Genomic DNA, 122,208 nt, shown 5'->3' with positions numbered 1-122,208 from the left:
TCTTGTTTTTAAAGACATACCTTTGTAATTGCTGCATACTATAGTTATACTGTTCATAACAAAAGCAAGTGTATTTTCAGGACATTCAAGAACATTTCTCTTTGGACCTTGACTGTTCGAGACCAGAAAGTGGTGGTGGAGTAGTTCTTCCACCAATACAGTGTCCTTTGGGGCCTGAGGCGATGGCAGGACTGAGGGCAGCCATTCATCCTCTTAGTCCCTCCTTTAACCACGGAAGAGACCTTTATGAGAGAGTGCTGAACTACATCAGAGTTCATTCAGTAACACAACAGAACCCACTCAGTTAGCCTTTCTCATAGGATTTAACCACATTATTTGTATTGTAATGACAGAATAGCAAATCAATCAATCTTAAGATGTATTTTCAGATTATTTGATGAATGTATCTTTTTTAATTGCATCAAATACTGTTTTTACCTTTTATAACTTAATGTTTAAAGTAGCCACATTCAGTTAAGCATCTCATGTCTGATGTTTTTGTAACTGGGTTGATTAAATTTGTTTAACATGTCATGTCAATAAATACTCTAAACAATTAAATGATATCCTTTTAATGACTGAAAAAAACAATTCATTAAGTGTAAGAATATTTATTTTCAGCAAAACAGTTGGAATATCACTAAATTTACACTTCACAGTGGAAAACTTTTCAGTAACAAAATAGTACTACATGCATCATATACAGAAAATATATTTAAACAAAATTCACTTAAACTTCTTCAGACTTACAGAATTTAATTTGCGAACAAGTTGAATCTTAGACTCAAGTTTTTATGAATGCAGTCTTCTGAATGGGCTCCTCCGTTTTGAGAACATAGTTTTTAACATTATAAGAACAAAAAGTAAAACAACGTGGAAAAATAATCTTTAAATATTTTTTCCTTTTTTACTCTGTGTTCCAAGAACTGAAATAGGTTTAAAGCATTAGACAAATAGTAGAAATACAGTGCAATACTGCATAACTTATGATGGTATGCAATTCAAGTGTTAACTACACACGGCTGAAATCTCTCCCCATTGTGACAGCTGTTGTCATAACTTCTGTGAACTCGGTGTATGAGTTCATGTGTGCCACAGGAAAGAAGATTGTGTTTGTGCAGGCACTTACAAGTGGGTAACATATGTAGTGTTCAGGCATCGTATCTTTGCATTGATGCTCAAATCTTACATGTATTTTAAAATTTGCCCTTTCTGAAGGAATTCATGGTTTGTGTCTTTGTCCAGTTAACCACTGCATAATCGCTGGGACAGACATTCTGGGTGGTTGGTGTTTGGAATCCCAGTGTTCTTCCTGGTCCTGGTCCTGTAGGTCTTGGATCCCATACTCACAGCTCTTTTTGTCTTTATCCTGATCTGAAGAAGCAGATTCGACTTACTTTAAATCTTTAACTATCATACCACAAAATTTATTAATATGCAAAACCAATTTTGTCATTTAGACATGTGGTAGATTGTATAAAACATCAAAACATATAAACAAATCTTTACAGAGATTTCAGTTCCTTTAGACTGTTATCGTTTGTGATGACAATTTTGCAGAGTACAGTAGGTTTGAACGAAATGTTGCAACACTGTATTTGTAACAGCTGTTGTGTTAATGTTGTTTTGATGATAATACCAGTAACTGGCCGACGGCACAAACCTGAGCTTTCAAGATTCTCCAGGAAGTCTTGGAAGAAGTTGATGATGGCATTTTCTTTGGCATGCCTTGGACTTCCCCTCTCACTCAGCTCAGGCTCAAGGATGCTCATTATGTAATCAGCATCCGGCTAAAGAGATTTTGGGGGGGGGGTCACGTGTTGTGATTTCAAATAAACAATAAGAAATTGTTTATTTATTAAGAAATTGTTTAATAGTCATTAATCTGAGCAACCTAAATAAAGGCTGAAACAAAAAAGTCCTCACAGGGCTATTACTACATCACATGTATTTTTAGAATCTGTTGTAAAAACTAAAACACTGAAATAAATAAATAAAGACATATTTACCGCTGTATCATCATTTTCATCTCTGGGAACAAACAGGTTTGAACAGAGACTTTCGTGCCTTCCAATCACCTCCAGAAGGTTGTAGATCTTCATGCCATTTCTGATTTGCTGTAGCATTGGAGTCAGACGCACCGTAGCATGCACAACAATTGATCTATTTAGAAAAGCAAACACAGTCATTAGTGAAACTGATGGGGTATGGTGGTCTAAACCAGGGTTTTAACTTGAAAAAAATATTACTTTCAAATGTTTCTGGTTGGTATATTGTCTATTAAATTATACTACCTTATTATACTGTCCCGTTTGTCCAGCTTCACAAGTCCTGTGTAACCACAGCTCACAATGTCTTCAGTGAGGTCTGTCAGGTTGTCTGCCACTTCCACCTGAAAACATACAAAAACAAAACAGTAAATGATTTCAAGTTTTTGAAATTATGTAACTATACACACAGTGTTGGGAAGGTTACTTTTAAAATGTATTCCACTAGAGATTACAGGCCCCAAACTGTATTTTTTTAATGTATTCTGTTACGTTACTGAATGGGAGTAACATATTCTGAATAGTTTGGATTACTTAATATATTATCATGCTGTTTACAACTACATAAATGTGATTTATTACTATTACTGAAGGTCCGTGGCTCCGAACCATAGTAAAGGGACCTCTGGCTAATATGTCAGGTTCGTGTCGGGCTCGTAGCCGAAAACTAGCTTTACTTTGTTGTCTGGGTCAAATTTGCTAGTGAGAGACAGAGAGAGGCGTTGAAAGGCTGCTCCAACGGAACTTATTGTTTCGGAAGAAAACACAAAAACGGTGTACAGTCAAGTCTTAATAGCTTACTTACAACTGGGCTCATCAGGCACTCTTTTTGGCTGCAGTGGTTATTATTATATTTACATGCTTCCAGCTCCCGTTTTTGCTCGATGACAGCTCGTACTTTTCCACTCGCCTTTTTCTCCCTCCTCACTCTCACAGACACATAACGTGTATGGCAGTCCATTCTCGCTGCAGCACGGACTACACTGCCCATGAGGCTACATTCTTTAGGGCTATGCCGGTAACACTCTGCCTATTAGCTTAGCACAACAACAACAACAAAAAGGCGCTCTCTCTCACCCAGGAAACACACAGTCGCAGAGAGAGCGCGCGTCACCCTGTAACCATGGCAACCGTAACGCTGCCGCTGTGTAATTCATATATTTCAACAAAGTAACTGTATTCTAAATACCACCTTTTTAAACGGTAACTGTAACGGAATACAGTTACTCATATTTTGTATTTTAAATACGTAACGCCGGTACATGTCTTATGTTACTCTCCAACACTGTATACACACACAAACAATCAGCATTTTTTCACTAGTCTGTACAAACACAGCTCACCTTTTCAATTAGAGACCTATATTCAGTGTCATCCACATCATCTTTGGTCAGCTGAAGCGCATCGAAGTTTCCTGTTGCAAGAAACTGATAACACCAGCTTCTCAGGAAGCATGGTGGTGGACCTCCCTGTGCAAGGCTCACTGAAAACACCTCTCCTGCAGTTCTGCAAGATACAAAGAAATATTTAACATGCTTCATATGCTACATAATGCTGGGAAATGTATAAAAACAGACAAACCTGTAGAAACTATTTTCTAAATCACTGATAGAGTAGACAGGACTCTTTCCCTTCTTGCCACTGCCTTCAAACAGTCGAGTCTCAATACCATGCATCATTTCTACATAGAGATACAGAAAGACAAAATAATTTAAAGGGTTAACCTTATACTGTATCTTAATTTGATTTGGCCATATTCAATATCTGAACTGTAAGTACAATGTACATAGCTATTCCAGTCAAAAATTCTTTGCTTAATGCACCAGTATCAATTCCTGCTTCTCCGATAAAAGTCAGGTGGAGTTTGTTGACAGGGGAACCCTTCTTCTGTCGTTGCCACTGAATGAAGCCTCTTTTAACAAGATCATTCCGAGTGATGCAAATCCTAAAGTCTTTGCTGGTATCCACCTGACTTGAAAGCCATTGTAGCACATCTGCTTCACTGAGAAAAAAAAATTGAAAATGATTATCGTTTCTTAAAATGAAAGCAAATGTATTATAAACAAAACCAGAGAATCTGAAAGGGCAAAGAATATAAATCATACCTGACTAAATCAGTCAAAGGATCTGTTCTGTTGCTTGGCACACTGCACTCAGAGTCAGTACTGACATAAACATCTGTCATGTGAGTGGAAGTGTCCTCAGGTCTAAAAATTATGAACAATAGCAAAAATATATGTGATGTAACTTATGATGTCTTTTAACTGATTTTACTGGCATTTAAATTGGGTCCTGAGCTTAACAGGTACGGTGATTACATTGTGTGTTTCAAATATACTGTACGCATTAAAATGTGGACCAAGTAAGTATTTACTGTAACTACATACTGAGCTCAAAACTGTAATCCCATAAAAATTTTAAAAAGGATTCAGATGTAAACATAGAAAAATGTGTTTAATATGTATAAATTTGAAGGAACCTTTCACCACACAGGCTTGCATGCTGGGCAATCTCATTCACTGGAAAGCAGCAAAGACAGATTGGGCATTCTTTCATGTCCTAGAGAAAAAAAATATTGTTAAAACATAAAAGAAACAATGATTTGTAAATATGTGGATTGAACATTATCACCTGCTTCATGTCAAGAGGCTCTCTACAAAAGCTTGGTGAATTCATGACAGACAGAAGCTGGACATCAGTCTATGAAGTACAATTGTAATTACTACAATGTATTGTACATTAACAAAAACAGAATAGTCACACACACAGAAAAAAGCCTTCTATAATTCCGTGCACAAATATCCCAAATATTTATAGACTGTTAATAAGGCAATATTCCACAATATAACATAAATTCACCTCATCTTCCTCTTCTGTTAACTGAGACGTCACACAATTGTTGACATGGAGTGCTAGGATATGCAGAGGCATACTTTCCTTGCACACCTGGCAAGAAGCCTTTGGCATGGTTTGAAATTCAGCTGCATCTGATGGAAGAGGAGTAAGATCAAGGTCCTGCTGCAGCGGAACAACATACAAGAGGGTCTTTCCTGCACTGGAAACGTTGCGGATCAGTCTTCCTGTGTAGCCATTTACATCAGGAGGAATTGCTACAAGTTTCCTCCTACTTTGACCACCTAAATACACAGATTGATAGAAAAAACATTGTACAATTTTCAACTTTCACTAGCATCTAAAAACATAATTTCAAAGAGGAAAATTATGCACCTGAGGACTTGTGCAACAACCATCCTTGCACTCCATTCATTTTGGGATATTCTTCAGTGATCATTTTATTAATCTAAAACAGTACATAAGGGGACACAATTGGTAAAACTACATAATTAAGAAATATTTTTATCAGTGCTAATATATGACCGAAAAAAGAATAACTACTATCATTTGCATGTCTATCATTATGATTTGATATAGAATGTTTTTTTTTAATGTAAATGCATTTCTCTTATATAAGTTTAACTACATTAAATCTGTGAGACATTACCATTGTATGGCTCATATCATCAGTCAAGATGAGGGATCTCTTTCCCAGCCCTGCTTGGCTCAGCTGCAGCTCCTCAGTAGCAGAAGGAGTGTTGGTACAGCCTTTATTCACTAGATATATATATACACTGAAAGGCTTGCTGGATTTAGGCCTCAGCGCGCTACTTCGGAGTGGGGAAAAGCGATTTTTCCCCCTTTTTTTGGTAAAAAATCCTGAAAATGACCTACATGTGAGAAGTAGAAATAATTTTCAACATGCAGGGATTTTTTTTTTTTTTTACTAATCCAAATGATTAAAAAGTATAATTGTTCAATACAATTTCTAACCTTGCCATCTCCGTCTGCACTATATCTTTTGGGGTCTGGGCTTGTCCACCTGAGTGCTCGTGAGAGTGCTCAGCATTTGGTATACATATGATATTAGGTTGCTGAAGACTTTGAGCTAACCTGTTGATTATATCTTGTGCCACTGTTATAACACGGGCCTCTAACTCCTAAAAGACACAGGGGCATCACTGAATTTAGCAAATTTTAGCTGCCAGCTAGCTTGCTACAACGAATAGGCTAATGTTGGCATTTTACCACAACTTCACCAGATTTAGCTAATAAAAACTAAACCTATGTCCAGTCGAGTGAAATAGCAAAGAAAGACGATGGAAAATGATTACTTACCTGCGGTTTAGAGGGTCCACCTGAACTTGATGCAGCCATTGAAAGAGGCAAAAAGAGAAAAATGGCAGCTTGGTCAGCACGAGTATACAAATTCATGCGGGTCGGAATCACAGTGCCAGCAGATTGAAACTGAAAAATGGATTGAAACCGAAAACTGGATTGAAACCGAAAAATTGATTGAAGCTGAAAAAAAATGGATTGAAACTGAAAAAAAATGGATTGAAACCGAAAAATGGATTGAAACTGAAAAAAATGGATTGAAACTGAAAAAAAAAAATTGTAAGCGATTTTTTCGGTTTCAATATTTTTTTCGGTTTCGTTTCAAGGTGGCATCGTTCTGATTCCATAAATTTAGTTGTTTTTTCACAGACATACTGCATTAGTATTACTGATCTGAAATCACACAAAGAACTTAAAATCCTAGTAGTATTTTTTTACTGTAAAAAAACCACAGACATATTGAGTCAATTTTTATAACTTGAAATGCAAATATAAAATGTACATTTTGTAAACATATACAACTATTTATCTAAAAATGCAGCCAATACACCTGACGTTTTTTTTTTTCATTTTATACAACCATTTAAAAATATTACTAAAACTAAAATGAGAGAACAATCAGGTGTCGCAATAAGATGCCCCACAAATGATGTGTGCCAGTAAAAGAAAAGTTTGTCCACCAAAAGACAGAGGAGAACAGCACAGGGATAAACCTGCAGGCCTGACAACAGGAGGTGAATCACTCCGCCGGTTTTCTACTTAGTGACAGTGTTTACGTTGCAAATGTGCATTTGTGACATTCATTAGTGCCCTCACTGACACACAAAACAAAACGACTACACAACAGAACAACTACACAAGACAACACAACACACTAAGTATACACTCCACACTAAACGTCACAAATCTCCCACATCTAAACTCTCTCTCTCTCTCTCTCTCTCACTCGCTCGCTCTGTCTCGCTCACTCCCAAAACGTTCCCCTCTTCCTAAACAACCAAATCCCACGTGTTGACTTTTTTTTAATTGGTCGACATGGTACATTTTTCCACCGATAGGAAAGAGGTGGCTTTTTTTCCTTTCTTTACTGTTTTCGCGCTGTCCTTAGAAAACACTTAAAACACACACAAAAACGTGACGACAGTATTTAGAAAAAAGCGTGGCTTATAACTCTGGATTTACTGGCCTGTAATTAAAATTTAAAAACTTTGAAGTTCGAACTTTCAATGTGGGCTGAAATAGAGACTCAGCGTGGCTGCAGCTTGTTGCTATGTCAGCTTAGATCAGTCATATGATTTGGAGGTGCAGCGTGTCCGTGGACCACAGAGGGTTAATAACACTCACCTTCCTTCCATTTCCAGAGTGTAACATCCAACCACCTGTGTAAAAAGCGAAATTCCCATGGTGTTGTTCAAAATGTGCTCTGGCACAATCATAAACATCGCTCGCTACTGAAAACAAGAAAAAAGCTGGTCCTGCTATGGGCTGAACCATTTGTTAATGGTGGAGGGGGGAACACTATGCAATATATTCAGTTTTAGCATTTATATTCACTGTTGACTGTAACTACGCTCAAACTGTTAATGCTATCTTATTTTAATAAACAACACTGTCATATGCAAAACTGGGGTGGCACTTGGGGTGGGGCAAGGGATCATTTTAGGGTGGCACTTGCCACCCCATGCCACCCTCTAGATCCGCCCCTGGTTCATGGTGACTTTGGCCCTAAGTAGTCTGTAATAAACAGTATACAGCTTCATCATATTATTTCTTATAGTCAAAATAATCCAGAAATTATGTTTTCAGAACTCATAATCCAGGCATATAAACTCAAATATCACAATTAATGGATGAGAAGATTTGATGTCCTGCACAGGAATAACTGTGTCATAAAACAGCCATGCAGAGCGCCCATGCAGAGCGCCTCATTCCTTGGGCAAGAAGGCCAATCAATTTCACATTTTTTTGACATCCATAGTTCTCCCCTGCTTGCTGCTAAAGACTCTAAACTGAACTTCATTCCCCTTCACTACCTCTCAGACACACACAGAATTAAATCTGGTTAAAGACAGAGTAAAGTGACACAGAAGGTCAGTACTTTTGTTAACCATGAGTGGACCCAAACACTAAAAGTGTTATATAAATTCATATGTTGCTCCTAGAAAATGACTCAAAAGCAAGGAATCTGAGGTTGAAATAATGACAAACATTACAATTTTTCTTTTGATAAACACTGAAAATGGCTGCAACAGGCTTGAACACCACACAAGTCTTATGTTTTTACTGTATTGCAAAGAAATTTGAATTTATTGCAACACATTGCAATCATTATGGCACATTCGAGTGTGTTTTTATGATTAAGAAATTATGTGCACCTTATGTTTCTGTGTTTCTACCATGTCTCAAGAATGTTTTTCCTCCGTTTTGCTTGTTTGAAAAAAAAGAAAAAGCACAAAACTGTGATTAAAGTGCACCTGTTTGGTTTCCACGCTGATATATGTCAGTCTCTCATTGGCCTGTCAGAAGAAAAACTACATATAAATATTGTACACCAAACTGGCAGAGTGTGACTGTTTTTTGTTTTCTCATTGATTGAGAGCATGAAGTTGTTCATCCTAGTGGCTCTGTTTGGGCTCGGCCTTGCCCAACACAACCCCCACTTTAAGTATGGAAGGACATCCATTGTCCACCTGTTTGAGGGGCTGACATTGCTTGCATCGTTTCTTGGCTCCCAAAGGCTTTGGTGGTGTTCAGGTATGTTTAGCTGAATGTCTTATGTAGCTTCTGTTAAGGAGAATAATGCAGGCAATATATGCTGACAATGCTTTAAGATAAAATAATAAAACATATATATAACAAGTATATAATGTTGGCAATGTGACATGATTCATAGGAATAACTTGAAAGGCTACAGCTTCAAATCCCACATCACACTACAAACTATTTCACTTTCTTAGTTCGCTTACAGTCACTTTTTTAATGTTTTTCTTGCTTGTTGCTATTGACATATTTTGTCTTAAAACATATGCATTATCACATGAAAAAAGAAGATAATAATAACAATTTGTATCTTTAAACACAACTTTGTAGCTCGCACATGGACTTCAGATTAAGTGACATGCGCAGGGTTATCACTTCAAGCTTTAGGAAGTTTTGTGTTATGTCCCTCAACAGTACAATCAATATAACCTGTTTAGCAACAATCTATGTACATAATTTCTTTTAATAAAATTAGAGCATATTGTTTTTTTCCTCTGTGCTCCTCAGATCTCTCCTCCAAATGAACACATTCTGGTGAACAGTCCCTTCAGGCCCTGGTTGCAGAGATACCAGCCAATCAGCTACAAACTCTGCTCAAGATCTGGCAGTGAGGCAGAACTGAAAGACATGATCACCCGCTGCAACAACTTTGGGGTAAGCTAAATTGCAGTTGGCATTTAATGTTAGGCATTGCAGACTTCAGACTTCTTCATTTGACAGACGTCTGGACATGTGGAACCTCGTACAGAACAACAAGCTAATACCAGATTCTGTTCATGACACTTTTACAGTACCTGGCAGCTTAGGATACATTCATGAAGATCAACAATTCAGTATATTTGTATGATTTGAAATGGCCATGCAAAGAAAATGAGTAAAACTGACCAAGTTATGTTAACTAACAGGTTAACATCTATGTGGATGCTGTTATCAACCACATGTGTGGATCTGGTGGTGGAACAGGAACCCACTCTTCATGTGGAAGCTGGTTTAACGCTGGCAACCGAGATTTCCCCTGTGTCCCTTATTCCGCCTGGGACTTCAATGACCAAAAATGCAGGTCTGGTAGTGACAAAATGAACTATGGTGATATATATCAGGTAAGAAATGTTACACAGAAACAATACCAGAACAGTAAAAGTTTTATTGTATTTCTAAATTTTTACTATTTTTACCACTGCTTGTGTTAGTCATATTGATTCCTGTTATTTTGATTTATCTGGTAAAATGTTTTTTGTTTTGTTTTTAATCTCATTATAATAGATCCTTAGATCTGTTGTTAGATCTGTTGGAAAACTATGTACACTTATGTCCCACTGGAGCAGGACCTGACCAGGACCCAAAAATGTCTTAAGTTTCCAACTCAGAAGTTATCTTCTGTATATTAATATAAACAACATTTACCATCTCTATTGTTCAACTTTTCTCAGTGCGATTAATTATATGTTTGCAAAGAGCAACACTGGTGATGACTAAAAAATTTCAAATCATACAATGGTGCGACTAAAAAAAATCTTAGGTTGCACCGGTGCAACCAACTGTTCCAGTAACAAAAAAAAAGTCTCTGCAACTCTGAAAGTCTCCGTGTGGTCAACAACAGACACACATTATGCCCCTATCGTGGTCTAAACCAATCAGAGATAGTCAGGGGCGGGACCTCTCTAATTGGCCGTGGTCCAGTTGAAAGTGCAGGTGGATAGAGAGAGGTGAGTAGCTTGAATAAAGCGATATCGATTCATTAAATCCTGAATCGACTTTTAAATATAAATGTATTTCGCCAGAAACGCCAGAATCTCAGGTTAAAGCTCACAAAACTATTTCAACAACCACCAAACAGCAAATGAGAGCAGGTAAAAGGACTCCACACAAAGACGTAAACACAGAGCGGACCCGACGCATCAGAATCAACTTTCTCTTTCTCGGCTTTCTCAACCGACTGCACGTAGACGGACACGCCGTCGGGGCTGAAAGCCGGCAGCTCACTGATTCTGATGCGTCGGGTCCGCGCTGTGTTAATGTCTTTTTTGCCCTAGATTCTGAGCTGCAGGTTTTGTCTGTCTCCAACCAAAATTCACTGAACCAGCAGCAAAAGAAGCAGCAAACTACGCTTCACATTTTATAAATGTCGTCATGAATTCCCTCTTACTTTTGCTATTTTGCTCCCACCACGATAAAATCACACTTCATGCTCAGCTCTCTCTCTCTCTCTGTGTACTTCAAGAACAGTTTCCCGTCTGAAATCTCTGTTTCTGCATTATTCATTCGCTTATTACCCACCAGTCTACCGTTGTTTGCAGCGCTGTCGCCCGCTGTCTTTTTTCTTTTTCTTACTTAAATGACCTCGGACAGGAAAGCCTAATTTCTGCTATTCAATACTGAAGAAATTTAAACTTTATATTGCAGAATATTTTTAAGGTTATCTGCTATAAAAAAGCCAGGCCAGGAAAATCTCCTTCATGTTTTTCTGTGTTTTATTCACAGTTACTTTGACACAAAGGCATCTACTGTGATGTTCACAATTCTGATGAAGTCTCACATGTATCAGTACTGATAAATGATCAGAATTATAATATTTCTGACTGTCTGAGGCAAAATTGAATCGAAACGAATCAGGACCTTGTGAATCCGAATCGAATGGATTATAGAAATCAGTGATGATACCCAGCCCTAGTGAGTAGCCTAGGCCCTACAGAAGTGGATGTAGCTGTGGGTAATGAGATAAGATGAAAAGAACTATTGATAACTTTTTTGTTAAGTTAAGGCCTGATCTGTCTGAAATTCATAGCCGGAGCCATCAATCTGAACAAGACCCCGAGATACTTAAACTCCTCCACTTGGGGCAGGGTCTCGTTCCTGACCCGGAGTGACCACCCGGAGTAACCCACCCTCCATCAATTTCCTTCTGAGTCAAATAGCCCTTACACAACCTGGAGGCGTGTTTGGGGTCATTGTCCTGTTGAAAAATAAATGATGGTCCAACTAAATGCAAACCGGATGGGATGGCATGCCACTGCAGGATGCTCTGGCAGTTCTTAAAGTAATGGTGAACTGTCATTTCTCTTTACTTAGCTGATTGGCATTCTTGCCATAGTATGAATTCTAACAGTTGTCAAATAGGGTTGTCAGCTGTGTATCAACCTGATTTCTGCACAACACAACTGGTCCCAACTCCATTAAAAAGACAAGAAATTGCACAAATAAACCCTAACAAGGCACACATGTGAAGTGAAAACCATTTCAGGTGACTACATCATGAAGCTCATTGAGAGATGGGTTTGCAGTGCTATCAACAAAGCAAAGGGTGTCTACTTTCAGGAATCTAAAATATAAGACATATTTGGAGTTATTTATCAGTTTTTCTTTGCTACATAATTCCATATACCTTGCTTCATATATTTTCAATATCTACAATGTAGAAAGTAGTAAAAATAAAGAAAATCCATTAAATGAGAAGGTGTGTCCAAATTTTTGACTGGGAGTGAGTAATTTCAAACTGAATTTCTATTAGTACTGTGCCTGTAGTATCTTCATGGCCCACCAGGAGGCCTTAGCCCACACTTTGGAATCACATAAACTGGATTACTGTGCGTTGTGTATGCGTTTCATTATACTACCACAAAGTAGGCGGTGAGATATCTTTAGTTTCATGCAACACTGCAATAGCCCATAAACTTTAATATACTCTAGTACAGCACTAATCAAGATTTTGACTTTATCTTTTCTCTGTTACCAAATATTACAAATCTTTGACTATCATTTTGTCAAAATTCATCACCAATGAATTCATGAACAATGAATTTGTGTGATCAAATAATTAAATAAATAAAAATGACTAAGTAACAGTTTAGGGTCAGGACTTAACCTTGTGTTACCTGAGGAATTCCTCTTTAAATATGAGAAATCTTAATCTTTTGTAGGTACTAAGAGATTTTACATTTATGTAAAATTTTTACCATGACTGTTCTATCCCTCTAATACTACAGTATTGCATAGTCTATAGTTTCTACAATCTTTCTAAACATGGGGAAGTACAGGAATGTATTTTTAGCTGGAGAACAGATATTTGCCTCAACATTTATTGTTTTAATTTTTCTTGGAAATATATCCATTTAGAGTGACTCCAGATTCAAGGTTCAAGGTTCAAGGTTCTTTATTTGTCACATGCATAGTTATACAAGTATAACACACAGTGAAATGTATCCTGACACGCTCCTCAACATGTGCAAAAAAAAGGGGGGGGGGGGGGGGGTAGAGGAATAACATTATAAATATATATATATATATAGTATATACATTGGGTGAATGTGCAGTAGTAGCAGCAAGCAGGTGAATTCTGTACATTAATATGAATAGACATCTGACTATTTTACAGAATGGACAATATAAACATATTTAAAGTTAAAGGAATTGAGTGTCTGGAGGAGAGTCTCAGTCAATTATAGATGATGTGAGAGGGCGGGTGTGTGTGTGTGTGTGTGTGTGTGGGGGGGGGGGGGGGGGGGGGGGGGGGGTGGTTGGTTTAGGGCCCGGATGGCTTGAGGATAGAAGCTCCTCTTGAGTCTCTCTGTCCTTGCCCGGATGATGCGGAACCTTCTACCAGATTGTAGAAGTTGGGACAGTTTGTTGCCAGGATGGGACGGGTCCTTCAGTATCTGCGTTGCTCTAGTCCGGCATCTCCTGGTGTAGGTGTCCTGAAGCGGGGGGAGAGCAATCCTGCAGCAGCGTTCTGCTGTACGGATCACTCTCTGGAGAGCTTTTTGGTCCTTCACACAGCTGTTTCCAAACCACGATGTCATGTTCTGTGTGAGGATGCTCTCCACAGCGCCTGTATAGAAGATCCTGAGGATCTTTGGAGAGACCCTGAACTTCCTCAGTTGTCGTAGGTGATACAGGCGCTGCCTAGCCTTTTTGGTCTGGGCCTGAATGTGGGCAGCCCATGTCAGGTCTGAGGAGATGTGGACGCCAAGATACTTAAAGGACTGCACCCTCTCTACTGGAGCTCCATTAATGATAATGGGCTTGTAGTCTCTGTGCTGACTCCTTCTGAAGTCCACCACCAGCTAGTTGGTCTTGCCGACGTTCAGCTGGAGGTGGTTGTCCTGGCACCATGATGCCAGATTCTTCACTTCGTCCATGTAGGCCGCCTCATCGCTGTTGGAGATGGCACCCAACACCACTGTGTCGTCAGCAAACTTCACAATGGTGTTGGAGCCGTGGGTGGCCACACAGTCTGAAGTGTAGAGGGAGTAGAGCAGTGGCGAGAGGACACACCCCTGTGGTGCTCCTGTGTTGATGGTGATATGTGTCTCTGGTGGTTATACATTTCAGCAATGTCTAATTTATTATTTTTTTTTTTAAATTAGAAACTAACAAAAACAAAGTAAAAATTCTGTGGATAATATCTCAACCTGTATTATACGTGCAGGTACGTGGGTCTGCAGCGGTCTGGTGAGTCTGCTGGATCTTGCCCTGGAGAAAGACTATGTTAGGGGCAAAGTGGCCGAGTACATGAACAAGCTGATTAACATGGGTGTGGCTGGATTCAGAGTGGATGCCTGCAAACACATGTGTCTTGGTGATCTGAGTGCTGTCTATGGTCGTCTGAACAACCTTAACACCCAGTGGTTCCCTGGTGGCTCCAGACTTTTCATCTATCAGGAGGTAGGCTTTCAAACATTCAAGGAGAATATGTGAATATTAAAGCAACAAAGCCAAAAAAAAGTACATAATAGTATAAAATATTGAAGATTAAGGTATGCAACTCACAAAGAAAGTTTCAGTAACAGATGTCACCTAGACATACTGTAGTATCATGTTATTTCTTTCTAAAACACATGAAATTCAACAGCATATATACACTACAGCATCAAACAGGAAAGTGATTTGATTTATTTAAAAGCTTCCTAGTTTACAGACACTGGGTGGTACGAATGTTGTAGTGAATCAGCTTTTTATGGTAGGAATTTTGATCTTTTCACTCTAGGTTATTGATAGGATAGGTGAGCCCATTACAGCTAATGAGTACGTCGGCCTTGGAAGAGTGGCTGAGTTTAAATATGGTGCCAAATTGGGAACTGTCTTCAGAAAGTGGAACAACGAGAAGATTTCCTACACTAAGTATGTGTTATTTCTACTAGTGTACGTAAATCAAGTATTGTATATGATGTGTACAATATGTCATTGTTACGTTCCCCTCAAAACGGTCCAGTCGATTAGGGAAAATAACAGACACACACACACACACACACACACACACACACACACACACACACACACACACACACACACACACACACAGATCACTAGCTGCAACCACCAACATGGCTCTCTGGCACCAGAGCTCATCCTTCTCTGGCCGTAAATACCTTTAAATGTTGATGGGAGTCAGCTGTACAAAAGAAAAAGGTGGCACCTAAGGCAGGAGAGACGATAGGACACGCCCACACAGGCAACTTCAGGAGGAGGCCCTGCTAGGGCCGTAACACCCCCTTCCATAAATACAAACCCATGGTTTGTTAAATGGGTCTACCTGTTGCGATAACCAAAACAATTAATCAAGTCCGTAATCGTTGCATCACCAAATTGTAGGTTTTCCACCTACCAAACCCCATAGCAACGGTTAGGCATCGCCTGCGGAAGCTGCCAACCCCATCTCAATGGGTTCGCAACACTGACTGAGGTTGGCCCCAGACCCTCGAAACAGTGTCCCATGTGATAGCCAGGAAATGTTTTAGCCATCACATGTGGAGAACCCAGTGGGCAGCCAGAAAACCTTACTGGAACAGTTTTCAGATGATTTCTCAGGTCAGGGCTTCAGGCTTTGTTAGCCAGGGGTGCAGGTCTGAGTGGTGGTGTTATACACAATCTGTCCCCCTGCAGGTCATTTCAAGGACCTGGGAAATGGTCAACCAGCGGCAGCCCAGATTTAGTTGACCTCTGTCATAACAGTGATGAAACTGATAAAATAAATAGAAACATTTTCTATATATCATGCAGACTAACAATGATTTTAGTAAAGACAAAAACAATTTTTTAAGATGAGTTGGTCAGTCTGCTTCTCTCCACCCTAGGGAAAAGGGTAACACCACCTGGGTCTGGGTGCAGTTTCCCCCTCCAGGGGCAAGGGTACCTAGACCTGGGGCTTAGAGTACGCTTGGGGAGTGTGATTGTGTGTACAGTGTCTCTTTATGTCTGTCTCCACGTTGGGTGAGTGTTGAGTAATTGCATATGAGAGCATGAGGGTGGGAATGGATGTTTGTATCTGTGTGTGCCTGTATGTCTGTGTCTATATGTCAGGTTGGGTATCAGACGCCACCTCTCTAGGGACATCTCAGGCCCTCCAAGGTATGGAGGCCTATCTCCCCCCACCACTTCCTCAGACTTCGGTGCGTTGGTGGTTTTTTTGTGTCTGGGGATGGGCGTCCGGGTACCCACCGGCTCACTCCTTGGTGGCTGCTTATCGGGGCCTGGAGCCTGGGGCTCGCTCGGGCCACTTCGGGGGTGGGGTGCCCTCGGCCTCTTGGCCTGGGGCTCGGTCACTCTGGCACAGCTGGCTGCCGGCGGAGCTCACGGACACGTCACTGCAACCCCCCCTGGCTTCTGCTCCGCGGCTGCTGAGTGACCCCTCATCTGGGGCTCTCCTCAGCTCTTTCTGGGATAGTGGCGCAGCTGCCCCTCTGTTGGTCTTCCTTGGTCTCTTGTGTTCTGGGGGCCTCTGGATGTCTGGAGTTTGATCTCCTCCATACCTGCTTCATGCCCTGGTGGACGGGGCTGTGGCTCCCCACACCCTCTAGCAGATCATTACATAAAGGAACCTTTTAAATACAAGCGCGCTCATGCTCACAGGTGTACACACGGGTGCTCACACACACAAACTACACCCTTTTTGGCTCCTACCTCAAAGCACACTGTGCGCTGTCGATCTTACGTGCTGCACAATAATGTTTAATATTTAGTATTTACTGTTATATTCCTATAGATCATCATGATGTTGTTTATTATATTGCTCTCTTTTTCTTCTGCTTGTTTTCTCTTTTTTCTTTCTCAACAGGTGATCCAGGTGATTGATATATGTATTTTTGTCTGCTTATTTTGTTGGTTTTTGTTTTTTGCCCTTTATCCCCGTCCCTCTTCTCCGCTGTTTTTCTTTCCCTCTTTCTTTCTCCCCTTTCTTTTCCTCAGTCAAGTCTGTCCCGTATTTAGCAAGTGAAAATAAAATAAAATAAACAATAAAAGGTGAATCAAATAGACCATTACGGCAAGGCTGGGATGGTCCATTTGGTAAAGTAAATCTGTTGGGCATCTTTCTTCGCCTTTAGACAATAATTCTGATGGCAAAAGAGCCAAACGGGACAGGCAACAAAAAAAAAAGATGAGTTGGTCATAATTCGCTACAATAATAAATTACATTTCTAATTTGTTTTAATTTATTTAGGAACTGGGGAGAAGGATGGGGTTTCATGGCTAATGGGAATGCTCTCATCTTCACTGACAACCATGATAACCAGAGAGGCCATGGTGCTGGCGGTGCATCCATCCTTACATTCTGGGACCCCAGGCTCTACAAGATAGCTGTTGCTTACATGCTTGCCCACCCTTACGGTATAACCAGGGTCATGTCTAGCTATCGGTGGGACCGCAACATTGTAAACGGACAAGTATGTTCTCTCTTAATGAAAGAATCCAATATTTAGTGTGTATCAGACACTTTTTGATGAACACATTTGTCAATCTATATGTTACAGGATCAGAATGACTGGACTGGACCCTCCAGCAATGGTGATGGGTCAACCAAGCCTGTTACTGTCAACTCTGACCAGACCTGTGGGAATAGATGGGTTTGTGAGCATAGATGGCGTCAGATCACTAAGTCCACAGAAACCAGGAGAAAGCACACTGACCTTATGCAAATTAAAATCATAAAGTTCTGCTTTGTCATCTGGATCATAAAAACTGTGAACAGCACGTTTTATGATTGTAATTTGTCCTTTCTCCTATTTAGTAACATGGTCATTTTCCATAATGTGGTCAATGGACAGCCTCACTCCAACTGGTGGGACAACCAGGGCAACCAGGTTACCTTTGGCCGTGGTAATCGTGGTTTCATCATTTTTAACAATGAGGACTTGAGGACTGGTAAGGATTAGTGATGGGTCGGTCGCAAACGAAATGGCTCTTAGAGCCTGATCTTTGACGTGAACGACGCGAGCCGGCTCCTTATCGCGAGCCGTAGGTTTTTGTTTTTTGTTTTCTTTCTCTCACCCTCTCTCTCGCACTTTTTTTCCGCTTCACTCCGCACACGAGCCTTGTGCTTGCGCTGGGAAGAGGGGGGAGGGGCGGTAGTTACACTCGCAGTAGCACAGGAACAGAGCGGGAGGGAGAGAGAGAGAAAGAGAGCCAGGGACAACAACGTCACATTAGAAAGGTATAATAATCATCCACAACTATTTTCAGTTGCAGATGATAAAGGATTCAGAAAGTTTATTCATGCAGGCCCATATGACAGAGAATATGCATCTTCTTTTTGTTTTCATATTTTAATTTATATTTAATTGTGTTGTGGTTTGCAGTGTTTTGTGTTGTTACACTTTAAATATGTTTCAAAGGAAAAAGCTGAAAATTTAAATAGTTAAAAGTTGAACTGTGAATAGTTGGTTTTTGTGTTATATGATTTATTTATTACATTTTATGTGGAGTGAATAAATAAAAGTATATTTATGATGGCCCCTAGAGACAAAGCACGTACAAACTCTAAAACACGTAAAAACTCAGAAGCACGTAAAAACTCAGAAGCACGTAAAAACTCCAAAACACGTACAAAACACAACAGAAGTGCTCCAGAATGCTAGGTGCAGTGTTGAGCTTTTGTTACCTAGTGGCTACACAAGCCAGCAAGTACCAACAACCGTATTTGGTGTGTGGTAGTAACAGGTAAATGAACATTTTTTTTAACTATTTGAATATATATGAGTGCTTGTGTATAAATACACAAACCATACACATATGCTTTCAATTGTGAAATTTAAGTGATCTAGGTAGCTCTGTTTTGGAAGTTCAGTTAACGCTAGAAATGTGTTTTGGAGTTTGTACATGCCTTGCAATTTGTACGTGCTTTTTGGAGTTTGTACGTGCTTTGTCTCTAGGGGCCACCGTATATATTTATATATAAAAATATATAAATAGAACCACTTTTTTTTACATTAGTAATTCCTTTTGTGCATAATGTTATATTATTGTTAATAATAAATTAATTAAAGCAACAAAACAACCTGAAGAGCCGATTCGGAGCCGAAAGAGCCGGCTCTCTAAAAAGAGCCGGAAATCCCATCACTAGTAAGGATTATGTTCTCCTTGTTTGTGTGTGTTTGCTGCCTAATACAATATTGTTTTACAATAAAAATAACTTCACCAATCTAAATAAAGCAGTTGCTTAAATATCTTAGAAGCAGGCACATATCAAAATAGAGCTAATAAGTGTATCTCTCTCTCTCTCTTTATTTTTCTTGCCAAATATGTAATGCCTTTGTTTACCAACATGCTATTATATTGCTTTACATTTGTAGCAAACAGAATTAAAAATGAGATGGAATTGCAGTTTAATTGTGGCACTGTTGTGGCTTTAACATTTGGTTGATCTTTATTTTCCATCTCAGGGACCTGGATGTCACCCTGAACCTACTGTGACATCATTTCTGGTCAGAAGGAAGGAAGCAGATGCACTGGGAAGCAGGTCACTGTTGGCAGTGATGGCCGTGCCGACTTCTGGATAAGCAGCAAAGAGGAGGACCCCTTCATCGCTATTCATGCTGATTCTAAGCTGTAAATCCATGAATTATTTCTTCAAATAAATCTTTAAAATTCAAATAAAGATTATTTTTAAAATTTTATTTTATTTTTTTCATAATTTTTGACCTGCTCATATTATTTGATCAAGGAGATTCAGCACTCTATCCATAACTTTACTGTGGCCCAACAAAGTCGAGTCCACGAGTCCAAACTCATCTGAGATTTTTAGTAGCGACACCTATGGTATCAAATTGAAAATCCTATATTGCCTCAGGGATGAAAGTATTGTTAGTACTATTGACAGTGCTATTAGTCTGGACCCTTAAAGTGTGATCACCATTTATTCGTGATTTACATTTAAATTTTTCCATTTTTTCTTTGGGAGAAAATCAAGGCACTGTGCTAATTATCAGACATAAATTCAGACACTGGGTTGTGAGAAAATTACAACCTGCTATTTTCCTGCTAGACACAACTAAATAACTCTATCACATTTTAGCGATAGTGACACTATTACACAGCATGTACCTTCCTGTGTATAAGCTTATGTGTAAGGTTAATAAGGAAGATCTGTAGTCACTCATCTGTCTGCTTCCCAAGTGTTGGCGGCTAATAAGCTTTACATCACTTCCACTTTCCCATGCTGTCAAGCTGATTGTGACATCATGGGTCTAGTCCAATCATTGGCCTTCTTCAGGCCAATCAGCCTTCACCTGGCATACTTTAAATCTCACTGCACATCTGTCATTCTTCCATGCAGTGCAAACCACCTCTTCCCCACTCACATCACTCAGGCTCCATTCAAGCCTCCATCTTCATGTCAGGGCTGACATGCCTCATCTTTGTCTAATGTGACTATTTTACAGATGGCATGAAAGTGTTTTCTGATAAAACATGAAAACTATTGAAAAGAATGATTTATATTGTGGATACAGAGACTTAAGTTCCAAGCTGCACCTTTAAAGTATGGTCACAAAATTCCTCTTTAATATTATATATTTTTTTGTGTGTGAGAAATGTAAGACACTTCTATTTTAATCCATACAGTTTGATTTTATATAAAAAGAAGATGTGAACATAGTGCAACCTGCTATTTGAACACAGCTAAATAAGTTTACTAAATTGTCAAGGACAGTGACGCTATTACGCAGATGTTTACTTTTCCACTTTTTAAACTCAAAGTAAATAGTTCTCAGTGTGATTTGTTTCCCACAAATATCTGCCATTACAACACACACACACACACACACACGCACACACACACACACACACACACACACACAAAATACAGCTTATAACAATCAGGGCTTTTTAATTTCTTGATCCGGAAAGAGATTCCAGATTGGTAATCAAAATTTAATTTGTGTATATGGTATCTGGTTATTGAAGCGTCTGAAAAAGAAGGTTTTAAAAATTCATTTTCTTTGTCACACACATAAATGTGTATATTATGTGTTTGTGTCTGTTAATTGTTTCTCTAATAGTTAATCCATCAGTATGCTGGATATTGTTAATGCTAAAATATATTTATTGTTTATACATAAAATACATTTTAATGGATAAAGGTTATGCTTGCTAAATTTCTGACTTCTCAGAGAAGCCCAGTGTGATGACTCAAGGATGGGTAGAAAAAGGTGAGTTAAGTGATTTTATAGTAATTTTTAATTTGTTGTTCGCAGATTTAAATAATATTTGCATCGTCAGTGTCTAAGTATATATAAATAAGAAAATAAAATGCAGCCTACCATTGGAGATGCTGGCAGTGTTGTCTCTGGCATGACATTCACAGGACTTACTTAATATGTAAATCTAATCACACAACTCATTCAGTATTCTAAAAAATTTCACTCATCTAAATAAAGCAATTGCTTAAATGTCTTAGAAGAAGACTGTTTGAGAACATATCAAAATATAGTTGATATGCAGATAATCTACCAAAAACACAAACAATTCCCAAATCAAACTTATTCTACAATTATGAAAAAGTGTAAAAAGAAAAAAATCTATATTTTTAAGCATTTAGTTTTTTATTACTCAGAAAGTGAAAACTGTTTCATAAAGAGCACTATTAACTGTATTTTATTATTATTGCTACTATATAATGCAAAAGAGACATCTACAAAGGCCACAAACTACATTTTTGCTGTTACTCCCAAAGAAACCATACTCTATTGGTAACTCCTTCAGATAAGACTGCTGAGTTTGTAAAACACTTTGTTACTGGGGGGGGCTTAAAGATGCTGTTCTAATTATTGCAGCTAAATTCAGAAGCTTTGGTGTTATATAAAATGACTCGTGAGATAAATACAACCTGATATTTTCCTGCTCGACACAGCCACTTAAATTTACACCCAAAGTAAATAGTGCTCAGTGTGATTATGTTTCCATAAACATTTGACATCATAAAACACACACACAAAACACAGCATGTACCTTTCTGCGCTTTTTATTTGCTTGATCCCGAAAGAGATTCCAGATTGAAAACCAAAATTAAATTTGTGTATATGACATCTGGTTATTGACCTGAGTGAAGAAAAAACGAAGTTTTAAAAATACAATTTCTTTGTCACCATATTTTAGCAAATGCAAGATAAATCTTACAAAATCACTTGAGCTAGAATAAGTGGTTAAATAAATCTTTAATGGACTATAATGCTGTGGCTATATTTGAAGTGCATGTTAGTCACACTTGGAAATCAACACACACACACACACACACACTGCTTTTTATTTGCTTGATCTCAAACGTGACTCCACATTAATTTTCCTGCTAAATACTAATACTATCAAACTCTCAAGGACAGTCATAGTATTTTATTACCAAAAAACCTTTTCTGTGCTTTTTATTTGCACAAGATTTTGGGATGAAGCAAAATTTGATTTCCGTATGCAGCATGGTTACTGAACTGGGTGAACAAATACTACAAAAAATAATCAAAAACTATTTTTGCACGAAGTTTTACAATAGAGTATATATGCATAAATGTCTGAAGTATCTACTTACAAATGGTACTGTTACCTTACCTCATCTACATTTAATCTCACTGTTTTACAGATGGCATCATAGTATTTTTTGATAAAACATCACAACTACTGAGTAATATCCATCTTTAAATATAATTTTTTTTTGTTTTGAGAAATGCAAAGCATTCTTCAAATTTTCATAGTAAAATTCATACATTTTCATTCCTTTTAAAAAGGGGTGTGAGCAAAATACAGTCTGCTATTTTTCCTGCTGAACACAGCTAAACACGTCTATCAAATTGTCAAGGACAGTGGCACTATCATCCCTGTTTACTTTTCCACTTTTAAACCCCAGAGATAGTGCTCAGAGTGATTCACTTTCCCATAAATGACTGCTATCACAAGACACACACACACACACACACACGAACAAGAAAACCAAAATAAAAACAATAACAACACAAGATAAAGCAAAGAAAAAAGTGTTTCTTTTGAGGCATGATTAAGTTTGTGCTGACATTGTGTGTGGGGGGGTACAGTGGTGTGATGGATAGCCGTCTTGCCATAAGCAATGTCATCATATGACATTGGGGGTAGGTTAACTGGCAGTTCTAAAATGACCATATGTGAATGTGATGTGACGTGTTCAGGGCATACTCTGCCCCTCACTCTATGACAGCCGGGACAGGTTCCAGCACCTCCTGTGACCCTGAATTAGATAAGTGGAAGAAAATGGGTGGATGGTTGGATATTATGTACACCCTTATGTTTGTGTTTCTAATCTTGCCTCAAGGATTTTCCCCCTTTTTGCTTGTTTTACAAAAGCATGAAAGTGTGTTAAAAATGCACCTGTTTGGTTTCCACACCCAATGATATATGCCATTCTCTCATTGGTCCACCAGAGGAAAAAGTGAGTATAAATACTTTGAATACACTGTGGCAGAGTGTGACTGTTTTTGGTTTTCTCATCGATCAAAAGCATGAAGTTGTTCATCTTGGTGGCTCTGTTCGGGCTTGGCTTGGCCCAGCACAACCCCCAATTTAAGAATGGAAGGACTTCCATCGTCCACCTGTTTGAGTGGCGTTGGGCTGACATTGCTCAAGAGTGTGAACGCTTCTTGGGTCCCAAAGGCTTTGGCGGAGTTCAGGTATGTATAGCTGAGTAGCTGAGCATTGAGGGAAACATTGGACAATCCTTTCTTTTCCTGTTTCATACACAGACACATGCGTGTGTTGTGTGTTTGTGTGTGTTTACTATTTCTATTATTATCAAAACTATTATCAATATCATCAAACTATGCTTTTTACATTCTCATTAGAATTATGTCTAAACTATCTTTTTACTAATGTTTTGACTCACTAGCACTGAGAATTTTTTTCACAAGTCCTGACTCCTTTGCGCTCCTCAGATCTCTCCTCCAAATGAACACATTCTGGTGAACAATCCCTTCAGGCCCTGGTGGCAGAGATACCAGCCAATCAGCTACAACCTCTGCTCAAGATCTGGCAGTGAGGCAGAACTGAAAGACATGATCACCCGCTGCAACAACGTTGGGGTAAACTAAATTACAGTTGGCATTTAATGTTAGGCATTGCATACTTCAGACTTCTTCTTTTGACAGACGTCTGGACATGTGGAGCCTCGTACAGAACAACAAGCTAATACCAGATTCTGTTTATGACACTTTTAGAACAACATTATAGAAACAGTACCTGGCGGGTTAGGATAAATTCATCAAAATCAGCAATTTAACAAATTAGTATGATTTGAAATGACCATGCAAAGAAAATGAATAAAACTGACCAAGTTATGTTAACTAACAGGTTAACATCTATGTGGATGCTGTTATCAACCACATGTGTGGATCTGGTGGCGGAGCAGGAACCCACTCTTCATGTGGAAGCTGGTTTGATGCTGGCAAAGAAGATTTCCCCAGTGTCCCATTTTCTTACTTGGACTTCAATGACAATAAGTGCAAGACTGGGAGTGGTGAAATTGAGAACTATGGTGATATATATCAGGTAAGAAATGTCACACAGACCAGTCAAAGTTTATTTTAAAAGTTTACTCTTTTAAACATTGACTTAAGCTCTTCATACTGATTTCTATTATTTTGACCTTTCTGGGTGTTTTACACCAAATTCCTTTTTTGACTGTTGGCAAAGTCTACCTACACAATCAGGAGAGGAGGAAGTAAATTATATACACTGATACATCTTAAGCTCTTGAAATTTTCGTATTTAACTTTTTTAGACAATGACGTAATTATGTTGTCTAGCAGTTACCTTTAACAGGCTAAAATGAACAATTTAGCATCTTCATTGTGTCAATAAAAACATGAATATTATAATTTATGATTATTATGATGGCATCACGTTGCTTTGCAATCACCTAACGCCTTACTAAAATAATAATAATTATATAAGAGAGTAGGACCTGACCATTGTAGGGGATCCAAATTTTTCCAACCCGTAATACATTTATTATCTATGTAATTATATAAACAGCAACCAATATCCCTGTTGTGTGACTTTTCACATGACCAGACCAAGGAAAACTATAGCATGATGAACAATGTTCCCTCTAAGCTGCGCGCGTGCGCAATTGCGCACTGCTGGCACGGTCTCTGCGCACAGAAAATCTGCGTTGTGCACAAAAAAAAAAAATTAACCTGAACTGAAATTAAAATTAATACTTTAACAATTCTGTTTTGCAGTGTTAAGTGACTGGCTGTTCCAGCTGCTGGGATTAGAACGATGCCACCTTATCCCATAGTGCAGCCAATAATCCGATTCACATTTGCATATACACAGCTAATCAACGTCGTTGACAGGCTATGGCAGCGTCCTTATGTGCCGACAGCAGTGTTTTAGCTAGCAAAGCGGCGTGGCTGATGTGGAGTGAAGCCACGTTAATGACAACGTGTACAACCATTGGAGATGTGCGCAGGACAGACGGTGTTCAGCTGATGGAAAAAGTGTGGACTATATACCAGTTTTTAAATTGTGTTGATAGGCCACGTAAAACCAGAGTTATGATAAAAATATATGCAATGTTTGGTTTTCTTCCTGAATACTATCGTTGTTTATATTTACTGCGGGAAGAAACGGTAAAAACAGCGTTTTATAAGGAAAACGCTCAAAAGCACTCTCCGCCTGTGAGTAAAAACAATACCAAAACCCCCCCACCCTTTCCTATTGGTTGAAAAATGTACCATGTCGACCAATCAAAAAGTAATATGGCAACATGGCATTTAGTTGTTTAGGAAGGGGGAAGTTTTAGGAGTGACGGCGGTGTTTTGAGATGTGAGAGATTTGCGACCTTTAGCGCAAATCTTGTGTAGTTAGTGTGTAGTGTAGTCAATAGTTTTGTTGTGTGTGTCAGAACAATGAGGCGACAACTGAATGTTACAGGTGTTACAGGAGTGATACATCTCCTGTTGTCAGGCCTGCAGGTATCAGGCTTGTGATGTTCTCCTTTATCTCATAGTGGACAGAAATTATTTTTTGGAGTGGCACAAATAATTTGTGTGGCATCAAATTTGATGCAGAACACCTGATTGTTCTGTAAATAGTTTGAAATGTTTATTTAAAAAAACGCCTTGGCTGCATTTTTAGGTAAAGAGCTGCAAAAAAACTTTGTTGTTTGCATAACTCAGTTACTTTTTTGAAGAAGTAACTATATAATTAATTGCCCAACATTGGTCATTATATACTGTATTTTGCAGAAAGAGAGTTACAGGACTCTCTCCCAGACCACAGACTCATAATACAAGTCAGAAGAAAAAAAGAAAGTTGTGTTTTCAAAATTGGAGTTCAAGTTATTTTTACTTCCAATAGTGTTAACATACTACACAGGTCATGAACAAGATTTTTTTTTTAAATTTTCATTGTAAGTGGGCTAAAGCAGTTAATTTGATTATTTTAATAAACCATGTAACTTGGATGGATTCGATGCTGGCGTGACCACAGTGCACACGTCTACTGTTGCTCACAGTGGTCCAAGGGACCGCTCAGGGAGTTTGTGTGTTCGCTCAGACACATGAAAAATTAGAGGGAACATTGATGATGAATAATGATACATTTTTAAAAATGTATGTGTAAGATAAGCCTTAAAATACACATACTGGTATGACAGCATTTTAATTTTAGTCATTACTGACGTTTTTTGTTTTTTTTAAAGGTACTAAACAAAACCAGGAAGACTGAAGCTTTAGTTTATTAAACATGCCGTTTTGAAATAGCAAACCTTATTAAGATCAAGAAAATTGTGAAATTTTAAAGCATATATTTTATACTTGATTTTTCTATTACCAAATATTCTAATAATATAGTCTATACTTTCAGATGCTGAACACAACCAGAGCATATTCCTTCTTGTTCACTGAATTTCCTAATTTGAACTGAATTTTCAAAAACAGGCAAAGCTGAAAAAAAAAAATCATCTTTAGTTAGAGAAGAGACATTTGTGTCTACCTTCTCATCTTTCTTGGAAACTTTTAGAATGACTACATTGATTCCACTAAACTTTCTAATTTAGAATACTATAAGTAGAAACGTATCAATTCCAGCACAGTGTACGTCTTGCTTCTTAGCTCCACAATCTGAATAAATATTAACTGCTCTAGGTACGTGACTGCCGTCTGGTGGGTCTGCTGGATCTTGCCCTGGAGAAAGACTATGTTAGGGGCAAAGTGGCCGAGTACATGAACAAGCTGATTAACATGGGTGTGGCTGGATTCAGAGTGGATGCCTGCAAACACATGTGGCCTGGTGATCTGAGTGCTGTCTATGGTCGTCTGAACAACCTTAACACCCAGTGGTTCTCCGGTGGCTCCAGACCTTTCATCTATCAGGAGGTCAGTGTTTCTGGACAAACTGTATCTAGAGCAGCCATCAAAGAGGATGGAAGAGAAGCATTTACAAATACAAACATTCAAGGAGAATACGTGAACATTAAAGAAACTACTATTTGGCAAGAAAACAAAAGCACATAATGGTATACAAAATTGAAGATTAGGGTAGTAACAGAAAGAAAAAGAAACAAAGTGATTTTATTTATTTAAACCCATTCTAATTTACAGATTATGGATGGTATACATTTTGAACTGAATCAGCTTTCTGGGGTATGAATTTTGCTCTTTTCACTCTAGGTTATTGATCTGGGAGGTGAGCCCATTACAGCTAATGAGTACGTCAGCCTTGGAAGAGTGACTGAGTTTAAATATGGCGCCAATCTGGGAGAGGTCTTCAGAAAGTGGAACAACCAGAAGCTTTCCTACACTAAGTATGTGTTGTTTCTACTAGTGTATCTAAGGAAAATATTACACAATTTAATAGACAAGATTTTTCTTTTCTTTTTTTAGATATAACAGAGATATGTCATTGTTAGCTATGCTCTTTGTAAAGGAAAAACAAACTGATAAAAACTACTATAAAGGTGCAGGGGCCGACCAATTGGTTGCATTTTAAGTTAAGTTAAAGTCAAATTCACATCCATCATATGTTGACTTTTTCAGAAGCAGAATTTTACGGGAGGGAAATTTTGCTTTACCATGTGCAGGATACATCCATTTCAAGTATCAATGGACTTTCAGTTAATGTCAGACCATAACCCATCAGCTAGCTGGCTTGCCGATGAACCCAGTGAAGCCATGTAGTGAATCATGGCCATAAATATCAATAAATACTTGTTATATTAATCGTTGACACTCACCCCAACACCACCTTTTACTTTCTTTTTTGCTTAACCTTCATTACTTTTTCCCCACATGTCTTTTTCTTTCTGAAGTGCACAAGTCCATTGGACAATGATCTATCTAATTCCTAGTTGAATTCTTTTCTTCTTATCAGATTAGAATGCTTGGCACGTCTTTTTCACTTCTTTTGTTGTTTGATCCTCCATGGCTGCTCTTAATCGAATGTAGCAAATTATCAAGATACTACATGTTGCTTTGCAATAGCACTGCAAATTATTAAGATACTACATGTTGCTTTGCAATAGCACTGCATAAATTAGGCTTAAGTGTAGTTAGAGCAACCAGTGCAAACTCTATCTTAAGTACTGGTCTGAACAAAGACTTAGTAAAGATCAGCTCTAATAAAAATAAATAAATAAAATACATTTCTTTTTTCTTTGCTGTATTTAGGAACTGGGGAGAAGGATGGGGTTTCATGGCTAACGGGAATGCTCTCGTCTTCACTGACAACCATGATAACCAAAGAGGCCATGGTGCTGGCGGTGCATCCATCCTTACATTCTGGGACCCCAGGCTCTACAAGATGGCTGTTGCTTACATGCTTGCCCACCCTTACGGTGTAACCAGGGTCATGTCTAGCTATCGGTGGGACCGCAACATTGTAAACGGACAAGTATGTTCACAAGTATAATGCAATATTTAGTGTGTATTAGACACTCTTTTGTTGAATCCGTTCATTAATGCTTGTATTATAGGATCAGAATGACTGGATTGGACCCCCCAGCAATGGTGATGGGTCAACCAAGCCTGTTACTATCAACTCTGACCAGACCTGTGGGAATGGATGGGTTTGTGAGCATAGATGGCGTCAGATCACGTAAGTCCACAGAAATCAGGAGAAAGCACACTGACCTTATGCAAATTCACATTGTTCTGCTTTTTCAGCTAGACCATCAAAACTGTAGACATCATGTATTATGATTGTAATTTGCCCTTTCTCCTATTTAGTAACATGGTCACTTTCCGTAATGTGGTCAATGGACAGCCTCACTCCAACTGGTGGGACAACCAGGGCAACCAGGTTGCCTTTGGCCGTGGTAATCGTGGTTTCATCATTTTTAACAATGAGGACTGGTAAGGATTATGTTCTCGTTGTTTGTGTGTGACAGCTTCCTGATACTTCATTTTAAATTAAAACAAATGATTTCACCATTAAAATAAAACATTTGCTTAAATGTTTGAGAACGAGACTGCTTGGGCACATATCAAAATAGAGCTAATATGACCATAATTTACCAAAAACATTTACAATTTCTACATTACATTTATTGTAATTAGAAAAAGCTTAGTTCAAACATGTCTATAGTCTTTTAAGCATTATTTCTTCCATTAGAAATGGAATTCTGTTTCATAAAGAGCACTATTAATTGTATGTAAAAATAAATAAAAACTACTACAACAACTACTACACTACTACTACAATAATAATAATAATAATAAGTATTAATATATAATTATTAGTTATTATATAATTATTATTATAGGATATATATAATTATCATATAATCCACAAAAGACATCTGGAAATGAAATGTCTACAAAGTACACTTTTGCTTATTCCAAACAAGCACTGTATTATTTTGGTAACAGATTGGACTGCTGAGTCAGTAAAACTTTTACCAGATATGTAATGCCTTCCTTTGCCCAAGTGGTATTATATTGCTTCATATTTGTTTAATTGTCTTGAAAGCAGAATAAATACAAGAAGGCAATGGAGTTTAATTGTGGCACTCTTACGACTTTAACACTGGGTTGATCTTTATTTTCGATTTCATTTCAGGGACCTGAACGTCACCCTGAACACAGGCTTGCCTGGTGGCACCTACTGTGACGTCATCTCTGGTCAGAAACAAGGAAGCAGCTGCACTGGGAAGCAGGTCAGTGTTGGTGGTGATGGCCGTGCCACCTTCTCAATCAGCGGCAAAGATGAGGACCCCTTCATCGCTATCCATGCAGATTCTAAGCTGTAAATCCTGGAAATATGACTTCAAATGAATCTTTAAAATTCAAATAAAGCTGATTTTAAAAACTGAAGATGTTCTTTGTCATTTTTGACATAATATTTTGTTTATATTTAAACAACAGACTGACATGTAAATACATATAAATAGCAGTCCCACCACTTCATATGTCATAATTTTAATGCCTGACTACCTTATCAAATACTGAATATTGATCACCTATTGTGTACTGAGTTTCCTGTTTTATTTATAATCACTTGTGTGTGAGCTGCTTTGTGTCATATAAAACATCTTTGCATGTCATTTAAGTACTTGCAAGTTAAAGGATAATGTACTCCACAGGCATGCATAACATGCAGTGATCTATTCATATAACATCATTAGAACAAACACTGAAGACCTCATACCTATTTTATGAGCTGCATATAGCCACACCCCAATTTCCCTATATAAGGAAACATGTTTACCTGGAGGTGAAGTCAAAAGAGCAGGGATGATCATTTAAGAGAGACGTCTGAACCTCTAACCCTCTGCTGCACACAATTTGATGGTACAGTACATGCTGAAAATCATTCAACATCATTTACTTTGGGCCATTTTATTGACAAAACAAAAAAAGATCTATATTTTGGACACCCCCTCTCTAACATATTTTTTCATTGCCTTGGGGCAACATTGTGCAACGATGGTAAAAAACAACAGAGAAAATGATTAACTCATAGATCGTAACACAACTTTTAGAAAGCAATAAAAAACATCTGAAATCTTCCAGAAATGTCAACAAATTTTGATACAAACTGAACTGAAAAACACTGGAAACAAATTTGACATATATGACTTATTATCCAGTATCATATCAAATTTATTCTCATGTTGTCAGACAATCTTGTCACACTGTGTGAAACGTTAAAAACAGTTCTTCTGTGCTGTAAAACAGAGGTGCACATGGGTCGGTCGCAAATGAAACGGCTCCTAGAGCCGGCTCTTTGAAGTGAACAACGGGAGCCGGCTCCTTATTGGGAGCCGTGTTTTTTTTTTCTTTTTTTCTGACACCAAGAAAAAAAGCAAAATCTGGAACCATTTCAATTTCATTGACAATACAAAGGCAGAGTGTAGAGTCTGCAAGAAAAGAATATCATATAGAGCCAGCTCCACAAACAACCTGCACAGGCACCTGAGAACTGTCCACCCATCAGTGCAATGGGAAGATAAAACACAGTCAGCTGAGTGCGATATTAATGAAGGTGCAACTATTGCAGTTGCTGCTGCACTATCTACAGCATCATGCCATATACCACCACAACCACCTAAACCAACCCAGAGCTCTATGAGGCAGCTTTTGCAGAAGTCTGTGACCCCAGCAAGACAGAACCTAATTGATGAAGAGTTGGAAAAAATGATTGCACTTGATTTCTAACCATTTTTAGTTGTGGATGATAAAGGATTCAGGAAAGCAACAAAACAATTGGCTCCCTGTTAAATGCTGAATTCAAATCAAAATCCTGCTCCTCACATACAAGGTCTTAAATAATCAGGCCCCATTTTATCTTAATGACCTTGTAGTACCATATCACCCTATTAGAGAACTTCGCTCTCGCACTGCAGGCTTACTTGTTGTTCCTAGAGTATTTAAAAGTAGAATAGGAGGGAGAGCCTTCAGTTTTCAGGCCCCTCTTCTGTGGAATATTAAATCTGGTTCTTGTCATTCTTTTACTGAATAGAGAGAACACGAGTCAGTTGGTCAAAATATTTATAATTATTTTATTTAATCATCTTTCGGAAGAGAGAGACATGCACAGCCCAAAGCCATTTTGCAGATCTCTAGCATTAGAAGCCAAAATGTGTATCATACAGGTGTTATTTTGGTCCTTTACACGTCACACATAGTTTGGATAAAAACAACTTCATCTGGCCTGAGTTGATGTGTGTGTGTGTTACTTAGTTCTGCTTTTTCTCCCTGTACTGGTTTCCTGTATTTTATTAATAAGCCTCTGCAGCTCTGCACTAAACTTCCTGTTTTTCAGTCTGGCTGAGCACTTGGTTTGTGAGTCAAAGCTGGCCTTGCTTAATACAGGCCTTTATTATTAAAATACATAAAACAATACAATCAGAAAATAAGCACTAAGAACATATATTTATTCTTTAACAGGAACCAGCTTCCCGTTTGGATTCGGGAGACAGACACTATCTCTACTTTTAAGATTAGGCTTAAAACTTTCCTTTTTGCTAAAGCATATAGTTAGGGCTGGATCAGGTGACCCTGAATCCTCCCTTAGTTATGCTGCAATAGGCATAGGCTGCCGGGGGATTCCCATGATGCATTGAGTTTTTCCTTTCCAGTCACCTTTCTCACTCACTATGTGCTTGCTCATAGGCAGGGCTCTAGAGTGCGACCAATTTGGTCGCAAATGCGACCACATCTTTCAGTGGTGCGACTAAAAAAAAATATTTGGTCAACTGTTCGGGTAACAAAAAACAAAAAAAATCTCTGCAACTCTCCGTGTGGTCAACAACAGACACACATTACGCCCCTATCGTGGACTAAACCAATCAGAGATATTCAGGGGCGTGACCTCTCTGATTGGCCGTGGTCCAGTTGAAAGTGCAGGTGGAAGAGAGAGGTGAGTAGCTTGAATAAGGCAATATCAATTCATTAACGGATTCCACACAGAGACGTAAACACAGAGCGACCCGACGCATCAGAATCAGCTTTGTCTCTCTCGGCTTTCTCACCCGACGGCCCGTAGACGGATACGCTGTCGGAGCTCACCGAGCCCACCGTCCGCGCTGTGTTTACGTCTTTTTTGCGCTAATTCTGAGCTGCAGGTTTTGTCTCTCTCCAACCAAAATTCGCCGAGCCAGCAGCAAACTGCGCTTCACATTTGATCAATGTCGTCATGAATTCCCTCTGACTTTTGCTGTTTTGCTTCCACCACGATAAAAATTACACTTCATGCACAGCTCTCTGTGTACTTCAAGAACAGTTTCCCACCGGCTCACTCCTTGGCGGCTGCTTATTGGGGCCTGGAGCCTGGGGCTCGCTCGGGCCACTTTGGGGATGGGGTGCCCTCGGCCTCACGGCCCGGGGCTCGGCCACTCAGGCACAGCTGGCTGCCGGCGGAGCTCACGGGCACGTCACTGCAACCCCCCCTGGCTTCTGCTCCGCGGCTGCTGAGTGACCCCTCATCTGGGACTCTCCTCAGCTCTTTCTGGGACAGTGGCGCGGCTGCCCCTCTGTTGGTCTTCCTTGGTCTCTTGTGTTCTGGGGGCCTCTGGATGTCTGGAGTCTTGATCTCCTCCATACCTGCTTCATGCCCTGGAGGTCGGGGCAGTGGCCCCCCACACCCTCTAGCAGATCATTACATGAAGGAACCTTTTAAAAACAAGCGCGTTCATGCTCACAGGTGTACACACGGGTGATCACACACACAAATTACACCCTTTTTGGCTCCTACCTCAAAGCACACTGTGCGCTGTCGATCTCACGTGCTGCACAATAATGTTTAATATTTAGTATTTACTGTCATATTCTCATATATCATTGTGATGTTGTTTATTCTATTACTCTCGTTTTCTTCTGCTTGCTTTCTTTTTTCTTTCTCAACAGGTGATCCAGGTGATCGATATATGTATTTTTTGTCTGCTTATTCTGTTGGTTTTTGTTTTTTGCCCTTTTTCCCCGTCCCTCTTCTCAGGTTTTTTTCTTTCCCTCTTTCTTTCTCCACATTCTCTCCTCCAGTCAAGTCTGTCCCGTATTCAGCAAGTGAAAATAAAATAAACAATAAAAAGTTGAATCAAATGGACCATTACGGCAAGGCTGGGATGGTCCATTTGGTAAAGTAAATCTGTTGGGCATCTTTCTTCGCCTTTAGACAATAATTCTGATGGCAAAAGAACCAAACGGGACAGGTTAAAAAAAAAAAAAAAAAAAAAAAAAAAGAACAGTTTCCCGTCTCAAATCTGTTTTCTGCATTATTCATTTGCTTATTACCCACCAGTCTACCATTGTTTACAGCGCTGTCTTTTTCTTTTTTCACTTAAATGACCTCGGACAAGAAAGCCTAATTTCTGCTGTTCAATACTGAAGAAATTTAAACTTCTTAAAATTATGCAAAATTGCAGAATATTGCAGAATATTTGTAAGGTTATCTGCTATAAAAAGCCAGACCAGAAAAGTCTCCTTCATGTTTTTCTGTGTTTTATTCTCAGTTACTTTCACACAAAGGCATCTGCTGTGATGTTCACAATTCTGATGAAGTCTCACATGTATCAGTACTGATAAATGATCAGATTTATAATATTTCTGACTGTCTGAGGCTAAATTGAATCGAATCAGGACTTTGAGAACCGGAATCGAATGGATTATAGAAATCAGTGATGATACCCAGCCCTAGTGAGCAGCCTAGGCCCGACAGAAGTGGATGTAGCTGTGGGTAATAAGAAAAGATGAAAAGAACTATTGATAACTTTTTTGTTAAGTTAAGGCCTGATCCGTCTGAAATTCATAGCCAGCTCTGACACGGTGCCATCAATCTTTGAATGCTGAAAAAGCACAGTGTATCCAGAAAACACATTATATGCTGCAATAAATGCACTGCCCAAGTGTCCCCTCTCCCCATTGTCTTTCAGCAGCAGGCAGCAGCAAACAGGTCGTCAGAGGAGCCAAGATGATGATTAAGTTTAACATTTTCTACAATATTGACAAAGCACTTTAAGCACAAGTTTGTTAGTTAATAATTTAGAAATGAATATTGTCTGTGTGGACTTCCCCCCCAAAGAAAGTGCACATGTAAAACTGTGGTGTTAAGCGATGCGGTTGAAAAATTTGAGTGCGCCTAACTTTTGTGCCAGTACGCCTAAATTTTTAAAGTTAGGCGTACCGGTGCGCCCATGTCAAAAAGTTAGTCTAGAGCCCTGCTCATAGGGGATCATATGATTGTTGGGTTTTTCTCTGTATCTATTATTGTAGGATCTACTTTACAATATAAAGCGCCTTGAGGCGACTGTTGTTGTGATTTGGCGCTATATAAATAAAATTGAATTGAATTGAACTGAACAACCTGAAGAGCTGCTTGGGAGCCGAGCCAAAAGAGCTAGTTCTCTAAAAAGAGCTGGAATTCCCATCCAGCTATTATTACTATATCCGCTATTATCAGTGTTGGGAAGGTTTTAAAGCTTTTAAAATGTATTTCACTACAGATTACAGAATACATGCCCCAAAATGTATTTTGTAACATATTCCGTTACGTTACTCAATGAGAGTAACGTATTCTGAATACTTGGGATTACTTAATATATTATCATGGTTTTTACAACTACATGAATTTACTATTGCTGTGTGATTTATTACTATTGCTTAAGGTTACTTGCCATACCAATACAAACTAGATTTTAAAATCTTAATATAAAATAAGTAACAGTAGGGTGGACATTAGGTAAGGCTGCACTTTTTGCAGCGATCTCATATAGAAAATTATTCCGCATGTATATAAAACAGGTCCGCGGCTCCGAACCATATTAAAGGGACCCCTGGCTAATACATCGGGTTCCGTGTCGGGCTCGTAGCCGAAAACTAGCTTTACTTTTGTAACACCCGTCCCACATTCTATTGAGAGGGGCCCTGGGTTCCTGTTGTTACTTTCCTACTGATACTCCCTTTTTAATGCTTATGGTATAAAATATGCAATAAAACTACACTATATGGAAATAAACCACACACAAGCAGGTCAATTATAAAGTTAACTCCGCTTTAGTGAATGATTATTAATTTTACTTATTTTCTTTTGTGTTGTTAATTAAAGTTTGTTAAACAATGGTAAGGTATCTACCTCAACAGAAACAAAATAATCAAATAATATTGTGGGCCCACACGCACTCTCACCGACGCACACACACCTCAAGTGCTACAGTCTCTCTGCTAGCAAACCCCTCGTTGCAGGCCTGAGTCGTGGCTCGGGTGCGTTGGGACCTAAAACAATATGGTCGCTTCACTTGTTTCCAAGCAATAAAATAAAAAGCACGTGCAAACAATAGTACTCACACCTCCAGGCAGTTCAAGGGGATAGCGGGGAAACTGGGTCAAGGCCACCAGCAGGCTGCGGCAGCAGCACTCACAGTCGTCCTCGCCACGTGCTCCCACGTGAACACATAACTTCAGCACACCAGCAGAAGGGACCTCTCTGACACGCCAGCAAGACGTCCGTCTCCTCCTACTGAATCACACAACCCCGCTAAATGCCAGTTCACATGCGATAACAGAACAAGAGCTTAACGAATATTCTAGGCTGTGCTAGCGGCTAATCGCGGTTAGCCCGTTTTACACAATAACATAAGGCACAAGTGTCAGACAAAATTGGCATTTACCTCTAGTGATGGTAAATTCGATTCTTTTTACTGAATCGAGTTTTAATGAGTCACTCACCAAAGTGAATCGGGTTTCTTGAGTCATTTGAGTCACTGAGTCAGTTGACCAGAGAGTGCAAAAATTTATATTTTCACTCAAACTTAATTTGTTTCTCTTTTAATGTAAATCCTACTGCTAAGATGAATGATTGTAAAAGAAAACAACTATTTTCTTAAGAGCAAAAAAGAGCAAAAAAATTCTAAAGGGAACATTTATTTATTTTTATTTTATTTTATTGGTATTTTCCTTAAATGTGTCAAATATATATTTTCTCATCTAAATGTCCACTGAGCTGTGAGCCAGGGGGCGGTAAAGTGCCTTAACATTGGTTGCCAACCAAGAAGAAGAAGAAGAAGCTGTGAGCCAGGAGGGAGGGGGTGAGTGAGTGAGTCAGTGATTCGTTCAACTCGTTTGAGCTGTGAGCCAGGAGGGAGGGGGTGAGTGAGTGACTCAGTGATTCATTCAACTCGTTTGAGCTGTGAGCCAGGAGGGAGGGGGTGAGTGAGTGACTCAGTGATTCGTTCAACTCGTTTGAGCTGTGAGCCAGGAGGGAGGGGGTGAGTGAGTGACTCAGTGATTCGTTCAACTCGTTTGAGCTGTGAGCCAGGAGGGAGGGGGTGAGTGAGTGACTCAGTGATTCGTTCAACTCGTTTGAGCTGTGAGCCAGGAGGGAGGGGGTGAGTGAGTGACTCAGTGATTCGTTCAACTTGTTTGAGCTGTGAGCCAGGAGGGAGGGGGTGAGTGAGTGAGTGATTCGCCTTACGCTATGATTCAGCACAGCAAGGGAGGGGGTGAGTGATTCAGTGATTCGTTCAACTCGTATGAGCTGTGAGCCAGGAGGAAGGGGGTTAGTGAGTCCTGAGTGATTCGCTTATGCTATGATTCAGCACAGCAAGGGAGGGGGTGAGTACCTCAAATGTGCTGTTAGCAGGGCCGTGCAGAGACGTTTATAGGGGCGGGTGCTCAAAGCTAAAAAGGGGCACACTGAACCAGGCTGAATAACAACAACACACATTCATCAAGAATCTAATATCTAATATCACTGTTGTGAGGCAAAGCAAACGTAGCCTATGTTTTACCTGATGGGTACAATGTTGCTGTTGAGGGGTTGCTGCTGCTCCTGCTGCTGATAGTGCTGGAGGGCAGGGCTGTGTTGATCTGAGACTGTAGACATTAAAAGGTCCATAGGAGAGATGGTAGCTGATTAAACAAGTGTCATGAGATAATAACAAAATGCAAAGATTGGTGACAGCGCTTGGAACCATAAGGCAACAAAAAACTGAGAAATAAACAAGGCTCTGCCTGTGATTCACTCTTTGCCTCTCTTCCTCCTTCTATTTCCTCATCTCATCTATCACTCTCCACTTGCTGTCCATCTGAGAACAAGGCACAACTTGCTATTGCAATAAACTATTATTTAATTATCCACACTTAACAACTCTTACACTTAATCTATAATAAAATGATGACAGAAAAATGTTATAGAAGCAAAACATTTCAGTTGTGCTTATTATTATTTTTATACTGGAATACCTCTCCAACAACTTGTACATGTGTTAATGTTACCTGTGCTCTTTGTAATCCAGCTGCTGAGGGATTCACTGCCTTTAGTAGCTCACACAGCTCCTACTGTTTCCTCCTCATGTCCTTACCAGCCATGTCTGGACAATGTTATATCATGAGTAATAATTTAAAAAATCCATATACATAAAACACACACATGCATGCACACACAGTGACATTTTAGACCTTCTTCAGAATACTGTATGTACTGTGGGCACAAGTTTCCATCATGGTGCTGATCCAGAATCCTTCCCTTATTATTTATTACTAGAGCTACAATAATAAAGCAATGAGGGAAAAAAAGTAATAAATATGAAATAATGTATTTATGATGATTCCATTTGTTTCACTATCCACTCTGTGCAGGCAGAAAGCTTATTACATTTTTAAACTGTAGAGATACAATAATTTTGCAAAATCAGCATTTTGTCTCATTTAAAATATAAATCTAATATAATCTGTTTCTTAATGTATGTTCTTTAAAATACAGCGTGTTTTTTAAATATTATAATTATAATAATCCATAATTATGTGGACATGCATATTAGATCGTTTTAAGTGAAATATAATCCCTCCAGAAAGGCAGGAAAAGCCCTGTAACTTACTTTAAAACTAAATATGTTCCCTAAAACGGTGGACAGAGCTACAGACCCATGACAGCCTTACCCAGTTAGCCAGCAGCTATGACCAGCACTACTTGTGCAGTTAATAAAAGGACAGGTAATGTTTGTCGCGCTGTTACACACACAGCACGCTCATTTGTTTCAGTTCGTCAGTTGTCACAAGACAGCTTACCAACGTGTACATAATAAGCTAATACTCCTGTGTGCTATACACTACAGTGTACGCTGTACACCTACTTACTGGTTTTGTCGCATCAGTCTGTGTGTCTGAGGTAATTTGTAGCTGTGTCCCAAAACGTCGGCTGCATCCTTCGGAGGACCCGGCCTTCGCGGTCTACGTGGGCCGGGTCCTTCGAAGACCGAGAAGGCCGGAAGTGCGAGGCTGTGAAATGGGACGGTCTAGCCTTCAGATTCCTACAGCTCCGGACCGCAAAAAATGCGCGTGCTCTTTGTGAGCTCGTTCCCGGCTCGTAACCAGCGCGTTCTGCCGTCAAGGGCGATCATTGGTTAATGGTGATCATGTGACTGATGCAAGCCAGATCCTTTTATTTAGCAAAACTGTGATTAATAGTTAAATAGTTGAGGGGCACAAACAGGGCTCCGCACGCACACACACATTTAAAAAAAAATAATTAAAAAAAAATTTGCCTCAACAAAAGGGCACTTTGGGCACCCATCAGGAAAGGGGCGGGTGCTCAAGCCCCTTCCGCCCCCCCCCCGCACGTGCCTGGCTGTTAGCATGCTAGCTGAGCGATGCTACTGTGAACCGTCTTGATGTGAGCTTCTACTCAGGGTTTTTTCTTCCAGTTCAGAGCAGGAATGTTTTTGTTAATAAACTGGCTGTTGTTTTTTTCCCCACAATTTTAATTATAAGCTAGATATATTTCTACTAATGGAATTAGTTTGCTAACAGCAACAGGGATGAGTCAGTGAGTCAGTTGCACTTGTGAATCATGATTCACGAGTCAGTAAAGTGATTCTCGAGTATTGAACGATTCGTTCACGAATCGAACATCACTATTTACCTCACAGTAGGGTACAACAGATTTCCACTCCAGCTAACTATCCGTCAACCCGAAAATACGTCACCCTTCTATAAACTCCGCGTCCACTCAACACTGTTGTTCAGCTCTCGTCTCTCTCGCTTCCTGCAGAGTGCACACGGCTCCCCACTTACTCCCACCCCCTCTACCTGAGACTACTTCAGGGTTCACTGGAGCTGTAGTACATATCAATACTATATCAAAAATAATGATATAAACCTCAAAATACAAATAAAAAGGCTGTGCATTTAACTGACACACATCACATACCTTACAGGCATTTGTATACACATTATTGAACACAGTGAACATTTGCATTTAACTATCAATATAAATGAACTATTTAAATAATGACCTATTTATATAGCCAGGGCTACACTTTGTTGTCTGTGTCAACTTTGCTAGCGAGAGACAGAGAGCAGCGTTGAAAGGCTGCTCCAACGGAACTTACTGTTTCGGAGGAAAACACGAACACAGTGTACAGTCGAGTCTTAATAGCTTACTTACAACTGGGCTCTTCAGGCACTCTTTTTGGCTGCAGTGGTTATTATTATATTTACATGCTACCATCTCCTGTTTCTGGTCGGTAACAACTCTCCTTGTCGACTCTCCTTTTTCTCCCTCCCTCACGCTCACAGACACATGACCGGTATGGCAGTCCATTCTTCCTGCAGCACTGTCTACACTGCCCATGAGGCTACATTCTTTAGGGCTATGCCTTCATATTAAATCATTTTTTGAATAATAATTTTAAAAAATATTTCTTCACGTCATTATGCGGGCCGCAAGTAAGGGTGACATGGGCTGCGAGATTGAGACACAGGCATTAGAGCCTCTTAATGTGTGTTCTCTTTCAAACATTCGTTTCGGTGTCTCACTATGGGGAACGCTCTCTCAGCATTCACCTCAGAAGCCTCTATGTCATTACTCCAGTCAGCATTGGCTGGCAGTCGTGACGCTTGTGTCAGGGAGGGGCCACCCTCCTCCCTATAAAAGGGTGTGACGCAGCGTCACCCGTCCAGTGTTGCCAACTTAGCGACTTTGTCGTTATATTTAGCGAGTTTTCAGACCCCCTTAGCGACTTTTTTTCTAAAAAGCAACTAGCCAGAAATCTGGCGACTTTTTCTGTTGTTATTGGAGACTTATTTATCAGGGGTGCAACGATACACAAAATTCACGGTTCGGTTCGGTTCGATACTTTGGTGTCACGGTTCGATATTTTTTCGATACAAAAAAATGTTCATGCATTTTTAATTTGTCATTTATTAAAATCATAAATATATATTTAACTCAAAAGTACAGTTTTTAAATTTAATATTGCTGAAACAACAAAATAATAAAAAAAAAAATCTATCTGATCGAGAAATCACTCATCTTTGGAAAAGAGAGTTTATTACAGAGAAATGGCTCTTTCCAAAATAAAAGCTATACTATACGCTTCTTCTGGGGTATATTCTCAGCAGCATATTAAACATATCAGGTCCCCATAATGAGAATCATGTGCTAGCGGCTGTCTAAATGACTCGGGTAAAGTTTGTAGCATGCGTGCTTGTTGTTTTTGTCTGCTTCCACTTGTTTTGCACTAGGATGATGTCGGCGTAAATGTGCAGTCATATTCGTTGTATTCCCACTAGTGCTGTCAGCGTTAATCTCGTTAAAATGACATTAATGCCATAACGTGGCAAATCTCCGTTAACGAGTTACCGCGGATCGCCCTGTGCGTGGGGCTGGACGGCGTCAACACGTTAACAAGCAAGCTAACTGCGCTAACGCACTAGTTCCCACCAATTGAGCATTGCGTGGCACATCCGACATACTGTTTTACTTTTGTCCATGACGCGCTTACCATCAGGGCCATGCTTCACATGAAAACCAAGATAGTTCCAAACGCCAGATCTGAATGAGGGTGGGGGAGGTTCAATTTCGGGTAGCGTTGAGGCAGTTGCCATGTTGCAACAAGCTTAGCTTCTGTCTTGCTAGCTTGCGCTGCGCTCAGTGGATCTGCACTCGACAGTGCAGCCTAGGCGGAGTAGTCGAACGCAGATCCACTGAGCGCTCAACACAGACAGCATCGTCAGAAGAAAAGTTGATAAAATAAATAAAAAAATTTGTATTGTTCGATACATATGCGTACCAAACCGAAAGCACTGTATCGAACGGTTCAATATCGATACGGGTATTGTTGCACCCCTATTATTTATGACAACTTCTTGACGTGAAAGCGAGTATTGCTCCTACTCTCAACAAGCAGCGGTTGCTGCCGTGGGCACCTCGCCCGTGCCAAAGCGCTCACAGGCGGAGAATAGTCCTCCCCCAGCTGCTATGAGGGCAGAAGATGTTCACACCTATGTGTCCAAACTGCAAATGAATTGCGCATGAGCGAAGCCGCTGCTCCCGCACTGGCTGTAACGCAGTCAGTTCTTCTCTTACTCTTATGCTGTTTTGTGGATCACAAGGTTTAAAACTACTTATAACACACACACACACACACACACACTCTTATGCTGTTTTGTGGATCACAAGGTTTAAAACTACTTATAAACACACACACACACACACACACACACACACACACACACACACACACACACACACAAAGTAACTCCATCAGAGTGCCTATTTAGGGTCAACTTTGCCGGTCCAAGCCCGGATAAAGGAGCAGGGTTGGAATTGTGACATTACAAAAACAATAATTGCTAAAAGAAATTTAGTTCTAAATAAACTCTAAATGCATTTAGGACGTTTTTTACTCACTTTATGTCTCTTCCACGATGTTATTTCTCTCTACAACAATGTAGGTTATAATTACATTAGCATGACCAATTATGCAAATTAGGCGATGACGTCATTTAGCGACTTCTAGCGACTTTTAGGACAACCAATAGCGATTTTCCTTACTGAGGAGTTGGCAACACTGCAACCGTCATTCAATTTCCTCTTCTCACTTCTTAGAAACCTCATTTGTGTGAGTGTGTTAGCTGCCACCACGCACCTAGCACAACAGCTAGCTGACCAAGCTAACTGTCTTTGCTACACATGTTCACCAAGCCAAGTAGCACAAGTGCTAGCCACCACACTAGCTAGGTCATACTAGCTCACCATAGCTACCCGACCAAGAGAAGAAAAACGATCAGCGTTAGCTGTCCAGCCATTCCAAGCTAGCTACACCAAGCTTCCTTAATATGGCAGACTGCAAACTGCTGCCCAGAATTTGCCCCTGTGGTTGCAAAATCTCAGGTTCAGATACACATGATGCATGTGTGATGTGCTTCGGGCTGCAACACGCCCAAGCGGCTATTTCCACACCGGGTTCATGCGAACACTGCGCTCGCTTCACCCTAAAAAGCCTTCGCCTTCGCCTGTCGAAGAAGGACCCAATACTGTCTCCAATCGGCCCACCGATGGAGCACACTGAGTCAGCCACACCAGGCACCAGCTGGGGCGACGATATGGATATCGTCCTCCCGCTGGTGGACGATGCTGAAGTCAGCTGTAAAGCTATGTTGTCTGATTCCCTCGAGGCTAATGACGAGCAACTCAGCCAATCCTCTGAGGGAGCAACAGAACGTCTCGGACGAGGATGACGACATTTTCTTTGCCCCCTCTGGTCGGAATTCTGCGACACAAGGGGCCGATTGTCATAACCCCGGCACACAGTCCCGCGGCATGGAGCTATTTGATGTTGCAAAACGGGCAGCTGAAAAGCTGGCAATCCCATGGCCCGCGGTGACAACGGAGATCTCCACCTCACGATACGAGGCTAAAAGGCTCCCCAAAGCAATGCGCACTACTAAGCAGGTACTGCCGCTTTTCCCCGAATGCGTGGACAAGGTCACACGCTGCTGCCCAAAGTCCTCCCTGGCTGACAAGGCGTATAAATCAGTTGCCGCGACCGTGAGGGCATTGAACGCCTCATCGCTCCTGCTAGCCTACTCGGCGGAGCTCCAGGACCAGACTGCTGCGAACCCGGATGCTAGCAAGCTGTGGGAAGAGCTGGGCATCGTTACGGACCAGTGTCTCCACCTCACTAGAGCAGCAGTACAAGTGGCGGGCAGAGCGCTCAGCATCATCGTCCTACAGGAGAGGGCAAGATGGCTGAACTTGTCGGGGCTTTCGGACGGAGACAAACGTGACATTCTGGATGAAAGCATCGACCCTGCTGGCCTTTTCGGGACCGCCGTTGCCACCATGCAAAGACGGTGCGAGGAGAAAAAGAAAGAGGGAGCGGCCCTGCAGCTGTGTCTCCCTAGGAAGACCCAGGCTGCGCCCCAGCCTCCACCTAGTCGCCGCACGTTCGCTCAGGTCACCAGCCGTCTAGCCGGCGTGCCGACGTTTAAAATCCCTCGCTGCCCAGCCCCGCTGCTGCTGCGTCACAGAGACCTCCATATGCTGCTGCTGTGGCTCTGTGATGAGCTCCGTTTGCTGCTGCTGCTGTGATGTAGAATCCCGGGAGCGGACAAAGTCTGCTAGCTCCCGAGCTTGTATTGTGTCCCGGGCTTTGTACAGATTGTCTGTTAAATCCGTAAATCCTCTGACCAGCTGGAAATGGGGATTCCCCTCGAGGATTGCCTTGATGGCATTAATTCCCACAGCCATCGCTCTTAAATTCGAAGTGTGGGAAATCCATTTTACCAGGCTGAAGATGCAGGCGAGATCGCTCTCCCCAGGTAGGTCAGCTGGGTCCATGTTGTGGTCGCGTCGTTCTGTCATGTACTGTGTGTGGGAGGCAGGAATGGCGGACCCAAAGTGCAGACTCCAGGAGGCGAAAAAATGCACTCAAACAGCTTTATTGCTGGATACCAAAATAACTAAATTGAAAATACAAATAAACTATGCAGACAGGCTGACGGACAGAACACAGTGTAGAATGAGGGACGAGGACAAGCAGGGGAAGACGCAGACAAGAGGTGAATAGGACCAAGAGGAAACAGCTGGGAGATGGCTGATACTGATTACACAGAGGAGACGGAGGAGCACGCAAAACTGACACTGACATAAGACACAGACCTTCAAAGTAAAACAGGAAACTCAACACACATGCAGAGACACGGACTCAGAACTGACTGAACAGGAACAGAGGGAGACAGAACCAAAACCTAACAACTATCAGATCTTAACAGAAGACACAACCAGAATAAACAAGAACATGAGATAATATTAACAAACACAAAACAGTGAGTCATCAGTAATGCTGTATTTGTCCAAAACAGCTTCAAGTTGCTTAGTCTCAACCTTTTCTAAAATTTTAATAATAAATTGTTAATAATAGTAATTTTGAGATTGGTCTATAACTGCTAAGAGGAGAAGACTGAGGCGCTTTTCTTGTTTGTTTGTTTTTTTAGGAGGGAATAACAGCATTCTTAGAATAAGCACGGACTTGTCTAAAGACTAGTAAAGTATTGATTATACTGAGCGCACAGCAACCAACAAACCAAAAGATATTATTTACAATACTGCCAATCCTCAACTTTAAAGTGTGATCACAATTTATTCCCAGTTTCTTTTTTAAAATTTCAATTTTTTAAATTATCAGAGATAAATTTAAACATTTTGGTTTTATATAAAAGGGGTTATGAGATAAATACAACCTGCCATTTTCCTTCAGGACACAAATAAATAACTACCAAATATTTAAAGATAGTGACACTATTACCCACATGTTTACTTTTCCATGTTTTAAAATTACACTCAAAGTAAATGGTGCTCAGTGTCATTATTTTCCGACAGATATTTGCCATCATAACAGACACAGACACACGCACGCACGCACACACACACACACACACACACACACACAAGCAGGTACCTTTCTATGCTTTTTATTTGCTTGATCCTAAAAGACAATCCATACAAATTTTACTGCTGAACACGGTTAAATACCTGTATCAAATGGTCAAGGACAGTGACACTATCAGCCCCTTTGACTTTTCCACGTTTTAAACCCAAAGTAAATAGTGCTCAGAGTGATTCATTTTCCACAAATAACTGCTATCACAACACACACACACACACACACGAAAAAGAAAACCAAAATAAAAACAATATGAACACAAGATAAAGCACAGACAAAGTGATCCTTTTGAGCCATGATTACGTTTGTGCTGACTTACACTGGATACACATACAAAATATATTATGCTGAGGGTAAAGTGGTGTGGTGGATAAGATTCTAAATTCTAATCCAGTCTGGGCCCAGAATCCAAAAACGTTTACCGTGGATAGGTTAATTGATAATTCTAAACTGACAATATGTGAATATCAGCATGAATATCTGTCTGTCTGTATGTGATAGCCCTGTGACAGCCCAGTGACCTGTCCAGGGCATACCCAATATATGACAGCCAGGATAGGCTCCAGGACCCTCTGTGTGTACCTTATAGGGACACATTAAACGATCCTTTCTTTTCCTGCTTCACACACACAGACATATACACGTTTGTGTGTATTTATCACTTTATTACTGCTGCAATGTAATAAAGTCCACTGATGATGCCATAGCCCTGACACTCCATGCTGCCCTGTCACACCTGGAGAAGAGAGACACGTATGTGAGAATGCTGTTTGTAGATTACAGCTCAGCATTCAACACCATCGTTCCCTCGAAGCTGGACAGGAAACTGCAGGATCTAGGACTGAGCAGCTCCCTCGGCAGCTGGATCCTTAACTTCCTGTCTGACAGACGCCAAGTGGTCAGACTGGGCAGCACCACCTCATCCCCCATCACACTGAACACTGGTGCTCCACAGGGGTGTGTACTGAGCCCTCTCCTGTACTCACTCTACACCTACGACTGCACGGCCACTAGAAACTCCAACATCATTGTGAAGTTTGCGGACGACACTACAGTGGTGGGTCTTATTACCAACGGTGATGAGACGGCCTACAGGGAGGAGGTCAGCGCCCTGACCCACTGGTGTCAAGACAACCATCTCACCCTCAACGTCGCGAAGACAAAGGAGTTGATAGTGGACTTCCGGAGGTGCAGAGGAGTACACACCCCCATCACCATCAACGGCGCCGCTGTGGAGAGAGTGAGCAGCTTCCGCTTCCTTGGTGTACATCTGGCTGAGGATCTTACGTGGTCAGTACACATAAACAAAACAGTGAAGAAGGCGCAGCAGCGCCTCTTCTTTCTCAGGAGACTGAAAAGATTCGGCATGAGCCCCCGCATCCTCAGGACCTTCTATCGCTGTGCCATTGAGAGCATCCTCACTGGATGCATCACCACCTGGTACGGCAACAGCACCGCTCACAACCGCAAAGCTCTCCAGAGAGTAGTGCGGTGTGCTGAACAGATAATTGGAGGTGAGCTTCCCTCCCTCCAAGACATCTACAGGAAGCGGTGCCTGAGGAAAGCGGGGAGGATCATCAAGGACTCCAGTCACCCCAGCCATAAACTGTTCAGACTACTACCATCAGGAAGGAGGTTCTGCAGCATCCGGTCCCGTACCAGCAGACTGAGAGACAGCTTTTTCCATCAGGCCATCAGACTGCTGAACACGTCATAGACACCTCACCCTCACTACTGGAACTTCAACATTATGCACTCCATACTGTATATAAATACCACTGTTTTGCACATACCAACCTCTGTATATTTTATATATCTTATTTTATTGTTTACTTTATTTCATTTGTAAAACATGTATATACATACTATATACACACCCAAACACACACACGTAGAAAAACATATTTAGTATACACATTCAGTAATGTATATACCTTTACATATTGTACATATATTTATTACTTTTTAGATTAGCCATTTTTATATTTTGCTTGTTTTACATTATTGTATTTTGCACAACTCTGTTGCTTGTGAAGCTCGCACACAAGAATTTCACTCACATGTACTGTACCAGTGTACCTGCACATGTGATGTGACAATAAAAGTGATTTGATTTGATTTGACAATGGTAAATCCAGGTGAAATCAAAATGATATTTTTAATACTAACATGATTATTGTTTTTGTCCATGAATTTAGAATTTGCTGTTTTAAAACAAAACTGAAAAAAATATCACACTAAAATCACATTATAAATTTTTGAATAAAATGCCAAATAGAAGTGCGGTGTGCCAGCTCACACTTGGGTATAAAAACGTGAATTCAGTGCACTGATTTTAGTCATTTTCATTTTAAACAAGTTGGTCACAGATTTCAAATATATTTGCATTGTCTGTGTTTAACTATGTGTGTGTATGTGTGTGTGTTTGTGTGTGTATATTGCAACTATTGAGTAAAATAATCTTTTGAAATTGAAATTACTCAGTAGTTGTGATATATATCCATCTTTTAAAATTAAATTTTTCTTAATGTTTTGAGAAATGCAAGGCACTCTTCTAATTTTCATAGTAAAATTCATTTTATATAAAAGGGGGTGTGAGCAAAATAGAAGCTGCTATTTTCCAGCTGAACACAGCTAAATCCGTCTATAAAACTGTCAAGGTCAGTGGCACAATTACGCCTGTTTACTTTTCCACTTTTTAAACTCAAAGTAAATAGTGCTCAGTGAGTAATTCACTTTCCACAAATAACTGCTATCACAACACACACACACACACGTACATGAAACATGTACAAAATAAAAACAATAACAATACAAGGTAAAGCAAAAGAAAAAGGGATTCTTTTGAGGCATGATTAAGTTTGTGCTGTGTGTGTGTGTGTGTGTGGGGGGGGGGGGGGGGGGGGGGTGGTGGTGATGGATAGCCGCCTTGCCATAAGCAATGTTATCGTATGGCAAGACGGCCGTGAGTTTAAATCCAGCCTGGGCTCTCCAGCTTCCTCCCACAATCCAAAAACATAGGTAGGTAAACTGGCAGTTCTAAAATGACCATATGTGAATGTGATGTGACGTGTTCAGGGCATACCCTGCCCCTCACTCTATGACAGCCGGGACAGGTTCCAGCACCTCCTGTGACCCTGAATTAGATAAGTGGAAAAAAATGGGTGGATGGTTGGATATTATGTACACCCTTATGTTTGTGTTTCTAATCTTGCCTCAAGGATTTTCCCCCTTTTTGCTTGGTTTACAAAAGCATGAAACTGTGTTAAAAATGCACCTGTTTGGTTTCCACACCCAATGATATATGCCATTCTCTCATTGGTCCAGCAGAGGAAAAAGTGAGTATAAATACTTTGAATACACTGCGGCAGAGTGTGACTGTTTTTGGTTTTCTCATCGATCAAAAGCATGAAGTTGTTCATCTTGGTGGCTCTGTTCGGGCTTGGCTTGGCCCAGCACAACCCCCAATTTAAGAATGGAAGGACTTCCATCGTCCACCTGTTTGAGTGGCGTTGGGCTGACATTGCTCAAGAGTGTGAACGCTTCTTGGGTCCCAAAGGCTTTGGCGGAGTTCAGGTATGTATAGCTGAGTAGCTGAGCATTGAGGGAAACATTGGACAATCCTTTCTTTTCCTGTTTCATACACAGACACATGTGTGTGTTGTGGTTTTGTTGTGTGTTTGTGTGTGTTTACTATTTCTATTATTATCAAAACTATTATCAATATCATCAAACTATGCTTTTTACATTCTCATTGGAATTATGTCTAAACTATCTTTTTACTAATATTTTGACTCACTAGCACTGAGAATTTTTTTCACAAGTCCTGACTCCTTTGCGCTCCTCAGATCTCTCCTCCAAATGAACACATTCTGGTGAACAATCCCTTCAGGCCCTGGTGGCAGAGATACCAGCCAATCAGCTACAACCTCTGCTCAAGATCTGGCAGTGAGGCAGAACTGAAAGACATGATCACCCGCTGCAACAACGTTGGGGTAAACTAAATTACAGTTGGCATTTAATGTTAGGCATTGCATACTTCAGACTTCTTCATTTGACAGACGTCTGGACATGTGGAGCCTCGTACAGAACAACAAGCTAATACCAAATTCTATTTATGACACTTTTAGAACAACATTATAGAAACAGTACCTGGCGGGTTAGGATAAATTCATCAAAATCAGCAATTTAACAAATTAGTATGATTTGAAATGACCATGCAAAGAAAATGAATAAAACTGACCAAGTTATGTTAACTAACAGGTTAACATCTATGTGGATGCTGTTATCAACCACATGTGTGGATCTGGTGGCGGAGCAGGAACCCACTCTTCATGTGGAAGCTGGTTTGATGCTGGCAAAGAAGATTTCCCCAGTGTCCCATTTTCTTACTTGGACTTCAATGACAATAAGTGCAAGACTGGGAGTGGTGAAATTGAGAACTATGGTGATATATATCAGGTAAGAAATGTCACACAGACCAGTCAAAGTTTATTTTAAAAGTTTACTCTTTTAAACATTGACTTAAGCTCTTCATACTGATTTCTATTATTTTGACCTTTCTGGGTGTTTTACACCAAATTCCTTTTTTGACTGTTGGCAAAGTCTACCTACACAATCAGGAGAGGAGGAAGTAAATTATATACACTGATACATCTTAAGCTCTTGAAATTTTCGTATTTAACTTTTTTAGACAATGACGTAATTATGTTGTCTAGCAGTTACCTTTAACAGGCTAAAATGAACAATTTAGCATCTTCATTGTGTCAATAAAAACATGAATATTATAATTTATGATTATTATGATGGCATCACGTTGCTTGGCAATCACCTAACGCCTTACTAAAATAATAATAATTATATAAGAGAGTAGGACCTGATCATTGTACGGGATCCAAATTTTTCCAACCCTACATTTATTGTCTATGTAATTATATAAACAACAACCAATATCCCTCTTGTGTGACTTTTCACATGACCAGACCAAGGAAAACTATAGCATGATGATAAATAATGATACATTTTTAAAAATGTATTTGTAAGATAAGCCTTAAAATACACATACTGTTATGATAGCATTTTAATTTTAGTCATTACTGACGTTTCTTGTTTTTTTTTTAAAGGTGCTAAACAAAACCAGGAAGACTGAAGCTTTAGTTTATTAAACGTGCCGTTTTGAAATAGCAAACCTTATTAAGATCAAGAAAATTGTGAAATTTTAAAGCATATATTTTATACTTGATTTTTCTATTACCAAATATTCTAATAATATAGTCTATACTTTCAGATGCTGAACACAACCAGAGCATATTCCTTCTTGTTCACTGAATTTCCTAATTTGAACTGAATTTTCAAAAACAGGCAAAGCTGAAAAAAAAAATCATCTTTAGTTAGAGAAGAGACATTTGTGTCTACCTTCTCATCTTTCTTGGAAACTTTTAGAATGACTACATTGATTCCACTAAACTTTCTAATTTAGAATACTATAAGTAGAAACATATCAATTCCAGCACAGTGTACGTCTTGCTTCTTAGCTCCACAATCTGAATAAATATTAACTGCTCTAGGTACGTGACTGCCGTCTGGTGGGTCTGCTGGATCTTGCCCTGGAGAAAGACTATGTTAGGGGCAAAGTGGCCGAGTACATGAACAAGCTGATTAACATGGGTGTGGCTGGATTCAGAGTGGATGCCTGCAAGCACATGTGGCCTGGTGATCTGAGTGCTGTCTATGGTCGTCTGAACAACCTTAACACCCAGTGGTTCTCCGGTGGCTCCAGACCTTTCATCTATCAGGAGGTCAGTGTTTCTGGACAAACTGTATCTAGAGCAGCCATCAAACAGGATGGAAGAGAAGCATTTACAAATACAAACATTCAAGGAGAATACGTGAACATTAAAGTAACTACTATTTGGCAAGAAAACAAAAGCACATAATGGTATACAAAATTGAAGATTATGGTAGTAACAGAAAGAAACAGAAACAAAGTGATTTTATTTATTTAAACCCATTCTAATTTACAGATTATGGATGGTATACATTTTGAACTGAATCAGCTTTCTGGGGTATGAATTTTGCTCTTTTCACTCTAGGTTATTGATCTGGGAGGTGAGCCCATTACAGCTAATGAGTACGTCAGCCTTGGAAGAGTGACTGAGTTTAAATATGGCGCCAATCTGGGAGAGGTCTTCAGAAAGTGGAACAACCAGAAGCTTTCCTACACTAAGTATGTGTTGTTTCTACTAGTGTATCTAAGGAAAATATTACACAATTTAATAGACAAGATTTTTCTTTTCTTTTTTTAGATATAACAGAGATATGTCATTGTTAGCTATGCTCTTTGTAAAGGAAAAACAAACTGATAAAAACTACTATAAAGGTGCAGGGGCCGACCAATTGGTTGCATTTTAAGTTAAGTTAAAGTCAAATTCACATCCATCATATGTTGACTTTTTCAGAAGCAGAATTTTACGGGAGGGAAATTTTGCTTTACCATGTGCAGGATACATCCATTTCAAGTATCAATGGACTTTCAGTTAATGTCAGACCATAACCCATCAGCTAGCTGGCTTGCCGATGAACCCAGTGAAGCCATGTAGTGAATCATGGCCATAAATATCAATAAATACTTGTTATATTAATCGTTGACACTCACCCCAACACCACCTTTTATTTCTTTTTTGCTTAACCTTCATTACCTTTTCCCCACATGTCTTTTTCTTTCTGAAGTGCACAAGTCCATTGGACAATGATCTATCTAATTCCTAGTTGAATTCTTTTCTTCTTATCAGATTAGAATGCTTGGCACGTCTTTTTCACTTCTTTTGTTGTTTGATCCTCCATGGCTGCTCTTAATCGAATGTAGCAAATTATCAAGATACTACATGTTGCTTTGCAATAGCACTGCAAATTATTAAGATACTACATGTTGCTTTGCAATAGCACTGCATAAATTAGGCTTAAGTGTAGTTAGAGCAACCAGTGCAAACTCTATCTTAAGTACTGGTCTGAACAAAGACTTAGTAAAGATCAGCTCTAATAAAAATAAATAAATAAAATACATTTCTTTTTTCTTTGCTGTATTTAGGAACTGGGGAGAAGGATGGGGTTTCATGGCTAACGGGAATGCTCTCGTCTTCACTGACAACCATGATAACCAAAGAGGCCATGGTGCTGGCGGTGCATCCATCCTTACATTCTGGGACCCCAGGCTCTACAAGATGGCTGTTGCTTACATGCTTGCCCACCCTTACGGTGTAACCAGGGTCATGTCTAGCTATCGGTGGGACCGCAACATTGTAAACGGACAAGTATGTTCACAAGTATAATGCAATATTTAGTGTGTATTAGACACTCTTTTGTTGAATCCGTTCATTAATGCTTGTATTATAGGATCAGAATGACTGGATTGGACCCCCCAGCAATGGTGATGGGTCAACCAAGCCTGTTACTATCAACTCTGACCAGACCTGTGGGAATGGATGGGTTTGTGAGCATAGATGGCGTCAGATCACGTAAGTCCACAGAAATCAGGAGAAAGCACACTGACCTTATGCAAATTCACATTCTTCTGCTTTTTCAGCTAGACCATCAAAACTGTAGACATCATGTATTATGATTGTAATTTGCCCTTTCTCCTATTTAGTAACATGGTCACTTTCCGTAATGTGGTCAATGGACAGCCTCACTCCAACTGGTGGGACAACCAGGGCAACCAGGTTGCCTTTGGCCGTGGTAATCGTGGTTTCATCATTTTTAACAATGAGGACTGGTAAGGATTATGTTCTCGTTGTTTGTGTGTGACAGCTTCCTGATACTTCATTTTAAATTAAAACAAATGATTTCACCATTAAAATAAAACATTTGCTTAAATGTTTGAGAACGAGACTGCTTGGGCACATATCAAAATAGAGCTAATATGACCATAATTTACCAAAAACATTTACAATTTCTACATTACATTTATTGTAATTAGAAAAAGCTTAGTTCAAACATGTCTATAGTCTTTTAAGCATTATTTCTTCCATTAGAAATGGAATTCTGTTTCATAAAGAGCACTATTAATTGTATGTAAAAATAAATAAAAACTACTACAACAACTACTACACTACTACTACAATAATAATAATAATAATAAGTATTAATATATAATTATTAGTTATTATATAATTATTATTATAGGATATATATAATTATCATATAATCCACAAAAGACATCTGGAAATGAAATGTCTACAAAGTACACTTTTGCTTATTCCAAACAAGCACTGTATTATTTTGGTAACAGATTGGACTGCTGAGTCAGTAAAACTTTTACCAGATATGTAATGCCTTCCTTTGCCCAAGTGGTATTATATTGCTTCATATTTGTTTAATTGTCTTGAAAGCAGAATAAATACAAGAAGGCAATGGAGTTTAATTGTGGCACTCTTACGACTTTAACACTGGGTTGATCTTTATTTTCGATTTCATTTCAGGGACCTGAACGTCACCCTGAACACAGGCTTGCCTGGTGGCACCTACTGTGACGTCATCTCTGGTCAGAAACAAGGAAGCAGCTGCACTGGGAAGCAGGTCAGTGTTGGTGGTGATGGCCGTGCCACCTTCTCAATCAGCGGCAAAGATGAGGACCCCTTCATCGCTATCCATGCAGATTCTAAGCTGTAAATCCTGGAAATATGACTTCAAATGAATCTTTAAAATTCAAATAAAGCTGATTTTAAAAACTGAAGATGTTCTTTGTCATTTTTGACATAATATTTTGTTTATATTTAAACAACAGACTGACATGTAAATACATATAAATAGCAGTCCCACCACTTCATATGTCATAATTTTAATGCCTGACTACCTTATCAAATACTGAATATTGATCACCTATTGTGTACTGAGTTTCCTGTTTTATTTATAATCACTTGTGTGTGAGCTGCTTTGTGTCATATAAAACATCTTTGCATGTCATTTAAGTACTTGCAAGTTAAAGGATAATGTACTCCACAGGCATGCATAACATGCAGTGATCTATTCATATAACATCATTAGAACAAACACTGAAGACCTCATACCTATTTTATGAGCTGCATATAGCCACACCCCAATTTCCCTATATAAGGAAACATGTTTACCTGGAGGTGAAGTCAAAAGAGCAGGGATGATCATTTAAGAGAGACGTCTGAACCTCTAACCCTCTGCTGCACACAATTTGATGGTACAGTACATGCTGAAAATCATTCAACATCATTTACTTTGGGCCATTTTATTGACAAAACAAAAAAAGATCTATATTTTGGACACCCCCTCTCTAACATATTTTTTCATTGCCTTGGGGCAACATTGTGCAACGATGGTAAAAAACAACAGAGAAAATGATTAACTCATAGATCGTAACACAACTTTTAGAAAGCAATAAAAAACATCTGAAATCTTCCAGAAATGTCAACAAATTTTGATACAAACTGAACTGAAAAACACTGGAAACAAATTTGACATATATGACTTATTATCCAGTATCATATCAAATTTATTCTCATGTTGTCAGACAATCTTGTCACACTGTGTGAAACGTTAAAAACAGTTCTTCTGTGCTGTAAAACAGAGGTGCACATGGGTCGGTCGCAAATGAAACGGCTCCTAGAGCCGGCTCTTTGAAGTGAACAACGGGAGCCGGCTCCTTATTGGGAGCCGTGTTTTTTTTTTCTTTTTTTCTGACACCAAGAAAAAAAGCAAAATCTGGAACCATTTCAATTTCATTGACAATACAAAGGCAGAGTGTAGAGTCTGCAAGAAAAGAATATCATATAGAGCCAGCTCCACAAACAACCTGCACAGGCACCTGAGAACTGTCCACCCATCAGTGCAATGGGAAGATAAAACACAGTCAGCTGAGTGCGATATTAATGAAGGTGCAACTATTGCAGTTGCTGCTGCACTATCTACAGCATCATGCCATATACCACCACAACCACCTAAACCAACCCAGAGCTCTATGAGGCAGCTTTTGCAGAAGTCTGTGACCCCAGCAAGACAGAACCTAATTGATGAAGAGTTGGAAAAAATGATTGCACTTGATTTCTAACCATTTTTAGTTGTGGATGATAAAGGATTCAGGAAAGCAACAAAACAATTGGCTCCCTGTTAAATGCTGAATTCAAATCAAAATCCTGCTCCTCACATACAAGGTCTTAAATAATCAGGCCCCATTTTATCTTAATGACCTTGTAGTACCATATCACCCTATTAGAGAACTTCGCTCTCGCACTGCAGGCTTACTTGTTGTTCCTAGAGTATTTAAAAGTAGAATAGGAGGGAGAGCCTTCAGTTTTCAGGCCCCTCTTCTGTGGAATATTAAATCTGGTTCTTGTCATTCTTTTACTGAATAGAGAGAACACGAGTCAGTTGGTCAAAATATTTATAATTATTTTATTTAATCATCTTTCGGAAGAGAGAGACATGCACAGCCCAAAGCCATTTTGCAGATCTCTAGCATTAGAAGCCAAAATGTGTATCATACAGGTGTTATTTTGGTCCTTTACACGTCACACATAGTTTGGATAAAAACAACTTCATCTGGCCTGAGTTGATGTGTGTGTGTGTTACTTAGTTCTGCTTTTTCTCCCTGTACTGGTTTCCTGTATTTTATTAATAAGCCTCTGCAGCTCTGCACTAAACTTCCTGTTTTTCAGTCTGGCTGAGCACTTGGTTTGTGAGTCAAAGCTGGCCTTGCTTAATACAGGCCTTTATTATTAAAATACATAAAACAATACAATCAGAAAATAAGCACTAAGAACATATATTTATTCTTTAACAGGAACCAGCTTCCCGTTTGGATTCGGGAGACAGACACTATCTCTACTTTTAAGATTAGGCTTAAAACTTTCCTTTTTGCTAAAGCATATAGTTAGGGCTGGATCAGGTGACCCTGAATCCTCCCTTAGTTATGCTGCAATAGGCATAGGCTGCCGGGGGATTCCCATGATGCATTGAGTTTTTCCTTTCCAGTCACCTTTCTCACTCACTATGTGCTTGCTCATAGGCAGGGCTCTAGAGTGCGACCAATTTGGTCGCAAATGCGACCACATCTTTCAGTGGTGCGACTAAAAAAAAATATTTGGTCAACTGTTCGGGTAACAAAAAACAAAAAAAATCTCTGCAACTCTCCGTGTGGTCAACAACAGACACACATTACGCCCCTATCGTGGACTAAACCAATCAGAGATATTCAGGGGCGTGACCTCTCTGATTGGCCGTGGTCCAGTTGAAAGTGCAGGTGGAAGAGAGAGGTGAGTAGCTTGAATAAGGCAATATCAATTCATTAACGGATTCCACACAGAGACGTAAACACAGAGCGACCCGACGCATCAGAATCAGCTTTGTCTCTCTCGGCTTTCTCACCCGACGGCCCGTAGACGGATACGCTGTCGGAGCTCACCGAGCCCACCGTCCGCGCTGTGTTTACGTCTTTTTTGCGCTAATTCTGAGCTGCAGGTTTTGTCTCTCTCCAACCAAAATTCGCCGAGCCAGCAGCAAACTGCGCTTCACATTTGATCAATGTCGTCATGAATTCCCTCTGACTTTTGCTGTTTTGCTTCCACCACGATAAAAATTACACTTCATGCACAGCTCTCTGTGTACTTCAAGAACAGTTTCCCACCGGCTCACTCCTTGGCGGCTGCTTATTGGGGCCTGGAGCCTGGGGCTCGCTCGGGCCACTTTGGGGATGGGGTGCCCTCGGCCTCACGGCCCGGGGCTCGGCCACTCAGGCACAGCTGGCTGCCGGCGGAGCTCACGGGCACGTCACTGCAACCCCCCCTGGCTTCTGCTCCGCGGCTGCTGAGTGACCCCTCATCTGGGACTCTCCTCAGCTCTTTCTGGGACAGTGGCGCGGCTGCCCCTCTGTTGGTCTTCCTTGGTCTCTTGTGTTCTGGGGGCCTCTGGATGTCTGGAGTCTTGATCTCCTCCATACCTGCTTCATGCCCTGGAGGTCGGGGCAGTGGCCCCCCACACCCTCTAGCAGATCATTACATGAAGGAACCTTTTAAAAACAAGCGCGTTCATGCTCACAGGTGTACACACGGGTGATCACACACACAAATTACACCCTTTTTGGCTCCTACCTCAAAGCACACTGTGCGCTGTCGATCTCACGTGCTGCACAATAATGTTTAATATTTAGTATTTACTGTCATATTCTCATATATCATTGTGATGTTGTTTATTCTATTACTCTCGTTTTCTTCTGCTTGCTTTCTTTTTTCTTTCTCAACAGGTGATCCAGGTGATCGATATATGTATTTTTTGTCTGCTTATTCTGTTGGTTTTTGTTTTTTGCCCTTTTTCCCCGTCCCTCTTCTCAGGTTTTTTTCTTTCCCTCTTTCTTTCTCCACATTCTCTCCTCCAGTCAAGTCTGTCCCGTATTCAGCAAGTGAAAATAAAATAAACAATAAAAAGTTGAATCAAATGGACCATTACGGCAAGGCTGGGATGGTCCATTTGGTAAAGTAAATCTGTTGGGCATCTTTCTTCGCCTTTAGACAATAATTCTGATGGCAAAAGAACCAAACGGGACAGGTTAAAAAAAAAAAAAAAAAAAAAAAAAAAGAACAGTTTCCCGTCTCAAATCTGTTTTCTGCATTATTCATTTGCTTATTACCCACCAGTCTACCATTGTTTACAGCGCTGTCTTTTTCTTTTTTCACTTAAATGACCTCGGACAAGAAAGCCTAATTTCTGCTGTTCAATACTGAAGAAATTTAAACTTCTTAAAATTATGCAAAATTGCAGAATATTGCAGAATATTTGTAAGGTTATCTGCTATAAAAAGCCAGACCAGAAAAGTCTCCTTCATGTTTTTCTGTGTTTTATTCTCAGTTACTTTCACACAAAGGCATCTGCTGTGATGTTCACAATTCTGATGAAGTCTCACATGTATCAGTACTGATAAATGATCAGATTTATAATATTTCTGACTGTCTGAGGCTAAATTGAATCGAATCAGGACTTTGAGAACCGGAATCGAATGGATTATAGAAATCAGTGATGATACCCAGCCCTAGTGAGCAGCCTAGGCCCGACAGAAGTGGATGTAGCTGTGGGTAATAAGAAAAGATGAAAAGAACTATTGATAACTTTTTTGTTAAGTTAAGGCCTGATCCGTCTGAAATTCATAGCCAGCTCTGACACGGTGCCATCAATCTTTGAATGCTGAAAAAGCACAGTGTATCCAGAAAACACATTATATGCTGCAATAAATGCACTGCCCAAGTGTCCCCTCTCCCCATTGTCTTTCAGCAGCAGGCAGCAGCAAACAGGTCGTCAGAGGAGCCAAGATGATGATTAAGTTTAACATTTTCTACAATATTGACAAAGCACTTTAAGCACAAGTTTGTTAGTTAATAATTTAGAAATGAATATTGTCTGTGTGGACTTCCCCCCCAAAGAAAGTGCACATGTAAAACTGTGGTGTTAAGCGATGCGGTTGAAAAATTTGAGTGCGCCTAACTTTTGTGCCAGTACGCCTAAATTTTTAAAGTTAGGCGTACCGGTGCGCCCATGTCAAAAAGTTAGTCTAGAGCCCTGCTCATAGGGGATCATATGATTGTTGGGTTTTTCTCTGTATCTATTATTGTAGGATCTACTTTACAATATAAAGCGCCTTGAGGCGACTGTTGTTGTGATTTGGCGCTATATAAATAAAATTGAATTGAATTGAACTGAACAACCTGAAGAGCTGCTTGGGAGCCGAGCCAAAAGAGCTAGTTCTCTAAAAAGAGCTGGAATTCCCATCCAGCTATTATTACTATATCCGCTATTATCAGTGTTGGGAAGGTTTTAAAGCTTTTAAAATGTATTTCACTACAGATTACAGAATACATGCCCCAAAATGTATTTTGTAACATATTCCGTTACGTTACTCAATGAGAGTAACGTATTCTGAATACTTGGGATTACTTAATATATTATCATGGTTTTTACAACTACATGAATTTACTATTGCTGTGTGATTTATTACTATTGCTTAAGGTTACTTGCCATACCAATACAAACTAGATTTTAAAATCTTAATATAAAATAAGTAACAGTAGGGTGGACATTAGGTAAGGCTGCACTTTTTGCAGCGATCTCATATAGAAAATTATTCCGCATGTATATAAAACAGGTCCGCGGCTCCGAACCATATTAAAGGGACCCCTGGCTAATACATCGGGTTCCGTGTCGGGCTCGTAGCCGAAAACTAGCTTTACTTTTGTAACACCCGTCCCACATTCTATTGAGAGGGGCCCTGGGTTCCTGTTGTTACTTTCCTACTGATACTCCCTTTTTAATGCTTATGGTATAAAATATGCAATAAAACTACACTATATGGAAATAAACCACACACAAGCAGGTCAATTATAAAGTTAACTCCGCTTTAGTGAATGATTATTAATTTTACTTATTTTCTTTTGTGTTGTTAATTAAAGTTTGTTAAACAATGGTAAGGTATCTACCTCAACAGAAACAAAATAATCAAATAATATTGTGGGCCCACACGCACTCTCACCGACGCACACACACCTCAAGTGCTACAGTCTCTCTGCTAGCAAACCCCTCGTTGCAGGCCTGAGTCGTGGCTCGGGTGCGTTGGGACCTAAAACAATATGGTCGCTTCACTTGTTTCCAAGCAATAAAATAAAAAGCACGTGCAAACAATAGTACTCACACCTCCAGGCAGTTCAAGGGGATAGCGGGGAAACTGGGTCAAGGCCACCAGCAGGCTGCGGCAGCAGCACTCACAGTCGTCCTCGCCACGTGCTCCCACGTGAACACATAACTTCAGCACACCAGCAGAAGGGACCTCTCTGACACGCCAGCAAGACGTCCGTCTCCTCCTACTGAATCACACAACCCCGCTAAATGCCAGTTCACATGCGATAACAGAACAAGAGCTTAACGAATATTCTAGGCTGTGCTAGCGGCTAATCGCGGTTAGCCCGTTTTACACAATAACATAAGGCACAAGTGTCAGACAAAATTGGCATTTACCTCTAGTGATGGTAAATTCGATTCTTTTTACTGAATCGAGTTTTAATGAGTCACTCACCAAAGTGAATCGGGTTTCTTGAGTCATTTGAGTCACTGAGTCAGTTGACCAGAGAGTGCAAAAATTTATATTTTCACTCAAACTTAATTTGTTTCTCTTTTAATGTAAATCCTACTGCTAAGATGAATGATTGTAAAAGAAAACAACTATTTTCTTAAGAGCAAAAAAGAGCAAAAAAATTCTAAAGGGAACATTTATTTATTTTTATTTTATTTTATTGGTATTTTCCTTAAATGTGTCAAATATATATTTTCTCATCTAAATGTCCACTGAGCTGTGAGCCAGGGGGCGGTAAAGTGCCTTAACATTGGTTGCCAACCAAGAAGAAGAAGAAGAAGCTGTGAGCCAGGAGGGAGGGGGTGAGTGAGTGAGTCAGTGATTCGTTCAACTCGTTTGAGCTGTGAGCCAGGAGGGAGGGGGTGAGTGAGTGACTCAGTGATTCATTCAACTCGTTTGAGCTGTGAGCCAGGAGGGAGGGGGTGAGTGAGTGACTCAGTGATTCGTTCAACTCGTTTGAGCTGTGAGCCAGGAGGGAGGGGGTGAGTGAGTGACTCAGTGATTCGTTCAACTCGTTTGAGCTGTGAGCCAGGAGGGAGGGGGTGAGTGAGTGACTCAGTGATTCGTTCAACTCGTTTGAGCTGTGAGCCAGGAGGGAGGGGGTGAGTGAGTGACTCAGTGATTCGTTCAACTTGTTTGAGCTGTGAGCCAGGAGGGAGGGGGTGAGTGAGTGAGTGATTCGCCTTACGCTATGATTCAGCACAGCAAGGGAGGGGGTGAGTGATTCAGTGATTCGTTCAACTCGTATGAGCTGTGAGCCAGGAGGAAGGGGGTTAGTGAGTCCTGAGTGATTCGCTTATGCTATGATTCAGCACAGCAAGGGAGGGGGTGAGTACCTCAAATGTGCTGTTAGCAGGGCCGTGCAGAGACGTTTATAGGGGCGGGTGCTCAAAGCTAAAAAGGGGCACACTGAACCAGGCTGAATAACAACAACACACATTCATCAAGAATCTAATATCTAATATCACTGTTGTGAGGCAAAGCAAACGTAGCCTATGTTTTACCTGATGGGTACAATGTTGCTGTTGAGGGGTTGCTGCTGCTCCTGCTGCTGATAGTGCTGGAGGGCAGGGCTGTGTTGATCTGAGACTGTAGACATTAAAAGGTCCATAGGAGAGATGGTAGCTGATTAAACAAGTGTCATGAGATAATAACAAAATGCAAAGATTGGTGACAGCGCTTGGAACCATAAGGCAACAAAAAACTGAGAAATAAACAAGGCTCTGCCTGTGATTCACTCTTTGCCTCTCTTCCTCCTTCTATTTCCTCATCTCATCTATCACTCTCCACTTGCTGTCCATCTGAGAACAAGGCACAACTTGCTATTGCAATAAACTATTATTTAATTATCCACACTTAACAACTCTTACACTTAATCTATAATAAAATGATGACAGAAAAATGTTATAGAAGCAAAACATTTCAGTTGTGCTTATTATTATTTTTATACTGGAATACCTCTCCAACAACTTGTACATGTGTTAATGTTACCTGTGCTCTTTGTAATCCAGCTGCTGAGGGATTCACTGCCTTTAGTAGCTCACACAGCTCCTACTGTTTCCTCCTCATGTCCTTACCAGCCATGTCTGGACAATGTTATATCATGAGTAATAATTTAAAAAATCCATATACATAAAACACACACATGCATGCACACACAGTGACATTTTAGACCTTCTTCAGAATACTGTATGTACTGTGGGCACAAGTTTCCATCATGGTGCTGATCCAGAATCCTTCCCTTATTATTTATTACTAGAGCTACAATAATAAAGCAATGAGGGAAAAAAAGTAATAAATATGAAATAATGTATTTATGATGATTCCATTTGTTTCACTATCCACTCTGTGCAGGCAGAAAGCTTATTACATTTTTAAACTGTAGAGATACAATAATTTTGCAAAATCAGCATTTTGTCTCATTTAAAATATAAATCTAATATAATCTGTTTCTTAATGTATGTTCTTTAAAATACAGCGTGTTTTTTAAATATTATAATTATAATAATCCATAATTATGTGGACATGCATATTAGATCGTTTTAAGTGAAATATAATCCCTCCAGAAAGGCAGGAAAAGCCCTGTAACTTACTTTAAAACTAAATATGTTCCCTAAAACGGTGGACAGAGCTACAGACCCATGACAGCCTTACCCAGTTAGCCAGCAGCTATGACCAGCACTACTTGTGCAGTTAATAAAAGGACAGGTAATGTTTGTCGCGCTGTTACACACACAGCACGCTCATTTGTTTCAGTTCGTCAGTTGTCACAAGACAGCTTACCAACGTGTACATAATAAGCTAATACTCCTGTGTGCTATACACTACAGTGTACGCTGTACACCTACTTACTGGTTTTGTCGCATCAGTCTGTGTGTCTGAGGTAATTTGTAGCTGTGTCCCAAAACGTCGGCTGCATCCTTCGGAGGACCCGGCCTTCGCGGTCTACGTGGGCCGGGTCCTTCGAAGACCGAGAAGGCCGGAAGTGCGAGGCTGTGAAATGGGACGGTCTAGCCTTCAGATTCCTACAGCTCCGGACCGCAAAAAATGCGCGTGCTCTTTGTGAGCTCGTTCCCGGCTCGTAACCAGCGCGTTCTGCCGTCAAGGGCGATCATTGGTTAATGGTGATCATGTGACTGATGCAAGCCAGATCCTTTTATTTAGCAAAACTGTGATTAATAGTTAAATAGTTGAGGGGCACAAACAGGGCTCCGCACGCACACACACATTTAAAAAAAAATAATTAAAAAAAAATTTGCCTCAACAAAAGGGCACTTTGGGCACCCATCAGGAAAGGGGCGGGTGCTCAAGCCCCTTCCGCCCCCCCCCCGCACGTGCCTGGCTGTTAGCATGCTAGCTGAGCGATGCTACTGTGAACCGTCTTGATGTGAGCTTCTACTCAGGGTTTTTTCTTCCAGTTCAGAGCAGGAATGTTTTTGTTAATAAACTGGCTGTTGTTTTTTTCCCCACAATTTTAATTATAAGCTAGATATATTTCTACTAATGGAATTAGTTTGCTAACAGCAACAGGGATGAGTCAGTGAGTCAGTTGCACTTGTGAATCATGATTCACGAGTCAGTAAAGTGATTCTCGAGTATTGAACGATTCGTTCACGAATCGAACATCACTATTTACCTCACAGTAGGGTACAACAGATTTCCACTCCAGCTAACTATCCGTCAACCCGAAAATACGTCACCCTTCTATAAACTCCGCGTCCACTCAACACTGTTGTTCAGCTCTCGTCTCTCTCGCTTCCTGCAGAGTGCACACGGCTCCCCACTTACTCCCACCCCCTCTACCTGAGACTACTTCAGGGTTCACTGGAGCTGTAGTACATATCAATACTATATCAAAAATAATGATATAAACCTCAAAATACAAATAAAAAGGCTGTGCATTTAACTGACACACATCACATACCTTACAGGCATTTGTATACACATTATTGAACACAGTGAACATTTGCATTTAACTATCAATATAAATGAACTATTTAAATAATGACCTATTTATATAGCCAGGGCTACACTTTGTTGTCTGTGTCAACTTTGCTAGCGAGAGACAGAGAGCAGCGTTGAAAGGCTGCTCCAACGGAACTTACTGTTTCGGAGGAAAACACGAACACAGTGTACAGTCGAGTCTTAATAGCTTACTTACAACTGGGCTCTTCAGGCACTCTTTTTGGCTGCAGTGGTTATTATTATATTTACATGCTACCATCTCCTGTTTCTGGTCGGTAACAACTCTCCTTGTCGACTCTCCTTTTTCTCCCTCCCTCACGCTCACAGACACATGACCGGTATGGCAGTCCATTCTTCCTGCAGCACTGTCTACACTGCCCATGAGGCTACATTCTTTAGGGCTATGCCTTCATATTAAATCATTTTTTGAATAATAATTTTAAAAAATATTTCTTCACGTCATTATGCGGGCCGCAAGTAAGGGTGACATGGGCTGCGAGATTGAGACACAGGCATTAGAGCCTCTTAATGTGTGTTCTCTTTCAAACATTCGTTTCGGTGTCTCACTATGGGGAACGCTCTCTCAGCATTCACCTCAGAAGCCTCTATGTCATTACTCCAGTCAGCATTGGCTGGCAGTCGTGACGCTTGTGTCAGGGAGGGGCCACCCTCCTCCCTATAAAAGGGTGTGACGCAGCGTCACCCGTCCAGTGTTGCCAACTTAGCGACTTTGTCGTTATATTTAGCGAGTTTTCAGACCCCCTTAGCGACTTTTTTTCTAAAAAGCAACTAGCCAGAAATCTGGCGACTTTTTCTGTTGTTATTGGAGACTTATTTATCAGGGGTGCAACGATACACAAAATTCACGGTTCGGTTCGGTTCGATACTTTGGTGTCACGGTTCGATATTTTTTCGATACAAAAAAATGTTCATGCATTTTTAATTTGTCATTTATTAAAATCATAAATATATATTTAACTCAAAAGTACAGTTTTTAAATTTAATATTGCTGAAACAACAAAATAATAAAAAAAAAAATCTATCTGATCGAGAAATCACTCATCTTTGGAAAAGAGAGTTTATTACAGAGAAATGGCTCTTTCCAAAATAAAAGCTATACTATACGCTTCTTCTGGGGTATATTCTCAGCAGCATATTAAACATATCAGGTCCCCATAATGAGAATCATGTGCTAGCGGCTGTCTAAATGACTCGGGTAAAGTTTGTAGCATGCGTGCTTGTTGTTTTTGTCTGCTTCCACTTGTTTTGCACTAGGATGATGTCGGCGTAAATGTGCAGTCATATTCGTTGTATTCCCACTAGTGCTGTCAGCGTTAATCTCGTTAAAATGACATTAATGCCATAACGTGGCAAATCTCCGTTAACGAGTTACCGCGGATCGCCCTGTGCGTGGGGCTGGACGGCGTCAACACGTTAACAAGCAAGCTAACTGCGCTAACGCACTAGTTCCCACCAATTGAGCATTGCGTGGCACATCCGACATACTGTTTTACTTTTGTCCATGACGCGCTTACCATCAGGGCCATGCTTCACATGAAAACCAAGATAGTTCCAAACGCCAGATCTGAATGAGGGTGGGGGAGGTTCAATTTCGGGTAGCGTTGAGGCAGTTGCCATGTTGCAACAAGCTTAGCTTCTGTCTTGCTAGCTTGCGCTGCGCTCAGTGGATCTGCACTCGACAGTGCAGCCTAGGCGGAGTAGTCGAACGCAGATCCACTGAGCGCTCAACACAGACAGCATCGTCAGAAGAAAAGTTGATAAAATAAATAAAAAAATTTGTATTGTTCGATACATATGCGTACCAAACCGAAAGCACTGTATCGAACGGTTCAATATCGATACGGGTATTGTTGCACCCCTATTATTTATGACAACTTCTTGACGTGAAAGCGAGTATTGCTCCTACTCTCAACAAGCAGCGGTTGCTGCCGTGGGCACCTCGCCCGTGCCAAAGCGCTCACAGGCGGAGAATAGTCCTCCCCCAGCTGCTATGAGGGCAGAAGATGTTCACACCTATGTGTCCAAACTGCAAATGAATTGCGCATGAGCGAAGCCGCTGCTCCCGCACTGGCTGTAACGCAGTCAGTTCTTCTCTTACTCTTATGCTGTTTTGTGGATCACAAGGTTTAAAACTACTTATAACACACACACACACACACACACACTCTTATGCTGTTTTGTGGATCACAAGGTTTAAAACTACTTATAAACACACACACACACACACACACACACACACACACACACACACACACACACACACAAAGTAACTCCATCAGAGTGCCTATTTAGGGTCAACTTTGCCGGTCCAAGCCCGGATAAAGGAGCAGGGTTGGAATTGTGACATTACAAAAACAATAATTGCTAAAAGAAATTTAGTTCTAAATAAACTCTAAATGCATTTAGGACGTTTTTTACTCACTTTATGTCTCTTCCACGATGTTATTTCTCTCTACAACAATGTAGGTTATAATTACATTAGCATGACCAATTATGCAAATTAGGCGATGACGTCATTTAGCGACTTCTAGCGACTTTTAGGACAACCAATAGCGATTTTCCTTACTGAGGAGTTGGCAACACTGCAACCGTCATTCAATTTCCTCTTCTCACTTCTTAGAAACCTCATTTGTGTGAGTGTGTTAGCTGCCACCACGCACCTAGCACAACAGCTAGCTGACCAAGCTAACTGTCTTTGCTACACATGTTCACCAAGCCAAGTAGCACAAGTGCTAGCCACCACACTAGCTAGGTCATACTAGCTCACCATAGCTACCCGACCAAGAGAAGAAAAACGATCAGCGTTAGCTGTCCAGCCATTCCAAGCTAGCTACACCAAGCTTCCTTAATATGGCAGACTGCAAACTGCTGCCCAGAATTTGCCCCTGTGGTTGCAAAATCTCAGGTTCAGATACACATGATGCATGTGTGATGTGCTTCGGGCTGCAACACGCCCAAGCGGCTATTTCCACACCGGGTTCATGCGAACACTGCGCTCGCTTCACCCTAAAAAGCCTTCGCCTTCGCCTGTCGAAGAAGGACCCAATACTGTCTCCAATCGGCCCACCGATGGAGCACACTGAGTCAGCCACACCAGGCACCAGCTGGGGCGACGATATGGATATCGTCCTCCCGCTGGTGGACGATGCTGAAGTCAGCTGTAAAGCTATGTTGTCTGATTCCCTCGAGGCTAATGACGAGCAACTCAGCCAATCCTCTGAGGGAGCAACAGAACGTCTCGGACGAGGATGACGACATTTTCTTTGCCCCCTCTGGTCGGAATTCTGCGACACAAGGGGCCGATTGTCATAACCCCGGCACACAGTCCCGCGGCATGGAGCTATTTGATGTTGCAAAACGGGCAGCTGAAAAGCTGGCAATCCCATGGCCCGCGGTGACAACGGAGATCTCCACCTCACGATACGAGGCTAAAAGGCTCCCCAAAGCAATGCGCACTACTAAGCAGGTACTGCCGCTTTTCCCCGAATGCGTGGACAAGGTCACACGCTGCTGCCCAAAGTCCTCCCTGGCTGACAAGGCGTATAAATCAGTTGCCGCGACCGTGAGGGCATTGAACGCCTCATCGCTCCTGCTAGCCTACTCGGCGGAGCTCCAGGACCAGACTGCTGCGAACCCGGATGCTAGCAAGCTGTGGGAAGAGCTGGGCATCGTTACGGACCAGTGTCTCCACCTCACTAGAGCAGCAGTACAAGTGGCGGGCAGAGCGCTCAGCATCATCGTCCTACAGGAGAGGGCAAGATGGCTGAACTTGTCGGGGCTTTCGGACGGAGACAAACGTGACATTCTGGATGAAAGCATCGACCCTGCTGGCCTTTTCGGGACCGCCGTTGCCACCATGCAAAGACGGTGCGAGGAGAAAAAGAAAGAGGGAGCGGCCCTGCAGCTGTGTCTCCCTAGGAAGACCCAGGCTGCGCCCCAGCCTCCACCTAGTCGCCGCACGTTCGCTCAGGTCACCAGCCGTCTAGCCGGCGTGCCGACGTTTAAAATCCCTCGCTGCCCAGCCCCGCTGCTGCTGCGTCACAGAGACCTCCATATGCTGCTGCTGTGGCTCTGTGATGAGCTCCGTTTGCTGCTGCTGCTGTGATGTAGAATCCCGGGAGCGGACAAAGTCTGCTAGCTCCCGAGCTTGTATTGTGTCCCGGGCTTTGTACAGATTGTCTGTTAAATCCGTAAATCCTCTGACCAGCTGGAAATGGGGATTCCCCTCGAGGATTGCCTTGATGGCATTAATTCCCACAGCCATCGCTCTTAAATTCGAAGTGTGGGAAATCCATTTTACCAGGCTGAAGATGCAGGCGAGATCGCTCTCCCCAGGTAGGTCAGCTGGGTCCATGTTGTGGTCGCGTCGTTCTGTCATGTACTGTGTGTGGGAGGCAGGAATGGCGGACCCAAAGTGCAGACTCCAGGAGGCGAAAAAATGCACTCAAACAGCTTTATTGCTGGATACCAAAATAACTAAATTGAAAATACAAATAAACTATGCAGACAGGCTGACGGACAGAACACAGTGTAGAATGAGGGACGAGGACAAGCAGGGGAAGACGCAGACAAGAGGTGAATAGGACCAAGAGGAAACAGCTGGGAGATGGCTGATACTGATTACACAGAGGAGACGGAGGAGCACGCAAAACTGACACTGACATAAGACACAGACCTTCAAAGTAAAACAGGAAACTCAACACACATGCAGAGACACGGACTCAGAACTGACTGAACAGGAACAGAGGGAGACAGAACCAAAACCTAACAACTATCAGATCTTAACAGAAGACACAACCAGAATAAACAAGAACATGAGATAATATTAACAAACACAAAACAGTGAGTCATCAGTAATGCTGTATTTGTCCAAAACAGCTTCAAGTTGCTTAGTCTCAACCTTTTCTAAAATTTTAATAATAAATTGTTAATAATAGTAATTTTGAGATTGGTCTATAACTGCTAAGAGGAGAAGACTGAGGCGCTTTTCTTGTTTGTTTGTTTTTTTAGGAGGGAATAACAGCATTCTTAGAATAAGCACGGACTTGTCTAAAGACTAGTAAAGTATTGATTATACTGAGCGCACAGCAACCAACAAACCAAAAGATATTATTTACAATACTGCCAATCCTCAACTTTAAAGTGTGATCACAATTTATTCCCAGTTTCTTTTTTAAAATTTCAATTTTTTAAATTATCAGAGATAAATTTAAACATTTTGGTTTTATATAAAAGGGGTTATGAGATAAATACAACCTGCCATTTTCCTTCAGGACACAAATAAATAACTACCAAATATTTAAAGATAGTGACACTATTACCCACATGTTTACTTTTCCATGTTTTAAAATTACACTCAAAGTAAATGGTGCTCAGTGTCATTATTTTCCGACAGATATTTGCCATCATAACAGACACAGACACACGCACGCACGCACGCACGCACGCACGCACGCACACACACACACACACACACACACACACACACACAAGCAGGTACCTTTCTATGCTTTTTATTTGCTTGATCCTAAAAGACAATCCATACAAATTTTACTGCTGAACACGGTTAAATACCTGTATCAAATGGTCAAGGACAGTGACACTATCAGCCCCTTTGACTTTTCCACGTTTTAAACCCAAAGTAAATAGTGCTCAGAGTGATTCATTTTCCACAAATAACTGCTATCACAACACACACACACACACACACGAAAAAGAAAACCAAAATAAAAACAATATGAACACAAGATAAAGCACAGACAAAGTGATCCTTTTGAGCCATGATTACGTTTGTGCTGACTTACACTGGATACACATACAAAATATATTATGCTGAGGGTAAAGTGGTGTGGTGGATAAGATTCTAAATTCTAATCCAGTCTGGGCCCAGAATCCAAAAACGTTTACCGTGGATAGGTTAATTGATAATTCTAAACTGACAATATGTGAATATCAGCATGAATATCTGTCTGTCTGTATGTGATAGCCCTGTGACAGCCCAGTGACCTGTCCAGGGCATACCCAATATATGACAGCCAGGATAGGCTCCAGGACCCTCTGTGTGTACCTTATAGGGACACATTAAACGATCCTTTCTTTTCCTGCTTCACACACACAGACATATACACGTTTGTGTGTATTTATCACTTTATTACTGCTGCAATGTAATAAAGTCCACTGATGATGCCATAGCCCTGACACTCCATGCTGCCCTGTCACACCTGGAGAAGAGAGACACGTATGTGAGAATGCTGTTTGTAGATTACAGCTCAGCATTCAACACCATCGTTCCCTCGAAGCTGGACAGGAAACTGCAGGATCTAGGACTGAGCAGCTCCCTCGGCAGCTGGATCCTTAACTTCCTGTCTGACAGACGCCAAGTGGTCAGACTGGGCAGCACCACCTCATCCCCCATCACACTGAACACTGGTGCTCCACAGGGGTGTGTACTGAGCCCTCTCCTGTACTCACTCTACACCTACGACTGCACGGCCACTAGAAACTCCAACATCATTGTGAAGTTTGCGGACGACACTACAGTGGTGGGTCTTATTACCAACGGTGATGAGACGGCCTACAGGGAGGAGGTCAGCGCCCTGACCCACTGGTGTCAAGACAACCATCTCACCCTCAACGTCGCGAAGACAAAGGAGTTGATAGTGGACTTCCGGAGGTGCAGAGGAGTACACACCCCCATCACCATCAACGGCGCCGCTGTGGAGAGAGTGAGCAGCTTCCGCTTCCTTGGTGTACATCTGGCTGAGGATCTTACGTGGTCAGTACACATAAACAAAACAGTGAAGAAGGCGCAGCAGCGCCTCTTCTTTCTCAGGAGACTGAAAAGATTCGGCATGAGCCCCCGCATCCTCAGGACCTTCTATCGCTGTGCCATTGAGAGCATCCTCACTGGATGCATCACCACCTGGTACGGCAACAGCACCGCTCACAACCGCAAAGCTCTCCAGAGAGTAGTGCGGTGTGCTGAACAGATAATTGGAGGTGAGCTTCCCTCCCTCCAAGACATCTACAGGAAGCGGTGCCTGAGGAAAGCGGGGAGGATCATCAAGGACTCCAGTCACCCCAGCCATAAACTGTTCAGACTACTACCATCAGGAAGGAGGTTCTGCAGCATCCGGTCCCGTACCAGCAGACTGAGAGACAGCTTTTTCCATCAGGCCATCAGACTGCTGAACACGTCATAGACACCTCACCCTCACTACTGGAACTTCAACATTATGCACTCCATACTGTATATAAATACCACTGTTTTGCACATACCAACCTCTGTATATTTTATATATCTTATTTTATTGTTTACTTTATTTCATTTGTAAAACATGTATATACATACTATATACACACCCAAACACACACACGTAGAAAAACATATTTAGTATACACATTCAGTAATGTATATACCTTTACATATTGTACATATATTTATTACTTTTTAGATTAGCCATTTTTATATTTTGCTTGTTTTACATTATTGTATTTTGCACAACTCTGTTGCTTGTGAAGCTCGCACACAAGAATTTCACTCACATGTACTGTACCAGTGTACCTGCACATGTGATGTGACAATAAAAGTGATTTGATTTGATTTGACAATGGTAAATCCAGGTGAAATCAAAATGATATTTTTAATACTAACATGATTATTGTTTTTGTCCATGAATTTAGAATTTGCTGTTTTAAAACAAAACTGAAAAAAATATCACACTAAAATCACATTATAAATTTTTGAATAAAATGCCAAATAGAAGTGCGGTGTGCCAGCTCACACTTGGGTATAAAAACGTGAATTCAGTGCACTGATTTTAGTCATTTTCATTTTAAACAAGTTGGTCACAGATTTCAAATATATTTGCATTGTCTGTGTTTAACTATGTGTGTGTATGTGTGTGTGTTTGTGTGTGTATATTGCAACTATTGAGTAAAATAATCTTTTGAAATTGAAATTACTCAGTAGTTGTGATATATATCCATCTTTTAAAATTAAATTTTTCTTAATGTTTTGAGAAATGCAAGGCACTCTTCTAATTTTCATAGTAAAATTCATTTTATATAAAAGGGGGTGTGAGCAAAATAGAAGCTGCTATTTTCCAGCTGAACACAGCTAAATCCGTCTATAAAACTGTCAAGGTCAGTGGCACAATTACGCCTGTTTACTTTTCCACTTTTTAAACTCAAAGTAAATAGTGCTCAGTGAGTAATTCACTTTCCACAAATAACTGCTATCACAACACACACACACACACGTACATGAAACATGTACAAAATAAAAACAATAACAATACAAGGTAAAGCAAAAGAAAAAGGGATTCTTTTGAGGCATGATTAAGTTTGTGCTGTGTGTGTGTGTGTGTGTGTGGGGGGGGGGGGGGGGGGGGGTGGTGGTGATGGATAGCCGCCTTGCCATAAGCAATGTTATCGTATGGCAAGACGGCCGTGAGTTTAAATCCAGCCTGGGCTCTCCAGCTTCCTCCCACAATCCAAAAACATAGGTAGGTAAACTGGCAGTTCTAAAATGACCATATGTGAATGTGATGTGACGTGTTCAGGGCATACCCTGCCCCTCACTCTATGACAGCCGGGACAGGTTCCAGCACCTCCTGTGACCCTGAATTAGATAAGTGGAAAAAAATGGGTGGATGGTTGGATATTATGTACACCCTTATGTTTGTGTTTCTAATCTTGCCTCAAGGATTTTCCCCCTTTTTGCTTGGTTTACAAAAGCATGAAACTGTGTTAAAAATGCACCTGTTTGGTTTCCACACCCAATGATATATGCCATTCTCTCATTGGTCCAGCAGAGGAAAAAGTGAGTATAAATACTTTGAATACACTGCGGCAGAGTGTGACTGTTTTTGGTTTTCTCATCGATCAAAAGCATGAAGTTGTTCATCTTGGTGGCTCTGTTCGGGCTTGGCTTGGCCCAGCACAACCCCCAATTTAAGAATGGAAGGACTTCCATCGTCCACCTGTTTGAGTGGCGTTGGGCTGACATTGCTCAAGAGTGTGAACGCTTCTTGGGTCCCAAAGGCTTTGGCGGAGTTCAGGTATGTATAGCTGAGTAGCTGAGCATTGAGGGAAACATTGGACAATCCTTTCTTTTCCTGTTTCATACACAGACACATGTGTGTGTTGTGGTTTTGTTGTGTGTTTGTGTGTGTTTACTATTTCTATTATTATCAAAACTATTATCAATATCATCAAACTATGCTTTTTACATTCTCATTGGAATTATGTCTAAACTATCTTTTTACTAATATTTTGACTCACTAGCACTGAGAATTTTTTTCACAAGTCCTGACTCCTTTGCGCTCCTCAGATCTCTCCTCCAAATGAACACATTCTGGTGAACAATCCCTTCAGGCCCTGGTGGCAGAGATACCAGCCAATCAGCTACAACCTCTGCTCAAGATCTGGCAGTGAGGCAGAACTGAAAGACATGATCACCCGCTGCAACAACGTTGGGGTAAACTAAATTACAGTTGGCATTTAATGTTAGGCATTGCATACTTCAGACTTCTTCATTTGACAGACGTCTGGACATGTGGAGCCTCGTACAGAACAACAAGCTAATACCAAATTCTATTTATGACACTTTTAGAACAACATTATAGAAACAGTACCTGGCGGGTTAGGATAAATTCATCAAAATCAGCAATTTAACAAATTAGTATGATTTGAAATGACCATGCAAAGAAAATGAATAAAACTGACCAAGTTATGTTAACTAACAGGTTAACATCTATGTGGATGCTGTTATCAACCACATGTGTGGATCTGGTGGCGGAGCAGGAACCCACTCTTCATGTGGAAGCTGGTTTGATGCTGGCAAAGAAGATTTCCCCAGTGTCCCATTTTCTTACTTGGACTTCAATGACAATAAGTGCAAGACTGGGAGTGGTGAAATTGAGAACTATGGTGATATATATCAGGTAAGAAATGTCACACAGACCAGTCAAAGTTTATTTTAAAAGTTTACTCTTTTAAACATTGACTTAAGCTCTTCATACTGATTTCTATTATTTTGACCTTTCTGGGTGTTTTACACCAAATTCCTTTTTTGACTGTTGGCAAAGTCTACCTACACAATCAGGAGAGGAGGAAGTAAATTATATACACTGATACATCTTAAGCTCTTGAAATTTTCGTATTTAACTTTTTTAGACAATGACGTAATTATGTTGTCTAGCAGTTACCTTTAACAGGCTAAAATGAACAATTTAGCATCTTCATTGTGTCAATAAAAACATGAATATTATAATTTATGATTATTATGATGGCATCACGTTGCTTGGCAATCACCTAACGCCTTACTAAAATAATAATAATTATATAAGAGAGTAGGACCTGATCATTGTACGGGATCCAAATTTTTCCAACCCTACATTTATTGTCTATGTAATTATATAAACAACAACCAATATCCCTCTTGTGTGACTTTTCACATGACCAGACCAAGGAAAACTATAGCATGATGATAAATAATGATACATTTTTAAAAATGTATTTGTAAGATAAGCCTTAAAATACACATACTGTTATGATAGCATTTTAATTTTAGTCATTACTGACGTTTCTTGTTTTTTTTTTAAAGGTGCTAAACAAAACCAGGAAGACTGAAGCTTTAGTTTATTAAACATGCCGTTTTGAAATAGCAAACCTTATTAAGATCAAGAAAATTGTGAAATTTTAAAGCATATATTTTATACTTGATTTTTCTATTACCAAATATTCTAATAATATAGTCTATACTTTCAGATGCTGAACACAACCAGAGCATATTCCTTCTTGTTCACTGAATTTCCTAATTTGAACTGAATTTTCAAAAACAGGCAAAGCTGAAAAAAAAAATCATCTTTAGTTAGAGAAGAGACATTTGTGTCTACCTTCTCATCTTTCTTGGAAACTTTTAGAATGACTACATTGATTCCACTAAACTTTCTAATTTAGAATACTATAAGTAGAAACGTATCAATTCCAGCACAGTGTACGTCTTGCTTCTTAGCTCCACAATCTGAATAAATATTAACTGCTCTAGGTACGTGACTGCCGTCTGGTGGGTCTGCTGGATCTTGCCCTGGAGAAAGACTATGTTAGGGGCAAAGTGGCCGAGTACATGAACAAGCTGATTAACATGGGTGTGGCTGGATTCAGAGTGGATGCCTGCAAGCACATGTGGCCTGGTGATCTGAGTGCTGTCTATGGTCGTCTGAACAACCTTAACACCCAGTGGTTCTCCGGTGGCTCCAGACCTTTCATCTATCAGGAGGTCAGTGTTTCTGGACAAACTGTATCTAGAGCAGCCATCAAACAGGATGGAAGAGAAGCATTTACAAATACAAACATTCAAGGAGAATACGTGAACATTAAAGTAACTACTATTTGGCAAGAAAACAAAAGCACATAATGGTATACAAAATTGAAGATTATGGTAGTAACAGAAAGAAACAGAAACAAAGTGATTTTATTTATTTAAACCCATTCTAATTTACAGATTATGGATGGTATACATTTTGAACTGAATCAGCTTTCTGGGGTATGAATTTTGCTCTTTTCACTCTAGGTTATTGATCTGGGAGGTGAGCCCATTACAGCTAATGAGTACGTCAGCCTTGGAAGAGTGACTGAGTTTAAATATGGCGCCAATCTGGGAGAGGTCTTCAGAAAGTGGAACAACCAGAAGCTTTCCTACACTAAGTATGTGTTGTTTCTACTAGTGTATCTAAGGAAAATATTACACAATTTAATAGACAAGATTTTTCTTTTCTTTTTTTAGATATAACAGAGATATGTCATTGTTAGCTATGCTCTTTGTAAAGGAAAAACAAACTGATAAAAACTACTATAAAGGTGCAGGGGCCGACCAATTGGTTGCATTTTAAGTTAAGTTAAAGTCAAATTCACATCCATCATATGTTGACTTTTTCAGAAGCAGAATTTTACGGGAGGGAAATTTTGCTTTACCATGTGCAGGATACATCCATTTCAAGTATCAATGGACTTTCAGTTAATGTCAGACCATAACCCATCAGCTAGCTGGCTTGCCGATGAACCCAGTGAAGCCATGTAGTGAATCATGGCCATAAATATCAATAAATACTTGTTATATTAATCGTTGACACTCACCCCAACACCACCTTTTACTTTCTTTTTTGCTTAACCTTCATTACTTTTTCCCCACATGTCTTTTTCTTTCTGAAGTGCACAAGTCCATTGGACAATGATCTATCTAATTCCTAGTTGAATTCTTTTCTTCTTATCAGATTAGAATGCTTGGCACGTCTTTTTCACTTCTTTTGTTGTTTGATCCTCCATGGCTGCTCTTAATCGAATGTAGCAAATTATCAAGATACTACATGTTGCTTTGCAATAGCACTGCAAATTATTAAGATACTATATGTTGCTTTGCAATAGCACTGCATAAATTAGGCTTAAGTGTAGTTAGAGCAACCAGTGCAAACTCTATCTTAAGTACTGGTCTGAACAAAGACTTAGTAAAGATCAGCTCTAATAAAAATAAATAAATAAAATACATTTCTTTTTTTTTTTGCTGTATTTAGGAACTGGGGAGAAGGATGGGGTTTCATGGCTAACGGGAATGCTCTCGTCTTCACTGACAACCATGATAACCAAAGAGGCCATGGTGCTGGCGGTGCATCCATCCTTACATTCTGGGACCCCAGGCTCTACAAGATGGCTGTTGCTTACATGCTTGCCCACCCTTACGGTGTAACCAGGGTCATGTCTAGCTATCGGTGGGACCGCAACATTGTAAACGGACAAGTATGTTCACAAGTATAATGCAATATTTAGTGTGTATTAGACACTCTTTTGTTGAATCCGTTCATTAATGCTTGTATTATAGGATCAGAATGACTGGATTGGACCCCCCAGCAATGGTGATGGGTCAACCAAGCCTGTTACTATCAACTCTGACCAGACCTGTGGGAATGGATGGGTTTGTGAGCATAGATGGCGTCAGATCACGTAAGTCCACAGAAATCAGGAGAAAGCACACTGACCTTATGCAAATTCACATTGTTCTGCTTTTTCAGCTAGACCATCAAAACTGTAGACATCATGTATTATGATTGTAATTTGCCCTTTCTCCTATCTAGTAACATGGTCACTTTCCGTAATGTGGTCAATGGACAGCCTCACTCCAACTGGTGGGACAACCAGGGCAACCAGGTTGCCTTTGGCCGTGGTAATCGTGGTTTCATCATTTTTAACAATGAGGACTGGTAAGGATTATGTTCTCGTTGTTTGTGTGTGACAGCTTCCTGATACTTCATTTTAAATTAAAACAAATGATTTCACCATTAAAATAAAACATTTGCTTAAATGTTTGAGAAAGAGACTGCTTGGGCACATATCAAAATAGAGCTAATATGACCATAATTTACCAAAAACATTTACAATTTCTACATTACATTTATTGTAATTAAAAAAAGCTTAGTTAAAAAATGTCTATAGTTTTTCAAGCCTTTATTTCTTTCATTAAAAATGGAATTCTGTTTAATAAAGAGCACTATTAATTGTATATAAAAATAAATAAAAACTACTACAACAACTACTACAACAATAATAATTAGTATTATTAACGTGGGTGCACATAAGTGGTCCGCATGTGCGCATTTGCTGTCAAAATAAAAGACGCGTACCAGATAAGAAGTTGCAACGCGCGTTTGCGTACATAAGATTTTCTGGAGGAGGACAGACATTTGTTTAGAACTCTTAAAGATGTCGAAGAAGCAAGCTCCTTTAATTAGTTTGGTGTTCCTCCACTTCCAAAAAAATGTCAGAAGGAGTCCGAACTGCAAAAGAAGCGCGCATTCTCGGAAAAGTGGTTGCAGGAGGTGAGCTGGCTTCAAACAAATGATGAACGCACAGAGATGTGGTGCAGAATATGCCGTGAAAATCCCACTCTAGCAGACAAAAACAGTGCCTTTTATATGTACGCAAACGCACGTTGCAACTTCTTATCTGGTGCGAGTCTTTTATTTTGACAGCGAATGCGCACCTGCGGACAACTTATGTGCACCCCTGATTATTATATAATTATTACTTATTATATAATTATTTTTATAGGATCTATATAATTATCATATAATCCACAAAAGACATCTGGAAATGAAATGTCTACAAAGTACACTTTTGCTGTTACTCCAAACAAGCACTGTATTATTTTGGTAACAGATTGGACTGCTGAGTCAGTAAAAGTCAGAAATGAAAGAAAGAAAGAAAAATGAACTGCATCCCTTTTTATTTATTTATTTATTACCAGATATGTAATGCCTTCCTTTGCCCAAGTGGTATTATATTGCTTTACATTTTTTTTATTGTCTTGAAAGCAGAATAAATACGAGAGGGCAATGGAGTTGGAGGGCAATGACTTTAACACTGGGTTGATCTTTATTTTCCATTTCAGGGACCTGAACGTCACCCTGAACACAGGCTTGCCTGGTGGCACCTACTGTGACGTCATCTCTGGTCAGAAACAAGGAAGCAGCTGCACTGGGAAGCAGGTCAGTGTTGGTGGTGATGGCCGTGCCACCTTCTCGATCAGTGGCAAAGATGAGGACCCCTTCATCGCTATCCATGCAGATTCTAAGCTGTAAATCCAGGAATTATGACTTCAAATGAATCTTTAAAATTCAAATAAAGCTGATTTTAAAAACTGAAGATGTTCTTTGTCATTTTTGACATAATATTTTGTTTATATTTAAATAATAGACTGACATGTAAATATGTTCATGAATATGTTCATTTATAATAAATACTCTTCAGGGTGTGAAATGAAAACCCACTCATAATATTTAGTCACAATGTATTAAAAAAAATACATGTCATAATAATGGTGGTCCTAAGATAAAGTAATGACACATTTTTCATTTTTTCTTTCCCTGGTGGGTGGGATGGGCTCAGAAAAGAATTAAAGGGTAAGCTGCAGTACTTCACTCACATGTCATATTTATTATGGGGGGGAATTATATCCATTGAGTACAGTAACATAGACAATGCTACACCCTGAAAAGGGGATAAATCAATCAATCTCAGACACAATGCTTCTGTCATGGTCCGTGGGAGTACCTGGAGGGGGTTTCCTTCTGTGGCTGCTGAGCCATCCCTTTGGGGCAGGGACTTCAGTGCTTCAACTGAGCCTCAGCTGCGAGCAATCAGCGGGAGACCTACTTCAGCTGACTCAACCGGCTCCTCCTCGCCAGTTTGTTCTACTCTTCTCGGTGGTAAATGACGTTTGCCTTCGTGGTTTTCCTTGTGTGATTTATCTCTTGGAGTAATTTCTGTCTTCCCTTCATTCAGCGGAGTTTCAACCCTGGCTTCACCTTACTGGGACAGTCCCTGTCTCCCAGCCTGCTCGCCTGCCTGCCCTCTATCCCCCATGCTTCAGCTTGAGACCCTTCAGACGCTTTCCACGGACCTCTCTCCCCTCCCCTCAGTGATACTAACCCGGACTGGCACAGTAAGGCGAAGTATTCTCCAGTTTTTAGTTATCAAGCTCCAGTTTTCTCTTCCGATTATAACTACCTCTCCCTCTGTTACAGAATATTCCCTCGGCTCTCTGACCTCTTCCTCGTTCCTGCAACTAGCCTTATTGGGTCCCCCTTGTCACTTTAGGTCACTTTTTCAAATAAATATCACTGTAAGCATTCCTCGCCCGTGTTTGTCTGCATTTTTGGGTCCACTTTCCTGGGCGAACCTGTTGGTTCATGACAGCTTCTCATTCAGCAGCTTCACTGCAAATTATGTAGAAATATAGACATACAAATTTATTAAACATTAACAACACTGCACATTCTCTGGTAGTTCTAAGGGAACATCTCAAGACAATTTTCTTTCCTCTCTTTTCACTTACGGGTGAGTAAAGAATATTCACTATTTACAGTGTTGCTAGTACATTTTGGCTTTTCCTCCTTTACAGATGACATTAAACGTATCATTAATTCAATTCAATTCAATTCAATTTTATTTATATAGCGCCAAATCACAACAACAGTCACCTCAAGGCGCTTTATATTGTACAGTAGATCGTACAATAATAGATACAGAGAAAAACCCAACAATCATGTAACCCCCTATGAGCAAGCACTTTGGCGACAGTGGGAAGGAAAAACTCCCTTTTAACAGGAAGAAACCTCCGGCAGAACCAGACTCAGGGAGGGGCGGCCATCTGCTGCGACCGGTTGGGGTGAGAGAAGGAAAACAGGATAAAGACATGCTGTGGAAGAGAGACAGGGATTAATAACAGATATGATCAAATGCAGAGAGGTCTATTAACACATAGCGAATGAGAAAGGTGACTGGAAAGGAAAAACTCAATGCATCATGGGAATCCCCCGGCAGCCTAAGTCTATTGCAGCATAACTAAGGGAGGATTCAGGGTCACCTGGTCCAGCCCTAACTATATGCTTTAGCGAAGAGCTCTAATAGGGTGATATGGTACTACAAGGTCATTAAGATCAGATGGGGCCTGATTATTTAAGACCTTGTATGTGAGGAGCAGGATTTTGAATTCAATTTTGGATTTAACAGGGAGCCAATGAAGGGAAGCCAATACAGGAGAAATATGCTCTCTCTTTCTAGTCCCTGTCAGTACTCTTGCTGCAGCATTTTGGATTAACTGAAGGCTTTTCAGGGAGTTTTTAGGACATCCTGATAATAATGAATTACAGTAGTCCAGCCTGGAAGTAATAAATGCATGAAGTAGTTTTTCAGCATCACTCTGAGACAGGATATTTCTAATTTTAGAGATGTTGCGCAAATGGAAGAAAGCAGTCTTACATATTTGTTTAATATGTGCATTGAAGGACATGTCTTGGTCAAAAATGACTCCAAGGTTCCTCACAGTGTTACTGGAGGCCAAGGTAATACCATCTAGAGTAAGAATCTGGTTAGATACCATATTTCTAAGATTTTCAGGGCCGAGTACAATAACCTCAGTTTTATCTGAATTAAGAAGCAGAAAGTTAGCGGCCATCCAGGTCTTTATGTCTTTAAGACATTCCTGCAGTTTAACTAATTGGTGTGTGTTATCTGGCTTCCTGGATAGATAGAGCTGGGTGTCATCTGCATAGCAGTGAAAATGTATGCTATGTCTTCTAATGATACTGCCTAAGGGAAGCATGTATAATGTAAACAGAATTGGTCCTAGCACTGTACCCTGTGGAACACCATAATTGACCTTAGTGTGTGAAGAGGACTCTCCATTTAAATGCACTAATTGGAGTCTATTAGATAGATATGATACAAACCACTACAGCGCAGTACCTGAAATGCCTACAGCGTGCTCTAATCGCCCTAATAGAATATTATGGTCAACAGTATCGAACGCTGCACTAAGGTCTAGCAGTACAAGCACAGAGATGAGTCCACTGTCAGAGGCCATAAAAAGATCATTTGTAACCTTCACTAAAGCTGTTTCTGTGCTGTGATGAGCTCTGAAACCTGACTGAAACTCTTCAAATAAGCCATTCCTCTGCAGATGATCTGTTAGCTGTTTGACAACTACTCTTTCAAGGATTTTTGATATGAAAGGAAGGTTGGAGATTGGCCTATAATTAGCTAAGACAGCTGGGTCTAGAGATGGCTTTTTAAGTAAAGGTTTAACTACAGCCAGCTTGAAGGCCTGTGGTACATAGCCAATTATTAGAGATAGGTTGATCATATTTAAGATTGAAGCATTAATTAACGGCAGGACTTCTTTGAGCAGTTTTGTAGGAATGGGGTCTAAAAGACACATTGATGGTTTGGAGGAAGTAATTATTGAAGTTAACTCAGAAAGATCAATTGGAGAAAAAGAGTCTAAATGAATATCAATGGTACTAAAAGTAGCTGTAGATAATATTACATCTGTGGGATGATTATTGGTAATTTTTTCTTTAATGATTAAAATTTTATTTGTGAAGAAGTTCATGAAGTCATTACTAGTTAACGTTAAAGGGATTGTTGGCTCAAAATATGCTACATTTGTTACAAGTATCATTACTGCTAAAGGAGGCCAAGGAGTAACTAAACATCTGACACAATGAGCAGGAAAGTGCAGGAGGGACAGGTAGGGTTGCCAACTCCCTGAAAAATAAATAAGGGACACCTCGTGGCCAGGGCCGGGCAACCCAGTTGTCTTCACCCTTCCCAGTGTGGTGAATTTTGTAGCTCTTTTTTTTTGTGTGTGAAATTATTTTTTTAACCATTTGACTTGAATTTGATTTAAGTAGATGCATATTCTTTGTGATATGACCATATGGGAAACAAATGATCATTTAGCCATTTATTTTTAGCTCAAAATGACAACATTAACACAATAAAACAGGTCTCTTTCTTAAACAGAAGCCTGTCATGCTTAACTTTTGAGAATATAAGTAAATCTTTCTTTAAAAGAACTCTGTCCTGCTTAACTTAAAATTATACAAATTAATAGAAAACAATAGAACGAAAAACATTCTTGTAACAGTGCACATATAGTGCTTTTAGTACAATTGGCTTCAGTTGAGGTATTATTTCAGCTTTTCTAATGCTAATCAGCTGCTGCCGTTTGTAAACCCGCTTGTTCCCATGATTACGCATCATAACTCATCATCATTATTCATCTGTGTATTACTTTTATGTATTAGTCATCTATTTGTTGTAATCATCTATCCTTGCAGTTGTTTATTACACAAAATAACTTATATTATCACACTTCTGGCCACATAGCGCTGATATTCACTGCACATGCCCATATTAACCTTAACCAGAGGGTTTAAAAAAAACAAACCAGTGTTTACATACCATATCTGCTTCTGCTGTGGCCTGGTGGACAAAAAATTGGTTAAGGGTTCCCCGAGCTTTCATGCCCCTCATGTTCTTCATGTGCCCACCATTAGAAGCATGCCTATGGAAAAAGTGCGCCGGCACACAGTGCAGTGCGCTTTATAGGTGTTATCGTGCACTTTTCCAGCCAGGTGTTTTCCTTTTCCCATTCCTCCCTGTACTTTTGCAGCCTTTTTTTTTCTTTCTCTGAGGGGAACAAACATTGCTGGTCTAATGCTGGGCTTACACTGTGCGATTTTTGGCCCATTTTGAGCCGATTTTTGAGTCGTGCGACAGATTTGGTGATCGGCCTGATTTTGGCCATCATCGTGCATCGTGTAGTATACGTGGGGTAATGAGAAGCGATTAACACCTCACGACCAGCTCCCGATCATCAATCGCTCGTGAGGGTGTCACCGCAGCCACTCACACTGCTCACGCGCAAACACGTAAACGTCGGTGAAAAAGACGGAGCAGCACGGCTGTGCAGCGTGTGATCTGGACACAAGCGATGGAGGCACAACTTGTAAAACTTTGGAAAGCTCATCCAAGCCTTTTCGATGTGGCCTCACAAAATTATCAGGACCATAACAACCGTGAAAATAGTTGGATTTACATTGCTGCTCAATCACAGCTGCCTGATCAATACTTTTCATTAGCAATTTAGCAAAGTTGATGGTGGTGGTGTGCGTGTCTGTGTGAGTGAAAGACACAGAGGGAGAGTGAGCGACAGATTTTTTTTTTTTTTTTTGTCTGTCCCATTTGGTTCTTTAGCCGTCAGAATTGTTGTCTGAAGACCAACAAGGATACCAAATGGATTTATTTTGCCAAATGGATCATCATGGCATTGCCGTATTGGTCCATTTGATCAACTTTTGTTGTTATTATTTATTTTATTTTCAGTAGTTACAGATGAGACAGACATGATTGGGGGATAGGAAAGGGAGAAAGAAAGAGAGGAAGGAAAAGAAAAACAGAAGGGAAGAGGGACAGTGAGAAAGGGCACTTACAAAGACAAAGAGAAAAAAAAAATCTCCTGGATCACCTGTTGAGAGAAAAAGAATAGAAAACAAGCAAAAAAAAAACAAAGCAACATACTAAACACAACACCATCATGTTAATCTAGCTAAGTGTAAACAGCAATAAATACTAAATATTGAATGTTGTTGTGCAGCACAGACAGCGCACAATGTGCTTTGAAGTAGCAGCTAAGAAAGGTGTAGTTTATGTCTACGAACAGTGAACACCCATGTGCACACCCGTGTGGATCAGCGCGCTTGTATACAGAAGGTTTTCCCATGTAACGGTCTGCTAGAGGGTGTGGAGGGCCATAGCCCCGTCCCCCAGGGCATGAAGCAGGCATGGAGAAGATCCAGGCTCCAGACATCCAGGGACCCCAGAGTGCGAGAGCCCAAGGAGTACCACCGGAGGGGCATCCGTGCCACCCTCCTGGGAAGGGCTGAGGAGATCCCCAGACGAGGGGTCACCCAGTAGCCACGGAGCAGAAGCCAGAGGGGGCTGCACTGGCGCGCCCGCCGGCTCTGCCGGCAGCCAGCTGTGCCAGAGTGAACCGCGCTGCAGGCCCCGAGGCCGGAGGTTCGAGGGCCCCCTTTGCCCCGGAAGAGGCCTGACCGAGCGACAGGCACCAGGCCCCGCCAAGTAGCCACCGGGAGTGAGCTGGTGTATACCTGAGCGCCCAGCCCCGGACACCAAGAACCACCAATGCACCGACCCCTGAGTGCATCAGTTACCGGCAGGGAGTGTGGTGAGGGGAGATAGGCCTCCACACTTTGGAGGGCCTGGGTGTTCCCAGGGAGGTGGAGTCTAAGACCTGACCTGACATATAAACACAGACAAACAGGCACACACAGACACAAACATGCATTCCCACCCTCATGCACACATATACAAACACTCAGCACTCATCCAACGTAGGAATAGACATATATGCACATGTACACACAATCGCACTCCCCAAACATACTCTATACCCCGGGTCCAGGTACCCTCGCCCCCAGAGGGGGAAACGGCACCCAGACCCAAGAGATGTGACCCTTTCCCCCCGGGGTGGAGGCAAGCAGACCGCCCCAGGCCTCGCAGAAGCAGGGAGGCCAATCTGTCAGCCAACACCTCCTCCCAGCTCCCCGCCCCGATGGCTGGCAGAGAACGGGGGTGTGTGAAGACCCCATACCTCCCTCCTCCCGCTCATGTGTAGTGTTGCTACGTGTTGTTCTAAAGTGCATTTAAAACAGGGGAGGGCATGGTGCTGCTGCCGGAGAGCAGCAGGTGTTAGCACGGCCCCTCCCGAGAACCCTCAATGTCTACATGGATTTAAAATTGAGAGGTGGGCACCGGCGCCAGAGGTAGGGTTGAATACTCAGACCATTCACTGGACGCCGTTGGCGTGGTCCCCCTCAAGGCCCTATATATATGTGTGTGTTATGACAGTGTGAATAATGTGGATGTCTAAGTTGTGGAATAAAATTGAGGCACAGGTGGCCAGAAGGGGACAGAGGGGGGGGATGTCTCCCCTGCACCCTGGTGACACACCCACACCCCAAGGCCCTACCTGTGTGGGTGGGTGTGGTGGAGCGGGAAGAGGGAGGCAGCCGGGGATGGGGAGGAAAAGAAAGGAGGGGCAAGATGCTCCTCCCTAGGGCCAGCTCCCCCGCTGACCCCAGTAGGCACCCCCGTCCTCTGGCACCCACCAAGGCAAGGGAGTCCAGGCCCATCCAGACCGGGGCCTACGGCAGCAGCACCGCCAAGCCCCACAGGACCCAGGGAAGCCCACCCTACCCCACTGCAGAGGAAACTGTACCCACCCTAACATTCAATCATCTCCCAGACTACACAAGACAACAGACACCCAGGTTAGGTTTGTTCTCCACCTCTCCTATGTCTCTCCCCCACCTGCAGAGTGGACTTCTGCAAGGATGGAACAACCTCCCCGCCAGTTAAAGAGCCCCCCAGTTAGGCCGATGCACCAGAGGCCCCCTGCGCCAGGGCTGAGCCCCCGTGCACCCACCCGCCCACAACCTCGGCGACACACCGACTAGGACCGAAGCCCCAAGGCCCAGCCAGAGCCCCATCACGGAGACGAAGCACCCCCGAACCCCAAGCCCCGGATCCACTCAGGGGCAGCCAGGCCACCAGGCCAGTAACCTACGTCCGCCAGCACAGACCATCCCCCAACCCCCGCTGCACGCAGCCACGAGGAGAACACCCTCTAAGAGCGACCAGAGCCACTGACCAGGTTATGACCACAGCCCCCCGGGTTGAGCCCTCCCGGGATAACGTCTCTAGGGGTCCTTCAGGCGCCCTAAGCCCGTCCCAACCTCCACATCAACCACAATAGCTAAGACGGGACCAAACCACGACCCCCCACCCCCTCTAGGTGACGGAGCCGATCAAAGGAGCCCAGAGGGATTGATCTAATGTGGTGGCAGAGGCTGTATCAAGACTAATGTGATCTATTAGATGGTTTCTATATTGGCTAGAATTAAGATTATTTTTATTTTTCCAGTTCATGAGGATCGTTTTCTTGGCGATGCATAGGGCAGTAAAAACCATGTGGACTGTATTAGTTTCTGTAGTGACATCATCCAATTTTCCCAACAAGCACACTAAAGGGGAGGCTGGAATTTTACATTTCAGACACTTTGATAAGTCTTCACATATCTCACGCCAAAACTTCTGAACTGGTGAACAGAACCAAAGAGCGTGGATGTAATTGTCTGGTGTATTGCCTGCGACAGATTTTCTGTTATAACCTTCATTTTATGGAGGCACAGTGTGAGCACTCAGGTCGCATCAGAGCATCGGGCGGTATTGTGTGAGACCCTGCATCGTGACCTACGAACTTATAACCCCTGCGAGTCAATCGTGCAGTTTGAGCAGGAGCTGAATAACGCGACTGAAAAAATCGCACAGTGTCTGCCCAGCTTTAGGTGTACTGTCATCCGAGACTTGCACCGCAGTGTCGGCGTTTGTTTCCCTGTAGCCATGCTTCTTGTTGTGGTCATCTGTTGTCTTCTGGTATTTTCCCCGTAAGCAACCTTTCCTCGACCAATGAGATAAGCGAAATCTGAATGGTCATACTCGAATTGTCATAAGTGTGCTGTCAGCTCATTGGTCACAGAGCAGGAGAGGGGCTGGGAATTATGTTTTCAAACAAAGCGTTAATTCCATTAACATTTATAGACTACTTTTGATTCTCACTGTATTACGGGACAAAGTGCGTCCCTTATTAGCTCAATACGGGACGTGTACTTTTGTTTCTAAATACGGGACGATTCCGTTTTTTAACCCTTTAAGACCTACCATAGAACCAAGTCCGCCAGAGCTTATATTATATTTTTACATGCTGTAGTGCCAATTTTGGGAGCATTTCAAGATGATATACATCAATACAACCATTACAGCCCAAATTTTAATAATATGTATGCATTAAGTGCATAGTAATTACATAAATTGCAAAAAAGTGCAATAAACTACAAAAAAATTGAAAATTGTTTTTGTTTTTTTAACATATATTTCTAGTTAGAGAAATTTAAGAGGCTTATCCCTCAAAACTGTAAATACAAAAAAGTTGCACAAACTAGTTTCCCACCACAGGAAATTTATTTGAAGTGTCTTCATAGTTTTACTTTTGAAATACACCAATTTTTATATACTGCAGGAAAAACGAAAATAAATATTATAGTGCAAATTTGCAAAAAAGCAGCATATGCATCAAAATAAACTATTTCCAGCAGTGCAATTTGAGTTCTAAGCATCCCAGAAACGACACAGAAAGTCATAAAGTCAAAGATAACTTTTAAAAACACCAGTATAGGCTCTGAGGCCCTGACAGTAAAAAAAACTACATTTCCGCGAAAATGACGTCACTTCCGGTTTCGGGCAGGTAATGGCGGACATGCGAAAGTTCGCGCTGACGTCTATTCCAAGTAGGAAGTGTTATGAACAGCTGATCGGATCGGCAAAGCGTGTTTCTGGAATATTATGTTTTTGTTGCTGCAAGCGCTTTTTATGCAGTTTTTGCAAAGCTATATGTGGAAGAAAACCGTGACCTAGGACAAGCTGATGGCATAAGATGTAAGTACAACTTCTCCGGTTTCATATGCAAAAAAAATTATTGCGCTAGCTTACGTGGTTGCAGTGATACAGGGATTTAAAAATAGATACGCAAATTGTAGCGGGGGCGCTACGCTCGGCTCTAAAGGGTTAAGGGACGGTTGGCAACCCTAGGGACAGGTGAAGAGGCCATGCTGCTAGCGAGTCGGCTATGAGCTAAGCTAGCGAAACAGTAAAAACACAGTGAGTGAATACTTTGGCTATAAGTTAGGTAGTGAGTAGACAGAAAGTGTACTTTGAATGAAGCACGTGAAGATTATACTATGAAAAAAGAAGGTATCTAACAGTTTTTAATTAAATTGCTAAGCAGATAAGCTACTCAAAAACACCACTGTGTTTGAGCAGGAACAGGAAGTGATACTCTACCGCAGGGAGCGCGAACACCAAGTGACAGCGCCACTCTTTTTCTCTTCATACAAAATAAAACATGCTTTAACTAAATCAAATCCGAAATGCACACAAAGCTGTATGTCTTATAGACACTCTTGCAGGATGGTGCTCCATGTTAACTACCAACAGAGCGCTTAGCTAGCTGCTTAACAGTATCCTAACAGTGTTAGGTGCAGGCTGTGTGCAGACAGGAATAGGACCCAAGGTGCAGACTCCGGAGACCAAAGGTGAACTCAAAACAGCTTTAATACTGAACTCAAAAAAGGGTAACATAACATGACTGGAAAAAAATCAAAATAAACTTAAACCAGAGGACTAACAGAACACACAGCTAAGTAAACGGTAGAACGCGACAGAGAGCACAGGAAAACACAGGGCTTAAATACACAGAGGGAGTAATCAGGGAATGGGCAACAGGAGGGAAACACAGCTGGGGCAAATCAGGACTAACGAGACAAAGAAGCGTAAACTGAACACACTGAGAAAAGACAGAGACCTTCAAAGTAAAACAGGAAACACAACACAGACTGAACTTACAGACACAGACTGACTGGACACGGGGATATAGCAACTAAGGATACACAGAGACGCGAACTAGACAAGGGGATACAGCTGACAGGGGAGACAGAGCAACTAGAGACGACAGAGACATAAACCATAAGACAGAACTCAAAGAGACCAAAGACTAGAAATTATAAATAATATAACAAACTCAAAAACCCTGGGTCAACGACCCAGGCCTCCTAACAAACAGTACAGTGAAACATGAATCGTCTAAACATTCCTAGTATTCTATTGGTACATTTGCAGATATAGTCAGTACAGCTCAACATATATATTTGTGCAGTTCAAAAGCAAAAATACTCATCTTAATTCTTTTTCTTTTTTTTTGCCTGTCCTGTTCGGCACTGTAGCATTCATAATTGTTGTTTGAAAGCCAAGAACAGATTTATTTTCCCGAGTGGACCTTATGCTATACTGGTGTACTTAATTGTCGTAGTTTATTAGTTATTACAATCAAAATGGACAGGATTATGGGATGGGAAAGAGAAAGAAGAAAGAAAGAGAAGTTGGGAAGACAGTAAAAATAGAGGAGAAATGGGGTAGAGAGATAGGAGAGAAAAGACACTGAAAATCTGCTTAACCACCTGCTTAAGAAGAAAATAACACAGTAAGGAAATCACAGTAACAACCAGGGACGGCCTGGGACTAAAAAACAGCCCTGGACTTTGACTGGGCCCGGCCCAAAGTAATCGGCGTGCGGAAACTTGGGCTTGGCATGAGTGTTACAAGACTTTAATTGTGGCTTAAGGTGCTGCTGCTGGCTGTGCTGCTAAATATGTCGGTTAGTCTGTGACATTTAGAGGCTTCAGCATCTAATGCCCGCAAATTTTTTTCTCTTGCTTTCTCAGCCCCACCCTTTTCTTTGCTTTTTTTACTTGCAGCCGCGTTTGCCTCCTGTCACTACCCGATCCGTACTGGAAACCCGATCGGTACCCCATTTTAAGTATCTCTTAAAATGTTTCCAATAATGAAACATTTCAATATAATGTAGACAAAAACGAAAAAATAAAAAGATTGATACGGAACAGGACTCCCCGATCCTTACTGCGCATGTGCAAATTGGGACCGTACAAATCAGGTCTACCCGATCCGTACCGCGCATGTGCAGGGGTTTTCTTCTTCTTCTGTTCGTTTAATGGCAGTTTACTCCCCAGTGTACGAGGATACTGCCACCTGCTGACCGAGCGAATGAACCCTATTGTGTGTTAAATTTGATTTAGTGATAGTCGAGTGTGTTTATGCTTGTCTGTGTGGAGAGGATTGATTGGAATAGTGATGATGATGTCCGCTATCACTGTCAATTGTCAGTAAACACTTAATCTGGCTGATGAATCTTCACGTGACATATTACAAAGTCTGTATTATTAACTCTGTAATTAGGCACCATTCTTCTTATTTTACGGCGCTGTTGTTCAATCGGGGGACGCTCTCTGTTGAGGAGAAAAGCATGAATTTGTTTGTATCCATTGTTTAAATGTCCCGGGCAGTCGAAAAGGAGGCAGAGCTGTTGAGAAATGCTAGGAGCTAACTGGGCGCTAACCGTATCATTCAAATATATTGAATGTCGCAATGTTGGCAAAGAGAGGAAGTGACGTAAGATTTGCGCATGCGGGGTACCAATCGGGTTTCCGGTACGGATCGGGTAGTGACACCTCCTACTCCACTTTTTCCTCCTACTCCACTTCTTCTTCTCCTTGCCTGGCGGCCACAGCATATGCAGCTGGCATCCAACTTAGAGGTGCAGTGCTGCCCCCTAGAGTGCTGGAGTGTGAAAGAGATTAGTGGGGAAAAAAACAGGTGTTGAAAGCATGCGTGGAGAGTGGTGGGCCGGCCCGCCGGCCTTCCTGGAGTACCGGCCGTTCTGTGATTCTCCAGAATCCACAGATGCCCAGTCCGCCCCTGGTAACAACCAACACGCTATAACTACCGCATGTTGTCGAATGCTACTGAGCAGCATACACAACTAATAATGCATGATATGTTTAGAGGCAGCACCCAAACAAGACAGTGTGTGTCTGTGAGTACCTGTTTGTACACCTGTGTGAACATTTGTATGTACACTTGTGTGTATACCTGTGTGTTAAGGTACCTGGGTCATTGACACCGTGTTTTGAGTTTTGCATTATTATTGAACTTTGATTTTGTCATTATTTATAATTTCTAGACTTTTGGTTTCTGTGTTAGAGTTCTTATTCTTCTGGTTTCTGTCTATGTTCCATAGTTTCTCTGTCTCCCCTGTCAGGTGTATCACCTTGCCAAGTCTGCGTCTCTGTGTTATGTTTCCTGTTTTACTTTGAAAGTCCATGTCTCATGTCAGTGTTTCTAGTTTTGTCTCCTTAGGCCTGATTTGTTCCAGCTGGGTTTCCCTCCTGTCTCCCATTTCCTGATTGCTCCATCTGTGTATTTAAGCCCTATGCTTTCCTTTGGTCTGTGTCGCGATCTCCCTCATCCCACACTATGTGTAAGTAAGTAAGTAAGTAAAGTTTATTTATTAAGCGCTTTTCACAGACAGGCAGTCACAAAGCGCTGTACACAAATATTAAAATAAACAATACAATCAATAGACATTATACAGAGTGTAAAAGATCAAATGTAAATAATGTAAAGAATATAAAATACGTAGATCAACAAAATGTTGTTGATGTGTTCCGTGTTCTATGTGTTCTGTCTGTCAGCCTGTTTAGTTTATTTGTATTTTCAGTTTAGTTATTTTGTCCTGTTTAGCAATAAAGCTGTGTTGAGTGCAATTTTTTGCTTCGGTGAGTCTGCACAATTACCATTCCTGCTTACTGCACACACAGTAGATGACAGAAGATCGCGACCATAACATGGACCCTGCAGACTCTTCAGCCTTGGAGTTTAACGCTGAGATGGAGCGGATGATTGAGCTTCTGGACCTCATTGCCCAGGCCAAGGATTTGAGGACCATGGCAGTTGGGCTGACCGCAGTAGACGCTGTCATTCGGAGCAACCCGGTAACTCGGTTTTCTACAGACACTGTGCTGGGCAGCTCTATAGCTGCCTTGAGGGAGCAAGTCAGGGCTGGCGAGCTTGCTCTCTCTATCTTTACCTCCACTTCTTCGCCGCTGCTGCAGCAGACTGAGCTTTCCACGGCACCGCTGCAGCAGCTGCATTTGCAGCATCAGAATCCCTCTTCCTTCACGTCCTGCTCTGACCACTCCTCCCCTGGCTCATGCTTGGCATGAATGTGGTCAGGGTATGAGGAGCCGGTCACCGCTGCTCCGGCACTTTCCGTTTCCTTCACCACTCCTGCTTCCAGGAGGAAGCGTCGTCCGACGGTGCTCCTCACCACGCTTGGAACCTCTGACTTCCTTGGAGCAGCTGGCCGAGACAGTTAATGAGGATTCGCCACCCACTGAACAAAGCCTGGTGCCAGGATCTACGGTTCCACCAGTGTCTGTTGAGACTAGGACTCCAGAATTTTCCGTCTCGGTGAGTGAGATTGACTGTCTGCCGCGAGCTCTTACTAAGTCTGGAACTACAAGAACAGACACTGATGTTTCCAGTTCAGAAGAACTGAAGACAGTTTCCTGTGTTTTTAAAACTACTTAACGTAGGCCTCTTGATGTTTCCCCACCAGTGTTGGCCAAGGCTGTTGTATGTAGTTCTGAACCTATTATTTCCAGCTCTCCAGATTTTAAAGACTGTTTTTCACCTGCTCAGTTATTAGCTCAGCATTCAGCTCAATCATTAGCTGTGCCGCCTGCTCAGCTATCTGTTCAGCCAGGCGTCTCTGTACCTCCTGACCCCATGTCTGTCTCTGCTGGAGGGTCAGAGGAGTCGCTCCAGCCGTCTGCCTCCATTGGAGGATCCGCTGACGGCTCTGGTGAGTCCATTCAGCCACCACCTGCACTTTCTATGCCGTCGCCTGCAGCGCCACCACCTGCTCCTTAGTTATTTTTTTGTGTTTAGCAATAAAGCTGTGTTGAGTACACTTTTTTGCCTCCGTGAGTCTGCACTTTGGGTCCACCATTCCTGCCTACTGCACACAGTACATGACACTGTGTGTGTGAGCATGCTAGTATTCATAAGGTTGCTCCATGTAAATATCTAATAGTGGGTGTGGTGAGCCCTGCCCCCCATGACATGAAGCATGCATGGAGGAGATCCAGGCGTCACCTAGCAGCCATGGTGCAGGAGCCAACGTGGGCTACAGCGACGAGCAGGTGGGCGCACCTGCCCACCCCCTAAGTGGTATCCAAAATACTGTACCTCCCTCCATCCAACCACACACTTCTTCAGGTCGGCCGTGACCTCACCTGCCTCAGGGACTCAAGGACCACGGCCAGGGGTTACTATGGATAATAACATCATGAAGGTAGGTGGCAGCATATGCAGCATGTAGATGCAGCACCAGGTCTAGGAGGTGCTGGAAAATGGCTGGGGCTCTGAACAAGCAGAACGAAAATGTGACAAATAGGTATATCCCATACGGAGTGGAGAAGGCCATTTTGTCCTTGGACTCTGCAGACAAGAGAATAAACCAGTAGCTCTTGGTTAAAATTGGTGTTGTGAAAAATTGAGCCATGCCAAACCAGTCCAGGAGCTCATCAACCTGGGGAATGGAATAGGCATCTCAATCACCTTGTGGTCATCGACACAGAACCATATAGACCCATCTCTCTTCACTACAAGAACTATGGGGCTATACCACAAGCTGTGCGACCCTTCTATTACCTCTATTTTCAGACAATTTTCAGACAATTCTCTCTGAACAATTTGTCTCTTATGTTCAGGTAACCCGTATGGCTGTCAACGCACCATCATGCATACTGTGTTTCAAAATGGTACTCTATGAGATTTGTAGGCTAGGCAAGGGGGAGAATACATCTACAAATCACTGTTGCAATGCAGCAACATCTGCTCTCTGGGCCTGTCTGAGATGGTTATCCCAATGGAGAGAGGCAGGAATGGGAATGGAATTTGGGACTTCCAGCCCCAACTCATCTCTTACCTTAACCAGACTCACCAGAGAAGCGTTTTCAGCCTTTGAGGAGATTGAGGTGTTATACCTGTTTGGCTCCTCCCATGTCCAACTGTACCACCTCATAGTCAGCCTACTCGCCATGTGACCACAAAGTGTCCTTGCCACTTGGCAAGTAACTTTAAGTTTAAAGATGGGAGTAATACAATACCTTGTCTCCCGCTGAAAATTTCCTGTGTAGCCCCTCTGTTGTACAGGCATTGTTGACGTTCCTGGGCCTAAAGCAAATTTTCCTGTGACATCTCCCCTGTGCAGCTTTGCTCTCAGTTCCAGGAAGTGCTGAATCTCATTTTTAGCTGGGTTTGGATCTTCCGCCCAGTTTTCCTCAATTAGGTCTAACACCGCCCGTGGCTTTCTGCCAAATAGCAGTTCGCCGGGGGAAAAACCCAGTGGAGGTCTGGGGAACCTCCTGCACTGCAAAAAACAGAGGATATAACCACCAAACCCAATTGCGTTTACACTCGGGAATGAACTTATGAGTCATGGACTTTGAAGTCTTGTTCAGCCACTCAGACCAACCAGTCAGTCTGAGGGTGGTAGACGTTGGTCCAAACAGACTTAATGTCCAACAATTTGTGCAGCTCTTAAAGTGTGCGAGACATGAACAATATGCCCTAGTCAGTCAGTATCACTTTCGGGATGCCGACTCTGGAGATGACCTGAAACAATGCCTGCACCACACTCTTGGCAGAAATGGTGCACAGCAGCACTTCTTCGGGAAATTGTGTTGTATAATCCACCAGAACTAATACAAAACAATATCCGCATGTACTCTGTTGAAATGGCCGACAAGCCATTGCCAGTGTGTTCAAATGGGACCTCCATTAACAGTAAAGGGCACATCAAGTGACCATTATTATTATTATTATTATTATTATTATTATTTATTTATTTATTTATTTATTTATTTATTTATTTATTTATTTACCAGACTGATCTAGTGGTAAATCCTCCATGGAGTGAATCACTGGAGCTGGCGGGGTCATCTCCTCCACCCAAGAGTCAGCATCAAGCATCCCCATGTTGCTGAGTGCAACGCAAACGCTACATGCTACTAAAGGTCATGATCACATCCCCACATACCGCCCCAAAAGGTTATAAAACCCCAGCCAATTTGTTTCCAGAATTAGGGGATGCAACAGGTGGGAGCTAACTGCAGCCTTTACTCTATACATTTAACCTTAAATTTAATATGCAGTGGCATAATGGGATACTTGTGAACATCCCCATGAACAAATATGACCTCCACCTACTAAAACCTCCAACAATGCCCTGGGTTGAACCAGGCTTTGGTGGACCAGAGTCTGTGTGTAGCCTGTGTCCACCACAGCCTAGTGTATACCCCAATGACACTTTACCGGAATGCTGTACGTCCATCCTGGATCAGGGGACGGTCCCGACGACCCGGTGATGCGGAACACCTGCCCCACCTTCATTAATGGACACTCCCGTCTCAGGTGTCCCAGTCCAGCACTCCTGCCCTGGCGTTTGTGCCGGCCTCCATGGTTCAAGTACTGTGCCTGCCCTGTTCAGGTCACAGGAAAGCAGATTGGCCAAAAAAGGGGTTTGTGGGCCGTGGCTGTGGCGACCGCTCTGTCGGGGAGCCTCTTCCTCAGTGCTGGCATTAGCTGCAGTTTACTGGCTGCAGTTTACTGGCTGCAGTTTGCTGAGCGGCTGGCTGTGGCTCTCCGCACCCTCAGTCTGCGCAGCCATGTGGTCCTCTGTGAGGGTGACGGCTGCCTTCAGGTTTTCCGGCTGATGGCAGCGGACCCGTCGCATCGTTTCGCCGGGCAGCCCTTCCACAAACTGCTCTAGTGCCACCAGTGCCAGTATCCGCGCTTCTCCCTCCAATGGCCCAGTCTACACAGCTCTCCAGATCCTGGCGTCACAGATGAGCTACAGCTGCCTCATCATCCTCGCTGGCACTGCCCCTTGAGCCTGCTGCAGCAGAGGCATAGACCACAGCCCTGCCAAAATTACATTTATTAATCATGTAAATTGGACCAGAATTGGACATGATCTGCATGTCTATTCAACGTCCAGTGTTTAGTTGGGCCCGATTATTCAGGACCTTGTATGTATTGTGTCGACAGAGGTGGAACAGAGAGCAACTGAAGTCAACCCAGGTTCCCCTGTCATCATTCTGAGAGGGCATAAAAAGTCTTAACATCCAGCCTTATGTGTTAAAAATGATCAGAGTGAACAAACAGAGCTTTCCCTTATTTGCTAATAGTAGATCATTTTTATCAATTAAACATGTAATCAAAGTGTAGTTCTGATCAGTATGTTAAATGAGAAATGTAGTTTGAATATTGAAAATGACTGTTCTGTCTGAATATTGTGTGTACATAATCCTGCTTTGAACTTGGCAGGTTAGCGTGTCCCTATACGAATGTGGAAGGATAAGCAACGTATTGCAAATTCCATGATTTTGGTTATCATAAAGGTTGAACACGAAACCATAATTCATATGTGATTTTTCTGATAGTTAATTATACTTAACACTGATATGAATAGAATCAGGTATATAAAAAAAAAGTGTGTACGTTTAACCGGTATAATAAATAAGAAAATATCTATGCAATGATTCTGAAGACAGGCCTCACACTGAGTTTGACCTTGGTGTGTTTGAGTGTGTGTGTGTGTGTGTGTGTGTGTGTGTGTGTGTGTGTGTGTGTGTGTGTGTGGAACATGGGAGGGAGTGAGCAACACTGAGGAGCCAGTAGTCTGAAAAAATGTCTAACTAATAAATTGTATGATAGTAAAAAGAAGTAGCATTGAGTATTTTGTGGTTGACAATATATTGACAATATACTCAACACAGAGTTTTAACCTTATAAGAGCCTGTTCAGCCAAATGGTCAAGCACATTTTGAGTCACTATATTTCAATAAGAAGAGTACAAAAAGAAAAATGAAAAAAGAAAATATTAGAAAGTAACATAAATCTTACAAAAAATCACTTGATCTTGCATCTGAGTGTCTTTTTTTGGAACAAGGATATTATGTAGGGGCCATGGTGGTGTGGGAGCACTGTAATCTGATAGCAAGAAAAGTAAAATCCAGTATTAGGCCTCCAGCATCCTCCCATAACTCAAAGGCATGTATAGGGTTATGTTAATTGGTACTGACCTGGACCTGAATGTGGGCATGAATGGTTGTCTGTCTGTATGAGTCAGCCCAAAGACAAACTAGTGACCTGTCCAGTGTGCACCGTACCCCTGGCCCTATGACAGTTTGGATAGGCTCCAGCACCCTGTGACCTGAATTGGATAAGAAAGAGAAAATTGTGTTAAATGGACAGATATTATGTGGGCCTTATGTTTGCCTTTCTAATCTTGCCTCAAGGATTAACCCACCCCATCCCCCCTTTTTTTCCCTTGCTTTAAAATATGCAGGAAAGTGTGATAAAAATGCACCTGTTTGATTTTCACACTGATATATGGCAGTCTTTCATTGGCCTAGAAAAGGAAAAAGCCAGTATAAATACTTTAAATGCACTTTGGCTAAGTGTGACTGTTTTTTGTTTTCTCATCGATCGAAGGCATGAAGTTGTTCATCCTGGTGGCTCTGTTCGGGCTTGGCCTTGCCCAGCACAACCCCCAATTTAAGAATGGAAGGACTTCCATCGTCCACCTGTTTGAATGGCGTTGGGCTGACATTGCTCAAGAGTGTGAACGCTTCTTGGGTCCCAAAGGCTTTGGCGGAGTTCAGGTATGTATAGCTATACATCACATGTAGCTTCTAGATAGGTAGGATAATCCTCTGTCTTCCTGCATTCTTTTACTACTTGAAAACAATGTGAATGAATGAATGAAACAATGAATGTATTAATGCATTATCACACTGATGACACAATACAGCCTACCTTTTGAGGTGTTGGAAGTATAGCACGAACACTTCATGGAACTTGTATTTTCCATTCTCATTAGTATTATATCTAAAATTCTATTTTCACACACTTTACTCAATTCAGTTTTTACTCACTACTATTGACACATTCTGTCTTTAGAAAAGTACTGACTGCCAAACAAAACTAAATTTGTATCATTAGACACAGATTTGGCACTTCCACACCAGTTTCAATAGCATGGCCAGGTTTATAATTTTAAACTTTAGAAAGCTTTTCCAGCTCATGATTTTGTCACAAGAAAGATCAAAACCACTTTTTGTGATAAACTGTGTGCTGACCATCAACATTAGAATCAGTTCAACCTATTTAACACAAGCCTCCACTTACATAATTCTATTCAATAAAATTATAAGATGGTTTTTGTTTCTTGTGGCGTTTGTTTGTTTGTTTATTTGTTTTTTCTATGCTCCTCAGATCTCTCCTCCAAATGAACACATTGTGTTGGGCATTCCCTGGAGGCCCTGGTATCAAAGATATCAGCCAGTCAGCTACAACCTCTGCTCAAGATCTGGCAGTGAGGCAGAACTAAAAGACATGATCACCCGATGCAATAAAGTTGGGGTAAACTAAATTACAGCTGTCATTTGATGATAAGCATTGCAGACTTCAGGTTTCTTAATTTTACAGAATTGTGGTCATCTGCAACCTCTTGCATAACAAAAGGTTATTACCAGTTTTTGTTATGACACTTTTTGGAACATATAGAAACAGTACCTAGCAGTTTAGGTGATATAATAAATATCAACAATTGAACAAATGTATTTTATTTGAACCTAACATGTAAAAAAAATCACTGAAAATGATAAGGTTTAGAAACAGAATTTAATTTTGTGCACTGCACCCTCAAACATATATATATCCCAAAAGGTTAACATCTATGTGGATGCTGTCATCAACCACATGTGTGGATCTGGTGGTGGAACAGGAACCCACTCTTCATGTGGAAGCTGGTTTGACGCTAGCAATGAAGACTTCCCCAGTGTCCCATATTCTTACTTGGACTTCAATGACTATAAATGCAAGACTGGGAGTGGTGAAATTGAGAACTATGGTGATATATATCAGGTAAGAAATGTCACTCAACAAAACAAAATTTTTGTTGCTTCTGACAGCACTGGCAAGAGCTTACTTACTATCTTATTATAATACTTCAAATCTCTGCCTGTCATCTGTCTATCACTGGTTTTATGCCATATTGCAATAGCTTTAAATATTTTTTTCTTATGTTGTTAAGATGTGTCATCCACATTGTATATTTTGTGGTCACTTATCATGCCCATGTACGTCTATATTCTCTTTCTATTACAGCATCATTCATCAATTTTGACTTCATCTTTTATTTGTCTGTTACCAAATATTCCAATTTTTGTTTGTCTATAACTTTCCCAAAATATATCACCAATTTCTTTTAATCTATCATTTTGCTTCTATTCAGGAACCGCCTCTTTTCCCAAATATAATTTCATTTAATCAAAAACAAAACAAACAATACTAACAGTTTAGGTCCTATCGCTGAATGCTGTAGTACCATATAAGAAACCTTTCATAAATCAGAGATCTCCTTATTTCTTTCTAGGTACTTATCATTAATGTAAATATTTTTATCCCCCTAATACCACAGTCTACTATAATCAACCACGGCATGTAACATGTTGTTCGTTGCTTTTCATGTTTCTCCTTCAACTTATCTAACTGCTGCTGAAATGGATCTTTTTTTACTTTGAAGCCATACTCATAGTCACTCAGTAATTTGTATTCCTTTTACTTTTTTATCAAATTATCAACCTAATTATACATAGATTCCAGTCCGGTGTCGACAATTTTATTCTTCAGCTTTTCAGCAGTATTTCATTTTCATTAGCACCTTGAAAAGCACCTTGCAAATTTGTGTGGATAATATCTCCATGCATACTATAGTTGCTTCTTAGCTCCACAATCTGAATAAATATTAACTGTTCTAGGTACGTGACTGCCGTCTGGTGGGTCTGCTGGATCTTGCCCTGGCGAAAGACTATGTTAGGGGCAAAGTGGCCGAGTACATGAACAAGCTGATTAACCTGGGTGTGGCTGGATTCAGAGTGGATGGCTGCAAACACATGTGGCCTGGTGATCTGAGTGCTGTCTATGGTCGTCTGAACAACCTTAACACCCAGTGGTTCTCCGGTGGCTCCAGACCTTTCATCTATCAGGAGGTCAGTGTTTCTGGACAAACTGTATCTAGAGCAGCCATCAGACAGGATGGAATAAAAGCATATACAAATCAAACATTCTTGCAAAATACAAGAACATTACTATTTAGCACGCAAAAGAAAAATAGTTAATAGTATAAAATGTTCAAGCTTGTTTTCTTTGTATTATTGTAGGGTCTTTACCTAACAACATAAAATGTCTTGAGGTAACTGTTGTTTCGATTTGGTGCTATATAAATATAATTTAATTGAACTGAATTGAACTGAAAATTAATCTGCAGTTACAGATGCACACTATAAATATCATGTCTTTATTTCCTACTAAAAGCTGAACAGCATATACATGTTACTTCATGCTACAAATAGTGTAGAGATTTCATTTATTTAAACCGTTGCTAGTTTAAAAACTTTAAATGATGTGAATTTTGAACTGAATCAGCTTTCTAAGGTTTAAATTTTCCTCTTTTCTCTCTAGGTTATTGATCTGGGAGGTGAGCCTATAACAGCTAATGAGTACGTCCACCTTGGAAGAGTGACTGAGTTTAAATATGGTGCCAAACTGGGAAACATATTCAGAAAGTGGAACAATGAGAAGCTTTGCTATACCAAGTATGTGTCGTTTCCCCTCAAGTATTACACGTGTGTGTGTGTGTGTATGTGTGTGTATATATATATATATATATATGTGTGTGTGTGTGTGTGTGTGTGTGTTTCATATTTTACATTTATTTTGCTGTAAAGTTTGCTGTAAATTCACTATAATAATAAAATCAATTTCTAATTTGTTTTGATGTATTTAGGAACTGGGGAGAAGGATGGGGTTTCATGGCTAATGGTAATGCTGTCGTCTTCACTGACAATCATGATAATCAGAGAGGCAGTGGTGCTGGCGGTGCATCCATCCTTACATTCTGGGACCCCAGGCTCTACAAGATGGCTGTTGCTTATATGCTTGCCCACCCTTACGGTGTAACTAGGGTCATGTCTAGCTATCGGTGGGACCGCAACTTTGTAAATGGAAAAGTATGTTCTCTCTTAATGGAAAAAAATGCAATGCTTGGTATGTATTAGACAGTTTTTTGTTGAATATATCCATCCATGTGGCACAGGATCAGAATTACTGGGTTGGACCCCCCAGTAATGGTGATGGATCAACCAAGCCTGTTCTTATCAATCCTGATCAGACCTGCGGGAATGGATGGGTTTGTGAGCATAGATGGCGTCAGATCACGTAAGTCACTCAGAAATTAAGAGAAAGCAAGTATCTGACATCATACAAAACAAAATCCAGTTCTTTCTTTGTCATCTGGACTATAACAAATTATAGGCATCACATGATAACATTTTGTCCTATCTTCTGTCTAGTAACATGGTCACTTTCCGTAATGTGGTCAATGGACAGCCTCACTCAAACTGGTGGGACAACCAGGGCAACCAGGTTGCCTTTGGGCGTGGTAATCGTGGTTTCATCGTTTTTAACAATGATGACTGGTAAGGATGTTTTTCTCCAAAGACTTTGTGTGTGACTGTTTCCCAATACTGTAGAGTTTCACAAAAAAGCAGACTATTTGAGCGCACATCAAACTATAGCTAATATGAACATCATTCACTAATAACATTTACAATTTTGACATTAAATGTATTCCAGAACTACAAAAAAGCTTACTTTTTTGTAGTTCTGGAATGAGCAGTATCAGTTGTGTACAAGAAATTACACTACTATTACAATAAATAGTGTAGTATTACATTATTATTATTGTTATTATTATTATTATTATTATTATCATAAGATATCAGCCACTAAATTTATTTTTGGTGTTACTCCCAACCAAGCATTACAGTTTAATTGTGGCACTGTTGTGGCTTTAAAATTAGGCTGACCTTTATTTTCCATTTCAGGGACCTGAATGTCACCCTGAACACAGGCATGCCTGGTGGCACCTACTGTGATGTAATTTCTGGTCAAAAGGAAGGAAGCAAATGTACTGGAAAGCAGGTTACTGTTGGTAGTGATGGCCGTGCCCACTTTTCGATCAGTAACAAAGATGAGGACCCCTTCATTGCTATACATGCTGATTCTAAACTGTAAATCCATAATAAAATAAATGCATCTCTCAAATAAATCTTTCAAATTCAAATAAAGCATGCTGTTGAAAGTGAAGATTTTTTGTCATTTTTAACATATTTATTTAAATGAAATAAGCACACACAACAGTTTGACATTATCAAATACTGGAAAAACATTTACATTATAATATGTTGGTCCCTTATTGTCTACTGGATGCACCGTTTTATATTTTTACTCCTTTATATCCACTTATGTGTGACCAAGTTTGCATAATATATAACATGGCATTGTGTATTTGAATGTATTTATAATGTATTTATACATTTAAATTGTATGTCAAAAGAGAAAATAACAATTTTATGCTTGCAAGTTATTTTGGACTTGTATGTTAACAAAATAAGAACAATTAAAAGAAACTTTGTAGAAGCCATGAAGCTAAAGTGCACTTATATTAAAAAAAAAAAAAAGTAATGAAGCTCGACACAGCTGCATTCACTGACAAATTATTTGACTCTGAATAAATAAACTAGAGAGAAACTAGGGCCTCCTTCTGATAAGACAGGTACACTTCACCCAGGAGGCGCTGAGGTGGCATTCGAATCAGTGCCCCAACCCCCCAAAAAACAAGAAAAAAAAAAAACAACCCAGTGGAACACCAAACAGAACAGAACAATACAGACACAAGATGGTATGGGGCACCGTTTGTAAAGTGAAACATGCTGAAATTAACAGCAACATTTTTCCGCATTTAGCTCAAAACCTTACAAAAACATGTTTTTTCGAGTCATTTTTTTTTTAACAACATTTAGTGAAATATTTGTAACTTTTCATATTTAAAACACAATTTTAAATGTTAAATATTAAATCTAAATGTTAAATGTTAAATCTAAAGGTTAAATGTTAAATCTAAATATTAAATCTAAGTATTATATTTAAATCTAAATGTTAAATGTTAAATCTAAATGTTAAATGTTAAATCTAAATGTTAAATCTAAGTATTATATTTAAATCTAAATGTTAAATATTAAATCTAAATGTTAAATGTTAAATCTAAATGTTAAATATTAAATCTAAATGTTAAATGTTAAATCTAAAGGTTAAATGTTAAATCCAAATATTAAATCTAAATGTTAAATGTTAAATCTAAATGTTAAATATTAAATCTAAATGTTAAATGTTAAATCTAAATGTTAAATCTAAGTATTATATTTAAATCTAAATGTTAAATGTTAAATCTAAAGGTTAAATGTTAAATCTAAATATTATACTTAAATCTAAATGTTAAATGTTAAATCTAAATATTATATTTAAAACTAAATGTTAAATGTTAAATCTAAGTGTTACAGGAAACGAACAGTTATGTCTATAACTTCTGTTCCCTGAAGGAGAGGAACGAGGTACAACACATAAGTATGGGATATCACGCCCTCGCGTGTCCTGGCTGAAGAAACCTTTATTCACGCCTTTAAGGCAGATGATGTGTGATGACACGCGCACGGCCCCGCCTGCACATATAGCCGCTGTCATCACAGTCATCCCTCAGTTCGATAGCCGCTTTTCACCGAGCCAAACTGCTCAGTGGGGCCACCTTGTGTTGTACCTCGTTCCTCTCCTTCAGGGAACAGAAGTTATAGACATAACTATTCGTTCCCTTTCAGTCGATTCACTCGGTACAACAAATAAGTATGGGACATATATACACGCCCCGCAGAGCAGCCACTGAACCGGAATCGGGCCACCACTTCCTTAGTGAGTGGTAGACCCAGCAGAAAGGACAGTATGAGCCACCGAAGGGGCTGTAACGTCCAACCGATAATGTTGGGTAGATAACCCGGAATGGGAGGACTGTAAGGTGTTGATTCGGGTTTGCAGCCACCACTCCCCGGAGTGTCGGCCAGAACACTACTCTAGGCCCGGATGGATATTCAGGAAGGAGACAATGAGGACACCGAGGATGGTTTAGACGCTTGTATTGCCTTCACACGGTCAAAGGTAACAGGCTTGTCAGAGGAGCAGGTGTTACATACAAGTTTAGGTGCGCAGGTAGGAGTGTGGGGGGTGTATCGGTGTGGAGATGAGCGTGTGTGTGTGTGTGTGTGTGTGGTCTCTGAAATGAACAGAAAGAAAATAGTACATCACTGAAATGTTCACAACAGTAACTCAGAGTACATCAACAGAAACACAGGTGGGAAATAAACTAACATCCCCTTTGCTACCATAAGCCATATATTACCCACGTCTCACATATAAACCCACTGAGCTAACCCAGCACACAGTTATCCCCAATCACACGGCAGGAGAGCTAGCCTAGCTTAGCTTAGCTCCGCTTAGCACTCGCTAGCGACACAGACAGAAACATAGTCATTTCCCCTCTAACTTCGATTACAGTCACAAACGCATCTTATCCCCACATCCTCACACATCACAGACTTACGTTGCTCAGTAACGCACACTTCTCACGAAATGACCACTTCTCCGCCGGTAATCGGGAGCGGAAACGCTCATATATCTCACCCACGTATCTCCCTGCCCAAATCCTCTCTCATACAAAGCGGTGGGGTGACCTCTACTGGCCACTCTAAGAAACTACAAGTGAACAACTGAACAGAATAAAACTCACAACTACGGGGCCTTTTGTACAGCCGCCCCCAAATGTATGAAGTACATTTGCTCACAACAAAAGGCAACTTCTCTAATAAAGTCACAGTGATTGTCCTTTGTCTTCGTCCGGGAGGGCAGGCAGTACCACCAGCCTCGCCACAGGTCGGGTGAAGGTCCTGTCTTTCACCTTGACGTCAGCAGACCTGATGTGCCCGTCGGGACTGGGGTGGACCTTGGAGATGCGACCCACGAGCCAGGAAGCGTGAGGCAGCTGAGGATCTACGATCATCACCACCGAACCTTCCGTGACGTCCGCAGGGGATGACTGCCATTTCGGGCGAAGTTGCAGGCTCGGAAGGTACAGCCCGATGAATCGAGACCAGAAGTGGTCAGCCAGCACTTGGGAGTGTTTCCACCTCCGGCGACTCAGGAGCTCTTCTTTAGGGTAAGCCACTTGAGGAAGCGCCCCATCAGGCCGCCCCATCAGAAAGCAGTTGGGGGTCACTGGATCAGGATCACTGATGTCAGACGGGACATAACCTAGTGGTTTGGAGTTCAAGATGCCCTCCACCTCCACAAGGACCGTGCGGAGGACCTCCTCTTGTAGGGGTTGGGATCCTACTGTAGTGTAGAGCGCCGTCTTGACAGATCTAATCTCCCGCTCCCACACTCTCCCAAAATGAGGAGCCGCTGGTGGATTGAAGTGGAAGACGATCTTCTGGGGAGCCAGGAGCTTCTGCAGGTCAGCGGTCATGGCTGCAAAGGCTGCTTGGAGTTCCCTTTCTCCCCCACGGAAGTTGGTCCCTTGGTCTGAGTACAGCTCAGCTGGGGTTCCTCTCCTGGCAATGAAACGTCGAAGTGCCATCAGGAAGGCATCTGTATCGATGGAGGTCAGGACATCAAGGTGGACCGCTCTGATAGTAAGGCACTTAAAGATGATGCCCCACCTCTTCTCCACACGGCGCCCGATTTTGACCTCAAAGGGTCCAAAACAGTCCACGCCTGTCGAATAAAAGGCAGGTTTGTAAAGGCGGAGGCGCGCAACTGGCAGGTCAGCCATCTTGGGAACAGTTGGTCGGGCTTTCCATCTGCGACACTCAAGACAGGTCCTCTGGAAACGCCTAACCGCTTCCCGGCCTCTCAGGATCCAATGAGTGCGCCAAATCTCCGCGAAGACCCTCTCTGGCCCTGGATGACGCAGACGACTGTCGACATCCTGGATGAGCAAGCGGGTGACCGGATGTGTCGGATCCAAAACTAAGGGGTGCGAGTTGGTAAAGGCGAGATCTTCAGAGCGGCGAAGACGTCCACCTACACGGATAACCTCATCTTCACGGTCGAACTCAGGGGACAGCGCAAGGAGACGACTGCTGCAACTGATAGATTTCCCCTGCTTAAGGAGTCGATACTCCTCAGGAAAGCTCTCCTGTTGAGCTTCTCTCAGGACGTGCATCTCCGCTTGAATATAGTCCTGAGCTGATGAAGTTCCACCGCCTTTGGCCGCCCCATGCAACTGCGTAATAGCAGCTTCCAGCAGCTGCGCCCAGGTGTCATATCCGCTGAAGTTCGAGGTGGCGGGGTCAAAGGTGGTAGAAACTCCACAAAAGGTCTCTTTACGGAGCTCAGATGGGCCTGGCGGCTCAGCCAGGGTGCCGCTCGGCTCTGGAGGCCACTGTTCTGGACTTAGGAGCAGGAAAGGAGGCCCTTGACTCCATCTGTTGGGTCTGGCCAGTTCCAAAAGGGTCTTCCCACGGGTTATATCATCCGCAGGGTTCTGGGCTGAATCCACATAGCGCCAGGTGTGCGACTGAGTTACTTCCTGGATTTCAGCCACACGGGTGCCGACGAAGACCTTGAAGTGGCATGACTCGGACCTCAACCAGGTGAGTACAGTCGTGGAGTCAGACCACAGCACTATTCTCTTTATGTCCAAAGTGAGCTCATTTCTAAGGAGATGGGAGAGATGAGCTCCAGAGAGGGCTCCACAGAGCTCGAGTCTAGGCATGGAGAGAATGCGTTTAGGGGCAACACGGGAGCGAGCCATCAGGAAGGCCAGATGTGAGCTGCCATCACCTGTCACTGTTCTCATGTAGGCCACTGCGCCAGAAGCCTGCTCTGACGCATCGCAGAAGATGTGAATCTCTCTCTCACTAACTGACTCCGTGACGTGCTTTGGGAGATAAGGGCGAGGAAGCAGGATTTGTGCAAGGAACGGCAACTCCTCTTCCCAGGTTTTCCACTGCTGCAGTAGTTCTGGCGGAAGCTGCGGGTCATCCCACCCCCTCTGCTGATCCCAAAGGCGCCTCACCAGCATCTTGGCTCGGGTGGTGTATTGTAGGATAAAGCCAAGTGGGTCGTACTGGCTGGCGAGAACCTTATAAATGTTCCGCATAGTGGGGGCGCCATAACTGATTTTGCGGTGTTTGTAACCCAAGGTGTCCGTGGGGAAGTGCCAGCTAAGGCCCAGAGTCGGCTCAGAGGTGTCTGATTTGTCTTGAGTGAGCCAAAGTTCTGCACTTGTGGACCTGAGGTCTTCAGGTAGGTGGCCAATGGTGCTGGGTTCATTACTGGCCCACTGGCGTAGGACAAATCCCACAGAGGACAGGAGGGCTCTTAGGCCGTCCACTAGGTCCCGGGCTCCCTCAGGGGTTGGCACACTCTGGAGAAGGTTATCCACATAGAAACACCGTCCCACCAAGTGACGTAGTGGATCATCACCCTCGGTGTGATCCCTGGTGTGGCGCTGCAGAGCGAAGGTTGCACAGCATGGGCTGCAGGTTGTACCGAAGGGGAGGACCTGCCATTCATAGACAGCCACAGGTGCCTCAGGGTACAGATCCCGCCACACGAACCGCAGGAGGGAACGGTCTTCGGGAAGAAGGTGAATCTGGTGGAACATACCTTGAATGTCACCACTAATGGCTACAGCATGCTCTCGAAAGCGAAGGAGGACGCCAAGGAGCGATGCACTTAGGGTAGGCCCCGGTAGCAGATGTTCGTTGAGGGCTTGACCTTGGAACTGGAACGAACAGTTAAACACAAGGCGATTTTTGCCATTATGGCTAACAAGGTGGTGAGGGATATACCATGACTCATCTGCTTGAGCAACCTCAGAGGGGGGCACTTTCACCAACGAACCGGCCTGGACCAACTTCTATATCTCCGCCCTGTAGATCTTAGCTCGTCCTGGATCTTTCTGGAGCCTTCTCTCCACACTTCTCAAACCAGGAATAACTGCGTTAGGGCTAGCTTTAAGGTGTGGCATGTTCTGGCGGCGAAGAAGGGGGGTGGCATAGCGTCGGATGCCCTCCACTTCGACACGAACTGTCTTCTGCTCTATCAGGCTAACGGCATAGTTATCTTCCCTTGAACGGGTAACCACCTTGCCTTCTGGCACTGGGACGACATCTACCTGCCATAACTTCTCTACATGTTTGAGTAGCTCACTCACCTGGGGAGGAATGGCGGTCGTGAAAAGGCACTGTCGTGGCAGCGAAGAGGAACCGATTAGGCTGGAGGGACCCTGTAGTGTCCACCCCAACCTGGTGCGCATAGCCGCGGGACCACCCGGTGGACCAAGACAGACAGCTTCAGCTGGAGTGATGAGCTGTGGGTGGTCACTGCCAATAAGAAGGAGAGGTTTGACCTTCTTGAAGGACTGGAGAGGCAGGCCTCTGAGGTGTCTGTACTTCCGCTGCAAGGACTCCACAGGGTAGCTGTGCTCTGCTAGGTTGATGCGGGTGGCGGTGAAGGCGTTACAGACCTTATACTGCTGCTTAGGTTTGCCACCAGGGGAGATCTCGAATGAGACACACGAGCCATGTAGAGTTTGCACATCTTGTCTGATAGTGCGCAACGGAAGTGTCTCTGGGGTGCCTTGAAAGTCAAGCTTCTGGGCAGCGGCGGGTAGCAGCATAGTCCTCTCTGACCCATCATCCAAAACCGCGTGAGTGCTCAGAGTCTTGCCATTATGGTGAAGGATGACTGGGACAACCTTTAACAGGACTTGGCCGCTCTCTATGGGACGATCGAGGTACAGGACGCCCGTAGGATTCTCACCTTCTCGTGGGGGAACAGACGCTGGGCCAGGGGTCTTTAAGGGCTTAGAATTCACGTTGTGAAGGACCTGCAGATGGCGACCCTGACACAGGCTGCAGGGTTTCTTGAGGGTACACTGGGCTGCCTGATGGGAACGAGCGCAACGCCAGCACCTCTTGTTGGTCTTCATCCAGTCTGTGAGCTGTTCGCGACTCAGCTTAACGACCTCTGGACACTGACTCAGGTGATGGGCACGGTTATCACAGAAGGCGCAGTAGGGCTGCTGCCTAGCTTTGTTTGGAGTGGTACCTAGTGACCTGGGTGAGGTCTCTGCACCGTGAAGAACCGCAACAGGGCGCCTACTTGGTCTGACGTCAGGCTTCTCTTTGGTGATCGTTGGAGTGGGCAAACCGTCATAGCCCTGACACCAGGATTCGTACTTTAACCAGGTAGCCAGGTCGTCCAGGGTGTAAGCCTGACCAGAATGGCTGTACATGCACCGACGGAAATCAGCTCTTTGCTCTGAAGGAAGCTTACCAAGGAGTCGAGCCACATGGGAGCCACACTGGAGTTCGACCTCCCCATCTGGGCCTAAAGTCTTCAGCATGCCCACGAGCGACTGGATGTGGAGAGAGAATCGCTCGAATGCGGCTGCATCCCCTTGGCGGATGTCAGGTGAGTCCATGACAGCAGCAATTCTTCTCAGGGCAAGCTGGTGGGGCTGTCCAAGCCGGTCGTTAAGAGCATTCATGGTGTCACTGAAGGGCGTGGCAGAATGGAGGTAAGCGTCCGCTATCAACTTCGCTTCCTCTAGGTGGAGGTGATCTAACAAGACTTGGTACCTGAAGAGCTCTGAACTCTCCGAGGGCAGTAAGTTCTCTAGCGCCATCTTCAGACAAGCGAATTCCCCGGGATCACGACGTGTGAGCTTGGGAATGCTTGGACGAGGCCCCCTGTAGGTCAAATCTGGGGCCGCTGCTAAGCCAGGGGGTCTATACATCTGTGAGGTCAAGAAAGGAGTAGATGAGGACGGAGGTGGACCTGGCAGTGGTTGCAATGGAGGGGGGTGTGCTCTCGGAGGCGGCGCTGGAGGGTAGGTGGTCCTTGGCTGAGGAGAAGTGAACCCTGGCTTAGATTCATGTGGGGGGATGATCTGACTCTTCTGTGCAGCCATAGACTCCCTCTTCAGATCCTGGAGCTCTTTCATCATTGTATCGATGCGGTCCGCAACTGGACCCTGGCTGGAGACAGATTCCTCCTTGAACACAACCGGAGGAGGTGGTGGAGGCCAGTCCTCTTCCTCTTCAGCAGGGGGTGGCTGGAGATGAACAGCAGGGCCTCTGGGCGGTGGACTGAGCTGCAGACTCTCTGCACGGTCCAGCAGCTGCAGCAAACTAGCATGAATGGCCTGGAAATCAGCTAGCCCGGCTCTCATCTGGTCATGGGACTGCTGAAACAGGAACCTCTCACGTTGCATATCTGCTAACTCTGCCCTCAATGGGGTGACATGGCCGTGTGGGCGGTCATCAGGGGTGTCAGACAGAGGATGGTGGGGAGAACGGGTGTCGCCTCCTGTCTCACTTTCTTCCTGGTAACCTGCACCAAGCCCGTGGAAGTCAGTCTCATAAGCTTCATAGCAGAGGGGACAACGTACATTCCGCCGTGGGCGCGCACCAAGGGCTGAGAAGTTCTGAATATCATCCATCTTGTTAGGGTAGAAGCAGCTTACATCCAGCTCGAAGGACCACTAATGTTGGGTAGATAACCCGGAATGGGAGGACTGTAAGGTGTTGATTCGGGTTTGCAGCCAACACTCCCCGGAGTGTCGGCCAGAACACTACTCTAGGCCCGGATGGATATTCAGGAAGGAGACAATGAGGACACCGAGGATGGTTTAGACGCTTGTATTGCTTTCACACGGTCAAAGGTAACAGGCTTGTCAGAGGAGCAGGTGTTACATACAAGTTTAGGTGCGCAGGTAGGAGTGTGGGGGGTGTATCGGTGTGGAGATGAGCGTGTGTGTGTGTGTGTGTGTGGTCTCTGAAATGAACAGAAAGAAAATAGTACATCACTGAAATGTTCACAACAGTAACTCAGAGTACATCAACAGAAACACAGGTGGGAAATAAACTAACATCCCCTTTGCTACCATAAGCCATATATTACCCACGTCTCACATATAAACCCACTGAGCTAACCCAGCACACAGTTATCCCCAATCACACGGCAGGAGAGCTAGCCTAGCTTAGCTTAGCTCCGTTGCTTGCTTGCTTCGGTTTGGAGTTCATTCCAAAACGTGAAGCAAAACGCTGCACGGGAAAACTTGAAATTAGCGCTCCGCGGGCAGCCTACACACCAACTGCGCGGTGGAGGCTAACACCAACAGGGGCAGTTAAGCTAAGTTCAAGTCGGCAGACAACGGAGCTAACTAGCAGTAGCAAGTTATCCCAACTCAGCAGAGGTGTTCTCAGCGAGATGAAGAGCGTAAGAACTGAGGGATGACTGTGATGACAGCGGCTATATGTGCAGGCGGGGCCGTGCGCGTGTCATCACACATCATCTGCCTTAAAGGCGTGAATAAAGGTTTCTTCAGCCAGGACACGCGAGGGCGTGATATCCCATACTTATGTGTTGTACCGAGTGAATCGACTGAAAGGGAACTAAATATTTAGCTAACATGCAAATTTATTGTACGGATCAACGGAAATACCAAAATAAAAGCTTTACGAAAACCTCCAGTGCAAAAGTATGCCGGTAGTGGTCAGATTGTGTCTGCTCTCCCCTGATGGTCACTTCTCACCGCCATGAGCTGCTTCACTTCTTGCCTACCAGCACGTCCAGCAATTTAGCTGAAAACATCGGAAGATCCATTTTGTCGGCCATCCAAAGGTTCAGCAGTAGTGGACTTTCGGCAGCTGCAGTCTCCACTTCACAATCGCTGCAGCACATGTCCAGCCAAATCACTGGACATGCTTGTACACTAGTAAACCAATAATTAAATTAAGTGCATAGGGACCAACAGAGTAAAAGACATTTTTGAACAAAAAGACAGGTTAAATGTCAAGAGAGCAGGAAAATGGACTGCTAAATTATTTGTAAAGTACAAACAAATTCAAATTCAAAAATATGTATAAAAGTGTGATAAAAAAAAAACCCCAGTGCAAGTATAATGTTGTCACATTTTCGAAATTAATTCATACAGAAAGGAGTGTTGCTAATATTTTCCTCTACACAGCTAAATAACCGGAATAACGTGTTATTTAATTGTGTACGTGAATAGTAAGAACAGTAAATAGTTCTGTACACAACTGTCAAAGACTATCATGCTATTATGTATTTATGCACATTTCCATGTTTTACATTTTTGCTTAAAATAAATACTGTTCAGTGTGTTTATTTTTCAAAAAGAAAAAATAAACACTTATTTTCAAAAAGCAATTATCACACACTACAAACACACACAATAAAGAAAAACAAAAGAAAATCAAGATACACATAAGCAGTCTGAGGCTCCCAAGTTCTTTGGAGTAGTCTTTGGAATGCTGTGTGCACATTATATTTCTGTGGTTCCAGTCTGAAAAAATGCATACAAAATCAATTCATAATACATGGAGTGTCTCTATTATTTTTCTTTTGGACACAGCTGCATACCCTGTTAGGTTATTAGGTTTTGTAGCTAATTAATGTGTTAGGTTATTTGAGTGCACTGCAGTAGCTGTACAGCTACTGTAATATCTCTCTGGCCTGGTGTTTTCCAACCACTGTGCTGCGGCACACAGGTGTGCCATGAGAAATGATCAGCTGTGCCGTCGAAGATTATCTGCAATAGACAAATATTTGAAATGAAATAGTCTGACCTGGGTCCTGGAGAAAATTCCGACCCAGACGAGGGCCCTAGCATGAGTAGTGGTCAGAAGGAAGCAAAAAACGTATACTGGGGACAAACTGAACTATTTCTGCTATACCTAGAGCACGGGGAAAAATTATCAATATGCTTTTTGTGACTTTTTTTTTTTTGGTGGTGTGGAAATTTTGTGGGTGATTTTTCCAAATTGGAAATATGTGCCGTGGCTGGGAAGGTTGGGAAACACTGCTCTAGCCAACTGTCAAGGACGGTCATACCATTATGTAATTACCTACATGTTTACTTTTCCATATTTTAGATTTTCAAATAAAATAAATGGTGTTCAGTGTGTTTACTTGGGAGTTAATAAATAACTCCCATCGTCACACACTAAAAACACACGATTAAAGAAAAACTAAAAAAAAAACAAGCTACACAAAAGCAGTGTGAGAAAATCAAGGAATCTTCACGGCCCTTGTTTGAGTAACCTTTCGGATACTATGTGCCCCTTATATTTTTGTGTTTCCAGTCACAGAATTGTGTCACATCTTCTTCCATTCAGCTGATTAAAACGGAACCAGGGAATTGTGATAAAAATCCACCTGTTTCGTTTCCATGTTGATTTACCAGTCTCTCATTGGCCTGGGCGGGTATAAATACAGTTAATACACTGTGACACAGTGTGATTGTGTTTTGTTTTTTTTTGTCCACTGAAAGCATGAAGTTGTTCATCCTGGTAGCTCTCTTTGGGCTCAGCCTTGCCCAGCACAACCCCAACTTTAAGCATGGAAGGACTTCCATTGTCCACCTGTTTGAGTGGCGTTGGGCTGACATTGCTCAAGAGTGTGAACGCTTCTTGGGTCCCAAAGGCTTTGGTGGAGTTCAGGTATGTATAGCTGATCTATAACTAAATGAAATGTGTCTTATTTTCAAAAGTGTATATTATTATAATTTTTAAACTTATTTTCAAAAGAGTCCACCCCTTTGGACAAGATGCAGGAAATGGTTGCAAAATTACTACAGATGCAACTATAAAGATTAGGAAAGATGAAAGCAGAATTCACAATGAAACAGCGAACAAAGTGATAACTACCACATACTAGAATTATCCAACCAGTAGAATTTGCCCTGTTTGATTGTCACATGGACTAATTTGCATATTTTGATTGGAAATGAACTGGAAATAGTGAGGGTTTTTTTTTAAAAGAGGCAGGTTTGGTGAGATTTGACCACAGGAGTTAAGATTTAAAACTTACTAAGTTTCTTAAAATCAAATCTGTTTGAACATGGCAAGTCAAATGTATTTTTCTGTTGTGTAACAGTTTATGTTATATCAAGTGATTTTTCCACTTATACTAGTATCAGTATAACGTCTTTAGTGACAATTTTAGTAACAATCTTCTATGAACATAATTAATTAATAAAATTATCATTCAGACTGTATTATTTTTGTGCTGATCTATTGCTCAGATCTCTCCTCCACATGAGCACGTTCTAGTGAGCGATCCATGGAGGCCCTGGTGGCAGCGATACCAGCCAGTTAGCTACAAGCTCTGCTCAAGATCTGGCAGTGAGGCAGAACTGAGAGACATGATCACCAGATGCAACAAAGTTGGGGTAAACTAAATTACAGTTGTGACCGAGTGATAAGCATGAAAGACCTATCTGCATTTGATTGCACATTGTAAATGTGTATGATTATATAAAACAACAAGTTGGAAACGGAATATTGTAAAAACACTGTATGGCAATTAATAACAAAATAATAAAGACTGACAATTTACAAGACTGACTGTATTTGAAGGTATCACGCAAGAAAAGTCAAGGAAACTGCTAAGTTATAGGACACTAATTTTGATGTGGTGAACTGCATCCTCACCATATATTATATCCCAACAGGTTAACATCTACGTAGACACCCTTATCAACCACATGTGTAAAACCTTCAGTGGAACGGGAACCCACTCTTCATGTGGAAGCTGGTTTGATGCTGGGAACAGAGACTTCCCCAGTGTTCCTTATTCCTCCTTGGACTTCAATGACCAAAAATGCAAGACTTCGAGTGGCAATATTGAGAACTATGGTGACAAATATCAGGTAAGAAATGTTATCAAGAAACAATGTGAGACAAGTTACCTTAATGCTGCTTTGGTTCTGATAACACAAATTTTTTAGTAGAGGATATCCATCAATACTTATCCAAAAGTTTAATCTTTTACCAACTGTCTGAGTTAGTCATTACTTCTTTCTGTTATTTCTTCGGTGGTATGATAGTGGGGGGGTGGTAATGTACAGAAAGGGTGTAGAGTTCAACACAATGCTTTTAAAACGACATTTCACTAAGCAAAGAAACTTTTCTTTCTAATTCCAAACAACCTCTGAATACAGTTTTGAAAAAGATTATTACTTGCTTTGTACATGATAAGTGTAGTGTTAAGATCGATACAACTGGAACAATTTTAGGTGAGTAGTTTAATAGATATTAAAATGTTTTACTACTTTTGTTGCTGTTTGTTTTTATTTTTATTTTTATTTTTCTCCACAAAGTGAGTAATATCAGGAACTATTTGGCAACAAAACAATATAATTCTTTTTGGTGATATAATTTTTTTCAGCATAATTTGAGATCAGTTGTTGTGACAAAATATATTTCCATTCATTCTGTCTATTAAAAGATCATTTATTTCTTTTACAGATTGCACTGGTGATCTGAGATCAATAGTTTTTTTTTTTTTTTTTTTAAAAACACCTTTTATTCCTTGTCATCCATCACATATGATATGCACTATACTGCCAAAAGTAATTACTCACCGATCCAAATCATTAAATTCACATGTTCCTAACACTTCCGTGGCCACAGGTATTTAAAATCAGGCACATAGTCATGCAGAATGGTTGCATTCTGGAGCTCAGTGAATCCAGCGTGGTACCGAGATTGGATGCCACCAGTGCACCAAGTTCCACTGGTAAAATTTCTTCTTGGGTCCAAATGCTGAATAAAATATTAACTGTTACAGGTACGTGACTGCCGTCTGGATAATTTGCTGGATCTTGCCCTGGAGAAAGACTATGTTAGGGGTAAGGTGGCCGAGTACATGAACAAGCTTATTGACATAGGCGTGGCTGGATTCAGAATGGATGCCTGCAAACACATGTGGCCTGGTGATCTGAGCGTTGTCTATGGTCGTCTGAAAAACCTTAACACCCAGTGGTTCCCCAGTGGCTCCAGACCTTTCATCTATCAGGAGGTAAGTTTAAAAAAAAAAAAAAACTTTTGGTGAAATAAATAAATACTTTAGCATATTTTTCAGTTTTCATGAAATTGTAGGATTTGATAAGTCTTAGAGTTTACATGTCCTTTGTATGTGACTGAAATGTAGAACAGATCTAGGTTCATTTTTATCTTGCAGGACTGGAAAAGATGTAAACAAATAAGAACACTTTAGGTCCAGATGTAAACATTAATGTAATTATTATTTTGCAGAGACCAGAATAGCACTGCATGTACATGGTAAATGGCCTGTATTTGTATAGCACTTTACTTAGTCCCTATGGACCCCAAAGCGCTTTACACTACATTCAGTCATCCACCCATTCACACACTGGTGATGGCAAGCTACATTGTAGCCACAGCTGCCCTGGGGCAGACTGACAGAGGCGAGACTGCTGGACACTGGCGCCACCGGGCCCTCTGACCACCACCAGTAGGCAACCGGTGAAGTGTCTTGCCCAAGGACACAACGACCGAGATTGCTGGAGCCGGGGCTTGAACCGGCAACCTTCCGATTACAAGACGAACTGCCAACTCTTGAGCCACGATCGCCCTTGCCCATTACTCGGGCAGACCAGATGATGTTCGCATGCTTTTCAGCATCTCTTTATTAACAAGTTGCTGTTACAAATACACACAGCTGCAGCTTTCCAGTTGCCAGCCAAACACATACCAACAACAACAATAACCCAGGAGTTAGCCCACACTTTAAGCCAGCAAGGCATGATCAGGTGCATCCACCTCCCCTGCAGTGGCACCGCAGACCCCCATCACCCGACAGAGGCCAGGGAGCCGTCCAGCCAAACCTAATCCCCCCTGTGAGTGGGAATCGGCCTGGACCATCCGTGCCCCTGGCCCAGCGACAGGGAGGTGTCCATTCAATTGGCCGCGTCTCCAGTGACTGCGGTGACGAGGTGGGTCTGAGGGCTGCGCGCGCATGTCCAGCGATGGCCCTGGAGATGGTCTAGGGACCACCCATGTGGCAAGCGGCGGCAGCTATGAGCCAAGGCTCACTGGCAGCTCGACAGGCGGAATACACGCAGGACCTAACCATGCGCTCGCCTCTAGTGGAGATAGGACAGGTCCAGCTAGTGCGCTGGCCTCTGATGTGGACCAGCCGGCGCAGACGACCACAGGAATAGCAGGACCCTCGCGCCTGGGGGCCCGCACGGGCGCTGGAACAGTCCGGACCTCCGTTCCCATACCGTCAAGGGTCGCGGGTGGGGCTGGCGGCGGTGTCGACCAACACCTGGTCCTGCAGCTCTTCCCACCGCCATCTGCCCCCGTTGCGTGGCCACCAGCTCGGCTACCATTTGGGTCAGCTTCTTCCCTTGCTGGCCCAGTCCTGGGTCTGCTACGGCCCCTCCATGGGTTTTGGCACCACTGTAACATGAACAATGCAGACCTGATGATGTTCGCATGCTTTTCAACATCTCTATATTAACACTCAAGTTGCTGCTGGCTGTTGCAAACACACACAGCTGCAGCTTTCCAGTTGCCAGCTGAACACATACCAACTACAACAATAATGCAGGAGTTAAACCACACTTTAAACCGGTGAGGGGTAATTGGGGATGCCACTCAGGTGAGTCTGCCTGAACTGCAGCGGCACCGCAGCCCATGCTTCACCATAAGCACAAAATAAGAATCTGTACAAACAGATGCCATCATCTGGCATTCTTCTTTTTTTTTTTTTTTACTAAAATATGTGACGGTTTGAAACATACATGGTTCTTGCAATAACATCATTAGATAATTTGGTACTACTTATTTAAACCCTTCTCACTTTTCAGATTATAGAATCAGTTTTTTCTTTTCGCTCTAGGTTATTGATCTGGGAGGTGAGGCTATTTCATCCAATGAGTATGTCAGCCTTGGAAGAGTGACTGAGTTTAAATATGGTGCCAAACTGGGAGAGGTCTTCAGAAAGTGGAACAACCAGAAGCTTTCCTACACTAAGTATGTGTTGTTTCTACTGGTATATCTAAGGAAAATATTACACAATTTAATAGAAAAGGTTGTTGGTTTTTTTGGGTTTTTTTTAGATATAACAGAGATATGTCATTTTTAACTATGCTCTTTGTAAAGGAAAAACAAACTGATAAAAACTACTATAAAGGTACAGGGGCCGACCAATTGGTTGCATTTTAAGTTAAGTTAAAGTCAAATGCACATCCATCATATGTTGACGTTTTGAGGAGCAGAATTTTACGGGAGCGAAATTTTGCTTTACCATGTACAGGATACATCCATTTCAAGTATCAATGGACTTTCAGTTAATGTCAGACCATAACCCATCAGCTAGCTGGCTTGCCGATGAACCCAGTGAAGTCATGTAGTGAATCATGGCCATAAATATCAATAAATACTTGTTATATTAATCGTTGACACTCACCCCAACACCACCTTTTACTTTCTTTTTTGCTTTACCTTCATTACTTTTTCCCCACATGTCTTTTTCTTTCTGAAGTGCACAAGTCCATTGGACAATGATCTATCTAATTCCTAGTTGAATTATTTTCTTCTTATCAGATTAGAATGCTTGCCACGTCTTTTTCACTTCTTTTGTTGTTTGATCCTCCATGGCTGCTCTTAATCGAATGTAGCAAATTATCAAGATACTACATGTTGCTTTGCAATAGCACTGCAAATTATTAAGATACTACATGTTGCTTTGCAATAGCACTGTATAAATTAGGCTTAAGTGTAGTTAGAGCAACCAGTGCAAGCTCTATGTTAAGTGCTGGTCTGAACAAAGACTTAGTAAAGATCAGCTATAATAAAATACATTTCTTTTTTTTTTGCTGTATTTAGGAACTGGGGAGAAGGATGGGGTTTCATGGCTAACGGGAATGCTCTCGTCTTCACTGACAACCATGATAACCAAAGAGGCCATGGTGCTGGCGGTGCATCCATCCTTACATTCTGGGACCCCAGGCTCTACAAGATGGCTGTTGCTTACATGCTTGCCCACCCTTACGGTGTAACCAGGGTCATGTCTAGCTATCGGTGGGACCGCAAAATTGTAAACGGACAAGTATGTTCACTCGTCATGGAATGATGCAATATTTAGTGTGTATTAGACACTTTTTTGTTGAATCCGTTCATTAATGCTTGTATTATAGGATCAGAATGACTGGATTGGACCCCCCAGCAATGGTGATGGGTCAACCAAGCCTGTTACTATCAACTCTGACCAGACCTGTGGGAATGGATGGGTTTGTGAGCATAGATGGCGTCAGATCACGTAAGTCCACAGAAATCAGGAGAAAGCACACTGACCTTATGCAAATTCACATTGTTCTGCTTTGTCAGCTAGACCATCAAAACTGTAGACATCATGTATTATGATTGTAATTTGTCCTTTCTCCTATTTAGTAACATGGTCACTTTCCGTAATGTGGTCAATGGACAGCCTCACTCCAACTGGTGGGACAACCAGGGCAACCAGGTTGCCTTTGGGCGTGGTAATCGTGGTTTCATCATTTTTAACAATGAGGACTGGTAAGGATTATGTCCTCTTTGTTTGTGTGTGACAGCTTCCTGATACTTCATTTTAAATTAAAACAAATAATTTCACCATTAAAATAAAACATTTGCTTAAATGTTTGAGAAAGAGACTGCTTGGGCACATATCAAAATAGAGCTAATATGACCATAATTTACCAAAAACATTTACAATTTCTACATTACATCTAATGTAATTAAAAAAAGCTTAGTCCAAAAATGTCTGTAGTTTTTCAAGCCTTTATTTCTTTCATTAAAAATGGAATTCTGTTTTATAAAGAGCACTATTAATTGTATATAAAAATAAATAAAAACTACTACAACAACTACTACACTACTACTACAATAATAATAATAATAATAATAATAATAATAATAATAATAAGTATTAATATATAATTATTAGTTATTATATAATTATTATTATAGGATATATATAATTATCATATAATCCACAAAAGACATCTGGAAATGAAATGTCTGCAAAGTACACTTTTGCTTATTCCAAACAAGCACTGTATTATTTTGGTAACAGATTGGACCGCTGAGTCAGTAAAACTCTCTCAACAGAGAATGAGAAAAATGAACTGCATCCCTTTTTATTTATGTATTTTTTTTTTTACCAGATATGTAATGCCTTCCTTTGCCCAAGTGGTATTATATTGCTTCATATTTGTTTAATTGTCTTGAAAGCAGAATAAATACAAGAAGGCAATGGAGTTTAATTGTGGCACTCTTACGACTTTAACACTGGGTTGATCTTTATTTTCGATTTCATTTCAGGGACCTGAACGTCACCCTGAACACAGGCTTGCCTGGTGGCACCTACTGTGACGTCATCTCTGGTCAGAAAGAAGGAAGCAGCTGCACTGGGAAGCAGGTCAGTGTTGGTGGTGATGGCCGTGCCACCTTCTCGATCGGTGGCAAAGCTGAGGACCCCTTCATCGCTATCCATGCAGATTCTAAGCTGTAAATCCAGGAATTATGACTTAAATTGAATCTTTAAAATTCAAATAAAGCTTATTTTAAAAACTGAAGATGTTCTTTGTCATTTTTGACATAATATTTTGTTTATATTTAAATAATAGACTGACATGTAAATACACTTCACACGTCATCTGAATACTTGCAACTTAAAGTGTAATGTACTCTACACACAGAATATGTTCATTTATAATAAATAGTCATCAGGGTGTGAATTAAAACCCACTCATAATATTTAGTCACAATGTATTAAATAAATACATCTCATAATAATGGTGGTCCTAAGACAAAGTAATGATACATTTTTATTTTTTCTTTCCCTTGTGGGTGGGATGAGCTGCAGTACTTCACTCACATGTCATAATTATTGGGGGGGGGTTATATCCATTGAGTACAATAGCATAGACAATGTTAAACCCTAAAAAGGGGATACATCAATCAGTCTCAGACACAATCTCTTCTCTTTCAGCAGCTTCATTGCGAATGATGTAGAAATACAGACATACAAATTCCCAAACTGGGAACTGTCTTCAGAAAGTGGAACAATGAGAAACTGTCTTACACCAAGTATGTGTTGTTTCTACTGGTGTGCCTAAATTAGCCAGCACAAGGCCCATTGTAGACACACTGGTGATCCTGTGCTGGCCCATGTGTGGGTTACTTCTGGCAAACCTGATCCGGGCCACCAAAGGGCCGTCATTCTTTGCGGTGTGTGGGGCATGTGTAAGTTGTGTGCAGCCACTGGCCAGTTGCAGACACACTGCTGGCCCTGTGCTGGCCCAGAACAGTTTCAGCTCTGGCCCCAGATGTCAGCCTAGTGTGTACCTTGATCAAGCCATGTAATAACAACATGTGCCGGAACATAATAGTGCAAAAGTAACATGACGAAACTCAGTTTAGACAGTGAATGGACTGATTCTTATATAGCACTTTGATACTCTCCCAGATTACTCAAAGTGCTCTATACAACATGCCACATTCACCCAATCACACACTTTCTTTAAACAGAATGCTTCCTAACTACATTCATACACATTCACACTCTTGACATGCAGACTGGAGGAGGCAGGGATCGAACCACTAACCTTCCGATCAGTAGGTGACCTGCTCTACCTCCAGAGCTACAGTAAACCCTCACTAGGTTTTGGATAAAAGTGTACTCTCACAAACCTGTCAAATCTGTATTTGATTGCATTGCATTTGATTGCATTTGGGTCTTCTAACTAAAATAGGAAAATAGGAACATAAATAGTGCCATCATTGCCAGACCTGGCCAAGATCTGGTTGACATACACCCTGCCATGACACCAGTCAGTCAGAACTGCCAGCTTGATGCCGGATTCCGGGCCAGACCTGTTTTCTATGAGCCTGGGCCACATAAAC

General features: G+C 41.5%; 6 protein-coding genes and 1 pseudogene across 6 annotated transcripts; 6 read left to right on the top strand and 1 right to left on the bottom strand.

The window, feature by feature from the left end:
- Positions 1–1,222: 1,222 nt before the first annotated feature.
- LOC134616156 (uncharacterized) lies at positions 1,223–4,737 on the bottom strand. The gene is made up of 10 exons (XM_063460894.1): positions 4,680–4,737; positions 4,528–4,607; positions 4,154–4,255; positions 3,839–4,050; positions 3,630–3,723; positions 3,392–3,554; positions 2,295–2,392; positions 2,010–2,163; positions 1,664–1,790; positions 1,223–1,374 (listed from the first exon to the last, which is right to left on the bottom strand). The coding sequence occupies exons 1-10, from the start codon at positions 4,722–4,724 to the stop codon at positions 1,223–1,225; spliced, it is 1,227 nt and encodes a 408-aa protein (XP_063316964.1). The 5' UTR covers positions 4,725–4,737.
- Positions 4,738–8,821: 4,084 nt separating this feature from the next.
- Positions 8,822–19,803, top strand: LOC134616565 (alpha-amylase-like; annotated as a pseudogene).
- A 3,907-nt stretch (positions 19,804–23,710) lies between these two features.
- On the top strand, positions 23,711–30,459 carry LOC134616642 (alpha-amylase). The gene is made up of 9 exons (XM_063461568.1): positions 23,711–23,878; positions 24,140–24,286; positions 24,555–24,752; positions 27,359–27,589; positions 27,884–28,017; positions 28,880–29,102; positions 29,185–29,306; positions 29,438–29,563; positions 30,270–30,459. Exons 1-9 carry the CDS (start codon positions 23,711–23,713, stop codon positions 30,457–30,459), a joined length of 1,539 nt encoding a protein of 512 aa, XP_063317638.1.
- An 18,822-nt stretch (positions 30,460–49,281) lies between these two features.
- On the top strand, positions 49,282–54,540 carry LOC134616635 (alpha-amylase). The gene is made up of 9 exons (XM_063461557.1): positions 49,282–49,449; positions 49,722–49,868; positions 50,137–50,334; positions 51,441–51,671; positions 51,966–52,099; positions 52,961–53,183; positions 53,266–53,387; positions 53,519–53,644; positions 54,351–54,540. Exons 1-9 carry the CDS (start codon positions 49,282–49,284, stop codon positions 54,538–54,540), a joined length of 1,539 nt encoding a protein of 512 aa, XP_063317627.1.
- An 18,849-nt stretch (positions 54,541–73,389) lies between these two features.
- On the top strand, positions 73,390–79,131 carry LOC134616637 (alpha-amylase). Its single transcript, XM_063461560.1, has 9 exons — positions 73,390–73,557; positions 73,830–73,976; positions 74,245–74,442; positions 75,549–75,779; positions 76,074–76,207; positions 77,071–77,293; positions 77,376–77,497; positions 77,629–77,754; positions 78,942–79,131. Exons 1-9 carry the CDS (start codon positions 73,390–73,392, stop codon positions 79,129–79,131), a joined length of 1,539 nt encoding a protein of 512 aa, XP_063317630.1.
- An 18,825-nt stretch (positions 79,132–97,956) lies between these two features.
- Positions 97,957–102,601, top strand: LOC134616653 (alpha-amylase-like). The gene is made up of 9 exons (XM_063461588.1): positions 97,957–98,124; positions 98,738–98,884; positions 99,191–99,388; positions 100,285–100,515; positions 100,988–101,121; positions 101,313–101,535; positions 101,622–101,743; positions 101,878–102,003; positions 102,412–102,601. Exons 1-9 carry the CDS (start codon positions 97,957–97,959, stop codon positions 102,599–102,601), a joined length of 1,539 nt encoding a protein of 512 aa, XP_063317658.1.
- An 11,180-nt stretch (positions 102,602–113,781) lies between these two features.
- Positions 113,782–120,814, top strand: LOC134616649 (alpha-amylase-like). The gene is made up of 9 exons (XM_063461582.1): positions 113,782–113,949; positions 114,534–114,680; positions 114,963–115,160; positions 116,081–116,311; positions 118,160–118,293; positions 119,149–119,371; positions 119,460–119,581; positions 119,713–119,838; positions 120,625–120,814. Exons 1-9 carry the CDS (start codon positions 113,782–113,784, stop codon positions 120,812–120,814), a joined length of 1,539 nt encoding a protein of 512 aa, XP_063317652.1.
- Positions 120,815–122,208: the final 1,394 nt, after the last annotated feature.

The sequence above is a fragment of the Pelmatolapia mariae genome, linkage group LG18 (genome assembly GCF_036321145.2).
Source record: "Pelmatolapia mariae isolate MD_Pm_ZW linkage group LG18, Pm_UMD_F_2, whole genome shotgun sequence".
NCBI lineage: Eukaryota > Metazoa > Chordata > Actinopteri > Cichliformes > Cichlidae > Pelmatolapia > Pelmatolapia mariae.
This window is presented reverse-complemented; position numbering and strand designations above follow the sequence as displayed.

Bases quoted from the DNA above. Each gene is read 5' to 3' on its own strand.
- LOC134616156 (XM_063460894.1), bottom strand. From the start codon at position 4,724: ATGAATTCACCAAGCTTTTGTAGAGAGCCTCTTGACATGAAGCAG. The intron at 4,256-4,527 runs GTTCCTTCAAAT...CATAATTTTTAG, and splicing joins GCAAGCCTGTGTGGTGAAAG to ACCTGAGGACACTTCCACTC. The intron at 3,724-3,838 runs CTATGTACATTG...ATGTAGAAATGA, and splicing joins AGAATTTTTGACTGGAATAG to TGCATGGTATTGAGACTCGA.
- LOC134616642 (XM_063461568.1), top strand. From the start codon at position 23,711: ATGAAGTTGTTCATCTTGGTGGCTCTGTTCGGGCTTGGCTTGGCCCAG. The intron at 24,753-27,358 runs GTAAGAAATGTC...TAACTGCTCTAG, and splicing joins ACTATGGTGATATATATCAG to GTACGTGACTGCCGTCTGGT. The intron at 28,018-28,879 runs GTATGTGTTGTT...TGCTGTATTTAG, and splicing joins CAGAAGCTTTCCTACACTAA to GAACTGGGGAGAAGGATGGG.
- LOC134616635 (XM_063461557.1), top strand. From the start codon at position 49,282: ATGAAGTTGTTCATCTTGGTGGCTCTGTTCGGGCTTGGCTTGGCCCAG. The intron at 49,869-50,136 runs GTAAACTAAATT...GTTAACTAACAG, and splicing joins CCCGCTGCAACAACGTTGGG to GTTAACATCTATGTGGATGC. The intron at 53,645-54,350 runs GTAAGGATTATG...ATTTCATTTCAG, and splicing joins ATTTTTAACAATGAGGACTG to GGACCTGAACGTCACCCTGA.
- LOC134616637 (XM_063461560.1), top strand. From the start codon at position 73,390: ATGAAGTTGTTCATCTTGGTGGCTCTGTTCGGGCTTGGCTTGGCCCAG. The intron at 74,443-75,548 runs GTAAGAAATGTC...TAACTGCTCTAG, and splicing joins ACTATGGTGATATATATCAG to GTACGTGACTGCCGTCTGGT. The intron at 76,208-77,070 runs GTATGTGTTGTT...TGCTGTATTTAG, and splicing joins CAGAAGCTTTCCTACACTAA to GAACTGGGGAGAAGGATGGG.
- LOC134616653 (XM_063461588.1), top strand. From the start codon at position 97,957: ATGAAGTTGTTCATCCTGGTGGCTCTGTTCGGGCTTGGCCTTGCCCAG. The intron at 98,885-99,190 runs GTAAACTAAATT...ATATCCCAAAAG, and splicing joins CCCGATGCAATAAAGTTGGG to GTTAACATCTATGTGGATGC. The intron at 100,516-100,987 runs GTCAGTGTTTCT...TTTTCTCTCTAG, and splicing joins GACCTTTCATCTATCAGGAG to GTTATTGATCTGGGAGGTGA.
- LOC134616649 (XM_063461582.1), top strand. From the start codon at position 113,782: ATGAAGTTGTTCATCCTGGTAGCTCTCTTTGGGCTCAGCCTTGCCCAG. The intron at 113,950-114,533 runs GTATGTATAGCT...TCTATTGCTCAG, and splicing joins AAGGCTTTGGTGGAGTTCAG to ATCTCTCCTCCACATGAGCA. The intron at 119,582-119,712 runs GTAAGTCCACAG...TCTCCTATTTAG, and splicing joins CATAGATGGCGTCAGATCAC to TAACATGGTCACTTTCCGTA.